The 141,246-nt window shown below is 47.1% G+C and overlaps 5 protein-coding genes, 1 long non-coding RNA gene and 1 pseudogene across 6 annotated transcripts; 2 read left to right on the forward strand and 5 right to left on the reverse strand.

The window, feature by feature from the left end:
- Positions 1 to 16,562: 16,562 nt before the first annotated feature.
- LOC150048953 (dnaJ homolog subfamily B member 3-like) lies at positions 16,563 to 17,503 on the reverse strand. The gene has a single exon (XM_090355083.1). It carries the CDS (start codon positions 17,408 to 17,410, stop codon positions 16,685 to 16,687), a length of 726 nt encoding a protein of 241 aa, XP_090211209.1. The 5' UTR covers positions 17,411 to 17,503; the 3' UTR covers positions 16,563 to 16,684.
- A 1,647-nt stretch (positions 17,504 to 19,150) lies between these two features.
- LOC150048954 (uncharacterized) lies at positions 19,151 to 32,330 on the reverse strand. The gene is made up of 4 exons (XR_016539115.1): positions 32,245 to 32,330; positions 21,898 to 22,167; positions 19,822 to 21,063; positions 19,151 to 19,670 (listed from the first exon to the last, which is right to left on the reverse strand). It is a non-coding gene; the product is annotated as an uncharacterized LOC150048954 (long non-coding RNA).
- A 284-nt stretch (positions 32,331 to 32,614) lies between these two features.
- LOC150048955 (UDP-glucuronosyltransferase 1-2-like) lies at positions 32,615 to 52,671 on the forward strand. The gene is made up of 5 exons (XM_090355081.1): positions 32,615 to 33,498; positions 41,426 to 41,557; positions 44,092 to 44,179; positions 44,891 to 45,110; positions 51,117 to 52,671. Exons 1-5 carry the CDS (start codon positions 32,641 to 32,643, stop codon positions 51,412 to 51,414), a joined length of 1,596 nt encoding a protein of 531 aa, XP_090211207.1. The 5' UTR covers positions 32,615 to 32,640; the 3' UTR covers positions 51,415 to 52,671.
- LOC150048956 (dnaJ homolog subfamily B member 3-like) lies at positions 38,677 to 39,633 on the reverse strand. Its single transcript, XM_090355082.1, has one exon. It carries the CDS (start codon positions 39,523 to 39,525, stop codon positions 38,800 to 38,802), a length of 726 nt encoding a protein of 241 aa, XP_090211208.1. The 5' UTR covers positions 39,526 to 39,633; the 3' UTR covers positions 38,677 to 38,799.
- A 4,337-nt stretch (positions 52,672 to 57,008) lies between the features above and the next one.
- Positions 57,009 to 98,264, forward strand: Mroh2a (maestro heat like repeat family member 2A). Its single transcript, XM_090355084.1, has 41 exons — positions 57,009 to 57,094; positions 57,262 to 57,443; positions 60,205 to 60,336; positions 60,507 to 60,669; positions 62,572 to 62,670; positions 63,339 to 63,490; positions 63,744 to 63,887; positions 64,661 to 64,753; positions 64,946 to 65,024; positions 65,176 to 65,289; positions 66,106 to 66,182; positions 66,900 to 67,019; positions 67,304 to 67,414; positions 69,200 to 69,347; positions 70,549 to 70,589; positions 71,080 to 71,221; positions 71,452 to 71,504; positions 71,817 to 71,924; positions 76,411 to 76,530; positions 76,707 to 76,829; positions 78,340 to 78,492; positions 79,637 to 79,759; positions 80,572 to 80,651; positions 82,299 to 82,407; positions 82,740 to 82,835; positions 85,694 to 85,798; positions 86,730 to 86,853; positions 87,292 to 87,410; positions 88,134 to 88,286; positions 88,613 to 88,767; positions 90,064 to 90,223; positions 90,301 to 90,494; positions 90,761 to 90,898; positions 91,296 to 91,410; positions 93,508 to 93,657; positions 93,755 to 93,937; positions 94,692 to 94,847; positions 96,099 to 96,230; positions 96,761 to 96,863; positions 97,084 to 97,149; positions 97,542 to 98,264. Exons 1-41 carry the CDS (start codon positions 57,022 to 57,024, stop codon positions 97,673 to 97,675), a joined length of 5,022 nt encoding a protein of 1,673 aa, XP_090211210.1. The 5' UTR covers positions 57,009 to 57,021; the 3' UTR covers positions 97,676 to 98,264.
- A 437-nt stretch (positions 98,265 to 98,701) lies between these two features.
- Hjurp (Holliday junction recognition protein) lies at positions 98,702 to 110,028 on the reverse strand. Its single transcript, XM_090355085.1, has 9 exons — positions 109,810 to 110,028; positions 109,501 to 109,567; positions 108,854 to 108,909; positions 107,557 to 107,659; positions 106,535 to 106,605; positions 105,695 to 105,787; positions 104,870 to 104,942; positions 101,597 to 103,037; positions 98,702 to 99,394 (listed from the first exon to the last, which is right to left on the reverse strand). Exons 1-9 carry the CDS (start codon positions 109,903 to 109,905, stop codon positions 99,346 to 99,348), a joined length of 2,049 nt encoding a protein of 682 aa, XP_090211211.1. The 5' UTR covers positions 109,906 to 110,028; the 3' UTR covers positions 98,702 to 99,345.
- Positions 110,029 to 123,775: 13,747 nt separating this feature from the next.
- On the reverse strand, positions 123,776 to 125,656 carry LOC150048959 (T-complex protein 11-like protein 2 pseudogene; annotated as a pseudogene).
- Positions 125,657 to 141,246: the final 15,590 nt, after the last annotated feature.

Raw genomic sequence — 141,246 nt, forward strand, 5'->3', positions numbered from 1 at the left:
TGTGTATATCACATATCTGTATCTCTTTTTCTTTATGTTTATAGGGACATCAGATTGATTCCACATGTTTGCTATTGTGCTATGTTTATCAAAGATCATTTTTTTAAATATATTTTTATTGTAATTAATAGAAGGGTTACATGATATTTGCCAGATAAATGGTGCCTTAATTCCCACACATTGATACCCTTTCACACGTCATGGTCCCCATTTCCCTCCCCCCCTCCCCCACCCCTCATCTTGTTTTCCCCCATTCCCTATCCAATTTCTCAAAGATCATTTTTGATCACATAAAAATGACAGTTTTGAAACAGACTGATCCACCTCTAACTGTAGCTGTTTGGCTGGGAGAATTATGGTTTGTGGCCAGCCCTGAGCATGGACAGCGACCCATACCTCTCATCCCAAGCTATGTGTGAGGCTGGAGTGGGTGGGTTGCAGTTCCAGGCCAGCTCAGGTAGAAAAATCCATGAGACACCATCTGCATGGAGGGGAGCTGGACATGATTGTGCTGGCCTCCACTCCCAGAAACAACAAGGAGCTTCTCATTCCATGGGGTGGACAAGCACTTCTCAGAAGACCCTTTAGTGGAACCAAACCATCCAATTTTCCATCACTACAAATTCCTCCTTGTATATCAGATGAATCAAACCCTTCCCTGTTTTGGGAATGCTGGCTTACTAATGGAAATAACTGGTACTTAAAGCTGCCTCCATTACAAAAACCACACAAAACAAAACAACAGGTTGCCAGTGGTTCATGCCTGTTAATCCTAGCCACTCAGAAGGTTGAGATCTGAGGGTCACAGTTCAAAGCCAGCCTGGACAGGAACATCTGTGAGACTCTGTTCTCTAGTAAAACTACTCAGAAAAATCCAGATATGGTGCTGTGCCTCAAGTGTTGAGTGCTGGCTTTGAGCACAAAAAAAAGCTCAGGGACAGCACTGAGGCCCTGAGTTCAAACCCCAGAACCTGCAAGAAAAAAAAAAACAAAAATACCGACTCTTCACATTGACCTCCAAATTTACTGAAGCCAGGAAAAAATATGTATATTCTGGGTGAGGGGCTCAGCTTGTAGAGTATTTCCCAGAAAGCTGTTAATTCCTAATACCACAAAGAAAATAGTGCATTAACAAAAAATAAAACACAATGAACCCCTTTTGTCTCTCACTTCAGTTTGCATTTGACTCTTGTCGTACAACTACTTAATTCTCTATAGGCATATTATTAACAAGGAATATCTATCTCTAACCTATATTATATATTACCTTTGTCATATACTTTCAAATCTTAAAGTCCAAACAGGAGAAACCGAGATGCCACTTTTTGTGACATCCAGTCCAAATTCACAAAAGAGTATTTGAAAATCTGCAGTTACCACAAACCTGAAATCACTTTGGAATTTAGTATAGCACAACTTCACAGATTACTGGGTAATAACATCCTCCAAATAGGACTGAATGGCTCATGGGACCTAAATTGTCCCCTCAAGTGTTGAGGACATCACTGCTGACCTTGCGAAATCCAGAACTAAGATACTGATCAACCAAACCACACTTTGAACAAAGGCTGCTTAATTTTCCCCATAGCTCACTCAAGCTCAATCTTTCTCTGATGTAAACCTAAAGCCCATATAAGTGGACTAGTGCTTACTTTCTGCTTTCCCATGCTGCCTCCTTGAATAAAATTAATCTCTAGGTGGTTCTGGTCTAGTCTATTTGGATTCCTAGGGCCCCAGATTTTACACTTTGGTAATCCTGAGTGCTGCTTGTGAATGGGAAGGGTTTAAAAAAATTACCAAATACAGTTATATTTCCCACAGAAGTTACACTGAAGACCAAAACATCAGTCACTGCTCAAAGCTAAATGGCAGCATAGTCAAATGTGGTTAGCGGAGGAGAGGATGCATTGAAATGACTGTCCATAGCGTATTTTGGGGGAACAGGTAATTATCAGTAGGTAAACTCTGGCTTCCTAGAGAGAGAACAACAGTTCAGTGTTTTGTTTTTTGTTTTTTTCCAGGAGAGATGTTTTCACTGTGAATGTGTTTGCATCTGGCTGAGTGCAAAACCGAAACTCAAGACAAGAGATTTTTAAAAAGTGGAGGAACACTTATGACCCGCCACAGGTTGGAAAAGAAGTTATTTCGAAAGCAATGCTCTTCAGTAAACCCCGAGGAGTTTGCCCAGAGAGACTGCACAGATTCATTTGCAGACGGGCGGGCTTCAGAAGACAAACATCACTGTGCATGCTCAACCGAAGGTCAGTGCACAGAGGAAAGATGGCACATAGGGCAGCTCGGCATCCCTTTACCTAATTAAGGTGAACGCATTGGCTGGGTGCCATGGCCCACACCCGCAATCCTAGCTACTCCGGAGGCTGAGCTCTGACAACGCCTGTGGAAGCTGTTGTGCCCTGTGACGGGGTCCCCAAAGAAAACCACCAAGATTGGGGTGTCCGAAATGCAAAAGCAAGGTAATTTTATTGCGGGTACAAGCCAGGCAGGGAACTCCTCTGCAAGAGCTCGAAACAACGAGGCTAGGAGGAATCTACACAGTCTTTTTAAAGGCAAAAATCACAGATTTATAGCCATTGGGGGTCGGGATTAGGGAACTCCCTGGGCTAATGGCCCATTCAGCTGTCAAGAGAGTATTTTTATGGCTTAGAAACAAATGCCATCCCTTGAATTTATCCAAGTTTTGGTTAGTTTTAACACAGACAGGTCAGTTCCTGAGACTTAATAGCACCACAATTCTGTTTCTTTAATTTATGTGCGCTCTGGGGCCGGGAGTTTGGCCTAGTGGTTAAAGTGCTTGCCTAGCATGCATGAAGACCCGGGTTCAATTCCTCGGTACCACATACATAGAAAAAAGCCAGAAGTGGTGCTGAGGCTCAAGTGGTAGAGCTCTAGCCTTGAGAAAGTCCAAGGACAGTGCTCAGGCCCTGAGCTCAAGCCCAGGACTGGCAAAAAAAAAAAAAGAGTATCAATTTATGTGCGCTCTTGGGTCACTCATAGTTTATATAAACAGTAAGATGGTTACTATCTCAGAATGGGGGCACTTTTTTAGCTCCTCATTCCCTACTTTTTCTTTTTTTAGCCTAGTCAAATCCTTGACTATTTACCTCCGCACAAACGGGGTTATATCAGGTATGTAGGATCATCAGTTTTATAACTCTGATCCTCTTTGTTTTACTAAAGACATCATTGCATTAATTACACACGGGCCAATCAACAGTAACAGTACCATTAAAATAATCACCGGAGGGCCAGTAATGGCTGAGGATTAGGGAAGTTGCCTCCCACTTATAAAGCCTGTCATGTCATCCTTGGGACCCCAGTCTCTCCCTTTCTTGCTCATCTAGTTTCCTCTTTACAGCTGCCAGGCTATCTTTCATTACTCCATTTCGCTCAAAAGCAACAGTCCTCTTCCAGGGCGACACTGAAACCTCTAGGAACAATATATGTAGTCCTCTTCTGTTCTAGAGGACAAGTTCAGCTAGGGACCCCAGTGAGTCAGTGAGCTTGTCGATTGACTTATGCATACGTCTTACATCAGTATCTGTTTGGGACCCAAGAATGTCAAAGTCCATTTCTCTGAGAGTCTGAAAGTCCAGAATCCTCACAAGCTCTCATCACCTGGGCATGATGAGTCTAGTAGCTCTTTACTAGAAACCAGTTGATGAACATGTCCTAAAACTGACTTGTGGGGCCTGTAAGGGCTGGATTGAATCAGGATTAGCACTCTAAATGGCTCCTGGGGCTGCCTCTGGATACCAGAGATAACACATGGCCTGGGGGAGGTGTCAACAATTGTTATCAGACTCAGGCAGACAGCATTTTTTTTTTTTTGGTTTAGAGGGGCATACAGCGTGCCCTCCCAGTTCTGCACCTAAGAAAGCCCTCACGATTAGGAAATATACACCCAAGCATAGTAACTCCTCAGATGGGCACAAAGAATAGTTCCACATCACTATACCAATCCTAACCCTGTTTGTATTATGGCTAGCTCAATTACATGCCAATTTTACTTGTAAGCTCCATTCTCAAGACATGCTCATACCATCTACTACATACAGGAACTCTCTAGGATTTGTCTTTCTTCCTTTTTGTAGAACAAACATAAGACAATTCTTTCCAGATCCTCCCTTATCCAATTCCTTTCCAAAGGTTTTCTTTACTAAACTTTTTCTCTCTTCTTTACCTGACTATAGCCCTCATTCATATTTGGCACCTCTCACGTCTATGCTGTTCAGCACTGGATGGAAAATTCCCTTCACCCATCCAGAGTCACCATAATGGCTGCAAAAACCTAGGGGACTTTGAACTTAGCCCAGATAGAATGTCCCATCACCAAGGGTTTAGTTCCAGTCCTCTCAGGAACAGCTGTGGGGTGGTGGTGGAATCAGGCAGGACGGAATATGTAGCAGCAGCCTCATCTCTCAGCAGCTCCAATGGAATGTCACAATCCCGCTGGGTCGCCTCAAATTTCCAATGATACCCTGGTTGCTTTACCTGAGCCACTCATTTTTTTTTGTAGGCTGGCACCCCATTGGTTTTTAGGACAATATAGGGTTGAGATTCCAAAGTAATACCAGGGAGACAACTTTTAGTAACCAGATTTCCTTTAAATGAAGCTAGGATTCCCTACACAGGCACGGAGGACTTGAACCTGTAGCCATTTCCCACAAGTGCAGTCTCCACTCTTGCACATCTATTACTACACTTTCCCATTCCTCTAACTTATCCTGTCTTATTTTCCAAAAATGACTCTGATCCCTTCATCTTAAGGGAGGTTGATGGGTGAAGATTTGTCTTCTGTAACTTCTTCAAGCTGACTCAGGCACATTGTCTCTATCCTTAGCTAGGGACCCTAAAAAGCTTAGCCTATTTTACCAAGGGATTGCCAGTATTACATATCAGGAGCAATAATTTGCTCCAAACTAGAAATCATATTCAACATTTAACAACTGCACAAAACGTTTCTTTGGCTACAATAGTGTAGCACCCATTTGCAAAGGCATTTTCTTGATTGTCTGGGGAACTTAATCCCTTCGACTCTAACTATGCCTCAGTTGCCAGTGTAGGCCTAGACAGACCAATAGGGACACAGCCTCAAGTCCACAAACTTCTTTGAATCTGTGGCTGGTGCTAATTCGCTCAGTTGGGCTTTGAGCAAACATAGGGTTCATGATTGTAAACTACCCACTCTTATAGATGACTAATAAGTTCCTGCCCAGTTATGGAATAAATGGACATGGAAATTAGTAAGGCATGCTTACAAACTATTCTATGACCTCCTGGCTCTGATTAATTTTGGATGGCCAAGCACAAATGACTTTAGGATCTTACATCATAAGCAGTGGCTTACTGCTTCTGGATGCTTCATTGCTTTTAGTCCCAGTGGTGTCTTTCCACACAGGGATAAATGTCCCATTGGCATTTCACTTTGTTGGTTGCTGGACTTGAACTCAGGGCCTGGGCACTGTCCCTCAGCTCTCCAGCTCAAGGATAGCACTCTGCCACTTTGAGCTCCAAAGCAACTCTGTCTCAATAGCACTGCTGCCAGATTAGACACCACAGTCTCACAGGAACTCTGCTTTTCCCGGGCTGGCTCAAAACTGCAGCTTTCAGATCAATGAGTCCTACAAAAGACCACTTTACTCCAATTAAAGCAACAAGGTGGTCAACACAGAAATAGTCTCTAAGCATGATCTTAGGTGGAACTTGGTAAGAGCCAAAGTTACATCTGAATAAAGATTGCTGTCCTTCTCCATGGGCCTGTGGGAAATTGCTATAAAGTAACTTGCAAGAGCAAGCTGAAATAGCAATTAAGCAATTATTTTGGTAGTCCTAATTTTCCTTTTTTTCTATTTCTTGAACAAATATTTAAGACAACTTCACTTTCAATTTTTGTTCAGAAACCCATTTCTAATGTTCTTTAAAACTTTTACTGATATTGGCTTAAACAATTAACACTTTAGCCTTTATTTGCATTTGAAGGGCCCTTATGGACTCAAGACACTCCCTCTGCCTCCAGGCCTCTTTTTTTCTCTGCAGTTTAGGTTACTGCCTAGAACTCCAACAACAGTTTAAACTCAAATAAGTTTTTCCTTAATGCAAGAACTACAAACATCATCAGTGCACCCAAAGTCCAAACTTAGTTTCCTTCTTTTTCTAAAATATATCCAATTGCAATCCAGTAGTATGAAACCAAATCATAAGGAGACAGACTTTTAAACATTCCTTTTAAAAACTCTTTTCCCCAATTTAATACATTTTAGGGGGCAGTTTAAGAAACACTAATCACATCACCTCTGACACTGATAAACAAATTCTGATATTTATCTCCAATTTTTAACTCAAGGTAATAAATTCCTAATTCCCTAATACCTCTGTGCTAAACAGGACACAATGTTGACGATGTAAATAGCCCTGTGCATTACAGTACCAGATTTTTTTAAATGCAAATTTCAGAATCTTTAGAAAGATCCTTTTTTTTTTTTTTTGCCAGTCCTGGGCTTGAGCTCAGGGCCTGAGGCACTGTCCTTGGACTTTTCTCAAGGCCAGAGCTCTATCACTTGAACCTCAGCACCACTTCCAGCTTTTTTTTTCTATGTATGTGGTACCGAGGAATTGAACCCTGGTCTTCGTGCATGCTAGGCAAGCACTCTACCACTAGGCCAAACTCCTGGCCCAGAAAGATCCTTTTTTAAAGTAGTTCCTCTTTAAAACAATGCAATAATCCTTTGAGACATTGGAAACATTCAAACCTAATAATTTTTTTGAAGCTTAAACTTTGATTTACCCAATTGCCTTTGTGTTTCAAGTATAAATTCATCCATTATTTTATACAGCATGCTGACAATTTAACCTTGAAAATGTTCACTCACACCCATTCACACACACATTCATACTCAAAAGATCTTAAGGCATGCAAAATTAATATCGGCCGTTCATTTTCTGGAAGTTTTAGTATCATAAGAGTTTTGCCAATCTTACTCTTGTAGGTGAGAACCAGGTTCAAAACAAAACTTTTGTTACAAGACAACTTAATTACATAAGGAATTTAACAAATGGGGGGTAGGGACAGAGGCAAAATCGTAAAGGGCTTTGAGTTGGGGCCACATGCTCTTGTGCATGAGCTGTAGTAGATCAGTCTGGAGACTAGGAACAATGGGTGAGGGGAGTCCATACATTATTTCAAAAGGAGTAAAGCCTCACGGATAGGGAGAATTCCTTACTCTAAATAGAGCAAAAGGAGAAAGTGACACCCAGTCTGTGCTACTCTCTAAGGCCAATTTGGTTAGTCTCTTTTAGGGTCCAATTCATTCTTTCTACCTGTCCTGAACTCTGGGGTGGGCAAGCACAATGCAATTTCCAATCTGCCCCCAGTGCAGAGGCTATTCCCTGACTTACTTTTGAGACAAAGGTTGAAAGTTCTTCCTTCTATTCTTGGGGCATTGTTTGGACCATTGCCCTTCTTTCTTGCAATAAGCACATTGGTTTTTCCCTAATTTTAGTCTTCTATTTTTATCCTCTGGCTTGTCAATGGTGGCTAGGAGCACCTGCTCCATTTGCCTTTGCTGTCCATCCAAAATCCTTTTAATTTGCCTCTCCTGCTTCTATCTCTCCTGTCTTTCCTTTCTTCTCATTGCTCATCAGTTTCTCTTTTGTTATATACTTTCTCTGCCACAGCTACTAGCTCTCTTAATCCTTTCTTGCCAAGTCTTTCCAAGGACTGCAATTTCTTCCTGATGTCTGGCACTGTCTGGTGGCTAAAATAACCGCTTGTCTACTGTCTTGTAGCTCAGGATCATAAGGGGTGTATTGCTTGAAGGCTGCCATGAGTCTCTCTATATAAGCTGCTGGACATTCAGTAGCACCCTGCTTAACATCATAAACTTTGGCCATATTAGTGAGCTTGCAAGCTGCAGCCTCGAGACTGCCATCTGGGGTGGGGTGAGATAAGGTAGGGATTAGGGAACTCCCTGGACTAATAGCCCATTCAACTGTCAGAGAGTAGATTTTTTTGTGTGTGTGTGCCAGTCCTGGGCTTGAGCTCAGGGCGTGAGCACTGTCCTTGGACTTTCTCAAGGCTAGAGCTCTACCACTTGAGCTTCAGCACCGCTTACGGCTTTTTTCTATGTATGTGGTACTGAGGAATCGAACCCAGGTCTTTGTGCATGCTAGGCAAGCACTCTACCACTAGGCCAAACTCCTGGCCCCTCAGAGAGTAGTTTTATGGCTTAGAAAACAAATGCCATCCCTTGAATTTACCTGAGTTTTGGTTAATTTTAACACAGACAGGTCAGTTCCTGGGACTTAATGGCACCACAATTCTGTTTCTTTAATTTATGTGCGCTTTTGGGTCACTCATAGTTTATATAAAAAGCAAGATGGTTACTATCTCAGAATTGGGGCACTTTTTTAGCTCCTCAGAAGCCAGCCCGAGCAGGGAAGTCCACGAGATTCTTCAAGCTGCTGTGGGCCACTGCTTGTGACATCATAAACCCGAGCTACTGGATGGCCCGGGCGCCGCTTGGTGACGTCATAAAACCGCGCTGTCTGCAGCCTAAGGAAGGCTTGGCCACAGGTGAGATGCCTTTATGTATGTGGGGTTGGCCCTGTGTCCCTCCTCGGGTGGAGGCAGGGCTGGGGCTGCTGTGCCAGCTCAGGGACGACGCAAAGCCTGGTGTGGATGTCTGGGAAGACGGCCATGGGACTCCAGCGTTGCTGCCCCTCTTGCTGTGTGTCTTGGTGGTGTCTATGGAGGTCCCACCGTGCCCAGCGTGGTCTTCATAGGAAGCATAAATTATCAACAGGAAACCAGTGTCCTGTCAGTATCTGTGGGTTCTTATGTTGTTGATCAGTCCTGGGATTTGAACTCAGGACTTGGGTGCTGTCCCTGAGTCTCATGGTGCTTAAGACTAGTGCTCTGTCACTTCAGCCACAGGGCCACTTCTGGTTTTTGAGTAGTTAATTGGCGATAAGAGTCTCTCAAGGACTTTTCTGCCTGGGCTGGCTTTGACCTGCGATCCTCAGGTCACAGCCTCCTGAGTTGGATTATAGGCACAAACCACTAGCATCCAACCTCTGTAGGGTATTTTGTTGTTGTTTAGTTTTGTTTTTATCCAAAGTTACAGGCTGAATACAGTATTTTTTTAAAATTCATTCTTTCAAAGAATTCTACTTCTCCTGCTAATAGCCTTGAATTAAGTGAGTTAAGTTCTGCAGGTCTCTACTGTTGGGTAGTCACTGTTTGCAGAGGCCACTGAGAGCATTAGGAGGACAGTAACAGGACTGAGGAATAGTGGTGAGAACTCCCAAAACTTCTCATTTGTCAAGGCACTGCCTTTTAGGGATGGGATTTCCCGAAACTGAGCAGGAACAGAGTAATTCAGCTGTGACATCTATTGCTTTTCAGACCTTTAGTAGGAATAAAAAGGAAACTAAGGAGGAAAAAAAAAGTCTCAATTGTGAAAACACCAGCCCAGAAAAACCACATGGACACATAGTCCCATATAGCAAAAGTGGTTTTATTGTCAGCAGGGGTGGACAGGCTAGCTCTCTCAGGATAGAGAATAGCAGCTTGTTAATATTGAAGTGCCAGGGAAGCTGAAGGTGGGACAGGGAGCCTGAGGGAGTAATTTTCACTGAAGGTGGGAAGTACTCGCAGCTGGACAGACCTAGGCAGACAGCATTTCGGTGATGCAGCTGGAGTCTAGAGATGCATGTCGTTTGGGGACTAAGTAGGGGTAACAATTGTGGCCATGCCCGGCCTGGTCACCCGATTTCTAGGAAAAGGGAAAAGGACCTAAGGTAGAGTCAAACCAAGATGGGAGAGGACACCCTAACAAACAGTACTATCTGGGAAGGGTCAGAGATGTGCTCACAAGAGACTTAAACACTGAATAAGAATGGATGAAATCTAATGTGTAGTTCATTTTATATCATGTTTCAGCTTGCACTAGAAACATTTCAAGTGCTCAAGTCATATATAGCTAGTGGCAAACGTATACAAACATATATTAAGCATATCTTTATCAGTGTTCTGTGGTACATGTTGTATATTTCAAATTTTATTTATGAAAATAAAAAACCCCAAAGGATTTCTGCTAAAGAAGGCCACATTAGGAACGCTTACTTTCTAGTGGGATAAAGACGGAAAATAAGCTTAGTACTTCCTCATGAGTTACTTCCCAGTAACATTCCTACTTGACTTTTGGTGGTAATGCTATCTTGAAGTGGTTTGTTTGTTTATTTATTTATTTATTTATTTATTTATTTATTTTTCATGCCAGTCCTGGGGCTTGAATTCAGGGCCTGGGTCATGTTCCTGAGCTTTTTGGACTATCACTCTACAACTTGAGCCACAGCTCCACTTCTGGCTTTTGGGGGTTAATTGGAGATAAACTCAAAATTTCCCACCTGGACTGGCTTCAAACCATGATCCTCGGATCTGAGCCCTCTTAGTAGCTAAGAATACAGGTGTGAGCCCCAAGAGCCTTGCTTGAAGTGGTTTAATGGGTATTAGAAGAGGAAATGAAATGCACTAATAAACCTGATGAGAAAATGATTAGAAAGGTAAAGGAAAGCCTGGCATGGTGGTTCATGCCTGTAATCCTAGCTACTCAGGAGGCTGAGATCTGATGATCAAGGTTAAAGCCTACTGGGACACAAAGGACCTTGAGAGGGGCTGGGAGTTTGGCCTAGTGGTAAAGTGCTTGCCTAGCATGCATGAAGACCCCGGTTTGATTCCTCAGTCTCACATACATAGAAAAAAGCCAGAAGTGGTGCTGTGGCTCCAGTGGTAGAGCTCTGGCCTTGAGAAAGCCCAAGGACAGTGCTCATGCCCTGAGCTCCAGCCCAGGACTGGCACACACAAAAAAACCAACAACCTTGAGACTCTTCAATTAATCACTAGAAAAGGGGAAGTGGGGCTGTGGTTCCAGGGTATGGAGGTAGCCTTGAGCTGAAGAGCTTAGGGATAGCACCCAGGCCCAGGGGTAGAGTGGTAGCCTTGAGCTGAAGAGCTCAGAGACAGCACCCAGGCCCAGAGTTCAAGCCCCATGATTCACAAAATATAAATAAAAATACATATAAAAAAGGTAAAAGGAGAGCAGGAGTTTGGCCTAGTGGTAGAGTGGCCTAGTGGTTTGATTCCTTGGTACCATATACATAGAAAAAAAGGTGGGAGTGGTGCTGAGACTCAAGTGGTACAGCTCTAGCCTTGAGAAAGTCCAAGGACAGTGCTCAGGCTCTGAGCTCATGCCCAGGACTGGCAAAAAAAAAAAAAAAGAAAAGAAAAGAAAAGAAAAAGAAAGAAAGAAAGAAAGGAAGGAAAAAGCTAAAGGAGAGTCATATGAGTGATTTCCAAGATAAGGGCGGTATTCCTCTACCATTTCTGCAAACAAGAATTAAATACATAGTCAGATGAAAGAAGATAGCATGCTCTCTTCCATATATTTTCTATAGGGTGAGTTAAGCTGAGCCAAGTCAAAATGAGGTTATCTGAAACAATTCCCAGCGGTTTGTAGAGCACCTCCTAGGGTAAGTATGTGACTTTTGGCTCTTAGTCTCACATTTGTATGCCTCCCTTAATCTGCATGGTAGTTGTGATTCCGTGAAGGGATTCTGTCACAGTGGACTGGAGATGTCATTTATGTGCAAGAGTAAATTGTGTCTTCCCCACTCTGTTTATTCAGCCACGTATAGTACTACAGGAGAGCATTTTTTTTTAACAAATTCAATTTCAAAGGAAATGTTGACATGTGAATGTGTGTTTGTGTATGTGTGTGAGCACACACGTGCAGGCACACATGTGTGCTTGCGCATATCTTAGCCCTGGGGTTTGAACTCAGGGCCTCACATTCTTGCTCAGCTTTTTTGATTATAGTTTTGCTTTCTCATTTGAGTCATACCTCCAGTTTTGTCTTTTTGTGGAATTGCCTTTAAGATGTCTGCCCAGGCTAACATTGAACCATAATCTTCAGATCTTAGCCCCTTGAGTAGGTAGGCTTATTAGGCATAAGCCTCCAGCACTAGACTTGAAAAACTTTTAGGATGCTTTATATTTCTATTAAAGGGAAAATGTTCATGTATAGCAGAATCAATCAAGAATATATCATGTTTGTTCAACACAAGCCAACTCAATGTCCATGACCTCGGAGTGACTTTGGCATGCCAGGCCTTTCTTTGTCACTCAATATGCTATTGCTTAACTCACTAGTTAGCCAACATTCATTCTGTCCTAATTAGGGAGGCCATTTACATCATACACAAGCACCATTGAACTGGTTATTCTGAACTGGTTGTTTTGTTCCTCCTTATCCCCTTACACCTGATATCCCCCTAACTTCTTCACACAAACACACCTGAGCAAACTACTCAGAGAATACCTTCACTGACCTGAGTCACCTGACTTGTGGGTAAACGCTTGTTTTTCAAAAGTTTTGATCTATGGATCATGTAGCAGGCCCAAATGGTTCTTTGACTATTGCTTCCACAGGTGCCATGAATACATTTGACAGCACTGAGTCTCATGCCTCTGCTGTTTGTTCTGTTCCACTGTGTGAGTTCAGACTTCTAAAGTACTTACAGCCAGAGTGGCTCCATTTAGGAAGTAACACCATCCCACCTTACACCTCACCACAATTCCTCATTGTCAGGACTAGCTTTATCCTGGTGTCCAGACTAGCTATAAGTGCTCATTGCTGGGATGACTTGTGCCAGTTGGCATCTGTCAGTCACAGGGTTTGAACTCAAGGCCTGGGCACTGTCCCTGAGTGCTTCTGTTGAAGGCTAGTGCTCTATAACTTTGATCCATACTCTTGAACCATGCCAGGTTAGAATAACCTGTCTCTTTACTGATTAGCTGGGAGATGGAGTCTCAGAGGGTTTTTTCTGCCTGGGTTGGCTTTGAACTGCAATCCTCAGATCAAATGATGCTTTGCCACAAAAACCCTTTTTATTTCCAATTAAAGCAACAAGGAGACCAACAGAAGTAGTAGGCAGAGATTACCTGTAACTTGTTAAGAACTGACCAGCAAATGCTTGTCAGGGTTATTATTCTGTGGGTCTGGCTAAATTCTGCAACGGGTAGGATCTGAAATAACAAAACTCAGTGGAGGGGATTAGAGTTTTTAAGTAGCAACTGCTTAATTGAATATAGTACTTCAGGATACAACTGATTGAAATAAACCATTGTCAGCTCTGTATCTAAGGTGTCTTGGAAAACACACACTAAAAACTTGATGAATTGGGCTGCAAATGTAGCTTAATGGTAGAGTACTTGCCTAGCACACACGAAACCCTGGGTTCAATTCCTCTGTACCATATAAACAGAAAAAGTCAGAAGTAGCACTGTGGCTCAAGTGGTAGAATGTTAGCCTTGAGCAACAGAAGCTTATGAACAGTGCCCACACCCTGAGTTCAAGCTCCCCAGACTGGTTAAAAAGAAAAAAGAAAACCTTGACAAACTTAATAGTATAATATAGTTAGTATACACTAGAAAAACACATGTTGGTTTTACATCCACGTATTAACCTTGACCTTATTTGAATTATATTTAACTTAATTACATACCAGCTTTACTCATAAGCTCTATTTTTTAAAGATATACTATCTGAAATTCAGAGGAAACCTTTTTTTGGGGAGGGTCATGAGACTTGAACTTGGCATGGGCGCTGTCCCTGAGCTCTTCACCCTTCCCTTGAGCCAAGCCCCATTTCCCAAAGTCTAGAGGTTAATTGGAGATGAGTCACAGGTCCCTTTGTGCCCTGGGTTGGCTTTGAAACTTGATCCTCAGATCTCAGCCTCCTGAGTAGCTAGGATTAGAGGCCTGAGTCACTGTACCCTGGCCAGAGGAAACCATTTTTGTTTTGTGTGTGTGGATGTGTGTGCGTGTACTAGTGTGTGTGTGTGTTTTAATAAATTCCTTTCACAAGGCTTTTTAATGTCATAACTCTAAGACACATTTCTTTGTATTCAAGTTGTATGAGCTGTTTTTGCAGGGTGTTTAAAATCACCCTCTTTTTTTCTACCACCTGTGAAGCAAGGTTACTTTAGAACTGCCTTAAGGCAACTAACTTACTCCACCCACAGTTAGGCTGGCTCACATTACAGCTTCCATTAATAAATATTTTTTTCACAAGCAGTACACTTAAAAATTCCACAACACAAGGCTTACATTAGTTACATCTGTAGACAAAAAGCAAATAATTTTTACACCATGAGTTTTTATGAATTGCACTGAGATTACTTTACACATGTTTACACGCATACTTGTGCATAAGTTTTAAGGTATATTTAGTTTCTGTGGGGAAAAACAGTTTTAAAGCTAGAACCATGTAGTCAAAGCTAGAAAAATAGCAACACAAACTTAAGATTTAGCCAACAACAAGCAGAATTTAACAGAATCTCCATGCTTAAACATTGATCGTAAGAACATAAGCCTTTAAAATAATTTTTAGTAATGAGACATATTAGCATATAAATTAACCTTTGAACACCAAGAGGAATGAAGGCAAGTAAGTTTGGTGGAAGAGTGGGGGTTGTACAAAAACACCACCATGTGGCTTTTGTTTTATTTAGGCAGGTATTAATATCCATGACCTGTAGAGACAGAGGTGGGAGGATGACCCAGAGTGACCAAGGAGCACAGAGGCTGTGACAGTGATGTGCGGCACAGGTACCCACCAAGGCCTTTCCACAGCTGGGGGTGGTGGCAGGTCTGGTGCAGTGGAACTGAGAACCGAGTTTTGCCAAACATAGAAAAGGTACAGAACAGCAAGTAATCAGCTTTAGCTGTCTGTAAGATGACAAGAACTATGAGATTGGAGCAATTTATGCTGAAGGGGCCCAGAGCAAAAAAGAGCTGTTAAGACAAAGTTGAAGTTAATCCCAAGAAAATCTTAATCCAGGACAGCTAGCTTTGAGAGGGAACCTGGTGTGGGGGGAGGAAATCGCCCCTTCATGTCAGCTTTTCAAGGGCACAAGCAGAGTGGCAGAGTGAGGATGTGTATGGCTGTACATAGGTGGTCTTTTCACTTGCCTGAGTGCTTATACATGACTCATAAAATACTGAGTTCCAGTGTCCCACTGGACACACATGGATTCATTGTCCAGAGAATACTGGGGTCAAGTTTGACCCCAATTTGTATAAGTGTCAGGCAGGAGCTTTAAAAGCCCTAATTATGTAACAGCCAGCCTACAGGAGAATCCTGAAGAATTTTAGATGGGACCCATCCCATGGTGAGTTCAGGGAGTGGACACTAGGGCTTCCATGAGCATCTGGTCCACTGACTGAGCAAGCAGCAAGAGGGGTTGCCACCCACAATTGCTGGGTCCCAAATATGTATGGGAAGCAAGAAGAGGGGTTGTCATCACACAATTGCTGGGTCTCAAATATGTAAGGGAAGCAAGAAGAGGGGTTGTCATAACACAATTGTTGGATCTATGGCCTAGGACCAGATAGGGGTCTTGGCCTCCTGGGCTGGACTTGGAACTTAGCACTGAGCTTTTAACACTTGTGCTCTGGGAGCTGAACTGGCAATCACCACTGGAGAGGGGTGAATCAGCCATGTTGAATCCAGGAAAAGCACTTGGTCAGGAGAAATTCATCTCAGCACTTGTCGGTGGGGGCAGGGGCTCTGAGTTCATTACCAAGTCAGAGCAGATCGAATTCTTCAAAGGAGAAAAAACTCACCAGGGAAGACTAGATCTGAGTCACAGCACTGTCCCACAAGGACACAGTCACATACACAGAAGTTTATGTGGGCTGACAGGGCTACTTCTATCATGGGAAGGACAAAAAAACCTGCCTGTCATTTCTAGGAAGCTTATCTAGAGGGGCTTTGGGCAGGATTTCATGTGTGATGTGAGAGCAAAAGAATCCTTTGTGGTGGGCTAAGATTGATGGCAAATGCCCGAACAGATAAGGTGGCCTACTGTCGGAATGTCAAGGTGAGAGGGAGCAGGCTGGTTATCATTTGCTTGCACCAAAAGGGCCCTTGTTGGCCAATCTGGGGAAAGGAGCTTGTCAGGCTTAATTTAACCTAAACCCTGTGAAGTTTATTTCACTCTTGCAATCAAAACCTAGAGAAAACAAAAATGCACAATTCTAAACGAGAGTTTGTAGGTTCACCTCCTTTGAGAAAAGGTAGACTTAATGTTTTATTTCAACAATCTTCCCACTCTTTTTAAATACCAGCATTTGTATACAACTGAAAGACAGCTTCAATGTTTTTAAACCAGAACCCTCAATATTTTCACTTTCATTACCATTTAATAAAACAAAGGTAAATGACTCCTGGTAAGCTGACTAACCCTGCCCACCAAACTATGCATGGAAACTACAGACTGGTGGTGGTATTTTCCCCAACTCCAGGAAATCCGCATCCTCTGCAGGACAGTTAGGGGAGCAGGCAGAAACCCGACTCAAGTGTCAGAGCCCCTGCCCAACATGACTGGCAAGAAACTGCAAAGCGCAGCAACATGCATCTATCTATCCCAGTTGAAGACCAAGAGAGATCCTATTTGTGGGTTCCCAGAAGAAGTCCTAATCAGCTTTAGCAAGAACTTTTTAATAAATTTTGGGTTACAGCTGTTGTGAAAGTAGAGATCACGCGGAATCTTTGAAAAAGCGTCCTGTCGTTCCTCAACTTGTACTTTAAGGCAAAGGGAATCACTTGGTGTCGATGCGCAGCAACTGCTCCTGGCCATTTATTACGAGGGACTTGAGCCGTCCGTCTTCTTCCACTTCCACCCGCTCCTGGCCGTTCTCCACGATTCTCTTGGTGGTGATCTTCTTGCCATTTACGATTTCTGTGGAGGTGGACACGGACTTGAAGTTGCCTGCCCCGCCACTGCCACAGGACATGGAGAAGGAAGAAAGGCCGTCAGCCAGGGGCCCAAAGGATGTGAATCCCGAGTCGAAGGCCGAAAAGCCACCGCCAAACGTGGGGAACTGGGCGAAGGTGGAGAAGAGCGGCACGGACCCTCTGCCTCTGGTTCTGCTGCTCCGGGAGGTCCTGTGCCCCCCGAAAATGTTCTCCAGCGGGGCTCCGAAGAAGTCGAAGGAGAAGGGGTCCTGGCCCCCGAAGAACTCCCTGAAGACGTCGGCGGGGTCGCGGAAGCTGAAGACGCACTCGAAGGGGTCGTGGCAGGGGCGGCCCGCGGCGGCCCCGCCGTCCTCTCCGGCCTCGCCATAGCGGTCATAGACGCCGCGTTTCCTGGCGTCCGACAGCACCTCGTAGGCCTGGGCCACCTGCTTGAATCTCTTCTCTGCCTCCTCCTTGTTCTCCGGGTTCTTGTCGGGGTGCCACTTGAGCGCCAGCTTGCGGTAGGCCTTCTTGATGGCGTCGGTGGAGGCCTGCCGGGGCACGCCCAGCACCTGGTAGTAGTCCACCATGGTGGGGAAGAGGAGGGCGGGCAGGGCGCGGCCCTGGAGCCAGGGCAGGGCAAAGGCAGCTTCTGGGAGCCTGGCTGCGGGCCCAGGCTGTGGGCGGAGGCGGGGCGGCGCTCTTGTGACGTCACCGCTTCTCATTGGCTGAGGCCGCCTGGGCTTCTCAGCCCAGAATGCAGTGCTGCAAAGGAGGAGGGGGAGGGTCGCCTCGTTGCCTAGTAACCATAGGCCTGGGGCCAAGGTAGGCCTTGCCCAAGCTGCCCACCCCGCCGCCCAGGCCTACTTGGAAGTCCCGTGTCTGTTGTCCCCGAGTAGTGTCCATGTTCAACCTGGAGACAGAGGGACAGACAGATAGCAGGGTGAATCTGAGTGTCTTAGAAAATACTCTCCTTCCCCTGCTGCTGCTGCTGCTGGTGGTGGCTCATGCGAGTAATTTTAGCTACTTAGGAGCTTGAGATGTGATGGTGCAGGCTTAAAGGCCACCAGGCCTTGGAATGCGGGGATCACACATGTTCAGTTAACATAGTCCTTCCCAAGGAGTGCCTTTGGGGTAAAGTGTCAAGGGAGTTCTGTCAAGTAGTCATGGACTTTACGTTTATCAAAGCCATAAAAGTAATTCAGAGTGACCGTTGGGCACCATTTCATAGTACTGCTTATCTAGGTGCCCTGTGTACATGGACGTGTGCCCCAGTGAAACTTGTTACACCCTGCTATTCACTTTTGGACCTGTAGATTTGATTTTGTATTACTCATGCCCTGTCTCCTACTGAGATGACATGTGAGGGTGTGAAGGGAAATTAGACCAAGCCCTTTCTAAAACAGATTAAATGTAACTTGAAGGAGCAAAAGTCGTATAGACTTAGGTCATCCATGTGCCATTAGAAAATTGAGGGATGAAAGACAATGGAAAGAGCTGCCTTAATGGAGGATATAGTGAGGGAAGAAGAAAAGGGATGCTGTGAGATTCTGGGGAGAAAGTGCTGGCACACCAAACCCATCTTCAGTGTGTTATTACAGACAAAAGGTGTAGTGTGTGGTGGAGAGGAGAGGAGAGGAGAGATCCTTCATCTTCATCCTTTAGGTTGACCTAATGGACAGGACCAAGGTGCAGCTTCTGTGATGGGCTAGAACACTCAGGGCCAGGCCTGGGGGTGGTGGCCTCCAGGAGCATGGGAGCCTGCCTTAGAGAAGGCTCTGAGTGTCTGAGGCTGCCTAAGCCTATTCAGTTCACCAGTGGTGAACCCTGTGAGAAATATCTGAATATCACAAATAGGGACACCAAGGTTCTGGTCAGCCCTTCTGTATCTCCCATACAAGGAGACAGAGGTTGTGGTTTGGCCTACCTAGAACACTTTAAAAAAAATAAAACATATTCTGGGAGTTTGGCCTAGTGGTAGGGTGCTTGCCTAGCATGCTCAAAGGCCAGGTTTGATTCCTCTGTACCACATATAGAAAAAAGCCTGAGTGGTGCTGAGGCTCAAGTGATAGAGCTCTAGCCTTGAGAAAGTCCAAGGACAGTGCTCAGGCCCTGAGCTTAAGCCCAGCACTGGCAATAAATAAATAAATAAATAAATAAATAAATAAATAAATAAATTAATAAAGCTGGGTTCACATAACTCACATAGGTAAAACTAGCTACGTAGGAGCCTGAGGTTTGGAGAGTTGTATATTGAAGACAGAAAAGCAAAAGAAATCCACCAGACTCCATCTTTAATTAACCAGCAAACTGCTACGCTGGAGGCATATGTCAAGGGTTAGAACATTAGTTGCAATTAAGCCAAGTAAACAGTGTGAGTCCCTGCATTTAAGCCTCAGTACCATTAAAATCAACCAATAAGAAAAATCCAATCTCTAGCATACCATGGGGAAAATATTAAATATGTATTTTGTTTCTTTAGTTTCTTTAATTTGACTGCTGTACCTATTATCTCTCAAATGACTTATACAGAGAGTTGGCACTTCCACTACTTTTTCTTATTCAGAAATGTGGCCCCAGATAGGCACCAGCAAGGCAGCAGTTGGTTACACCTGAAATCTTAGTTACTAAAGAAACAATCATCGGAAGATTGTGGTTTAAAGCCTGCCCAGGTAGAAAAAAACCTATGGTTTCTATCTCAAGTCAACCAGCAACCAGCCTGGACTAGAGGTGTTGATCAAGTGGTAGAGTTAAGTCTTGAGTTAAAGCTCTGGTACTGGCAGGAAGAAGAAAAGAAAAGAATGTGGCTTTTCTGATAACACAGAATATAAAGACTGTCTCCTGGTTGCCCTCAGGGCAATTTTTTTTCTTTTTTCTTTTTCTTTTTTTATTATTGTAATTAGTAAAAGGGTTACATGATATTTGCCAGATAGAAGGTGCATTAATTCATATACATTGATACCCTTTCACATGTCTTGGTACCCGTTTCCCTCCCCCCCACCTCAGGGCAATTTTAAGTACATCCTCTGATTCCTGTAAAATTTTGGTCAAGGACTTCTCCAGTGACTCAATTCTCACTCATGTTGCTGCTTCATAAGGTGCACTTTGTATGTTGAAAAAAGGAAAGCTTTGTGCTGTTTGGATGTATTTGAGATGGCTTGGAGTTCTTGGGAACAGTGTACAGTTTTTATTTTACTTTCATTGCATTTTTTATTATTGTAAAGGTGATGTACAGAAGGCCACACTTGTATTATAAAGAATACATTTGTTTTTGAACAAATGTAGGGCAAGCTCTCTGGCAGGAGGTAAGCATGATCGACGCACACACAGTACATAGGCCGGGAGGACAATCATTAGCAGGTCTGTTGTTTCGTAGATCAGGAATTGTATAGTCCCAGCACCCCAACCTCCTGAGCCAATCACCTAGCAGGGAGTTGATGTAAGGCACTTGAAGCGGGTACCGATTGGTCCTTCGGGGAGTGCAGGAACATAGACAGCTCATGGCTGGCAAGCTAGGCAGACGTGCCTGTGGGCTATGTATCTACGAGCAGGAAGTGAGCTTCTACTGCCCTCTAGCTGACTCAGCCAGATCTGACCAGCTCTACCCACAAATTTCCCCTTTTCTTTTAAAAGGACCGTCATTATGGTAATCCCTTGTTGGAGGCGTTGCTGCTGGGAGTGCAGGCATTTAACAATTCCCAAAAGAACAAGCCCTATTAGCACAATGCTTCCCCATATAACTATAGAGGATGGCAAAAACCGTTGCTGCAGTTTCTAAAAAGGAGGCAGCGGGAACAAGGTGTATGGTAGTCTGATTTAGGCGGGTAATATCATGGAGTAAGTGCTGAGTAAAGTTTAAGTAATTGAGGGACCAAGGGCCTTTGATATAGTCACTAAGTTCAGAGATACTGGGCACAGAAGTGGAAAGCTGGCAGACAGAAGTAGTCATAGCATTGCATAGTCCTCCTTGTTGCAGCTGAAGAAACGTAATCTGTTCTTAGAGCAAATCTATCTGTTGTTGGAGCACGAGGGGGCCTCCTTTAAGATGATTGGCAACCTGCAGGTGCTGTAGCTCTATGGATGGCAGCTGAGGGATGAGCTGATTTATCTGTTGTACGGTGGACACGCTCTGAGACAATGATATGGCGGCAGTAGTAGCAGAAACTACTGAGGCGATGATTGCTGACACGATTGGAATGATCAATCCTATTGCTCTCTTACAGCATGGATGAATTAGTTGAACCTGAGAAAACTGAGAGTAGTTAGTAGCCAAAACAATAAATGGGGGAACATGCACCAAACCTGCAAAGGAATAAGTATCATTTGGTTGCCAGTGATAACTAAGTGTGCAGACATCAGAGGAGTTGTCTCCTAGGCAGAAAAAGAACGAGGCTCTGACCACTACCATCCCTGACACTTGGTTGCACGCCGTGCGGTTGCAGCGATGTGTGTTGGCCAATATGAGGGGAGACAAATCAAGACAGGAATGTGACAAGCAGACAATTGGCATGGGGGGTCCTAGGTCTCCCAATCATCCCCCTGAGGATTTGTAAAAAGTCTTTAGATTTTGAGGCTTTGGGTTCTCTTTAGACCCATTGTATATGGCTGGGCATAGGGACAACATGAGGCTTCCAATTTTTTTGCCTTGCCAGGAGTTGGCACAAAGACTAATTACCAATTCTTCGAGAGCAACTGAAACATTGCCAAAGCAATTAAATTTCCTACAGGGACATAGCTGCATACAAAAGGGTATATCAGTCGCATGGGTGCAGTTTTTCTCATTGGAGCAAACAGGGTAGGGTCCCGTGTAGTTCCACCATTCTGTCCCATGAGTCACCATGGCAAGGTGGCTAGTACAGCCATCAAATTGCCTAACTGACTTGTTTGAAAGCAAAAGGAAATCGCCTTCTCCCGTTTAAAGGTGATGTTTTTTGGTTTGTTTTTTTTTAGTGCCATAAAGTATCTGCTGAAAAAGGGAGGCCAACCGTGCCATTAGAAGAGAGCATTTGGGGGGAAATGGTGGTATCTTCCCCTACCATCATTAATATTTGTGGGATGGGCACTAGTGTTATCTTACCCTGCCCTGCAGCAGATTGGGAATTGGCTGTAATAATGGCACACATCAGGAAGAATACAGTACTATGCCCTGGATCTGGGTCTGGGGCCATGGCTGGAGCCTGTTCTACCAGTCCCTTTAGATCTCCCCAGGTGATGGCAGGTGCCGTAGCTCGGGGTCTATGTCTTCTTCTCCGCAGGCTGTCAGATGTAGTCAGCGCATCTCTCTCTTGGGTGGTGACTGCTGGTCTGACATCTCGAGTTGGAATCCAAATAGGTTTGTCACTTGTGTCTGGAAAGATACAAGCAAATCCTCTCCCTTGTGCCATTAGAGGAGCAGGGTCCTCCCACCTTCTTGTGATGGGGTCCCTCCATCTAACCAAGGAGACTGGAGTAGGTGTTTTCATGAGGCCCCAATGTAGGGCTGCCGGGGACCCGCGTGTGGCAGGTGCAAATGTTAGGAAATTTTTCACTGTAAGGCAGTAATTTAGTTGTGCTTGGGGGCCTTTGAGCCCTAGCCCCTCCATTTCCCCCATTTTCTTTTGAAAGGAGGGTCTTGATTCGACAATGGCTTGGCCTTGTGGGTTATATGGAATACCTGTGTGGTGTGTAATGTTCCAAGGGCGCAAAATTTGTGAAACGATTTGGATGTGTAAGCAGGGTCATTGTCTGTCTTAAGGGTCCAAGGGACTCCCATAATTGCAATGGCGTGTAACAATGCTTTGATGGCGTGTCTAGTCGTTTCACCAGGGAGGGTTGTGAAACCTGGAAATGTATCTATGCATATGTGGACGTATTTTTGTCTGCCAAATTGGGGAACATGGGTTATGTCTATTTGCCATGTGCCATTAGGTCTAAGTCCTCGTGGATTTATTCCCATAGATTGTAATGGCCTTAAGGGTAGAAGCGGTGCACAGGAGGAGCAAGAGTGAACCATGTGTTTGCACTGTTGGTGTGTTAAATCAGGAAACAGCTGTTTAATAGTGGTTGCTGGTAAATGGAAGTGACCATGTAACGTGCGAGCTTGGTCTATGGATGTATTGGTACGTAAAATCACTGGAGTAACAGCCTGGTCGATAATTTTGTTACCAGCAGCAGCTAGAGGTCCGGGGAGGTTAGTATGAGACTTAATGTGTTGAATGTACCAGGGCTGGGCACGATTGTCTAGTACAGCCTGAATCTTATACATTACTTGTGTTACATCCCGCTCATCGTCCCTCAATAAAGTCCCCGGTAAAATAGTGACAGTTTGCACGGCATATAAGCTATCAGAAAAAATATTAAGAGGTTCAGTGGGAAAGGATGTAAGGGAAAATAACATGGCCAACAATTCAGCAGTCTGGACAGACAGGGAGTGTTGTGGAAGCGTATATTTTTTAGTATCAGCATTATAAAAACCATACACAATTTTGCTAGCATCTGTAAAAAGTACAACGGCCTGAGGAATGGGTTTCCCTCTGGGAAGGGCAGTGCATTCCCATGACAGTGGAAGTTCTTGAGTAATTTTTAAAATGGGGTTTTGGGGCATATGATAATCAATGTTAAAATAGTAGTGGAATGATTGTTGTCCTTAATGTACTATGTTATCTTTCATCTCCTTTGCTGTCTCTTGGGTATCTCATATTGTTACAGTATCTCACTTTGTTATCTGATATATTGAATTTATTTGTATTTGGTTATTTGAAATTTGATAGGGAAGGGGGGAAAACCAAGTTGGGGGGTGGGTGGTGGGTAGGGGGAAGGGTGATGGGTACCAAGACATGTGAAAGGGTATCAATGTATGTGAATTAATCCACCTTCTATCTGGCAAATATCATGTAACCCTTTTATTAATTACAATAAAAATTATAAAAAAATAAAATAGTAGTGGATAACTTTTAAGGCTAATTCTTCAGACGTTAGGAAATCAAAAATTGTTTTTCCAATAGGCCACATAAGACAGTCAGGGAATTGATTGGGTTGGGGAGCAGAGCAGGGCTGGGCGCAAGCCGAGGCCAGAGTCAAGCTCTCTGGCAGGAGGTAAGCGTGAACGACGCGCACACAGTACACACAAGCATTAGCAAGTCTCTCGTTTAGTGTTGCGCAGATCAGGAATTATATAGTCCCAGCACCCCAACCTCCTGAGCCTCCCTTGGCCAATCACCTAGCAGGGAGTTGATGTAAGGCACCGATTGGTCCTTGGGGAGTGCAGGGAGAGTGGACAGCTCAAGGCTGGCAAGCTAGGCAGACGTGCCTGTGAACTACGTCTCTATGAGCAGGAAGTGAGCTTCTACTGCCCTCTAGCTGACTCAGCCAGATCTGACCAGCTCTACCCACAAACAATGTCACCCCTTCTCTTGCTCTCTCCAAGTTTTTCCCTCCTGTACTCACCCACAAGTTTTACAGTTCATTTTCAACATAACGTGTAGTGAGGACTACTGTTGTGTTTGTTTACCCTTTGTCCCTCCATTTCTGTGTCCCAAAGACAGATAAATGAACAAACAAGACAAAAGGAAAAGTAAACAAAACCAGCAACAAAGAGAAAACCTTCATGTTTCCACTTTTCCTCATGTTTTCATGGTTCATTTTGATAAGTATTTTATATAATCAGACTACATAGGTATTGTACCTTTGGAATACAGTGTGCAGTTTTTGATGCTACAAAATTGATGGGTGTTGTATAGGAGAGAAGAGTCACTACTTTGTGTGAAGTGGATCTAAATTTAATAATGAAGAAAAGATTGTGCAATGCAAAGCAAATGTTTTCCCTGTTTTCACACAGCTAAGAATCTCTTAATAAATTCATGTAAATTTTATTTTCTAGGTGTTTTATGCTTCCTTGCTAAATTTACTTATTGTGAATTAGACTTTGCAGTTAGGAAGGCAATGTACAACTATGACAGGAAATTTGAAATAGACATGTTTACATTGTATGTGCACACATCCATAGCCAAGACACTGAAGACTCAGCACACTCAGGCGTGTACCTCCGTAAACATAATAAATTATACATCAAGGAGCTACAACAGCAGAATTGTTGTAGGATAAACATTCTCAAAGGCTCTCATTTCATTCTTACTTGTCTTGCGTAAGAATGAAATCCAGGAGGACCATCACTGATTCGTGAAGCATGTGGTCTGGCATCTGCGGTACACTGTGGAGACGTGGACTCCTGGAGGCTTGGTCAGCTCCATCTCTGTGGCTGCTCTCCCAAGCTGGTTTGCACATTGCCAGAAGCTTTCTCACCAGCACTGGACGTTGATGGTATATTTAACATGTGATCATACCATAATATATATCACTTCCCTGAGTGAGTCAAGGCCAAATTAACCAGCAACAAACTTGAACTAGAGGTGTGCTCTTCTCATTTTTCATTTTGACTGAAACAAAACTATACGTATTGATGGGATACCTATGGTTTCCTTGATTCATGTATACATTTTGTAATGATTGTGAGAAAAGTGCCTTTTCTATCAAAGTAGTTTGCTTCCTTTTTGTTGCTCTTTTGAGGATTGCGTTTTTGAAATGTGCCTGCTTTGTCTAGGTGGCTTTGGCCCTTGCTTCTTGCTGCACTGTAATTAAGATATCCTGTTATAAGTGTCCTGAGTTTTCGTTACATCCTCTCAATCTTGCAGATTGGGAGTCTGGCTCAGCCGATCTGGCAGATGGGCGGGGTCTGCTGGATTACCAGCCCACAGGGAGCAGCTGCCTTCTCCATGTGGTTGCTTGCCAGGTTTTGGCTGATGATGCACTCGTCTGCAGAAGTAACCCTTGCCCTGCTGAGTTCCTTTCAAGGTGATGTCCTTATTCCTAGGAGCCATTTCTAACATGATCAAATTGGTATGGATATTTATCATATTCCATGCCTTAGATTTTTATCATTTAGCATGAGTACATCCAAAATCCTGTCATCACATTATTGCTAATTCACAGATGTAATAGATGATCAGATCATTTACTTTTTCTACAGTTTAATAGTCTACTTAAGGACTAACATCCCAGCACTCTCCTCTTAGCTTACATGATGTTAGACTTTGCCAGAAAACCACACAGACATCCAGGCACAAAGAACTAAGAAAAGGTTTATTGGAAGCAAAGGGCCAAACAAGACCCCTTCTCACAAGAGAGAAGAAGCGCTGGCTATGTTCTTTGCTGGTGTACAGAACCTCAGGGGCTAGGAGGGGCTAAGAGGGGGTAGGAGGGGTTAAGGGGCTAGGAGCCGGGGACTTCATCTTGGCAGGTAAGGATTTATGGCTGATAAGGTAGAAAGGGGTCTTGCAGCTAACCAGACTTGAAGGTCACTTTAAGGGGATCTTGTTGCCGTATGTGGTTGTAACTACCCCAAAGGAGTGCCATCTCAAGGTGAAGGAAGATTTACTGCCTTTACCAAATGAGCCAAGTGTTGTCTTGGAGAAGAGCGTGCTAAGCTGTGGGAGAGGCGGCTAACACCTGAGATCAAATTTTTGGATTATACATATGGACAAGATCATTGGTATATGTGTTCTGATGACTCACTTACTTCACTCAGTGTTCCTGATGCCTCCTCATAAATCTTACGACACACAAATGGCAGGATTTCATTCTTTTTAGGACTGAAGAATATTTCATGATATAAATGGAAATATATGCCACCTATATACCTTTAATATATACAATAGTCACCAAATTTATTCCTATATACAGATATTAAGAATATATGCTTCAATATATATATGTATTAAAGATATAAGTGTTCTTCAAAATCTATACCACTATTTCTTCACCCATTAAGGAAATTTTCATTTATTCCCCTTTACTACTATGAGTATGCATTCTCAAGATTTTTCTTTTGTGGGTCTTGGGGCTTAAACTGGTCTGGGTACTGTCCCTGAGCTCTTCAGCTCAAGGCTACCACCCTACCTTTGAGCAAAGCCTCACTTTCCCTTTTCTAGAAGTTAATTGGAAATAAGAATCTTAGGCCCTTTTGTGCCAGGCTGGCTTTGAACCTTGATCCTCAGATCTCAGCCTCCTGAGTAGCTAGGATTATAGGCATGAGCCACCTTGCCCGACTCAAGGTTTTTTTTTTTGTTTGTTTGTTTGTTTTTTAATATCACAAAGAGCCTCACAAAATCAGGCCCAGCAGAAAGCTGGCGATAGTGACTGGCCTGGGGGTTGGAGGGTGTGGGCTATACGCTGGACAGCAGCACCACATGTGGTGCCCAAAGCATTTCTTCCTCACAATGCTATTTTTAGCTTTATTCCTCTTATGTATCTAGTAAAGCTCTATTCCTCAACCCAAGATTTAGCACAGGTTTGAGAGGGGTGTGTGCTAGCACATACCCAGTCACTCAGTGCTTATACTAGAAATCAGTTTGCATAGTCCAATGGATGTGTGCTTTATAACCATTATGTTGCACAAAAATTCAAAGTCTTTATGAAGTCAAAAAAATATTCTTACACAAAAGCTTTTACAAAGCGGATATAAAACTGTGTCCATAGTATACAAAGCTCCACTTCAACTTTTGTTTTAAATAGGAAAGCATTTCTAGTGCTACAGGCATCAAGGTATTAAAAGGCATCAAATTTTGGTGCATAGCAACGCTGGATCACAGAGGCTTTTATTCTTGAGGGGAGCAAAGCAGCCCCGAAAGGGTCTAAGGACCCTACATGAGGCAAGTACCCCAGAGCCCAGGGACAACAGGGTAGAAACAAGTCTGGTCATGTTTCTGGAACTTTACCTCAGAGGCTAAGCCCTCTATCCTTCAAAGGAAGCTCTGGGATTCCAACCACAGGCCCTGAAGCATAATCTTATATCCACACTGACATAAAACTTACTTTCAAAGAAAAATTAAAACACCTAGCTCCAAGAGAGTCCAAAGTAATGTACTAAAGGACTGTTCTCTGGCTTGTTTTAGGGAAGAAATCTAAATCATGAAAAAAACAACAGTGACCAAAAACCCCATACATCTTCAGCCTGGGTCAATACTTTCTACTCTACAGACTACAGGTGGTGGGCAAAGGCCAGCCCTTGGCTCAGTCCTTATGTGACTACAGTAGAGAAAATCCTGACACTAAGAGTCTGCAACTGCTTGGAGTAACAGTGTCATGTCTGAAGCCAGCCCAATACTCTGTCTTATATGTAGGCACTCAAAAATGTTTCTTCCTGAATAAATCAAAGTGCATTGTTTCATTTAAAGCATACTGTAAAGTTTAGGGACTTAAAGACAGAAACAGGCAAAAAAAAAATCCCATTAAGAAGGAGAAGATAAGGGCAGGATAGGTGCCCGACTTGTGTACCTCCTTGACTCAAGGGTTTTAAAAAAAAATTATTCTTTATCACACACACACACACACACACACACTCTGCTGCATTTATTGGAATTTGCCTCAGGAGTGCTATAGAGTACAACAAAAGTTTTAGTTAGGCACGAAGTCCAGTTTGAATTCACTTTGAAAATATAGAGTATCGATCCCCAGATTTCTAGAGAGAGGAGGAAGGAGGCATGTGGTGATGGAGTTGGACAGATAACAGATAAATGAACAAACAAGACAAAAGGAAAAGAAAACAGATGACAGGACCTCATTACCTCTCCCAGAGGAAGATGTGACAATAGCAATGTGCTCAATGAACTGAACCTCCCAGACACCTGCAGGACCCTTCCACTGCCCTCCCTGCCCCTGGGGAGCCGGGTCCTATGGACCCTCCTCCAGGCTCCTCCTCTCTGCAGGGGCTTCGCTATCCTGGAGATTCCCCCACTCGTATAAACACGGGCTTTTCTGCATCCTAATGTCTTCCCTGACTTTATTTTTGTCAGTTGTGGGGCTTGAACTCTGGGCCTAGGTACTGTCCCTGAGCAATTCAGCTCAAGGCTAGCTAGCACTCTACCACTTGAGCCATGGCACCACTTCTGCTCTTCTGGTGATTAATTGGAGATAAGGGTCTTACAGACTTTTATGCTCGAGCTGGCTTCGAACTGGGATCCTCAACTCTCAGCTTCCTGAGTCACTAGGATTACAAGTGTGAGCCACCTGTGCCTGGCTTTTCTCTGATTTTAGTTTCATGGTTCTCATCATGGATGTCTTTTACTCTGTTGAATTTATTTCTATATATTTATTTTCATGAGTATTGTAAATGAACTTGTTTTTCTGATTTCTTTCACAGCCTGTTTGTAATTAGTATGTAGACAAGCTATGTGTTGATTTTGTAGAAAATATTCATCAGATCTAAGTATGTTTTGGTAAAATTTTTAGGGTCTTGTAGATACAGTGAAATATCCCCTAAAAATAGAACAATCTGACTTCTTCCTTTCCTACTTGTGTCCCTTCCATTTTTAAAATTTCATGTTTTTTTGCCTTATTCTTGTTAAGAATTTGATCACTATATTGGATAGAGTGGAGAAAATGGATGGTTTTTTTTTTCTTAATCCTGACTGTAAAGGAAATGCTTTAATTTTATCTCATTCAGTATGGTGTTGACTATATGTTTATCATATATAGCCTTTATTATGTTGAGTTACATTCTTTCTACTGATAGTTACTTTTGGGTATTTATCATGAAGATAGGCTCTGGAATTCTCCAGGCTAGTGATGACTAGCCCAGGAAAGAAAGGTAGAGAAATGTTAGAGGAATTTGATTTATTCAATAAGGAAGCATGGGAAGAGAGTGAACATTTCAGTCTATCATCGTGTTTCATTGCTTTTGAGGGTGGGCCATGTGTGATTTAGATAGCAACTCTCATTTCATTGTGGGATTCAGAGCAAGTCCTTCTGCAGAATGAAACGTCTAAACTGCTACTTTGAGGTCCTTGAATCTATTCCTACATTTGTCAGTAATCAGCAGTTCAAATATAGTGCTTTCTGAACATGACAATGACATCTCTGCTGAAATAAGCTAGAAAGCCAGTAATTGCTCCCTGTTTTCAGAAAGCTGGCCTATCCATATCTTTGTTTTATGCTGTGCTGATGCAATAGGTACTTAGAAATGGTTTTGCTAAAAAACACTCACCCCTCACTTGGCCCCGCAAGTTAACTAAAAGCTGGACAAAAAGTTAGCATTCTAACTGGGAATTTGGACTAGTGGTAGAGTGTTGCCTAGCATGCACAAAAACCTGGGGAAAAGCCGGAAGTGGTGCTGTGGCTGAAGTGGTAGAGCTCTAGTCTTGAGAAAGCCCAAGGACAGTGCTCAGGCCCTGAGTTCAAGCCCCAGCACTGGCAAAAATAAGTTAGCATTCCTTTCTTTATTTTTGCATCAGTCTCCTTTGTCTTAAACATTTGGGTAGAGAAGAGTTAATTCTTGTTATGCTCCTGTTCAGGATGCCTTGTCCCAAAAGACCATCAGACACCATCATCAATGTAAAGGCAAGGGAGTCTTTATTGCAAGCTCGAGCTCGGGTCTTCCACATACATGACTACAACCGGTGATGCTGAGAGGCCCCAAGCTCAGGGGTACAGCATCTTTTATACATTTCTTGGGGGGGGAGGAGACGGAGGCTGAGCACACATCATAGTACCTTGTAACAAATCATCACACACTGTGGGAAATTCATAAAACAACTCTACAGTATGATTGGCATGCTACCAAGCGGGAAAGGATCAGAAACAAATTATTGGTGAGGTTTGAGGGTTGATGTATTTTGAACTGGTGACACCACTATGGTGACTCTAGGGGGAGCAGGCTAAACTTCAGGGTTTCTGGTTTAGTAATGATTACCAGACTCTAGGAGGGGCTGTTCTGGTATTATAGATATTGACATCTTAATTACCAGCTGTGGTTTCTAGAGCTGCTTTGTACTAGGCTTTTCTTGGTATTAGGGCAGAAGTGGGTAAAGGGTCACAGCACAACATAAGGTCTTAGCAATAAGGCAGTGAAGTGGGTTACAGAAGCAGAACTAGTAGTCAGTGATTACAAAATGGTGGTTCCAATTTTTAGTTTCTCAAGTTAATCATTTAAGTGTCTGTCTCAGAACTGGTCATAAATCATTTATGATCTATACATCTGAGGCCGAAGTTAAAATGAGAAGTGTAACTGGAGCTTTTTTTTTTCTTTTTTATTTACAGATACAGTTTTTAACAATTATGATAAAAACTCCCTAAAGGGTTCCTGGATATCTCATTATCCCAAACCCTCAACTACTCTGCAATCTAGGGGTAGCACAGCTTTCCAGGTAGGTCATTCTGAAACCATGCATCCCAGAAAACCACACAGACACACAGTTATATACAACAGAAAAAGGGGTTTATTGTCAGCTGAGAGGCTGACAAGGCTAGTTCACTCACTAAAGGGACCAAAAAAGCGCTTGTCTGTGTCTCAGGAGGACCTTTATAATCTAGAGGGGCTAAGGGCAGAGTTTCATGTGGGATGTGAGAGCAGAGGACTAAGTGGTCTAAGATTTATGGCAGATGCCCGAATTGGTGATAAGGAGGCCTGCTGTTACCATTTACAGCTGTGACTGACAAAATGGAATGTATGTTACTGTAAAATCAGGGACCCAACAGAATATCAATTATCAGAAATAAGATCAAATGTTAGAGGCAGACTGACTATGAGAAACTCCAGATTGAAGTGAGGAAATGGTGTCATCCTGGATCCTAGTGAGATACAGGGAGCAATAAATAACTGCATCATCATAGCCATCCTGGCTCCTAGCCAGATGTGGGGAGCAGTTGACCTCACAGACATCCTGATACCTAGGTGGGAGAGGGCGAAGCTGTCCACACAGCTCCCAGGCCTAGATGTGAGACAAGCTATCCTTTGAATTAGATGTCTGACCTAATGGGGAGAGCCAAGAGGGCCTGCTCTGAGGAATATGTAGATGCATTGTATTCAGTTAGCCCCAGGGGAGCCCTAATCCATGTATTTTGCCTAACACCACCATAATGCTTAGTCTCTGGCATCATCTGAGTACTGGCAGTTCATAGGCCAGTCAATTAAAAAGCCCTACAGCCCCCAAGGCAAAGCTTGCACTAAGCCTTTTTGTTTTATTTTATTTTTTGCTAATCCTGGGGCTCGAACTCAGGGCCTGAGCACCGTCCTCAAAGCTAGCGCTCATCACTTGAGCCTCAGCACCACTTCTGGCTTTTTCCTATACATGTGGTACTGAGGAATCGAACCCGGGTCTTCATGCATGCCAGGCAAGCACTTTACCACGAGGCCAAACTCCCGGCTGCTGACCCACCTAACCTTAAGGGAAGTACACGGGGCGGGGGGTGGGGGGATAACGCCTGCATTTGCTGTGAGCTGACTGTCTCTCCGGCTTCGTCCCCACTCAGGAGGTTCAGTGGCAGCCTGATAAAATATGGCTAACAAGGGGGCATGACTCCCAGTGGGGACCCACCGGAGGGTGAACTGGATGTCCTCAGGCCGAGGGCAGCCGGCCAGATTTTCCAGGAGGAAAGTTGCAATGGTACTTACCGGAGGACTGAATGCAAACGACGCTAAAACGACGTGCAGGTATCCGGTTCGGCAGCGCGGAGAAGCCCCAACCAGGCAGAGGGCGGGGTGGGGGGGGGGGAAAACACACGCTGTGCGCTAGAGCGCACGCGCAGTCCCGGGTCAGCGGTTTCCCGGAGGGGCGTGGCTTGCCTCCGGAAGAAGGGCGCGCTTCCGCTTGCGTCATAACTCGGTGCCGCGGCCGGAAGGAACCTCGGCGGCTGCACAGACCCGCGCGGCTGGGGTGCTCCCGGGAGCTTCACTGCTTCACTGCTGCACTGCTGCGGAGAGCGGGGCCGTGAGCGATTAACGACGCTTTCGAAGCGCAGTTTGGGCTCTTGGGGCTGCGGCAAGTCGGGCGCTGAGGACTGGGCGACGATGGTCCCGGCGCCCGGGCGAGCGCTGGCGGGGCTGCTGCTCTGCTGGCTGTGCGTCCTGCCCCGGACCGAAGGCGGGAACGTGCTGGTGGTGCCCATGGAGGGCAGCCACTGGCTGAGCATGCGGGAGGTGGTGCGGGAGCTGCACGGCCGAGGCCACCGGGCCACGGTGCTGGTCCCCGCGGTGTTTGAGTTCGTGCGGGGAGAGGACTTCTTCACCCGGGCCGCCTACGCCGTGCCCTTCTCGAAGGAAGAGTATAGAGACCGCTACCTGAACCACCTCCACCACGTTCTGCAAGCAGGAAGCGTTTTCGAGTTGACTTACAAAACGACGTCAAATTGGAACAGGCTAGTAGATTTATTTGCGAGGTCTTGTGAGGCGCTGCTCCACGACAGACCCTTCCTCCGGCGTCTGAATTCCAGTGCCTTCGACGTGGTTTTGACGGATCCGGGTTACCCCTGTGGGGCAGTGTTGGCTATGTACCTGAAGGTGCCTGCTGTGTTTTTCCTGCGCTTCTTTATGTGTGACCTAGACTCTGAGGCCACACAATGTCCGAATCCGATTTCGTACATTCCTAAGTTAGCAACGATGCATTCAGACCGCATGACCTTCCTGCAGAGGGTCAAGAACGTAATGTTCTCCGGGTTATTCAGAACTTTTTGCCTTGCATTTTTTTCTCCGTATGCACGCCTTGCCTCTGAGCTGTTGCAGAGAGAGGTGTCCTTGGTGGATGTTTTCAGTCATGCGTCCGTGTGGCTGTTCAGAGGGGACTTTGTGTTGGACTACCCCAGACCCATCATGCCCAACATGGTCTTCATCGGGGGCATCAACTGTGCCAAACGGAAGCCACTCTCTCAGGTCTGTATTGATTTTTGTTTTTCCTGTTCCTGGGGGGTGAGCATTGCCCCTGAGCGCGCTCTACTACTTGACTAGTTCCTGGCCTTTTTATTTTTCTGAGTAGGTTTTTTTTTTTTTTAATTTGGGGGAGAGGGGCTAGCCCTGGGTTGTGTTCAGGGCCTGAGCACTGCCCTTGGGCTTTTTCCTCAAGGTTAGAGCTCTACCACTTGAGCCACAGCACCACTTCTGGCTTTTGTTTTCTATGTATGTGGTACTGAGGAATCGAACCCCGGTCTTCGTGCATGCTAGGCAAGCACTCTACCATTAGGCTAAACTCCGGGCCTTTCTGATTAGGTTTATTGGAGATGAGAGTTTCAACGAACTTTGCTGCCTAGACTGGCTTTGAATCATGATGCTCCTTAGTAGCTAGGATTACAGGCTTGAGCCACTGGTACCCCCCCCCCCCCCCCCATGTATTGATGTCTTGATCCAGCTCAAGTTCTAGGCAGAAGTTTTGTTTGTAAAGTTCTAGTTATCACTCATCTTTCCTAAGAGTTCTACCTCTCTTCCTAATAGTCTTTGATCATCTAAACACCGAAGGTTTTCACAGTTGTATATTCATTGTTGGCAGTGAGTCTGAAACAGGACTGAGGAACGGTGCCAGAAAGAAGCACAGGAACTGAGCTGGCCTGTCCCACAAGTACTGCTTTCAGATTTTAAGTACAAAGAGCAGAAACTAGCAAATTGCACTTGTGTTAGTGGTGCTGTCTTGGAAGGGAGAGATAATGCCCACAAGAGACCTAAGAACTGAAATCTAGTGTGTAGTTAGATGTTTCAGTGTGGACTGGCCACTTTTCAAGTACTCACCAGTGCTGTGTTGATAGTGGCAACTGTATGATTAATAGTTGTAATTATTCCAAGGTATTTCTAAGTTGTGTACTTTTAATTTTTCTATTTAGGCAAACAAAGCAAAAAAGAGTAAGGAATTCTACTTGGAGAAGTCCACTTCATGAAAGTATACTTTTTAGGGAGCTAAAAACAGAATAGCTTAGCTGGGTGTGGTGGCTCACGGCTGTAATTCTAGCTACTCAAGAGGCTGAGATCTGAGGATCAAGGTTCAAAGCCAGCCCAGGCACAAAAAGGACCTAAGACTCTTCTCCAATTAACCTCTAGAAAATGGGAAGTGGGGCTTGGCCCAAAGGTAGGGTGGTAGCCTTGAACTGAAGAGCTCAGGGACTGTGCTCAGGCTGAGTTCAAGCCTTATAACACCCCCCGCCCCACCACCACCACGCAAATATAAAAAAACAACAAAAAACAGATAGTTTTTGTATTTTATCATGAGTCCATAGACTGTTTCTCAGTCTAGTCACACTTGACATTTGACAACTGAAATTGTATTAAAGTGGTTTAATGAAAACTGGAAGAAGTTGAAGGCAATCTGTATTTATTGAAAAAGCCTAGTAAGAAAGTGAATTATAAATTTGTAGAATGGTAAGCAGATCCAAGTGATTGACCAAGAGGAGGAAGGTGTTAACACTGCTATTTTGGAGCCAGGTAGACAGGTAAAAAGATGTTTAGTGGTTATTAGAAAACACCATTGTTTCTTGTATTTCCTTTTATTGTGTGAGGTTAGCTGAATCCATCGATAATGCTTGGGCTATTTTCCAGCTGAGTGTCTGGTTGTGTGAATGTTTGGATTCTGCTCGGATGGCCTGTCTTTTGGCATCTGTGTGACTCTCCTTGCTTCGTGTACTCTAGGGAAAGTCATAATGGTTTTCAGAGGGGTCCATTTTAGTGGTGTCATGATGGTCATCTCCGCACTGGAAGAAATGCCTTTCATTTTTAATTCTGAAAGTCAACTAAACTTTTCTTAAAAATGGCCATATGTAGTCCTGTAGTTATTGATCCAATCCAATGTGCAATAATTTCAAGTTTGAAAATTGAGTATGATGCCTTATGCTGAACTGACCGACAAACTGCCCATTTACAGAAGCACAAGACATAGCAAAACAGGTTGTTGTGTTTGTTGTTAAAACTAGTGCGATAGCCAGAAATCCTTGACCTACAGTGTTGCCAATCACTTTACCTTTTTTTTGTGTGTGGGGGTCATGGGGCTTGAACTTGGCCTGGGTCAAGCCCCACTTGCCATTTTCTAGAGGTTAATTGGAGATAAGAGTCAGGTTCTTTTGTGACTGGGCTGGCTTTGAACCTTGATCCTCAGATTTCAGCCTCTTGAGTAGCTAGGATTACAGGTGTGAGCCACCTTGCCTGGCTCCCATTGATCTTTTTGCTAACTGTGTGTGTTGGTTTTGAGGCTTGAACTTGGGGATTGAGTGATGTCCCTGAGCTTTTTTGCTCAAGGCTGGTGCTCTACCACTTGAGCCATAGCTCCATTCTGGCTTTTTTCTTTTGGTGATTAATTGGAGATAAGACTCTCATGGACTTTCCTGTCTGAGCTGGGTTTGAACAGGGATCCTCAGATCTCAGCCTTCTGTATTACAGCATTACAGGCGTAAGCTACTGGTGAATGGCCTTGCTGACCATCTTTTAACCTACTGTGTAGAAACAAGCACAATTCTATCCTATCTAGATTGTCCATTTTTATACACAACCATGAAATTGGGCCTGCTTCTCATCCTTTAACTCTTGACTCATTACATCAGAGCCAAACTCACCACAGCAAACCACTTGAGTATTTTCACTAGTGGGAATTCCCTAGCCTGTGACAATGTGTTTCCAAAGCCTTGGTATCTGGTCTTATGTTGCTTTTTCTGTCTATATATCATATAAGAAGCAGCTACCAATATATCTCTGTAACTCTGATATGGTTTCTTTTTCTTTTTGTGCCTGTCCTGGGCCTTGAACTCAGGGCTTGAGCACTGTCCCCTTGGCTCTTCGGCTTTCTCAAGGCTAGAGCTCTACCACCTGAGCCACAGCACCATTTCTGGCATTTTTCTATGTATGTGGTACCGATGAATAGAACCCAGGTCTTTGTGCATGCTAGGTAAGCATTCACGACTAGGCTAAACTCCTGGCCCTCTGATGTGGTTTCAGTAGGTCCTATGAACACCTGTTGTACAGTGCCACAACCCATGTTTCTGCCATATGTTAGCATTTCATTCTGGATGGACCTCAAGGGGCTAAAGGATACCCAGATATACTCATAATTGAGGACAATGTAATTAGGCCCCATGACTTCTCGGCAGAGTTGACTTGTTGCACCCTTTACCAGTTTACTTGCCTTTCTTTGCTCTCTTTTTCAGTCTGCAGACTTGATCACAGGAAGGGGACATTCTGTGGTAGATTCTCACAAATCAATCATCCTCCAAATGGCTTACAGTGGGGGATAAGCTGTGTGAACAGAATCAACTTCCTCAGATGTGGATATGGTTCCTCATCCACTCAACATTTCAGGTGAAATCTTACTTTGGGCCAGAGACTGACATATGTTTAGGAATGGTAATGGTGAAGTTGGTGTAGCTCTGAGAAAAGTTTCTTTGCATTATCCAAGTGCCCCATAGATAAGAAATCAGGGTAGGGCTGTGTGCCATCCTGATATGGCTCCAGTAAACCACATGAACTTAATTACCTTGAATATTTTACCATCAGTTTTCCAGAGAACATTGTGCTAGTAAAACTACTTCACCTTTGTAGTCAAAACATAAAATGAAAATGCATGGATTTAAACGAGACATGATAATTTGACACACCAGCCTATAGTTAAGTTCACCTGCTTTGAGAAAAGGTAGATTTAATATTTTACTTCAATAATTCATCCTTTATCCTTGCATGCCTGCATTTATAAACAACCGAAAGCCAATGCCAATTTTTTTTTTTTTTGTCAGTTGTAGGACTTGAAATATGGGCATGGGTGCTGTCCCTGAGCTGTCTTCAGCTCAAGGCTACATCCCTACCACTGGGCCTGGGTGTTGTTCCCTAGATAAGGCTACAGCCTACCCCTTGAGCCAGAACCCCATTTCCTGGCTTCCAATGATTAACTGGAGATAAGAGTCTCAAGAACGTCAGTCCTCAGATCTCGGCCTCCTGAGTAGCTAGGATTATAGATGTGAGCTACCACCCGGGCAGGCAATTTTTTTTTTGCATTTTTTAATTGTAATTAGTAAAAGGGTTACATGATATTTGCCAGATAGAAGGTGCATTAATTCACATACATTGATACCCTTTCACATGTCTTGGTAGCCATTTCCCTCCCCCCCACACTCCCCACCCGTCTTGGTTTTCCCCCCTTCCCTATCAAATTTCAAATAACCAAATACAAATAAATTCAATATATCAGATAACAAAGTGAGATACTATAACAATATGAGATAACAATTTTTTAAAAAAATACATTCAATATGTTTACTTTCATGATGATTAAAAAACAAACAAAAGACAAAAACAAAGGTAAATGATTCCTGGTAAACTGACTGGCTAACCTTTCCCACCAAACTATGCATGGAAACTTCAGATTGGTGGTGGTATTTTCCCCAACTGCAGGAAATCCGAAACCTCCGCAAGACAATTAGGGGAGCAGGAAGAAGCCCGAATGGAATGTCAAGGTGAGAGGGAGCAGGCTGGTTATCATTTGCCTGCACCAAAAGGGCCCTTGTTGGCCAGTCTGGGGAAAGGAGCTTGTCAGGCTTAATTTAACCTAAACCCTGTGAAGTTTATTTCACTCTTGCAATCAAAACCTAGAGAAAACAAAAATGCACAATTCTAAACGAGAATTATGGTAATCACAGCCACGGGCATTCCATGACACCTCTTGTAGGTTCACCGCCTTTGAGAAAAGGTAGACTTAATGTTTTATTTCAACAATCTTCCCACTCTTCTTAAATACCAGCATTTGTATACAACTGAAAGACAGCTTCCATGTTTTTAAACCAGAACCCTCAATATTTTCACTTTCATTACCATTTAATAAAACAAAGGTAAATGACTCCTGGTAAGCTGACTAACCCTGCCCACCAAACTATACAGGGAAACTTCAGACTGGTGGTGGTATTTTCCCCAACTCCAGGAAATCCGCATCCTCGGCAAGACAATTAGGGGAGCAGGCAGAAACCCGACTCAAGTGTCAGAGCCCCTGCCCAACATGACTGGCAAGAAACTGCAAAGCGCAGCAACATGCATCTATCTATCCCAGCTGAAGACCAAGAGAGATCCTATTTGTGGGTTCCCAGCAAGAAGTCCTAATCAGCTTTAGCAAGAACTTTTTAATAAATTTTGGGTTACAGCTGTTGTGAAAGTAGAGATCACGTGGAATCTTTGAAAAAGCGTCCTGTCGGTTCCTCAACTTGTACTTTAAGGCAAAGGGAATCACTTGGTGTCGATGCGCAGCAACTGCTCCTGGCCATTTATTACGAGGGACTTGAGCCGTCCGTCTTCTTCCACTTCCACCCGCTCCTGGCCGTTCTCCACGATTCTCTTGGTGGTGATCTTCTTGCCATTTACGATTTCTGTGGAGGTGGACACGGACTTGAAGTTGCCTGCCCCGCCACTGCCACAGGACATGGAGAAGGAAGAAAGGCCGTCAGCCAGGGGCCCAAAGGATGTGAATCCCGAGTCGAAGGCCGAAAAGCCACCGCCAAACGCGGGGAACTGGGCGAAGGTGGAGAAGAGCGGCACGGACCCCCTGCCTCTGGTTCTGCTGCTCCGGGAGGTCCTGTGCCCCCCGAAAATGTTCTCCAGCGGGGCTCCGAAGAAGTCGAAGGAGAAGGGGTCCTGGCCCCCGAAGAACTCCCTGAAGACGTCGGCGGGGTCGCGGAAGCTGAAGACGCACTCGAAGGGGTCGTGGCAGGGGCGGCCCGCGGCGGCCCCGCCGTCCTCTCCGGCCTCGCCATAGCGGTCATAGACGCCGCGTTTCCTGGCGTCCGACAGCACCTCGTAGGCCTGGGCCACCTGCTTGAATCTCTTCTCTGCCTCCTCCTTGTTCTCCGGGTTCTTGTCGGGGTGCCACTTGAGCGCCAGCTTGCGGTAGGCCTTCTTGATGGCGTCGGTGGAGGCCTGCCGGGGCACGCCCAGCACCTGGTAGTAGTCCACCATGGTGGGGAAGAGGAGGGCGGGCAGGGCGCGGCCCTGGAGCCAGGGCAGGGCAAAGGCAGCTTCTGGGAGCCTGGCTGCGGGCCCAGGCTGTGGGCGGAGGCGGGGTGGCGCTCTTGTGACGTGGCCGCTTCTCATTGGCTGAGGCCGTCTGGGCTTCTCAGCCCAGAATGCAGTGCTGCAAAGGAGGAGGGGGAGGGTCGCCTCGTTGCCTAGTAACCATAGGCCTGGGGCCAAGGTAGGCCTTGCCCAAGCTGCCCACCCCGCCGCCCAGGCCTACTTGGAAGTCCCGTGTCTGTTGTCCCCGAGTAGTGTCCATGTTCAACCTGGAGACAGAGGGACAGACAGATAGCAGGGTGAATCTGAGTGTCTTAGAAAATACTCTCCTTCCCCTGCTGCTGCTGCTGCTGCTGCTGCTGCTGCTGCTGCTGCTGCTGCTGCTGCTGGTGGCTCATGCGAGTAATTTTAGCTACTTAGGAGCTTGAGATGTGATGGTGCAGGCTTAAAGGCCACCAGGCCTTGGGATGCGGGGATCACACATGTTCAGTTAACATAGTCCTTCCCAAGGAGTGCCTTTGGGGTAAAGTGTCAAGGGAGTTCTGTCAAGTAGTCATGGACTTTACGTTTATTAAAGCCATAAAAGCAATTCAGAGAGACCGTTGGGCACCATTTCATAGTACTGCTTATCTAGGTGCCCAGTGAAACTTGTTACACCCTGCTATTCACTTTTGGACCTGTAGATTTGATTTTGTATTACTCATGCTCTGTCTCCTAGTGAGATGACATGTGAGGGTGTGAAGGGAAATTAGACCAAGCCCTTTCTAGAAGAGATTAAATGTAACTTGAAGGAGCAAAAGTCTTATGGACTTAGGTCATCCATGTGCCATCAGAAAACTGAGGGATGAAAGACAATGGAAAGAGCTGCCTTAATGGAGGACATAGTGAGGGAAGAAGAAAAGGGATGCTGTGAGATTCTGGGGAGAAAGTGCTGGCACACCAAACCCATCTTCAGTGTGTTCTTATTACAGACGAAAGGTGTAATGTGTGGCGGAGAGGAGAGGAGAGATCCTTCATCTTCATCCTTTAGGTTGACTTAATGGACAGGACCAAGGTGCAGCTTCTGTGATGGCCTAGAACACTCAGGGCCAGGCCTGGGGGTGATGGCTCCCAGGAGCATGGGAGCCTGCCTTAGAGAAGGCTCTGAGTGCCTGAGGCTGCCTGAGCCTATTCAGTTCACCAGTGGTGAACCCTGTGAGAAATATCTGAATATCACAAATAGGGACACCAAGGTTCTGGTCAGCCCTTCTGTATCTCCTATACAAGAAGACAGAGGTTATGGTTAGCCCAGGACTAGTCAACTTTTACCACTCAAAGTGCCCAGTCCCCTGGTACTTTTCAGCTGTGAGCAACCTACCACATCACACCACCTTGTTAGTATCCCCAACATTCTTGGACACATGAAACTATTTAGAAGACTATGAGATTTGTTGGTTCCTTAAAACTTTGCAGCTGGAGAGACTTGCTGTACACAATGTCCTTTTCTCTAAGTGGATTTGTGATGGTGTATGAAAGCATGTGAGTGCATGTTAATAGATGTGTGCACATGTGGATGCATGTTTATGTACATATCCATACATGTCCCTGTACTTTTCTTGTGTTGGATTAGCTCATTACCTAGATTCTGTTTACCAAGAAATCCCAACGATAACCCTGTATAAAACTTTCCTCCTTTGTAAAGAATTAGGCTAGAGGAGATGCTACAAAACGACATCCCAGTAATTGGTGTCTTTATGTCATATATATCATTAACCACCTTGACTGAATGTATTTAACTCAGTGCAAAATTATCTAATCACTGAAGAACATGAGAAAAATGAACTGGAAATTTCCCATTTGGTTGTAGGAATTTGAAGCCTACATCAATGCCTCTGGAGAGCATGGGATCGTGATTTTCTCTTTGGGATCACTAGTCTCAGAGATTCCTGAGAAGAAGGCGATGGCAATTGCTGAGGCCCTGGGCCAAATTCCCCAGACGGTAAGGCCATTCTCTTTGACTCCATTGTATCTCACTACAAGGGAATTTTTAAGTCCACATACCTGGATCTAAATGAATTTCATCTTTTAGAATTAGGATTTAAGTATCCTTCAGAAGTTTTTTTTTGTTTTTTGTTTTTTTACATATAACTCAATTTTTAAACCAGGGTCTGCTATCTTTTTCTCTAGGAGAATCAAAAGTGTTAACTTTCAATTAAAAATCAATCTGATAGCTGGGTGTGGTGGCTCACACTTGCCATCCTGTTTCTGGTGGTGGGGGTGGGAGGGGATTCCATGTCCCACCAGAGTCCACCACTCAGAGACAGTCTCATGCAAAAAGATGAATTTATTGGGGAAGTGAACAATGAACTCACTGGCCCAGGACGCAGTGCAGACTTGGGAGCTAACACTTGTGACCCCGATAGCCTGTCCTGGCGGGGGTTTTTAAGCGCAAAAACCATGTGGTCAAGCCTGGCCACATGCAGGTGGCATACACAGAGATACTTCATAGTCATATCTGGCTAAAGGTAGGTAGCCAATAGAGTTACAGCCTGCCTCATTAGTAACTATCTGAACCAGCCTATCATTTTGGTTGGAATTGGGATTCATCACACGTGGATATTCTTTTCATGGGGGCCAAGGATAAGGCTGTTCCTTCTAGAAGGGCAATGGTGGCTGGGCTGGTTTTTTTTAAATGATGGTCAAGCAGGTTACACAGTCTTATCACAGCAAGGAGGGACTTTTTAAACAGTTTCATTGCAGAACAAGCCGGGATTTTCAAAAAGTTTCACAATGTACCTCTGGCAGCATTTAGAAGGCTGTAGAGAAGTTGACTATCAACAAGATTAGAGAGCTTACTGCCACTTCTCAGAATGGGGTAACTCCTGTCAGCCTTTTTGCTCTAGAATTTTACACCTTGAAAGACTCCCTTTCAATTCTAGCTTCCCAGGATGCTGAGATCGGAGGATAGTGGTTCAAAGCCAGCCTGGTAACTAAAGACTATGAGACTTATTATCTCCAGTTAATCACTTAAAAACTGGAACTGGTGCTGTGACTCAATGGGTAGGACAGTAGCCTTGTGCTGAAGAGCTCAGAGACAATGCCCAGGCCCAGGAGTAGGATGGTAGCCTTGAGCTGAAGAGTTCAGGGATAGCACCCAGGCCTAGACAACAACAAAAAAATGTATATGATAGGCTAGGAATTTGGCCTAGTAGTAGAATGCTTGCCTAGCATGCACGAAGACCAGGGTTTGATTTTCAATGTATATGATACCATATATATAGAAAAAGCTGTTAAGTGGTGTTATGCCTCAAATTGTAGAACTCTGGCCTTGAGAAAGCCCAAGGACAGTGAGTTCAAAGGCCCTGAGTTCAAAGCCAGGACTGGCAAAAAAAAATCAATATGATATTAATTCATGTTAAATGGGAATATGTCTCCAAAAATTACTCATTAGATCTATTCATGGTTGAGAATTCCCACCATCCCAGCCAACCTCTCCATGTTTGGAAGGCAATGAGGCCCTAGGAATGGTGGGGCAGGTCTGCAATTCTTGATGCCTGTTGGGCAGAAAGTACAATATTTCAAAAGTAAAAAGGATACGGTAGGTGTTGCCTGAAGTGATACAGTATTTGCTTTGCAAGCATAAAGCCCTTAGTTCAAACCTGAGTATTGAGTGAGAAGTCAGAAGCTTCCACCTGTACTCCTAGCTACTCTGGAGGCCGATATCTGGGATATCATAGCTCGAAGCCATCTAAAGCAGAAAAGTCTACAAAACAGCTTTTCCAGTTACCTAGCAGAGACCTTACTGAAGATGTGGTAGATCACCAGCCATCAGCAAGCCAAGCCTAGGCCCTGTGTTCAAACCTTGGTACCAGTAGTGTATCAGAGAATACACTGAGAATAATTTTAAAAGGCTACTAGTTAGAACACTGAATTTATTTCATATGTTTTTCTTGGATAGTGTTGTATCAACTTCTTTAATCTCTTGTTTCAAATGCAGAAAAGTCAAAAGACAACTGTTGTTGTATTCACACAACAAACAAGTATACTCTAAAGCATGAAGCCTCTGGTAACTCAGAAGCCTCTGAGTTACCAAACCTCTCCCACCTGTGTGGAGATTGTATGTAATCTGTTTACCTTGTGTGGTCTGGCTTTCTAGCTACTACAGCTTATGTTAAAGTCCATAGCTTTTTGTTAAACATTTTTTTTGGGGGGGGGGCGGTCCATCATGGGGCTTGAACCTCTGAGCTTGAGTGCTGTTCCTGAACTCTTCAGCTCAAGGCTCCCGCCCTACCCCTGGACCTGAGCATTGTCCCTGAGCTCTTTAGCTCAAGACTACCACTCTACCCCTTGAGCCAGAGTACCTCTTCCAGTTTTCTGGTGATTAAATGGAGATAAAAGTTTCATGGACTTTAGTGTGGAGGCTGGCTTTGATGGCTTTGAACCATTCCTCAGATCTCAGCCTCTAGAGTAGCTAGGATTATAGGCATGAGCTACTATGCCTGGTTTAAACCTTCTTCTTTTTGTCTCTGCAAGGTCCTATGGAGATATGCTGGAAGCCAACCGTCAAATCTTGCCAACAACACGATACTTGTCAAGTGGTTACCCCAAAATGAGCTGCTGGGTATGCTTGTAGAATTTGCTTTGTAGGTCAGTCCAGTGTTAAATTAAGAAAATGGCCTAGGGCTGGGAGTTTGACCTAGTGGTAGAGTGCTTGCCTAGCATGCACGAAGACCTACGATCAATCTCTCCATACCACATACAGGAAAAAAAAAAGCCGGAAGGGGTGCTGAGGCTCAAGTGGTAGAGTGCTAGCCTTGAGGAAAAAGCCCAAGGATAGGGCTCAGTCCTGAGTTCATGCCCCAGGACTGGCAAAACAAACAAAGAAAATGGTCTAGGTATGAGTGTTAAAAAAGGATTGTTGGCACAGTTATAATCTAGCTACAGGAGGCTGAGATCTGAGGACATGGTTCAAAGCCAGCTCAGAAAAGAGAGTCTAGAAGACCATTATCTCCAAATCTTATCTCTCTCTCTCTCTCTCTCTCTCTCTCTCTCTCTCTCTCTCTCTCTCTCTCTCTCTCACACACACACACACACACACACATGCACACATGCATGCTCGCACGCACAATTGTTTAGCCTGAACATACTGTGGCCAGAATATCCCATATGACTTTTTATCTGGGAGGTGTGTGTCATTTATTTTTTTTTTCTGGTATGTCTCCAGGGGCATTTGGGGACATCTACAAATTTTCAGGTTGCTTTCAGAATCCTAACAGTGTCAGATTAGGAAACTCAACTAGACTGTTAGTAACCCTCCCTGTTTGCTTCTCAGGCCACCCAAAGACCCGGGCATTTGTCACTCACTGTGGCTCCCATGGCATTTATGAAGCTATATGCAATGGCGTCCCCATGGTGATGATGCCCTTGATGGGTGACCAGATGGACAATGCAAAGCGCATGGAGACCCGTGGGGCTGGTATAACCCTGAATGTCTTTGAAATGACTTCTGATGATATAGCAAAGGCACTCAAAGCAGTCATCAATGACAAAAGGTAAGAGAAAGGGTAAAGAGGTAGGGTTAGAGCTGTGACTCTAATGGTAGACAGCCTGCCTAGCAAATGAAAGGCCCTGAGTTTAAATCCCGGTGTTGCAAAAAATAAACACATAAGAAAAATACTACCTGTAATTTGACATTAACACTAATGGTAGACATTCTAATGTGAAAACAAATATGTAAAAAGAGACTTATACTAAAGTAATCTCCAATACTAAAGTATTTGGAGATTAATATTACTTGAAAAAAATGACATTTCAGTTCCTGTGCAATTTATCATAGAATAAATTTAATATTTTATTTTCCCTAGTAGATACTTTAGTTTTTAATAAAATATTACCAGAATAGAATGTAAAAAATTCTGGCAAAGAGAAAGAGTTTGAAAAGAAGCATAGTATCCACAACACAGAACAAGCCAGTATCTCTTTCCCTGTCCTGGGACCCGTGAGAACTTTTCACCATGAGGCTGTGTAAATGTGGGTGTCAGAAGCCAGCACAGACCACAACATAGAATCGTGTATCTTTGTTCAAAAAGTGGTCTGGACATTTCAGAACTCAAAATGTATCAGATTCTCCTGATCTCTGTGAAGTTTAGTGCACTGCTATCCAGCTTGCTGGTAATTATTAGATCATTACCTCTGGAGCAGGAGAGGCTCGGGGTGCCTATGAGTGTATACACGTGTGTGTGTGTGTGTGTGTGTGTGTGTGTGTGTGTGTGTGTACGTACATAGGAGTTTTACGTGTGTTGTCTTAGTCTGCTTTCTTTATTTGTGTGTGCCAATACTGAGAGGCTTGGGCTTCTGCTTGCCCTTTCCTACTCAGGGCTGGCATTCTACCACTTTAAGCCATGCCTTCAGTTCCTTTATTCTATTTTCTGTTGCATTAAGAATACCTGAGATTCAATGATACACGGATAGACGTTTGCTTTCTCATAGTTCTGGAAGCTGTCATATGCAAGATGGGGTTGTCACATTCAGTGGATTCTCATAACTTTTTTTTTGTGTGTGTGCCAGTCCTGGGGCTTGAACTCAGGGCCTGGGCACTGTCCTTAGACACTTTTTGCTCAAGGCTAATGCTCTGCCACTTCTGGCTTTTTCTGTGTATGTGGTACCAAGGAAACAAACCTAGTTCATTGTGCATGCTCTGTGAGTACCCGGCCTCTTTCATAACTTTTTATAAAAATAGAAGGGCATGAGTGTTAGTGTGTAAGTGGCAACTCTATTCTCACTTTTATTACAACATACTTTCACAGTAATTCATCTAGTCCCATGAGAAAGGCGTTAATCCCTCTAGTAAATTCTTAAATACTGCACCACCACTCAGTACCATTGCATTGGGAATTAAAATTCCAGTGCATGATGGGGAGGGGATGGAGGAAGGCAGCGTCTAACCCATAGTTGCTTCCTTTTGAAAGAGACATTAGGCAGGAGGAGACACAGGAACAATGGCAGGACACAGGGAGAAACCACACTAAGCAATAGAGGTGCTGTGTGTGGTCTTGTGGGTGGAAACAAAAGACCGATGTCATTCTTTCTGGTGGAAGCATAGAACTGTACTGTGTATAAATACCTCCTCCTTCTCCTCTTCCCCCTCCTCTTCCTCCTCCTCTTCCCCCTCCTTTTCTTCCTCCTCCCCCTCCTCCTCCTCTTCCCCCTCCTTCTCTCCCTCTTCTCCCTCCTCCTCTCCTTCCTCCTCTTCCTCCACCTTCCTCCTCTTCCTTCTCCTCTCTCCTCCTTTTCCTCCACCTCCTCTTCCTCTTCATTTTTTTTTTTTTGTCAATCATGGGGTTTGAATTGTGGGCCTGGGCTCTCTCCCTGAGCAATTCAGTATTGCTCTACCACATTAAGCCACGATGCCACTTCCAGTTTTCTGGTGGCTAATTGGACATAAGAGTCTCAGGGTGGCTTTGAACTGTGACCCTCAGATCTCAGCCTCCTGAGTAGCTAGGATTACAGGTGTGAGTCACCAGTTTTTGTCACCACATCTGCTTGAACCTTCATCTACTAAGGGGCTAAGATATGGGTTGGTCCTATCTTAGCTATGGTAAATAATGCTGTAGTGAACATGGTTGTGCTGGTAGCTTTAGTGTGGCCTTGTTTGTGGTTGTTTAGGTAAATACCCAGGAGTAGAATTTCTGGGTTATAGGAGAGCTCTATGTTTAGTCTATTGAGAAACATTCATATTGCTTTCCAGAGTGGTGGGACCAGTTTACATTCCCACCAACAGTGTAGTAATGTTCCCTTTTGGCTATATCACTGCCAGCATCTGTTGTTATTCGATTTCTTGATAATGGCCATTCTAACTAGGATAAAGGAGAGTCTCAATATTTTGTTTTGTATTTTTTCATATAAAAAGGTGAATTTATTGGGAAAGTAGATGGTGAACTGACCGGCCACGGACACAGTACAGACTCAGGAACTGACACTGTGACACCGAGCGGCTCTCACGCTGGTTTTTCAAGGGCAAAACCCATGTGGTCGAACCTGGCCACACACAGGTGGCCAACGGGATAGTTACATACACAGAGGGACCACAGCCAACTTCAGCCACACGCAGCCAACAGGCTTACAGCCTAGTGTTTGAATTTACCTATCACCTAAGTTGGAGTTGGCACGCAAATTGGGCAGGTCTCCACACCAAGCAGGTACCCCCCTCCCCACCCACCCAAGCGGATATCCCTCCTCATGGGGGGTGGGGATAAGGTTGCCCCTCACTAGAAGGGCAGAAGTGGCTGGGCTGCTTTACCATTGTTGACCTTCCTCAATGGGGCGGGGAACTCTTAGGCATTCAGGATGACGCCAGTCCCTGCTCCCTTTAACAGTTAATGGGATGGTTGTTTCTTTAGAGATTTGTTTTTTGGGAATTTCATTTCTTGAGCTGTAAGTACATTTTTGATATGAGACCCTTGTCTGTTGTATGATTAGTGAAGATCTTCTCCATATATATTTTTTGGGGGTGGGGTCATGGGGTTTTAACTTGGCCTGGGCGCTGTCCCTGAACTCTTCAGCTCAAGGCTACTGCCCTGCCCCTGGGCCTGGGTATTGTCCCTGAGCTCTTCAGCTCAAGGATACCACCCTACCCTTGAGCCAAGCCCCACTTCCCATTTTCTAGAGGTTAATTGGAGATGTGTCTCAGGTCCTTTTGTGCTCCAGCTGGCTTTGAACCTTGATCCTCAGATCTCAGCCTCCTGAGTAGCTAGAATTACAGGTGTGAGCCACCATATGCAGCTATGTCTATGATATTCTTTTTTTCTTTTTTCTTTTGCCAGTCCTGGGGCTTGAACTCAGGGCCTGAGCACTGTCCTTGGGCTTTCTCAAGGCCAGCATTCTACCACTTGAGCCACACCACCACTTCTGGCTTTTTCTATGTATGTGGTACCAAGGAATCGAACCCGAGTCTTCATGCATGCTAGGCAAACAATCTACCACTAGGCCACATTCCTGGCCCCTATCTGTGATATTCTTAACAGGGGATCTTAACCCAATTGCTAAGTGTATAGACCTATTTATAACGAAGCATATCAACATGAACTCCAAGACATGGAAACAAGAGGTTCTTACTATGTCCTGTATATAGTTCCCCCCCCCCTTAGTTTTCTGTACCTTGGGTCCTGTGTATAAGATTATTTGAGCCCAATGGCCTGAAATCCTAGCTACTTAGAAGGCTGAGATCTGAGGATGATGGTTCAAAGCCAGCCCGGGCATGAATGTTTTTGAGAGTTTTATCTCCAGTTAATCGCCAGAAAACTAGAAGTGACACTGTGGTTCAAGTGGTAGAGCACTAGCCTTGAGCTGAAGAGCTCAGGTACAATGCCCAGGCCCCAGAATTCAAGCCCCACGACTGAATAAAAAAATTATTTCATCTGTGGAAGATAAAAGGAATCACAAAAACAGATCGATGCTACATTGACATTCACTTGATACTATGTTGTTGGAAATGAACCTTACAACTTGGGCAGGAGGGGAGTATAGAAGAGTAAGCAGGAGAAAATGAGAGATGGGGTAACAGTGTTTAAAAACAAATGTACTGATTACCGTACTTATGTAACCCCCCCATGTTTACCATCATATATATATATATATATATATTTATTTTACAAAGGCCAAATAACCTTAATATAACAAGCCTTGAAGCCCACTGGGATTAGGGGAGGAGCTCATCTCTTGTTCCCATTGGCTCCTGGTGTCCGGATTTCAGTTCTCACAGCACAGCACCTGACTTCTTCCAGGTTCTGATGAAAGTCATTGTTGAGTTTCACATTATAAATATAATTTAGATCCTTTCTTCAATTTTGTTCTTCTTCTTGATACCTAAAACTGACCTTATTGTTTAAGTTCACCTATTTGTTTTGACCCTATCTCATTTCCTCTGCAAATCTTCATATTTCCAAACTCTTAACTTAGGCCAAAATTCAACATTGGTTTATGCAGACAACCAAACCATAATAGGTGCTCAATACATGTTGAATAAGTGACTGAAACTTCTAAGAAAACCTGTCATAAAAGAAGACTTTGTGGCTGGGCTCAGGTGATTGATGCCTGTAATCCTACATACTCAGAAGGCTGAGATCGGAGGATCACACTTCAAAGTCAGTGCAGACATATCTATGAGACCTTTATGTCCAAGTAACCACCAAAAGCAAAACTACCACACACAACAAGTGGAGCTGTGGCTCAAGTTATAGTTCCAGACTTGAATGGAAATGTTAATGGACAGCGCCCAGGCCCCAAGTACAAGTCCCAGTACTCACAACAAAGGAACACCATAAGAAAGGAAATGGTAGCTATACCCAAATAATATTAATATATTGTAATTAAGATTCCAGATTGTAGGCAAGTTTAAAGACACAAATTACCTTAGTCTTTCCTCTTTCATTTTGATTTTCTTCATTTTCTCTTTCTCCTCTTCTCTACTTCCTCCTTCTAGTGTGTCCTCACCAGCAGTTGAAATGTCAGTGCATTTTAGATTTAATTGTTGTGATTCAGCTGCCAGCTCTGTCTGAAATTAACAGGAATCATTTGGCATAGACAAGATTCATAAACTAAATTCCATACTGTGTGGCTTGTTGTCTCAAGGAGTCGAGTGAAAGTATGACATGATCTTGGAATTACTGACCTATTTTCTTCTCAAGGAGTTGAGTGGCTTTGGTAGTTTGGTAGTCGCTTTTGGTAGTGGAGTGGCTTGCTGGTACTTTGCAACTTCAAATAGCAGGCCATTTATAACTTCAGACATATAAATTTTTCCTTTATTTTACTGTAAAGAACATGCATTTGTTTTCTCTCTTGTTACAAAATACAGTGCAGTTTCCTACAGAACTCTAAATTCATTCTTCTTTTTTTTTTTTTTTTTTTTTTTTTTTTTTTTTTTTTTTTTTTTTTGCCAGTCCTGGTCTTGAGCTCAGGGCCTGAGCACTGTCCTTGGGTTTTCTCAAGGCTAGAGCTCTACCACTTGAGCCTCAGCACCACTTCCGGCTTTTTTCTATGTATGTGGTACCGAGGAATCGAACCCGGGTCTTCATGCATGCTAGGCAAGCACTTTAACCACTAGGCCAAACTCCCGGCCCCTCTAAATTCATTCTTATGAAGCATGTTTAATCCAGTTTCCCACAAAACTATTACTAACAACAGAGTAGGAAGAAAGAATTATAAACTTACAAATTATTTTTACTTCATTTCCTTTTCTCTGTATTTCTCTTATCTTTCTGTTCCTTACCATCCTCCTCCCTCATGTCATATCCTCCCTTCATTTCCACCTCCTCTTTGTCCTTTTTTTTTTTTTAACAAGAACATGTACGAAGTGTGTGTGTGTGTGTGTGTGTGTGTGTGTGTGTGTGTGTGTGTGTGTGTGTATTGTGTGTGTGTGTGTGTTCTGGTTATAATATAAACACATGCCTCCCCTGGTTGAGAAACCCTGGCAGCCTCCCTGGTGGGAAGCCAACAGAGGAGCACGGTGCATTACATGGTGCTCCCGCATTCACCTCCCTGCTCCCTGTCCTTGTGTCCAGCTACAAGGAGAACATCATGCACCTGTCCAGCCTTCACAAGGACCGGCCCATAGAGCCCCTGGACCTGGCTGTGTTCTGGGTGGAGTACGTGATGAGGCACAAGGGGGCGCCACACCTGCGGCCTGCAGCCCACGACCTCACCTGGTACCAGTACCACTCCTTGGATGTGATTGGCTTCCTCCTGGCCATCCTGCTGGCAGTGGCCCTCACCATCTTTAAATGCTGTGCCTTTGGCTGTCGGAAGTGCTTTGGGAAGAAGGGGCGAGTGAAGAAACCCCACAAGGCCAAGGCCCACTGAGAAATATTGGGAAATAAAGGGAAAATTTAATGTATTCCAGTAAGCACATTACTTTAAGAAAAATAATCCAATCATTGGTCAGAATTCATATTGTGAATATTATTAAATGTGAACTGTATCACTATTATCTTTAATCTGAAGTACACTTGTTAAATGACTTAAGGAAGGGTTGCAGTTTCATTAATTTTCTTCGTAATAAGTGGGACCTCTTATACAAGACAGAATTTGGAGGTTGTCCTGTGATTCTCTGCACTGTTTCTTTTTTTTTTTTTCTTTTTCCTGTAGATTGTGGGGCTTGAACTCTAGGCCTGGGTGCTATCCCTGAGCTCTTCAGCTCAAGGCTAGTGCTCTACCACTTGAGCCACAGAACCACTTGTTGCTCTGCATTTTGGATGATGGATTTTACATTGTCCTCATCCCTAATTTCTCTAGAATCATAGTCCCTTCTGCAATATTTTGTTCTTTTTGTGTTCATGCTTCATAGATGTCATGTGGCGTGTTTGTAGAAGGAAACCTTGTGGCCTTTCGGGTGTACTGATAGCACTGACTGACCTAGAGACCTTGGGAACAGTGTACAGTTTTTACCTTGGGGAGGAGAATGAAAAGAAAGATGGTAACCAGGCTTTGGTGGTTCATGACTGTACTCCAAGCTACTCAGGTGGCTGAGATCTGAGGACCGTGGTTCAGAGCCTGCCTAGGCACTAAAGTCCGAGAGAGTCTTATCTCCAGTTAATCACCAGAAAACCAAAAGTGGTTCAAAATAATAGAGCTCTAGCCTTGAGCTGAAAAGTACAGGGGCAGCACTTAAGACCAGAGTTCAAGCTCCACAACCAACAGCAAAAACAAACAAATAAACAAACAAGAAACATGATATAAAATTGATGTTATGTATTTTGAGATTGTGTCACATGGTCTGACAGATTTGCCTAACATAGTGTTGAGCACATATATTTTCTCTTTCTGTAGGCTCTTCAGCTACAGAAGAGCCACAATGCCACTTCCGGTTTTCTGGTGGCTAATTGGAAATAAGAGTCTTTTTGCCTGGGCTGGCTTTGAACCACAATCTTAAGATGTCAGCTTCCTGAGTAGCTAGGATTACAGGTGTGAGGCACTAGCACTTCGCTCTACTTCTTGCTTTTTTTGTTTTTGTAGCACTGATGAATTGAACCCAGGGCTTCACGCATGCTATGAAAGCATACTACTGCTAAGTCACCTTTCCAGCCCGGAACTTTTTAATAAATATTTTTTTAAAATCTTGTTGGTGTTTTTTTTCTGCATTGATATTACATTTACTGGGAAATTGTACTGTTTAATTCTGAAAGTAATGTATGATTATGACAAAATTAGCAAGAGATTCTCACACATGTACACTGCATGTGCACAAGTACACACACAAAATAAGAATCACCTGTAGTTGCATTGCCCAAAAATAACCACTGTTACTGTATAGTGTTAGATTGTAATGTGTTCCAAGGTCTCTGTGGAAGGTTTGGTCTTGTTTATTTCCTAGTAAGTTCCCATAGAGGCAGTGCAGGAACTCAATAAAGGGACAGTACTGAAGAGAGGTTGTGTTTATGAGCATACCGCATGTGCATCAAACATTGTCATAAACAGGAGAAAACACGTTAATTAATTTTGGACAATCAGTAGCCCTCAGCCCCCCCCCCCCATTTTTGGTGCCAGTCCTGGGGCTTTGCACTGCCCTTAAGCTTTCTCAAGGCTAGCACTCTACCACTTGACCCACAGAACTACTTCCAGCTTTTTTCTGTGTATGTGGAGGAATAAAACCCAGGGCTTTGTGTATGCTAGGCAAGCACTGTATCACTAGGCCACACTCCTGACCCTCAATAATCTATTTATTTATTTGTTTGTTTGTTTGTTTATTTGTGGTACTGGGGTGTGAACCTCAGGGTTTTCTTCTTGCTGGGCAGGTAGTCTACCTCTGAGCCATGCTTCTGGCAGGAAGACCCATCATTTCTTGATCTCATTGTCCTAATGCCTTTTCTAGTGAACACATTCAATGTAACATTGCGTTTTGAGCTCTTGCTTACACACTTTATATAACTTTAAAAGATAGTTCTTTTCCTCATTCCCTTGAGAGCTACATTTCTCCCTAAGGTGAGATTTCAGCTCTTATCCATTTCCCCACTTTTGAGTCTGGGTTGGTCTAAGACTTGCCTCAGTTATTCAGTTGATAAATGGCACTAAGCAGTTGGGTATTGGTTCTAGTTCTAGGCCCTAAGAAGCCCTCATGCTTCTTCTACCCACTGTCATTGTCAGCTTAGTAACTAGTCAACAACCAGTCACCTGCCAGCTGACTGCAGACATATGAATGACTCCACATATGCTTGGCTGGACCTAGCCAAGGGAGCAGAACCAGCCAGCTGACCTATATCTGGATAAAAGTAATTATTTTCAGCCAGTAAATTTTTAAAAATATTTTTATTGTAAATTAATAGAAGAGTTACATTTTATTCGCCAGATAGAAGGTGCATTACTTAACAATCATTGCTACCCCGTCTCATGTTTTTGTTCCCATTTCCCTCCCCCACCACCTCCTCTCATCTTGTTTTCCCCCTTCCCTATCCTATTTCAAATAAACATATATACAATATCCAAAATTTTTATTATGCTTGATTTAGATTAATAGCAAACAGTTTTTATGCATGGCCAGTTGTTCATTGGCCTAGAGTTGAGACCCTTACTCACTATGATAGTCTAAATATAGACTACAATAAAAAGTGGTTAAGCTTTTGGTAGTCTAAGCCTTGTACTCTGACAGAGTCCTTTTGACCCTGGTGTGTGTGTGTGTGTAATTACACAACCAATACTGGCCACCAGGACCCGCATCTTTTGGACTTTTAGTTGGTGTGATGCTGTTGAAATCAAACAGGCCAATTAAAAAAAAATATTTGTCATTAAAATCTTTCCTTCAGCCAGTAAGTTTTTTTTTGTTTGTTTGTTTGTTTTGTTTTTTTCAGCTAGTAAGTTTTAAGGAGCTTTGTTATACACCAGTCGCTGAACATTCTCTTTGGACTGTAAATCCACAGTTTTTCATGTGTCTGAAGATGCTCAGAGGATAAAGAGGTGTCACTCACCACTAATCCGTCTCTGCACATGGAAGGCATCTAGTCAATGGATGTGGAACTTGAATTCTAACTGTATGACTTGGGTAATCTTTGGAAAAGACAAAACAGGCCCAGTGGGAAGGGGTAGGAGGAGGGAACGACGAGGGACTGTGAAGTGGACCCACTTGGAGACTTAGTGTGTCTGTTTTGTGGATCAGTGGGTCTCCAAGGGGAAGAACCAAGAATGAAGAATGATGTAGGAATTTTAGGGGGAAGACATGCTTGGCAGTATTATGGGAACCTTGTCCTCTAGCCACTCGGGTTCCATGAAGAGGAGGTGGGCTACCACCAGGGAAAAATGAGCTCCCTGTGTGAGAGGTGACCTAGCAGAGGCTAGGGAACACAGGATGGGCAAACTTTGAAGTGCAAATTTTAACCGAAAAAAATTTGAACCAACATGGCTCTAAGTTTAGTTCTGTTGCCCTGTAATGGTAGAAAGGTTCCTTAAAGACCAATATTTCATTGTGCCAACAATAGACCTGGATTGTCTCTTAAAAAACTAATTTCTCTGGGCGCAGTAGCTCATGCCTGTAATCCCAGCTACTCAGGAGGCTGAGATCTGAGGATTATAGTTCAAAGCCAACCTGGGCACTAAAGACTATGAGACTCTTATATCCAATTAATCACTAGAAAACAGGAAGTAGGGCTGTGGCTCAAGGGGTAGGACAGTAGCCTTGAGCTGAAGAGCTCAGGGACAATGTCCAGGCCCAAGGGTAGGGCAGTATCCTTGAGCTAAAGAGGTCAGGAACAGCACCCAGGTCCAGAGTTCAAGCCCCCTGACCCCCCCCACAATATTAATAATTTTACTGGGCCTGAGAATGTCCAGGTAGAGTGCTTAGCATGCATGAAGCCCTGGGTTTGATTCCTTGGTACCACATACATTGGAAAAGCCAGAAGTGGTGCTGTAGCTCAAGTGGGCAGAGCTACTAGCCTTAAAAAGCAAGAGTAGTTCAGGGACAGTGCCCAGGCCCTGAGTTCAAGCCCCAGGACTGGCAATTTTTATTATTAAAGTGTTGTACAGAGGGATTACTGTTTCATTAAGTCAGGTAATGAATGCCTTTTTGTTTGGACAGTGTCACACTTTACCCCAGTTTTAGACTGTCTTATCTTACAAATAACATTTGGGACCCATTTTTAGTTGCGGGCAGCAAGGTCCCTCCTCTCCTACCTGTCTTTGGGGTTCTTTGTCTTCTAAGCACCTTGTTGAGGGGAGTGCCATCCTGTACGTTATCTAGTCCTTGGTCAAGGCATCCTTCATTCCATGCTTCCCCAACCTGGGCCAGCCTCCTGGGGCTTAGTTATGAAAGGCCCCTCCCCTACCAGGTCCCTCTCTGACACAGGCCACCACACATTAACACACACAGACACAGACACACACACACACACACACACACACACAACAACATGCTGTTGAGCTATACCAGGGAGCCCCACACTCCTCAAAGCCCTGGGTTAATAGACTGTCAGGGAGGCAGTTGGATCTCAGAGTTCCAAGGCTCTTGGATCTAACGGTGATAATTCTAATGAGACTCTCCCACCCTGCCAGGAGGCTGATTTCCAATGAGAATTATTGTGGAGAAGCCCAACTGTCTCTCTTGGACAATGGATCCTGTCGAGTGTTTGTGTATCCATTAATGTGGTATTGGGCAAAGAATAGACCTTTCCTTGTGATATATTTTTGTTCCATCCAGAAGAGGACCTATGAAAAGGCCAGTATTTAGGTCCCAGGGTGTCTCTTTAAAAGATTAAAAGGATCCTAGGAAGGAAGAACCTAGGGTAATGATGGGCCTGAGAACTGAAAAACTCGGGAGAGGAAGAGAAAATGGTCTGGGAGCCTCCTGCCCCTGTACCTCACATCATTGCTAGAGTTTGTCAGCCTTTAAGAAGCCATGGATGTTGAGAACGTCTTTGAAAAGGAATGATGAGAGTCACAGACTTTCCAGGTCCAGAAAAGGAGCGGCCCTTTCTAACCAGGCCATTCCTTATTACTAACTAGTGGCTTATGAAGGACGGGCATTGCTTACTGAGATTGCGCGAGTTGAGAGTCGAGGTGTGGTTCTCTAGATCCTTTGCCCTGGGTATTAGTGGCTGTGATCAAGGCTGCATTCCTTTTTGGAGTTCAGACTCCTTTTCCAAGCTCATGTGATTGATTGTTACCCTATGGCTTTATGACCGAGACTCCAAATCCTTACTCTCTGGGCCCTCCATCGGTGGTTGGTGTGTGTTGGTTTACTTTTCAAGGCCATCAAAGTATCTCCATAAGATGGAGTCTGAACACCGATTGTGGTGGGGATTCCCTACCACCTTTGCTAAATTCTAACGATTGGAATCAAGACACAGGTTCTGCCCACACTCAGTGGGATTTAAACAAGGGTGTGAGCAATTGAGGGGGGCGGGGGCTGGGAGCGCCATCTTAGGATGTGTCGCCACAGCAAGAATTTTACAAATCTCGTTTATCTCAAAAGAACGTAAGAAAAAGATGACGGAAGATACCGCAGGCGTGGATGAAGATGCATCAAGGGACGCAGAAGACCTGGGACCTCTCGACAGTCGTAAGGCCAACCCTGGCATCCCTGCAGTGTCTTAGCTTCCCCACCTTGCCCGGTGGACATGATGCAGAAGCACAGCTAGGGCTGTGCAGGGCAGGGAAGGTGAGGGGTGCTGACACACCTCCGGTGGTGGTCCTCTTAACCTCAGACCTGTGCCATCTCTCTTTCAGGAACTTTGCAACAAGTCATAAACCTCCTGAATATCATGGACACAGAGCCATCAAAGACAGACACTGTTGGCTCTGGCATTGATATGCGGAAGACACTGGCCTCAGTGATCATCACCGAGAAGGCCTCCACGGAGCCCTCTGTGGTGATGAATACCCTCATCCACTGTCTGCAGGTGCCCAAGGTAGGACTGCTTCACCCTGGGTGCCCTCAGATTGGCCACCTTGGGCTATCTGTGTGGCCACATGCTGTTCAGCACACATTTGTGACCACCATAGACAGTGCTAAGGGGTGGAGGTGGGCAAGGCTAGGTAATGCCCACTCCTTGAGGACCAATTGGAGCTGAGGTTTTCACATTTTCAAAGTCTGCCATCATCTAGACAGTGAGTGAGGGAGCCATCTGGTTGAGATATGAGTGCTGGATTGGTTGATGCCTTAGTCTCCTCCAGCTGTCATGCACAGTAGCATAGAATACATGGCCTAAACAACAGAAAGACATCCAGTGTGGAAGCCCCAGTTATCTGTGATGCAGGTGCAAGTAGATCTGGTTTCTGCTGCGGCTCCCATCCTTACCTCATGCTCTTCCTCTGAGCTTGTGCACAGAGAGAGCTGTCTTCTGTAGCTCCTCCCCAAAGAACTCCCAGAGCATTGTCCAGACTGCATCAAGCCTTCTGGAAGCCACCAGGGGTCGCTCTTGTCAATGCCCAAGTCTGATAGTTTTTCCTTTTGTAACATGTTTATTTCTTTACTACCTTCCTCTTTCCCTTCCTCCCTCCATGTCTTTCCTCCTTGATTCCTGACACCCTGACAGTATTTGTCCGTTTGTACATGGCTTAATGTCTTCTGTGTCCATCCATGTTGACACAAGTGACAAAATCTCTTCCTTTTAGGGCTGAATAAGATTCCATAATCAGACCTGGAGTGTGGCCTGTCAGTAAAGTGCTCTCCTGGCATGCACAAAGCCCTGGTTTTATTCCTCAAGAACCACATATACAGAATAGCTGAAAATGGTACTTGGCTCAAGTGGTAGAGGGCTAGCCTTGAGAAAACTCAAGGACAATGCACAGGCCCTGAGTTCAAGCCCCAGGGATGGCAAAAAAAAAAAAAATCCATAATATATATGCATATATATTCTTTCAACACTATATATTATAATATATGCTTATATATATCACTTTATTTATCCACTCATCTAGTGATAGGCATATCCATGAATGATTGTATATCTTGGCTATTCTGAAATGCTCTCTCATATTTATTGAAAATTATTTTTTGCTACAACCATCTTATCATACTTTGCCTGGCTATTTCTATTAAGGTGCTAATAAAGTAGATGGACCTCCCTGAATTTGCTTTGGACATGTGGATCATACATTCTCAGTGGGATGATATTACTCCGGGGGGGGCAAAACTTGTTTCTGAGGGATGAAGACAATTCTAATTTTTATATTGAAAACACAGATATGTATACAAGCCTTTAAATACACATATGCCATTAATGTTTCATTGGGGAGAAGCTGGGAAAAACTATCTGTACAAGCTCTGCTGGACAATTATACTAATAGTAATAAATGTTTGGAAGCCATGGTCTAGAGCCAGGCAGAATATCTTCCATTTCTTTCCAGGAATGGCTGGAGCTTTACCAGCCATTTTTTTCTCTTATCATTTGCTTTCCCAAACTTAAGAAACAGAAACTAAGACTGCTCTACTGGTTTTCACCAGGGGATCTTATAAACTTGAGTAAATTCTTCCCTTCTTTTCAAAAATTTTTATTTTCTAAATTCTTCCCTTCTTGAGGTCTCCAAAATTGCTAAGATTTCTGGGTATCTACCATCTGAAGCAGCAGGCATGTCTCTAAAGGGCTTTTCAGGCAGAGGCCTCATGGATACAGCCACCTTCATTAAGAGTGGCTTGTGTGCTTGGGAGGCAGAGATAGAAAACTTGTGGTTTGAAGCCTGCTCAAGCAAAAATGTTAGCAAGACATCATCTCAAAATAAGCCAGGTATGATTGCATGCAACTGTGGTTCCCTGAGTGGCATAGGTAGGAGGATCGAAGTTCGAGGTCTGAAACACAAAGGAAAAAGGGCTAGCATACCTACCCAGAGTGTGTGGGGTCCTGAGTACAAACCCTGGTACAGCCAGATACTTTTTTTTTGCCAGTCCTGATGCTTAAACTTAGGGCCTGATCACTGTCCTTGGGCTTTCTCAAGGACAGAGCTCTACTGCTTGAGCCACAGCAACACTTCTGGCCTTTTCTATGTATGTGGTACCGAGGAATTGAATCCAGGTCTTCATGCATGCTAGGCAAGCACTCTACCACTAGGCCAAATTCCCGGCTCCAGAAAATGTTTTAAAGTGGCTTTGTCATGCTTAATTAAATAAAGACCATTCTGAAATATGGCTGTCTAGTCTTAGGTATGGCTGAGGTGCGCAGGCCATTTCCTCTACCCCAGGTACCATCTTATCCTAACATCTAGCCAGCACTGCTCAAGTAGGAATCAAAAGAGGAAGAGGGCTGGAGGAATGACTCAGCTGGTAGAGTTCTTGCCTAGCAATCAATTGGCATTGATCAGTTGGCAATTGTCTCAGATGCCCCATCATCAGAGCAAAAGGTAGGGCAAGACTGCCTCCTGTGGCTCTCCAGACAGCTTGCGTTCATCATTGGAGGACTTTGTGTGTCCATCCAACACCTGCCCTACTAAACACTGATTGAACACAGACGAGTTTGCAAGCCATAGTGACAGCCTGTTAGCTGAGTGGGTAAGGCAGTGGGAGAAGATGGAAAAGCCTTGGTAGTTGGAGATGGTGTTTCCATCTCTAGGTTGGGTACAGAAGAGAAGTGTCGGGGAGAGGGGGTAGAGTTCCCAGTGCCGGGGCCAGGCAAGGGGTCCATCCCTGACTCTACAGCTCAACCAGGAATCTCTCACCCACCATGTTTGTTCTAGATCTCCACGCAACGCAAAATCAACATCTACAACATCCTCCAGGCCATCATCCAGCAGGAGGGAGAGCTGGAGGAGGGCTGTGTGCAAAGGCTGGTCACCATTGCCTCCAGGGAGATGAGGGAGAGCCCCGAGGTACCAGGGTCTGACCTCCAGTTGTGCCTCTCTGCTGGGAGGTCTGAGGGCCCTGAGTGGTGACCTCGTGGCATTGGGCAGGTTGAACCAGGGAACCAGGGGTGTGGAGGGTTGTGGGATTAGTCTTCTTGAAGGCCTAGCCAGTGGTGGTGTCTCTCCTCTCCCCTCAGATGGACAACTACATGCAAGCAGAGGTGGCCAGCGACACTCTGGTGGCTCTGTCCCGAAACCACTTCAGCTTGGTCATGTATGAGCTGCAGCATAACCTCAAACCCCTTGAGCTTGCTGATGAATTTGTCATCATCACCTTGGCCAAGCTAGCTAATGGCAACGGTAGGGCTCTGAGGCCTGGGCCGGGTATTTGACCCCGGCAGTCCAGCACAAGGCTTTCTCCTGGTCTCTGTTCTTTAGTCCTTGCTTATTTCTAACTGCCTCCCCCCTTTCTGTTATTTCTCTTTTTCTCTTTGGTTGACACTCTTTGACTCCTTGTGTCTGTCTCTCACTTTTCCCTCCGCTTTCCCCACTCTCTCCTCTCCCTTGCCTGCATTGTTTTTTGTTTTCTCACCTTCCTTTTCTTTCTCTTTTATTCCTCTGTTCTTTTCTCCCTGTCCATTTATTCTACAAAATAATCTCTTCCGTGTGGACTTTGTGGTAGGCGCTGAACTACAACATTGGGTTAAACATAGCATGGTCTCTGTCTTCAGGACAAGAAATAAGTAAGACAGGAAGTAAGTGTTTTTGGACAGCTGAGTGGCCCTGAGAGCTCAGGTCATTTAAAGAACCCTTATCCCTGTAGGACTCTGAGCAAGTATACCATGTTCTAGTAGAGACCTGAAAGATGACAGGGAGATGTTCCTGTGAAGATTGGGATGGGGAGAACCTTCCACGTGGAGAGAACACTTTGCGCAAAGGCCGAAGTAGAATGCACTTGATTTCTCTGAAGCATGGAAAAGTCACTGTGGCTGGAAGTAGGGACCGACGGGGGTTAGAAGTATTAGGTGAGTGGGAGATATAGACAGGGTCAGTGTCCCTGATAAGGTCTAGTATTTATTTGAAGGTACTCAAGAGGTAGTAAAAGATTCTGGGCTGCAGATGTGTGATGACATTTAGACTCCAAATAGAAAACCGTTCTAGATATTGGATGGCTGGATGGATGGATGGGAAAGGTTTGGGAGGTGAATGGACTGCATCCTAACAGACTATCACAAGATAAGAATACCCCATGTCAAAAGTGCTTTGAATCCACCACTGTCCAAGCACTGCGCCTTAGCAACACTGCACAGTGCAACCTCAGCCCCACCCCAGAGGATTGTGGGTCAGCTTGGGGAGGCCCCGGGACAGAGAAGAAGGTACCTGTAACCCTAGTCTGGAAATATTCAAAAGCAGAAGGATGGTTTCTACTGAAGGTGTATTGCTTTTGCATCATGGTGAAGTCTAATCCCCCAAATTCCAAGGCCCCGGGAATGCCCCTGCCCAGGGAAGAGAGGAGAGTGGGATGAGACTGGTGTGCTGCGAGTGGGAGGGAGAAGACCCCAGAGTCAGGTTTCCAGCCGGGTGTGAGGAGTGGGCATTCTATTATCATTAGCTCTCTTTCTGTCTCTGTCTCTGTCTCTGTCTCTGTCTCTCACGCGCACACACATACACACACACACACACACACACCATATATGGCTCTACATACATTAGAAGATCTGAGGAAGGTGGAGGTGGCACTCAGCATGAGTAGAAGGGACAGACTCAGGAGAGCAGCCTCCTGTGGGTTGGGGTCTGTCACAGGTTCCCTTTCTTTCTAGTCTGTGGCTCTTCTCTGCGTGCTTTCTCTTGTCTCCCCTATCTCCCCATCAGCTATCCACTGTCAACTTAAGGCCCAGGGTCAATGGGTGTCCCTTGGGAGACAAACACCAGACCCTGGAAGCAGATACTCTGTGAGCTACTAGCTGTCCACACCTGCCTGCCCCTTCCCTGTGGCTCTCAGTGCCCTCTTTTGGCTTGCTCTACCCTGTCTTCTTGCTCCATGTACCTCTTCTCCTGGTTGTCTTGTCTTTCTTTGTCCTGCTCCTAATTCTAGTTCATTCTTTTTACATGTGCACTTGCCATGGTTTCCTGAGTCTCCTCCAGGACAAAGCCTTCTCTGGCTTTGGGCTGTCAGGGGATGGAGGCAACAGGGTTGTCTTCTCTGCTGTCTCCTGTCCTGCCCTTTCCCTGACTCCTTGTGCCCTTCCCCTTCCCCTACAGTGTTTGAGTTCATGCCGTACATGGGCATCACCCTGGCGACCCTGTTCACGATGCTAAGGCTTGCCAATGAGGCCAAGATGCGACAGGTGATCTGCAGTGGTGCGTGTCCCACTTGGGCCTGTAGGTCTGGACTCGTCAGGGTACTGGAGGGGGGAGAAGGGAACAGGAGCTGGTGGAAAGGTCGTTGAACAAGAAAGTGTATTGCTTATTTGTTCTAAACTTTTGTTCTGTGACTGCCTCTGCTTAGGGGCAGGCGGCTGAGACATGTGGGTGTTTTTTAGAAGACTGTGCCTGTCACTGACTCTGTCAGACTACTTAAGTATTTCAGGAGACCAGAGAAGGGTGGTGGATGGTTGAGGAAGAGGGCAGCAGTCAGGGAAAACATTTCCTTTGGAAGCTTGACTTGGAGAAGGCATTTGGTGCTCTTAAAACCAGATAATTGGGCTCAGGGATTTGATTGCTTCACTTGGTTGTGGGTTAAGAAAATCTGATGTTCACAAAGTGTGTGTGTTGTGATCTGAATGGGAAACCCCAGGATATGGTCAGGGAGTCACCCTACAGCCCCACCTGTGACTGGTAGTCCCAAAGGGGAGGGGCTTAGTCACATGGTGTGCTCAGCATTCACATGAATGCCCAGCATTGGAGAATGAGGAGAATGCAGAGGAGGGCAGAGAGGAGTAGTCTCAGCAAACCTAGAAGGTGGGCAGGGAAGGGGTGGCTCTGCCTGTGGCATCTCCAGTCCCATCTGCCTCCCCCCCCACTGGCAGCCATGGAGACCTTCTGTGAGACGGTGCAGTTTTACCTGCGCCACCTGGAGGACAGCCTGTATCCCGTGATGACTGAGGAGCAGTTTGCCATCAAGCTCTTCCCCATGTATCGCTACTTTGTGACCGTGTGGCTGAAGCACTCCCAGCCTGAGGTGAGCTGCACCCTGCTGTGGAGCCGTCACCCCTGTGACTGTGCGGCTGGCCTCATTGCCGGCCTCGGGAGAGTCTAGCGGAGTGGACACACGAGGCTGTGTGAGCTGGGCCTTGATGAAGGCAGCAGAGAGGCTTTAGGTACACGTAGTGAACGTCTGAGCAGGGGGCCCCAGGCAGGGCAGGGCCTGGACTCTGTTGGGATGTGAGAGCCCTGGTTCTACTGGGCTCTGGGACTCCCACTTCCTACGGCAGGTGAAGCTGGGTGTCATCAAGTCCCTGAGGCCCATGCTGAACCTCCTCCTGCCCAACGACGACCTGCGAGAGCAGGTCTACGACTACATCCCTGTGCTGCTGGCCGAGTACCAGGGGGGCCTGGAGGCCCTTTTCATCACCCAGGTGAGGACCGGGACACTTGGGTAGAAAGAGGTGCTTTGATTAGGGCATCATGTCAGCTGCCTGAACGTTTGTACCCTGGGGGAGGGGAACCAAGAACCTTGGCCCCTGTTGGGTATGTGGGAAATGAACTCTGCCATTCCCAGTGGGAGGGACCAGAGGGTCCTGAAGGTGGCTGACCTTGTGTTGGCTTCTTATGATGGCTACAACTAAGAACTGTCAGGTTTTAAAGATCCCTAGCTATTCATCCTAAGGGAACATTCCAGAGTTCCAGTTGGGCCTGGACTTGAGGATACCATTCAACCCTTCCCCCACAACCTTCAACCTGTGTGAGATGAGACATTGCAGGGTTCCAAGTGGGGATGTGGCCTGGGCTAGTGGACACTGGAAGTGGCCATGGGTCTAGAAGCAGGGCACAGCCTGTGCTGTCAAAGCAAGAACAGAAAGGAGCGTAACCGATCCACGGGACCACCGGTGGATCACTCTAAGGAACGGGACCCACTCCAAAGGACTAGAAGAGTGGAAAGGGCCCTGAGCACCATGCTAAGTGGTGCTGTGCAGTACCGCATGCATTCATTGTATAGGTATCGCCTAGGACTGGTGGGAATACAGGACCCAGCAGGGATAGGTAGGGCCGCAGCTCAGGCTTCTTCTCATCAGTTCCAGGGGAAACTGGCACACCAGCTCCGTGACCTACTGAGTAGTAAGGGTCCAGAGCTGGGCTCCGAGTGAGTTAAAGGTAACGGTTACACACAATCCTCTGTCCATTGTTGCAGGTATTGAGGCAAATTCTAGAAATGTCGGTCACCACCAATACCCCCATCCCTCAAATGCAGTTACACCCCGTGTTCACAGAATTACACATCCAGGTAAGGCCAGCCACCCCCGCTGGTACAGGCATCTTCAGGGTGGGGCGCAGGAAGCGGCCGTGGGAAGGGACTGGGCCCCTGGCTCACTGTTGTCCCTCCTGCCACCTGCTGGGCTGCTGGCATCGTCCAGCTGGACTGCCCTCGGGTGCTTGGTTTCTTGTGATCTGCCCCACCCCCCCCACCCCTCCACAGGTGTGCAACAAGGCCCCAGCCCAGCATCAGTTCAGCAGCCAGAACCTGATGGAGATTGTTCACTGCTTCATAGCCCTCGGTGAGGCGCCCCACAGGGCTGTTCTGCCTGCCCTCTGCTTTGTGTGGGGCCCAGGGTAGCCCCAGGCCTGCTGAGCCCGCGAGCTGTGGGGCTGCTGCCCTGTGCTGGCTTGGGGCCCAGTGAGCATGACCGAAGTGCTTCCACCCCACAGCTCGCTCCTGCCCCAAGGAGCTGATGAAGTTCTTCTTCAATCAGATGGAGGTGAGCAAGGAGGCTGTCCGAGTGGGGACCCTGAACCTCATCCGAGCAGTGGTGAGCGCCGACGGTGAGCATTGGGGCGCCGGGGCCAGGGGAATGGGCCTCACTTGTATGTGGGCCACTGCCAGTTCTTCTTCCGTGCACAGGGTAGGAGGCCATAGGGGCCAGGTCTCTTGGTTGTAAAATGTTTTCTAATCTTGAGCCCAATCAGCACTGTCACCGTCTCCGGAGTCACAGCCACTCTGCTGAGTCTGACTTTCAATCCTGAATCCTGCTGTTGATTTCTAATGCTAGATCAAAGCTGCCCACTCTGAGTCCCTGAGTATACTCTGACTCTAACCCCAGTCCTTGAAATTGCCCTCACAGTGTGCTGGGCATGGCATTGGCTCACTTGTACCATAGCACCTCTGCAGGGGCCGCACAGTTAGCTTTCGTGCCTCACAGGTGAGGAGATGGAAGTATGGAGGAGCTCTGTAATTCATCAGAGGTCATATAGCTGGGACGAGGTCCCATCCAGGTCCCACCCTTGGGTCCCACCCCTGGCAGCCTGGCAGCCTGACACTGTACTGTGCAGTTTTGTGTGCTCCCAGCTATGTGCCAAGCCATGGAGAATCGAGGCAGGGCTTCAGCAGGGTTGTCCCTAGAGTCAAGTTAGGCACATGCCAAGCAGTGGCCAGGACAATCAGGTGTCAAAATGCTGACCTGTGGGCTGAAGAGCAGGGTGCTGCTGTGGATCCTAGGAGAGGGTTGTGCCAGGGGGGCTGGCCAGCGAGGATCCTAAGAAGCTACCTCTCAGCTTGGGGGATGTTGAGGATCTTGACGTGAGGTGACAAGGGCCTGCCACCCTCAGCTGCAGCCCTCCAGATTGGCCTTCCTCTTTCAGAGCCCAAGATGAATATCAAGACCATCTACCTGGCCATCCGAGTGGTGAAGGGCATCCTCTCTGACAGCCGCTCCAAGGTGACCGGGCAGGGCCTCCCCCGGGCAGCCAGCGCTGTGGGGAAGAGGCCTCCCCACCCAGCCTTCCCTAGACACAGAGGAGAGCAAGGCCAGTGAGAGCTGAGGTCCTCCTGGGGCACGCCTTGTTCTCCATAAGGACCTGGAATCTTCAGGTTGTACCTTTGGCTCTACCTTGCAGGGAGGGAAGGCAGCTTCAGTGATAGCTGCGTGTTGTGTGGGGTTGGTGTGAGGCCTTCAATGAAAGTGAAACAAGTCACTGAGGGACCTTATTCACGCACACACACACACGCACACGCACGCACGCATGCGCGCGCACACACACACACACACGCACACACACACACACACACACACACACACACGACAAGTCTTGGACTCTATGCTACTATAGGCAGCTTGGAATACAGCTCAGGCTCTGGCTGAAGGCCCAGAAGCAGAGTGCAGGTGTGCCCACCTGAGCACGTGCAGAGTGTTTCCTAAAAAGGTGATGTTGAATGGAATGGGCATAAACCTTGTGGTCCCCATCTAGATAAGAGAATCCCAAATTACTGGTGTCTCATGTTCAGGGACTGGGTATCTGCTGCTGAGTTCTGTGGACGTCCACCCCACCAGCAGGTCCTCCTGTCTCTGGTGTCTCATGTCTAAGGACTGGGTATCTGCTGCTGAGTTCTGTGGAGACGTCCACCCCACCGGTCCTCCCTGTCTCTGGCCCTTCAGGTGAGGATGGCGATTCTGCGCATCATCGGCCAGCTGGCTCTGTCTGGGTACCAGGAGAAGATCAAAGGCTGGGGTCTGAAATACGTATCTGTGCAGCTGACCTTGTCCACCTACAAACTGGTGAGTGGCCTCTATTCAGGAGCAGCTGGACTCCGGAAGTTTCCAAAGCACTGAGCAAAGAATACTGCTCAGTGCACTTTCATTTGACCTCTGGAGGCATCCATGACATAAGCACATGGCCACACAGAGACCCTGCAGGTAAAGATGTACTCAGGTTTCCAGGCAGGAGCCCAGATATCTCCCTGAGCATTCTGGTCCCACAGTCCAGGCAGGAAGCCTTCTGGGGAGTGGGGAGACCAACCCTGCCAGTCCTCCAGTGGAGATGCTTCGGTTCTGCTTTCCAGACAAATCGCCGTGAGTGCTTTTATCAAAGAGAGTTGGAGGAGAAGATGGTCCATAAGGTTACCATGGAGACTGTGAAGATCATAACCTCTTCTGTCAGTGGCATGACCAACGTGAGTGAGCAAGTCCACTCCCTGCCCAGTGGTCAGCACAGCAGAGCCCACAGCTCCTCTGCACATTGAAGGCCGGCCGAGGAGCCAAGCATACCCAGAATTCCTCACTTCCCCTTCACCTATTCCTATTTCCACTGCCTGGAGGACCTCCTTTTCCACTTGCCTGAGGTTTTCCCTTCCTAACCCAGTTCCAGAACTCTGTCTTTAGTAGAAACCTATTCTGCATCTCCAGAAGCTTGACAGTACTCAGCACACAGATAAGGTCTCAATATATATTTCTTGATTTATGTGTCCATATTTTAAAGACCTTTTAATTCAAGCGTGTATGAGATAATATCCAGCAAGTCCCTACCACATAAAAGACATGAAAACATGGCACTAAAAGAACCAGGAGTTCATAGGTCACAGGAAAAACAAACATGTAGACTTTTAACTGCAGTGAATTGTGATGTAACTATAAGACAGGGAAAAAAATTCACAAGAGCATCAAAGAGGAAATGAATGATCATCAACTAACTGAGGCCATAGTTAGATGCTTCCTGTCTAGTGACAGCTTTTTTGTGGTTTTTTTTTTTGGCCAGGCTTGGGCTTGGGCTCAGGGCCTGAGCACTGTCCTTGGACTTTCTCAACCACTTGAGCCTCAGCACCACTTCCGGCTTTTTTCTATGTATGTGGTACTAAGGAATCGAACCTGGGTATTCGTGCATGCTAGGCAAGCACTCTACCAATAGGCCAAACTCCTGGGTCCAAAAGCTTTCTTTTTAATTGAAGAAATAATGAGCCTAATAGTAATGGCTACCATCTCTGACCTACGTGTAGCAGGTACGAGTATGTGGGCAACACGCATCATCTCATTTAGTTATAAGGTGGGTTCTCTAATTACCCTGATTTTACAGAGGAAGAAAATAAGAGTTGGTGAAGAGTAAAGCCAGTAGTAAAATGTGCTTTGTAATCCACTGTGTACCTCTTCAAGGGAACCCAGGGCCAAGAAGATTGCAGTCCTGATGTCTGGAATCGATCAAATTATCTGCACTACTGGTGTAGGAGCCTCATCCTAAATTACTAAAAGTAGGAGTAGGCCGAAGGAGACCTCGATTAGCTAGGGGTGTTTATCATTCAAAGAATGGGGACCCAAGAATCTGTATCCATCAGGGCTCCCCCAGAGAAACAAGACCAAAGAGGCAGCACATGTCTCAGTTATATCATGGACTTGACTCAGGCCATGTGGGCAGGTAAGTGTGAAGCAGGTCAGGATAGCAGGCTGGAGGTGCAGGCCAGAAGGGAGACTGCAGTCTTGTGGCAGAACTCCTACTTCCTCAGTCTTTTGTTTCTAAGGCCTTTCGGCTCCCTGGATGGAATCACTAAGAATGATCTCCTGTCCGGAGCATGGACTTGCATCATGGCTGTGTGACACTTTCACAGTAGTGCTAAGATGTTGGATTGGATAACCAGGTTCTCCTATCCAGCTAAGTTGATAAATAAATCTGTCACGAATATGAGGTCACTTACCCAGCATGCAACGCCAAAGGACTTAGCCAGGGAGGGACTGGATGAGCCTAGGGTTGGGCTGAGGCTAATAGGGACATGGATCGGACAGAGTGCATGGCAGAATGGCTGGCTGGCTGCCCCCAGAAGCCAGGGTTGACGGGAGTCCGTCGAGCACTGTCACAGGACAGCCCTGGGCCTGCTGGGTGGACCTGCACTGCGGGTGGGCCGGGTTGATATCTCTGGGGGCTGCAGGACATCCTCAGCTTTCCATGGGCCTCTTCTCCACCCCTGCCTCAGGAGTTTTGGGTGAGGCTCCTGTGCTACATCATGGAGACAGACTACACTGAGGCATTGACCCCCATTTGCATCAGCCTCACCAATCTGGCAGAGCACCAGCTCCAGGAAAAGGAGGCGGAGGCCAACGGAACCAGCAAGAACAAGCGCGGTGGGCAGCATCCCTGTGCTGGCTGGGGGGACTGGGCAGGTGGGAAGGCTCCTTGTTACTTACTCCTCTCCATTCCTTCTCCAAACTTCCCTCGCTCCAGGACCCCCGCAGTCCACCTTGCCATGTTGAAGAGGGTGCCAAAACCCCACAAACACCCTTCTGGGAGCTTGTTCTTCCTCATCCATATCCCAGCCCATATCCGGCCTGGACCTCCACCCTGATGCACTCGTGGCCTACTCTCTTTCTAGCTGTGGTCTTCATAGGCCCGTGTTTCATCCAGACTTTCTGAGCCATCTAGAGGGACTATGGGCATCCCAACCCCAACCAATTCCTGTGCAAACCAACCCCACAATGGAGGCAAAGGCTCAAGTGTATGTCACCTATAGCGTATCACTGCAGTATCCACCCTTCTCCCTTTTCTTCTGTCTCTCCTTCCCACTTCTAGTTCCAAGATGGTGGCTCTCATGGACCTGGGGATTCCCCAGCAGGGCTTGGCTGGTGGTGGAGGTGATCTAGGGATGCAGGCTGTTAGTATCCAGGGATGGAAAAGGGCAGGGCCCACAATCTGTATGTGATCTGAGAGGCCTAGTGGCCTCCTGAGGTCTTCCCTGTGGCCCTTGCACCCCTCACTCCAGCCCTGATTCCCACAATTATAGTGTTTCAGGCTGGGCCTTTCCTTTGCCCATCAACTGAAGCTCTGTGAGTTTTCTTTTCAAAGGCTCGTTGGCTTCCGGGGCCTGCAGAGAAGGGCAGATGTGGGAAGCTGGGCCAGAGGCCAGAGTTCCCAGTAGGAGAATTGTCATGACAAGTCCTGGTATCTGCTACAAAATAGCCATGAGTGGCTTTGAGTAGTATAGCACTAGCCTTGAGCAAAAGGCTTTGGGACAGCACCCAGGCCCTGTGCTCAGGCCCTGAAACTGACTTAAACAAGCCACATGGGCATGACGTGAGAAAGCATCCTCTAAACCCAGCCCATTAGCATGGCCTCCCTCCACCACTGGAGGAAGTCATTGAGGACAACCATGCCACACTTTCATAGGAACCCCCTGTGCTGACCTGCCCAGCCTCCATTCTGGGATGAGGGAGGCAGTGCAGTCTTGCTCGGGGACTTGTTTCAGTTACCATGGGGCCCTCAGGGAACACGGGGCTTGTACTGGTGTGGGCCAAGTAGCCTTAGCTAAGGCTGCATCTCCTTCCTCAGTGGAGCTGCCTGCGCCTCAGAAGCTGCTGGCCCGTCTGCTGGTGAGTGGCTGACTTGTACCTGCCCCATCCCAGTGAGGGCATGTCCCAAGGCACCTCTCCATAGAATTCCTCATTCCCGGGCCCCAGAGGGAGGAAGGAGCCAGATGCATTGAAGGAGCTGGGCACTGTCAGGACAGTGTCCCAGGTATCCGCTGTCCATCTTGGGGCAAAATGTCAGCAGCAGTGTGTTTAGATGGTTAGGACTCAGACACATCCCTCCCCCAGATTCTTTTATCCAAGGCATCCCAATGATACTGCCAGTGGCCTGCTTTCCCCTAGGGTCCTCTGTTCCCACTAGTATCCCTAGAGATATGAATCAATGATGTATTGGGGTTTGGGATGTAGGAGACCAGGCCTGGTCTCTCTGCAGGGGCCTCTTTATCCCTGGGTTGTGTTTGAGAACCACCTGGTTCAAATGCCCCATGTACTGTGAGATCAGGCAGGCAGCAAGGGGCCCTGCCCTGCTCTACTGATGTCCTGTGCCCTCCAGGTGCTGATGTCCTCACCCTACAAAGGGGAGGGCCGAGGCATAGCCATGCTCAACCTCCTGAGGACCCTGAGCCAGAGCATCGCACCTGCCATGGCAAACATGTGGGAGGCAGAGATCCCGCTGCTGGTCCAGTACCTGGAAGGTGAGGTGCCCACATCGTGAGCCTTCTGGGGCATGGACAGCATGTCTTGAACAGCAGAAACCTGGTTCTTGGTGAACGCATGCCAACTACTTTGGTCCTGAGATTTGACGATCAGCTTGGGGAGGTGGGGTGGGGTATCTATGGAGGCCCCAGATGCCAGACCAAGGAGGCTGAGCCCAAGTGGGAAGCAGAAGAGAGCACACCGTGAGACCACGTGTGTGCTCCTGCAGAACACACCGAGTTTACCTGGAATCAGAAGGCCTGGGAGGACAAGCTAATTCAGGTAAAGGAGTGACCGGTTGCTGAGACCAGGAGGGGGGACAAAGAGACGGGAACACACGGGAGAGGCTTTTGATGGGGCTGGCTTGTCTAGGATCCTCTAAAACTACATGTTCTCATTCTACCCAAGGATGAATTCTATAGCTCTATCAGGAAGGAAAATGGAGAGAACCAAATACCAGGGAAAATAGCAAGGGTCGTACCTCACCCACATGCCACCCAGAGCCAGAATGTCAGTGCTAGATTGGGGCTCTGTAGAGTGAATGTTCTAGAGGTCACACAGCACACTGACCTGCAGTATCTTCTACCTCCTCAGTTTCTGAGAAACTCCCTTAAGAAGACCCGGGGGACCAACTGGAGTCTTCGCCTGAGCAAAGAGCTGAACAACCAGATTGAGACCTTCAGCAGCCCCTCCCTGGAAAAGGTTCATCCCACAGGACCAGGGAGTACCTATGGGCGGGGGCCCCTGGGATGGGAGGGAGACAGGATGGCTCTGGGGCTGTTGTACAGCATCCTGTAGGGGAGAAACGGATGGTCTAGTCCAATGAGTTTTAGTTTGTTTATCCTTCAGTTCCTGGTTCGTGATATATATGTATATTTCTTTGTAAAAGAGTTATCCTTTTTAAAAGTGTTGACTATTATTTAAAGGCAATTTTTAAAACTTAAAAAAAATTGAAGGAGACAACAGAAATCTAAATAAGAGGCAATCATCCCGTGTTCACGGATTGGAGGACAATCCAATGTCCATATATTCAATGTTGCTGCCAGTGTAGTTCCAACTGGCTCCTCCACCACTGACAATCTGATCCCAGAATTCATATAAGGACATAAGAGACCCAGAACAGCAATGAAATGAGAAGAAAGAACCAAGGCAGAGGACTAGACAGTGTGATACTGACCTGAGGGTAGACTTCTAGATGGATGGAATACGGTCGAAGTCTAGAAATAAGATAACATCTAGAGTAAATTGATTTTCAATAAGGATACCCAGCCAATTCAAAAAGGAAAGGAAAATAATTTCTTTTTTCTTTTTTTGCCAGTCCTAGGGCTTGAATCAGAGCCTGGCACTGTCCTTGGGCTTTCTCAAGGCAAGCATTCTACCATTTGAGCCACAGCATCACTTCTAGCTTTTTCTGTGTATATGGTGCTGAGGATTCAAACCCTGGGCTTTGTACATGCTAGGCAAGCACTGTACCACTAGGTCACAGTAAAGCCTTTGTAACAGCAGAGCTAGAACAACTGGAGACCCATATGCAAAAGGATGAATTTAGAGCCCAATTTCACTCTTTACACACATTCATTAAAATAGATAATGTAACTGAATATAAAAGCTAAAAGTGTAAACATCTTAATAAAAAAGATAGTCATGAATCTTCATGACTGGGTTAGGTGAAGCCTTTTTAGATATAGCGTTAAAACACAAATGGTGAGAAAGAAAAAAACAGATTAAACTGAATTATAAAAAATTACCTTGTAAAAAAACAAACAAAAAAAATTACCTTGTGCAGAAAATAGTGAAAAAAAATCCACAGAATGCAAGAAGATATTTAAACTATATAATTGATATGCACACATATTGCAGCTCACTAATAAAGAAAAATAAATCAATTAAAAATGGACAAAGAATCTAAACAAACTTCTCCAAAGATGATGCACAAATAGCATATGAAAAGATGTTTGTGTTCATTATTATTAGGGGACTATAAATCAGTAACAAAATAATGAAATACTACATCACATCCACTAGAGAGATGTACCAAAAAGTTAATAACCAGTGTTGTCAATGATGTAGAAAAACTGGAACCTACACATATTACTTACTGGTAGGGATGTAAAATTGTGAATTTTGATGTTTCCTAAATATGTTAAGTACACATCACTACACTATCTGGCAATCCTACTTCTCATTATACATGGTCATAAAATTGGCCAAAAAAAAAACTATGTGCACATGAAAACTTGCAATTGACATTCAGAGCTTCATTATTCACAATACCCAAAAAGTTAAAACAACTCAAATGTCTTATTAGTGGATAAAGGTGATATATTCATGCAGAAATATCAATACATACACCATGAAAACATTATATGCTAAATAAATGAAGTCACACATGATAAAAAGTACCACGTGTTATATGATTCCCTCCGTATGTGAAATGTCTGGGACAGATAAATCCATGAAGACACAAAGTAAATGGTAGTTGAAGGAAATGTAGCATATGGGTTGCAGATGGGTATAGGGTTTCTTTTTTTTTTTTTTTTTTTTGCCAGTCCTGGGCTTGAGCTCAGGGCCTGAGCATTGTCCTTGGACTTTCTCAAGGCTAGAGCTCTACCACTTGAGCCTCAGCACCATTTCCGGCTTTTTTCTATGTATGTGGTACCGAGGAATCGAACCCAGGTCTTCGTGCACACTAGGCAAACACGCTACCACTAGGCCAAACTCCCGGCCCATGGGTATAGGGTTTCTTTAAGAGGATGATAGTGTTCTCAACTTAGACTGTGATGGTGGTCATACAGCTCTCAGCACACAACTGGAATTTTGTGCTTCAAATGGATGAGTTTTCTGGCATATGAACTATATTTCAATAGCGATTTTACAAATTTCAATAAAAGCTTTTTTTGTGGGTCATGGGGCTTGAACTCGGCCTGGGTACTGTCCCTGAACTCTTCAGCTTGAGGCTACCACCCTACCCTTGAACCAAGCCCCACTTCTTGTTTTCTAGAGGTTAGTTGGAGATAAAAGTCTCAGGTCCTTTTGTGCTCAAGCTGGCTTAGAACCTCCTGAGTAGCTAGGATGACAGGTGTAAGCCAGTGTGCCTGGCAAGGTTTTTTTGTTTTTGTTTTTGCTTTTGTTTTTTTGTTGTTGTTGTTGGTCATGGAGCTTGAACTCTGGGCCTGGGTGCTATCCCTGAGTTATTCAGCTCAACACCATCCTTGAGCCTCAGCGCCATTTCTGGTTTTCTGGTGGTTAATTGGAGATGAGAGTCTCATGGACTTTAGTGCCTCGGCTGGCTTTGAACCATAATCCTCAGATCTCCGCCTCCTGAGTAGTTAGGATTACAGGTGTGGGTGCCTGGCAAGTTTTTTTTTTAAATTTTCTATGGGTTTCCACAAAAATTACACCTATGAAATACATACTTGATAGCTGAACAAGTAAAATGACAGATAGCAAGGGGTACCCTACAGATTTCTTCACAGCTAAACCCTATAGACTTGAAGGTATATGCTTCTATCAGATGTTAATTTGTGGTATATTTGAAGGGAAGTTGTAGATAGCATTTAATGAACAAACAAACCACATTAAAATAATTTGCCCAGTAAAGATCAATATGTAAAAAAATTCATGTGGCTCCAATAACTCAGAAAGTATTGATTAGATGCTTTAACAGAGGAACCCTGCTTACACATTCACCACCTCAACCCTTCAGAGTGGCTAGATGGTAGCTGCTAGTAGCACCCAGATGTGTTATCCTAATAAACTAGTCCTTTCCAAAAATTAATATGCAAAGATAATTATCTTCCCTATGTGCAATCGAAGTAATAAAGGAAAAAAGTTACCATTCAAAGTACAACACAGTGGAACATATGTAAACAGATAAAATATGGAGTACATAAAAAACATGGAGTCAACCTGAGAACAAAGCGTTGTCAGGAGAGTAAGGAAATGCAAAGTGAGTTTGAGGGCTGTAGAGGCAGCTCAGTGTGAGAGTGTAGGCCTATCATATGTAAGTCCCAGGGTTCCATCCCCAGGACTGCAGGGAAAGAGAGAGGATACACACTCCTGGAAAAACAAACACGGTCACTTGTTCCTCCATTGAAAGTCTCAGTGGGTGGGTAAATACATCTGCCTTGAATTGATCTATGACACAGTCTTCTCCGGATCAGTTCCTCAAGGAGTGTTTGTGGAATTGTGACAAATTCAGAGTGTTTGTAGAATGTTATAGTTTTATGGAACTTGACAAGATTATTTCCAGGTTCATATGAATATGAAAATGAGAGAATATAGTAAGAATATGTGGAAAGGGGGCGGATTTGGCCTAATGGTAGAGTGCTTGCGTAAGATGCATGAAGACCCAGGAAGTGGTGCTGAGGCTTAAGTGGTAGAGCTCTAGCCTTGAGAAAGTCCAAAGACAGTGAGTGCTCAGTCCCTGAGCTCAAGCCCAAGACTGACAAAAAAAAAAAAAAGAATATGTGGGAAAAGAAGCACATTAATGAAGGATTTGTTATCCTAGAGCAGAGCAGTAGACAGAATAAAACTATAGAACAAGTAGGGAGGGAAGAAGGAAGAAAGGATAGAAGAAAGGAGATGGGAGATAAAAAGAAAGAGGAGAGAGGAGAAGAAAGGAGAGAAAAGAAAAGAAAAACTGCTAGGTTTAAAATCTTGGTTCTACTTTCTGCTTGTTTTCTTATCTCTAAATACAACAGAGTTTTTGGGAGGATTTAATGAAATAACACATGGTTATTATTATATTTCCAAATATACAAACGTGGTTCTTACAAAAATGAATCTATCAGAAAAAATAAAGCCAAACATTAAAGGAACTAAAATAGTTTATGAGAAAGATGATCAACGTGACTAATAATCAAAGAAACAAAAAGTAGAAATGTTCTCCCCTCTCACTGATAATATCCTGTGTCAGAGCGAAGGTGGAAAATTTTGTTTCTGAAGTTGTGGATGCAGCATACATTGGTTCAACCAATGTAGCAGACAGTTTGCTAAAATAACAGCCTAATTCCTCAGAATAACCTCAGAGTAATAAAGAATATAGAAAATGTATATGCCATGAAGAGAAACAAAAAAAACAACACCCCCAAGTAAAGCAAAACAACCAGGAGGGATGGTAACCACTGTAACAGCGCCGCTGCCTGGAGGATGTGATCCGAAAGCCTGAGCGCCTCTCTACTTTCAGGGATTTCTGTACCGGGCCTTGGGCTTCACCTTGGCCATGGGTCTGGAGGCTGACAGGGTGGAGGTGCAGCTGCTGGAGCTGCTGTACAAGACAGACTATGGCAATGACTTTGACCGGGAGGTGAGGATGCCTGCTGCCCCCTCCTGTCTACCAGATCACTCTGGGCCCTGAGGAAATGGACCTGCATACACATATTCACATGATGTATGCACATGAACACAAATGGGTTTGTGCATGTGTGTGTGTGTGCGTGCGCATGTGCGATCCTCTCCTGACTCTGCTGGGTCTTCCTACAGGGCGTGATCCTGTGCTTTGGCCTGTGTGCCAGGGGCCAGGTGAAGACAGTGCTCAACGTGCTCCGTGAGTTTGAGGAGAAGATCCAGGAGTCAGAGCAGTCCTGGCAGATCAGTGCCTGGCGGGTAAGATCCCTTTCAGTCCACAGCTGCATCTCCAGACCTCTGAGTACAGCACTTGGTTCACAAATGTAAAGTTCTTGCTAGGGCTCAGTGAGAAATTCTCTCTCTCTCTCTCCCTTTCTCCCTCTCTCCCCCCCCTCCCCCCTTCTCTCCTCCCCCCCCCCCCCGTCTCCCTCCCATCTCCCTCCCTCCCTCCCTCTCTCCCTCCCTCCCTCCCTCCCTCCCTCTCCCCTTGTTTCTTGCTTCCAAAATTTAGAATCCTCTTCCACAGTTTGTGCTGCTGGGTTATCTGGAAAACAGGCTGGGCCTTCTACAGGACCCAGAAGCTCAGCACCTGGAAACTCAGGGTGGACACCTGGCACTGGGAGCATAAGATTCCCGGGTGCACCTCCAGAAAGACTCTGGCTGGGTGCTGTCCATGCATGCTGCCGTGCTGGTGGTTGTGTGGAAGGCCACATCCCTACCATTTATAGGGGACAGCAAGGAAGCTTGTCCAGACATAGAGCTTGGTCAGTTGAGAACTCAGCCTTGGGCTACCTTCTCTGGGCTCCTTGTCTCAGGGGATGGCCCAATAAGCTGACTAAATCCTCAGTGGGAAACCAGATGGAGTCATCAATGCCCCTGTCTCAGACCCTTGACCCGGCATCTGGGTATTTGAATGGATTGAGACTTTGCCAAGCTTTGCTTCACAGCAGAACATGGGGCCTGGAGGGGCACTCCAGGCCTAGCTCCTTGCTCCCTGCTCCCTGTTCAAAGGGTATTTGTTGATGGCCTCCAGCACCTCCTCCAACTCAGATTGTTCAGCGAGTGTGCACCCCCTGAAAGCAAGGCCAAGGCTATTGGTTCTCACTGGATCTCCAGCATTTGACCTTGACCACTGAAGGTCTTAAGGTAGCCTCTGCTTGTGAGTGTGCACATGAACCTAATTCACTTCTTCTCCTCCTCCTCCTCCTCCTCCTCCTCCTCTTCTTCCTCCTCCTCCTCCCCCCTCCCTTTCCCCCTCCCCCTCTCCCTCTCCCTCTCCCTCCCCTTCTCCTCCTTCTCCTTCTCCTTCTTCTTCAGTTGTGGGGCTTAAACCCTGGGCCTGGATGCTGTGCTCTTCAGCTCAAGGCCAGTGCTCTACCACTTTGAGCTGCAATGCTACTTCTGGCTAATTAGAGATGATGATGCCTGTCCTGGTTTTGAGCCGCAATCCTCAGATCTCAGCCTCCTGTGTAGCTAGGATTATACCCAGCTTCTGTTTACTTCTGATGGCTGGTTTTGGCACATGTCACTGGAGTGGAGCCTCCCAGGGGGTGGTGGGTCCTCATGTATCTTGCTCACTATTTCCTGCCCAGAACCTCACCTAGTAAACAAATGAGTACTTCTGTTCCCAGAGTGCAATCAACTGAAGTCCTTGTAGTCACTCAGCAGCCACTTTGGTCCTGTGACCAGATACCATCCTCCCTGCAGCCAGAGTGGGTGGGCAAGCCCTGCCCCTTCAGAAAGTCTCCTTTCTCTCAATGCCTTGCAGAAGGACCACCCCTGGAAGCGGGAGAATGTGAAGAGTGCCCTCATCGTGATGTACAGCTGCGTGTCCTCCTACTGCCACCCCCAAATGCTCCTCACCCACGTGGACAGCCCCATCACCGCCAAGATCATCCATCACTACTGCAGCAGCTGCCAGGTGGGCCGGGTTCAGTGCGTGATGGAGGCGCTGCCCTCGAGCCAGACAGCAGTGTCACCCTGGGTCTCACACTGGATGCCCTATTAAGGAGATTGCCATCTGGCCAGCATTTGGAAAGTCCACTGCCGATAACTGAGCTGTCCCCTTGCTTTTGTGGCATGCTGGGGAGTTGGGCAATGCCATCCCCTGAATGCTAGGTGGGTGAGCATGGATCCTCCAAGTATCAGTATAGGCCCCACCTCTTCCAAGGCTCCTCTGTTCTCTCTTCCTCACCTCCAGGCCCTCTTAACTGCCTCCCTCCCTAGCCCAGTCCCTTTTTCTAAAAGGTATCAGAAATGGGATTGTCTTCCACAATCTGTCTGGTACTTTCTTGGAATGGCAAGGAAGAGGAAATGAGAGATTAAAGTAAAAATTATTATCATTTCTGAAACTTGCAGTAAAATATACATAATAAACCCATAATCATGCTTTTAAGAGTTACAGTTGAATGACAGCAACATATATTGACAAGGCTGTGGGGCTATTGCCAGCACCCATCTCCAGGATTCTTCGTTTTGCGAACACTGAAACTCTGTTCCTATAAAACATGAACTCCTCATTTCCCCTGCCCCAGCCACTGGCAGTCTCCACCCCACTTTCCGTCTCTATGAACTTGAAAGCTCCATGCTCCTCATGAAGTTCAACCATCCAGTAATGGTCCAGTTACCTCAATCACTTACTCTGCCTCTGGTCCACTGAGGTGGCCCACTGAGCTTCATTTCATGGCTGTCAACAGAGGAAACTTGGGGGACTGGCATCTCTTCTTTATTTTGTGGGCTGTCAGGCTTGAACGCTGGGCCTGAGCACTGTCCCCTAGCTCTTCAGCTCAAGGCTAGCACTCCACCACTGAGCCATGGAGACGCTTGGGATTGGCATCTTCTTTGGTGACTGGGGTGCCGCCCTCTGTCCAGTGTTCCCCCTCCCCGGTAGGGCAGGTAATTGAGTCAATATTTTTGAAGGATGGAATAAACAGACTATCGCTGAGAGCTCCCCTTGTCATCAAGCCTTCTTCAGAATGGATCAAGGAGCCCGGAATGAGGGTGGTAGCTCTGGGTCATTGGTGGGTCCTTACAGACTCTCCTTCTCATCCTTGCTCTGGGCACAGGACATCAGTCTCAAGCTGGCCTTCATGAAGAGTGTGGTGCAGGTCACCAACTCCATTAGAAGCATCAAGGACCTGGAGGACTTTTATTTTGCCCACAAGCCAACTCTTACAGGACTGATAACAGTAAGCCCGGTGGGGTCCTCCATGTGGGGACTCGGGGTTTCTGATTCTCTGCATGAGCTCTCGCTGAGCTCATTTGAGTTTCTGAGGGTGCTTGAGGGACAAAGGGCTGCGAAACCTGCCCTCTTCTCTCTCCCACCTTCATCTTGCTGGAGTTCTTACAGCAAGTTTTGTATTTGATAGGCCGAAAGAGTTAGGAAGCTGGGTTGGAGCGCAGTCAGTGTGGACCTGGCGGGATCTGGAGGAGGCTGGTAGGAAGGCCTTAGGGATTTAGGATACAGTGATGATCTAGAAGCAAAGTTCAGAGGGGGATGTGCACAAAGAGTTGGGAGCTGATGTGTCTCTGCTGATGTCCTCTAACTTCAGGCCAGCCCACTCCTGGCCTTGCTGCCAATGCCTGGCGCCCCTTCTAGCCAGGCTGTACAGTCACTGAGAGGTGGGCAGGACAGGAGACAGCAGGGGCATGAGGGTTCATTGGCTCTCATTCTGGGCCCCCCGCTATGCCTGTCTGGTTTCCCTTGAGCCCGGTGAAGCAAGCATTGGGTCTTGTGTGAACAGAGGTCCTGGGGCCCCTGCAGAAGAAGTGTGTGGCCAAGGACACACAGCAGGTCACTGATGGCTCTGAGCAAGGAGCCCCAAACCACCATGGGTCCCTTCTCCTCTCACTGTCCTGTCAAGGGCCAGAGGAACCTGGAAAACAGGAAAGAGGTGTGGGGAGGAGAGCATTTGATAAAGGTCCAGCTCATCCTCGAACTGGCACTGGGACGACAGTTTCCACTGCGGTCGGTGTCAGCCACTACTCTGACCTCTGGCAGGCCATCATCAAGGCAGAACCGGTGGACCATCTGGTGTCTCCCGTGCGGACAATGGCCATAGATGCGCTCTCACACCTGAGGTGAGCTGGACCCCTGCTGGAGCCCCTAGGGCCAGATGGAGGTGGGGACCGGGTGTGAAACCTCCCTTCCAGACTCCCTCAGCTCGGCAGCTCCGCTCCCCCCTCCCACATCCTGCCTCTGTGGCAGGGTCCAGGGCTGCACCCCCAGCCTGCAAGATGAGCTCTGCTCCTTTCTGGAACTTGGATAGGGAAGTGGATGGCAGTTGGAGCATCTGTTCCTGGGTAGCAAGAAATCACGACAGTGATGTTATCAAAGCATCATGAGGAGACAGCATCCTTCCAGCCGGGTCGGCTTTAGTCATCAGACTGAATGCTATTCATTAATAGGTTTATATAAAGTGATATTTTGCCTGAGGGTGGAAGGGGAAGAGGAAAGGAGTTACAGATCTGTTCAATTAGTGTTTGGGTCATCTTTAGCACACCTCATCATGCTGGAAGAACTATTCCTTAGGTACTTAGCAGAAGATAATTACTGCTCTAAGAGGTAACAAATGGAAAGATTAAGAATAGGTTCACTCATCTTAACTGAGCATACTGTAACATGCTGGATGCTGAGCAAGGCCTGGCTCCATCCTTCCAGAGACTTGCTTTTTTTTTTTTTTTAAAGACAAGGGCCAGGATGCACGAAGACCTAAGTTTGATTCCTACAAAACAAACACACACAAACAGAATGAGAGGTCAGTGTGGAGTGAGAAAAAATGGATTTGTAGGTGACCTCCTCACCACAGACACCCCGAAGTCCACAAAAGAAGCTAGCATGAAAGCACACCCCTGCCTTTGTGCAGTGTGGGTCTTCCAGGGGTGGTGAGGAGATGGTGCTTGACCTTTGACGTGGGCTTTGGCAGAAGACTAGATTGTTTAGGAGTTGCGTCCTCCTGGCACAGTGAAGTCTCCAGGCAGTAGGAGTTTCAAGTTAAGGTAGGATGACGCTTCTCCAACCTGGGACGCAGTAGAACAACCGGGGAACTCTTCACAGAACCCCTGTCCTGGTCCCACTCCAGGGGACCCTGGAGCTGCAAGGTGGCCCAGGACAGTTATTTAAAGGCTTTCCAGGTGACTCCAAAGCATACCCAGGCTTGGCAACTTGATGAATGGGATAGAAGGACCATGAACTGGTGTGTACCAGTCAGCCAGCTATGGCTATGGAGGACCATGGAAACAGATGGCCAGGCTGATTCTCCAGAGACTTTGATTCAGTCGGCCCCAAGTGGGACCAGAACATCCATGGCTAATCCATGCCAAGGTTCTGTGTCTGGTCCAGGTATAGTACTTGAAAACTGCTGGACCAAGACCAGCCTGGGAAGGGAGAGGGGGAAGATGCCACAGCCGTGATGAGAGAGGAAGAAGATCCACAGGCTCAGAGCCGGAAAAGCAAGGAAGGAAGTAGGCAGATCAAGTAGGCCTTGGGTTCAGAATCCTGCCTCCATCTCAGAGGCAGCCCCAGTGACCATCCCTGCAGGGCCCCTGGCCAGGAGGTATGCCTGAACCCCTGTCAGGGAGGCCGAGGAGGTGTTCCTGAACCCCCGACAGGGAAGTCAGCTGCTCTATTGTTCAGCAGCACACCTGCCTCCCTGTCCAGACAGGGCAGTGAGCAGCAAGGGCTCAGCTCCCCGGTGACTCGCCTCCTGTCACTGCCTCTTTCCCCAGCACACTGAAGCCTTTCTACTCCACAGAGGAAAGCAGCGAGCTGATGGATATCAGTATACATTCTGTCATTTCTCTCCAACCTCCAGGAGAAGACAATGAATCCATTAAGGTAGGTCTCCATGAGCTTCTTTGTTGGCTGAGTAAGAATCTGGAAGTTTGCTTTGGAAAGCACAGATTCCACATTCTTAGCTCAGCCGTGAGTGTTCAGAGGCTGCACTGTGTAGCAGTGAGTGCAAGGTCGTGCTAGGTGCTATAACACGATCCCTGAAACCCGAGTGACTTAAACAGACTAACGTTTATCCCTCATTCAAGGCCAGGCCAGTTGTCCAGGGAAGAGCATGCACTGTTTCTTTCCGTTGACCTGGTGTGTGTGTGTGTGTGTGTGTGTGTGTAGGGGGGCCAAGCAGTCCACAGTTGCCCAACTCGCTCTCTTGGCTGCAGACCCTGTATATGAATGCCTTGATCTCTCTGGAGAAGCTGACACAGAGCCTCCTGCAGAGGCAGCCCGACCCCAAGGGACTACAGGACATGGTGCACGTGAGTGACCTGGCAGAGGGGCCAGCGGCAGGCGCCGCCCTTCCTGGGGGGTGGGGCTCAGGGTCAGACTGCAAGGAGCACTTCCAGGATGCTGAAAAATTGAAAGAACACAAAGACACCATTCACTTATATTCATACATTTTTACGTTTGCCTCACCCTACTTCCTTTCGTTTGCTCCTTCTTAATACACACACACACACACACACACACACACACACCTTCGGGAACATGAGAGAGTACTTATAGTCATTAAGAAAAGTTCATTCCCAGAAGTGATGCTATGGCTCAAGTGACCCTTGAACGGGAAAAAAAAAGCCCAAGGACAATGCTCAGGCCCAGAGTTCAAGCCCCAAAACTGGCAAAATAAATAAATAAATAAATAAAATAAAGAGAGAGAAAGAGGGGAGATTTAATTCCCTTAAATTACAACTAAGCAGTGATCAAAATCAGGAAATCGAATGTGTGGACCATGCTATATGAAAATCTGAGATCCAGATTCAAGTGTCTTTATTTACCCCCCTCCCCCACTGGCCCACTCCAGATGGGTGCTGCATTTAGTTGTCTCTCAGGGCTGCTTCTTTTTTTTTTTTTTGCCAGTCCTGGGCTTGAGCTCAGGGCCTGAGCACTGTCCTTGGACTTTCTCAAGGCTAGAGCTCTACCACTTGAGCCTCAGCACCATTTCTGGCTTTTTTCTATGTATGTGGTACCGAGGAATCAAACCCGGGCCTTTGTGCATGCTAGGCAAGCACTCTACCACTAGGCCAAACTCCCGGTCAGGGCTGCTTTTGTTTTTGTTTTATCTTCCATCTTTGCTATATCTGGAGGGTACTGACTCGTGTTTTGTTTTGGTTTTTAATTCAGTTTGTTTTTTTTTTATTATTGAGTTGGTTTAAGTTTCATATATTCAATATAGCACATCAGTTATGTGATTTTCAAATAATTTCTCTTAGTGTCCATCGTTTATCTTTTCTTTAGTTTTCCAAGATTGTGTGTGTGTGTGTGTGTGTGTGTGTGTGTGTGTGTGTGTGTGTGTCTGTGTGTCTGTGTGTTCTAGTACTATGATGTGAACTCAGAGCTTAGGCACTGTTCCTTAGCTTTTTCACTTGAGGCTAGCACTTCATCAGTTGAGCCACAACTTCCCTTCCAGCCTTTACACTAGTAAAGCTTGAGCTTTGTCCTCCGCTCTCACCCTCGTGAGTAGTGCGAATTACAGGTGTGAGCCACTGGCACCCAGCTAATTTCTCAGTCTCTTTGGATGACAATAAATTTTTAATTTGGACAAAGCTTAAATGTTCTTCTGTGCTCTGGTTTTTGGTGTCAAGCTAAAGATATCTTTTCCTGACAATGATTTTCTCATATTTTTTTCAAGGAGTTTTATATTTTCGGCTTTCACATTAAACCTATATCTTGAGTTGATTAGTATATGATGTGAGCTGTGGATAAAGTTGTTTTATTTTGTTGCACATGGATAACCAACTGTTTGAGCACATTTGGTGGAAAGACTATTCTTCCTCCATGGAGTTGTCTTTACAACCAAGTGACCGTGTGTGTGTGTCTGTTTCTGCTTCATTGGTGAGTTTATTTTATACTAATGCCACAGTCTTTTGTGTGTGTTTCTTATCTACTTAAAATGTTTATTATTCAGTAGTTGTACAAAGAGCTTTCTAGTCTATAAGTCAGTGCATCTTGATCAGTGTCACTTCTCCCATCAACCAAACTATCTTGACTACTGAAATGTTGTAATCTCAACATCTGGACTAGATCATGAAAGTCCATAGATATTTTTCATCATTATGCATTCTTACTTGTTGTGCTCTAATTTTATTTTAGTTCAAAATACATTTTAACTTCCCCTTGACTTCTTTTTTGACCCATATTTAGAAATTTCTAGAAATATTTGGGAATGTTTCCAGATATTTTTCTGTTTAAGATCACTAATTTATCTCCCTTGTTGTCTGAGGACATCTTTGGTATGTTTAAATCCTTTTTAAAAATTTTTCTTTGTCGGTCGTGGGACTTGAACTCTGGGCCTGGGCGCTGTCCCTGGGTTCTTCAGCTCGGGCTACCACCATACCCCAGGAGCCACAGCCCCACTTCTGGTTTTCTAGTGGTTAATTGGAGATAAGAGTCTCACAGACTTTAGTGCCCAGGCTGACTTTGAACTGGGATCCTCAGATCTCAGCCTTCTGAATAGCTAGGATTATAGGCATGAGCTACCACGCCCAGAAAGAATGGCTCATCTTGACCCATGGCTTCAGAGGTTTCAGCTCGTGGGTGACTGGCTCCATCGCTTTCTATCTCTGTGACAAGACAGAGCTTCATGGCAGGAGTTCCTGGCAGAGGGATCTGTTTCACCTTATGGCTCCTGGAAAGTAGTGGGAGGGGAGAAAGGAGAATCAGGTCTTATCAAGGGCACATCCTCAGTTATTCATGTCCTTCCACTAAGCCACACCGCCTAGGGTTCCACTGCCTCCTGACAGTGGCATGCGCTGCCAACCAAGCCTTCAACGCATGGCCTTCGGGGGAACATTTAATACCCAAACCATAACCGTGATGTCCTCTCTTCTGAAGTGAACTTTGACTTTATTAGAATGCTTCTCCTCGCCCTCAGCCCTGGACCATCAGAGGGCAGGGTGGTCTGTGCTCCTGGCACATATTTAGAGCCAGTTCAAACACCACTCTGGTGAGGTGACTGTGTTCCTCTTTCTCTACCCATGGCCTCCTCTCTCTCCTGGTAGGCCTGGGAAGAAGGCCAGAAGCATTTTGGTGCAGTGGCGTTGGAGGTCAAACTAAAATGGGAGGGACAGGCGAGGGCTAACTTTAATGCATGCTTCTGTGTTCTGGGCTTTGCCTATAGCTCTTGGAGAAGTGGATCCTGTCGGAGAAAGAGTGGGAGCGGGAGAAGGCCATGCACCTCCATCTCCATCTCATGCAGATCTATGTCCAAACTATTGGCGTCTGTGTGAGTCTGGCTCCCCGGCCCCAGACTCTTGCAGGTGTGAGAGGGACTTGTCATGGACACCTTTCTCTCTCTGTGCAGAAGAGGGAACACTTCCCAGATCAAACTGTGCCCTGAAGAGTCCCTTAGGAAGAGGCTGCCTTGAGCAAGCCAGGGCTCCATGGTGGGTGAGGGACTAAGAGGACAGGCCAGTGATCTGGTGTAGATCAGCTTTTGTGGGATATGAGGCTTGCAGAGTGGTGGAAGACCTCTGAAAAACAAGAAAACAACCCAACCCAGGCCACACAATTGTGCACGACACACAGCCAAGAAGCATTTGTTTAGAATGAGATAATGAGTCACTATGAAGTCACTGAGTTTACAAAGCTTGACAAGCACCATAGACATCCAAGACTCGAAAATACAATGTTTTTCTTGATTTGCTGGCTGCCCTCAGCCCCTGCCCCCAGAAGTCTCCTTTCCTCCATTTGCTGGCATAGTCTCCCATTGGCAGCACAGAGGTGGGGTGCAGGGTGGCCTCAGGTCTTGAGGGTGGGGCAGACCTTGGTGGAAGGCTGGCCAAGCGAGACAGGAGCCAGGACAGACACTAAAGGGGTGTTCCAGGCCAAATGCCCAGGCAAATATGCTGCCTAGATGCTCCTACCCCTGAGAGAGGCATGCTGTTATCAACTCTACAGACAGGCAACCCCAGGGATGGAGAGGTGACCTTCCTTGACCAGGTCATTCAGCTAGTACTGGAGCGCAGGGCTCAGTTACAGGGATGCGGGGTGGGAAAGAGGCTGATTCCTGGGTGGGAGATGGCCACCTCTGTGTCCCCGGGGAAGTGTTTTCAGAGCACAGCTCGCCCTCCCTTGCCACCCTGAAAGATGCCCTTGTGTAAGCCCAGGGTGCATGTGAGGCAGAGATGTCAGCTCTGGGATCTCCCCTCCCACAGATCCCCTTGAAGCTGGGACAGTTTGGCGTGCTTGTTGGACTCGTTGCCCCGTACACCTGTGACACCCACAAAAGAACCCGCATCACATCCAGTAATGTCCTGTCCAGCCTGTTAGAGCTCCATGGTACGGGGAAGGCAGGCTGTCGGGGGGAGGGGGCTAGCATCAGAGTGTCAGTATGGAATAGCTGCTGCAAGTGAGAGTGGCCTGCTGGTGTGGACAGGTAAGGGGACAATGTGTATATGTGTGTGAGAGAGACAGAGACAGAGAGACAGAGACAGACAGAGAATGCCAAGCAGGAGAGCTCGACAAAGGCTATGAAAGTTCACGGCAGGAGAGACCCAGGACTTTTCATTGATTCTTGAGGATATGTGTTGGATAGAGTCAACTCACAGATACCAAGAATCAGCCAGAGCTGAGTCCAAGGGGGTGTAGTTCCCTCTTCTGAGCTGTGGGCAGAGCTCAGGGAAGGAGCAGCGAATGCACAGGCAAGAAGAAGCAAGACGCGTAGATGCTGCAGAGGCAGGCCCAGCCTGATCATGTTCGAAATTATATCCCCAACAGTAAGCCAGACCTGCTCTTTATGGGGTGCTTCCAAGGAGAGGGAGCTGGAGAAATGCAAGGCGGACCTCTGGAGCACAGACACTGAGACGATTTTCGGTGCCTCCTCCAGAATTGCCAAGGTGACAATTGACTGGTCGGGGTGAAATGTCTGGGCCATCTCTTGGGATCTGGGCTCTTCTTGGCCTGACATACATCCCACATTCTCCTTTGGGGGTCCCAGCCTTTGGTATACTTGAAGTATGAGCATTGAAATGGCCCATAGCTAGTCAGATCCCCAATGGCTGGCATGGAGGTGCCAAGCATTCCGTGGCATCCTGGCCCATGGATTGGCTACACTGCGTGTGGATGGGGCCACAGAAACAATCCAGGCAGCCCTGCATAGGGGCTTTTGCATGTGGGCATGCTAAAGATACACTCATGAGTAAGTGAACCAACCAGTCCGTTAGGTATAAGCAGGTTACTTCCGCCTCAGGGAAGAGGCTAATGGACGCGTGTGAAGGTGCCAGGGCTTGGAACACTCAGGTTGTGTGCAACAGAGGACAGGGAGGAAGGTAGGTGGTGAGGATTGAGAGAGGCAGGGGACACAACGCAGAGGCCTTGAGCAGCTGGATAAATCTTTCTCATGGAAGACGGATGTCTGGGCAGATCCAGGGTTGGGACAGTGAGAGGAGGCTGGGAGCCCTAAGGATCAAGGCTTGTGGGAGGAGGTTGGACAGGGAGTCCTGAGCGGCCCTGCCGTGGCTCAGGGCCATCTCAGGCTGCATCCCGGGTGGAGCTCTGCGATGGGGAGGAAGCCGAGGAGCCAGAGGAGGGCCTGGGACTCGGCTTTGCTCTGGCCCCAGGTGTTCTGCATGGAGTTTAGCTGCGACGAGGTGGTCACACTCATCCAGAAGCTCTGCGAGAACATCGGGGCCATGGACCTGCAGCATGACAAGGCTGCTGTCACCTGGATCGGCATCTTCCTCCAGATGCGGGTCAAGGAGTTGGAGGACAAGGTGGCAGAGCCCAGCAGGGGGTCCCGGAGGTGGGCTGGGGCTGACAGGTTTGCCCTGACTCTGGCTTCTGCTGTGCTCTCTGAGGCCACCTTCCCCCAACCATGTTTGCTAATGAGGAGGAAGAAGGAGCGTGCTAGGAGAAAGCAATCTTAGATTGTAACCCGGTCAGTAAGAGGATAGAGTGCAGAAGCCCCCCTCCCCCCTCCAGATACCTAAGGAGGAGACCACAGGCTGTGCTGGGCAGGGCAGTGGCAGATTGCCCACTGTCCTCCCCGGACGAGGTGTGCCCCACAGGAGTGGCCCAGAGACTCCTCCCTTCTTCTCAGGTGGCCGAGGTCCTGGGCGCCATCCTGGTCCACTTGCCGGTGGTGGACCACATGGAAATACGCCAGCTGCTCATTGAAGGCATCCTCCTGCTGGCGTTCTACCACCGGGAGACCGTCCTCACCTCGCTCCTGAGGCAGCCCCTGCCCATGGAGAGGTGGGTGCCCTGGAGGCACTGGACAGGGCCGGGAGGGCTGGGCAGTCCCTGTCCCCTCTAAAGATGGGTCAGAGCTCCCTGCCCTGAATGCTGGCTAGGAGGTGCCTGCCTCCGGTGAATCACTGATTCCAAGCCCAGACTTTTATCCTATCGTATTGAATCTGCATCCTGTCCCTCATGTGTCCTGGTTGTCATCTCTGTGTCAGTGTCCAGAGGTCCGGTACCTTCCCTTTCCTTCCCTGGGTGAAACAGAGCCCTGAGCACTTAACCCAGACTCTTAGACCAGTACCCGTGTAGAAGTGAACAGGAGATGAAATGGCCCAATCTCTATCCCCTCCCCCTGCTCTTTCTTTTCTCCACAAAGACCACCAAATCCCTCTGTGTAGGAAGAGGGTGTCCCTAAATGTGGGGAGTGGGTTTGGGGGAGCTGCTTCTCACAGGAACCCCTACTGAGGATCCAGGCGAGAGGGCTGACAAAAGGGTGAATTACTGAGGGACACAGCCTTAGGAGTAGCCTGGGTAGGAGGGAGCAGTGTGCAGTCCACACCCAGCCATATATTGCCAGATCCTGAATCACACTGGCTTTCCTTTAGATCAGCAAAAGCTGTATTTGTTACAGATTGCTGAGTAACAAAAATCACCAACTTAGATGCTTCAAAGAACTCTTTCATGTATTGGCTCAGTTTCTGTGGATCAGAATCATCACCCATTTACTCCTTCTCTGAGGTCATCATCCCCCCCCCAGCTTACCATTTCCACACTTAGTCTGCAGATTTAAATGGCTAGTTTGCTTGCCCCCATGTTGATGCTGTAGCCCTTTAAAAGCTAGGTCCAGATTCTGGACCTGTGGACCTGGCATGTTGAGTCACCACCCTAGGGCATTCCTCCTCAACACAGCCATGGGCTTGGATGTGAGGGTCAGGACAGCCATTTCAGGGGACCAGATCTCAGTAAGCCATCGTCCCCCCGTCTTGTGGCGTATGGAGAGAAAAATAATCCTTCTTCAAAGGTGTGCCAGGAAGATTAGCTGACAGAGCATTATGCACAGCCATAGACACTCTGTGGCATTTGGATGTCACCCACTGGGGCCTTGGAGGGAACCCTGAGGCTCTCTAGCCACTGGGCATGGGCCTAGAGGCAGAAATCTGGTTCTGAGTCTGTGATCTATGGTGGCTCAGGTCACCTTCAGATTTTCAGCTCTCAGAAGTCAGTCATGGGCTAGAACCAGGGCTTCTCACCAGGGCCTGTGGCTGGACAGGCACAAGGCCCACTGTCTTTGTGCCTGTCTTTGGCCAGCCACCTGAGGCAGGTGTGGCTAGCTGTGGCAGAGAATGCACCCTTTGCAAGGACCATGCTCCACAGCCTGCTGGGCCGGCTGCAGTCGCGGTTTGCCCCCAAGATAAAAGCCACCTCAAAGGCGGACATCTGGCGCCTGGCTGCAGTGGACCCTCTGATGGTCAGTCATGGGGAAGGCCCAGGCTTCTGGGGGTTTGGGGGCAGGATGCTTCGATGACTTGGCCCTTCTCTCTGCAGACCCAGTGCGTCATCTATCTGCTCATGGAGAAGATGGACAAGGATGAGAAGTTCTCAGACCTGTTTCCAGACCTTGTCTACACCTTCCTGCTGCAGCTCAGTAGCAGCCATAGGCCCGAGGCCGCTTCTCCTGTCCTGAAGACCTGGAGACTGGTTCACACGGGAACCCTGCCTGAGGAGATGAACGTGCAGAGGTGCACCAGGGCAGGTGGGCAGGCGGGAGGGGGCCTTGGGAATGCCCTGCAGGCTGGATCCAGCCTCTCGCTGTCCTTAGGAAGCTGCTGCTGCCCCTGACCCACCTCACCCCTTCCTGGTGTGGAGGAGGAGGTTAGGAAACTTGTTTCAGTCGTGCCTCCTCCTCCATGTGTGTCCAGTGTGGTGTGGCTTTCAGAGTTGGCAGACCCATTACCTTTCACACAAGGCCCAGCAAGCAGCAGCCTATCATACCACTTCCTTCCAGGGTCACCATCAAATCCCTGCAGCTTCTGCTCAAGAACGTCAACAGCGCACACCTGGCCGAGCTCTTGGCCGAGCAGTCAGTGTGGGCCTTGCTGGAGAATGGAGAGACCTTCCTGGAGGGAGTGAGCCTGCTGGCCAGGTGTGGCTCTCACGAGGGCAGAGGGCATGGGGAGAGGCATGTCCCAGTCACAGAAGCCCCTGCCACAATAGCACGTCCTATATACTCTGGAGTGGCAGAGCAGGAAATGGGAGGTGAGAGAAAGGAAAGGCTACCTAGAGCCATAGGAGCCTCAGAGTCAGGCAGTGTTGGTGGGGTCTTGACTGGGTCCCTATCATAATCCTCAGTTCTTGTCCGCCCCCCCAATGGAAAAGATTTCATTGACAACCCCCACCAAGATCCCCGAGGACAAGGGAGAGGTCTGGAGATACCTGGATATCTTCTGTGGTCATCCTGTGAGCCGGTGGCAGGCTCCAGAGCAGTAGGCAGGAGCTGGGATGACCTTGCTGACCCCAGGACACCCATCTCTTCTTTGCAGGCTGTGCATACAGAACATGGAGGCACACAAGCAGAGGCTGTCCGAGCTGGTGCTTGGGGGTCTGAGCTCTGAAATCCTGAGCTGCCGTGTGAGCAGCACCGCGGTCTGTGTAGAAGTGAGGTGCCCGGACCGGGTGCGGGGGGTGTGCACAAGGGGAGGGTGTCCCCTGGTCTCATCTCTGAAGAAGGAATCCAGACTCTAAGGGACATGTGCGTGTGGGAGGTAGACATGTCCCTCAGATGCCCAGACTCCTTATGCTTTCATTCACTCACTGCCGGAGTTAGTGCAGAGGAAGTGGAGGCTGAGACAGCCCAGCCCCATGGTGAGATATGCTAAGGAGCACGGGGCTGCCCAGAGACCCAGAGGAAGCACCTGGGCTCTGGCTGGGAAGCCCTGCAGGAGGGTGCTGAGAGGAGGTCTTGCCGGCCAGGAGGGTGGCCATTGTGCCCAGCTATTCTGCCAGTGGGGCTGGAGCATCGCAGGAGTCCTTAGGAAAGTGGAGGGATGTGGCTTTGCTGTGTGGATTCTGAATGGCAGCCCAGGGTTTTCTGTGAAGGATATCATTGTGAATGAATACTTGTGACTGTGCGATCATTTCAACTGTTAGCAGACACAATCAAGAAACGATCTGGAAGCCAGTGGGCATGGCTGGGTTCCAGTGAACCTTATGGACACTGATGGTTAAGCTTCTCATAATTTCCACCTGTCTCTCCTTAGATCCCCTATCCCGCCCCTTACAAACGTGAAAGTGAATCTTAGCTTTGACTGTACAAAAGCTCTTGGCCTTGTGTAAGACCAACCAGAACACACACCCCAGGAATATTCCAGGTCACAGTTCCCTCTATGTGCTTCCCTCCCCTGTATACCCTCAAAACAACAGCAGGAAGAGACTTACACGCATATGTGGCTGGAAGCTGGCGTGGCCCAACGACTGACCAGGCTCTGGTCTGGGGAAGGGGACACTTGCTCATCATACACGCTGGACATCCAAAAGTTCTTCAACACCTGTACTTTTAACTTTTCCCTGCTGAAATGAGACTGGCCCAATCCATCTCAGTAGGCTTTGGTTAGAACACGTAGGCTAATTAGTAAGCTAATGTGCACATTAAGCGCTCACTAGTGGCTCACTGACTACTGCTTTTCAAACATTTGGCTTTTAAGAGATTAATTAATTTAAGTCTTCAATGTTGATGAGAATTTTCTTTTAATATTTATTTACTTTTTGGTGCCAGTCCTTGTGCTGGAACTGAGGGGCCAGGTGCTGTTCCTGAACTTCTTGTTTAAGGCTAGTAGCACTTTACCACTTGAGCCACAGCCACTTTTTTGGTACTTACTTGGAGATAATGGTCTTTTGGACTTTCCTTTCCAGGCTGGCTTCAAACTGTGATCCTCAGATTTCAGCCTCCTGGGTCGGATTACAGGGTGAACCACCAGTGAACAGCTTGATGATACTGTGTTGCACTTAGAATTCATGCGGAGACGTTAGGAATTGGTCCCAAGGAACATTTAAAATGGGTGTGGTTGATCCCCACCACTCTGCCTGGCCCTTCAGAGGCACACGAGGTGCCACAGGAACAGGAGGTTCAGGTGGAGGCTGGCTGGGGGAGGAGCAAGGCGGAGGCAGAGCGCCTGGGAGGGCAGAGCTGTGGTGGCCGAGAGGGCTGCAGGAGCTGGGCTGGTGCTGGCCACTCGGTTAGCTCAGTCTTCTCTTCCCAGGAGCCACCTACTTGCTACTTGGTGTCCGTTACTTTATAACACGCCCAGGCATCATTCGTGTGTGTGTATGTGTGTGTGTGTGTGTGCATGCGCACGTATCCCACAGGTCTTCATCACCCAGAGGTCTTGGCAGCCCTGAGTGCTGGGGTGATGTGATGCTCTGAATTTGTGGCACTCTGCTCCTCAGACATGGTGGACGAGGCTCTTGCTCTCCTCCACTCTTCATAGAACTAAAACCCCCCAGAGGACAAGCAAGTATGTGCCTTAGTGCAGGCCACAGCAATCCAGCATTTTCCACATATTTCCTTACTGACGGTTCACAACTATCATGAGGCAAGAATGAGCTTTGTCCCTCGTCTCAAAGATGAGGAGGCAGAGGTCCTGGGTCCTCTCTCCTGCTCAGAGCCACCATTTTGTTCATCACCTCTGGCTCCCCCCTTCCCCGCTGCTGAGAGCTGGGGCTCCATTGGGTCATTGTAGAAATGCCCTCTTCTAGTTGATGAGTGATCCAGTTCTGCACCAGGAGAAACTGCTGAAGTGTGCGGTGCTGACGCTGGGCAAGGGCGTGGAGCAGGACAGGGATGAGGCCCTGCAGGTGCTCTCTCTGCGAGCCCTGGGCAACATGGCCCTTGGGGCCCCCAAGAAGGTACTGACCCATTTCCTGGGGGTGAGGCCCCCTGGGTACACTCCTCCTGGGGTCCACAAGTGAGCAAGGTGGGGGCTGAGCTGCGGGGCCCCTCCAGGTGAAGCAGCACCGGAAGATCTTGCTGGAGAAGTGCCTGGGCTCCTTGCGGAGGGCCGAGAGCAGCAGTGTGGCCGCCGAAGGCATGGAGGCTCTGATGAAAATTGTGGCTGAGCTCCGAGAGGGTGACATGGGGTCATCTTTTGAAGCCATATGTGAGCAGTGCAGGGGTTTCTTTGACCATGTAAGTATGAAGCCTCCCTCGGTGTTCTAAGTGTGGTTTCTGATGCTATAATCAAACACTCCAGCCTGGGCGGTCCCCAGAGTGTAGAGGTTTATAGAGCTCACAGATCTGGGGGTTGGCGAGGGCCTCACATGGCGAGAAGTAGCAAGTGTGCCAGCTTGAGTCTCTCTTCTTGTAAAGCCAGTAATGATCCAGAGGCTCCCCCACAAGAGCCATGAGCGGATGGTTTGGGGGATAAGTTTCTAGTACTCTTTCCAAACTCTCAGGGGCCACATTCCAGCCACAGCTCTTAGCTTACTCAGTGCATGAGGGGAGCAGCTCTCATCAGCTCAAGAAAAGAAGTGGGCTATTGTAGATGAGCTGGGGTGGAGGGGGTCACATTTGGTTCAAGTGCACCTTGGCAGTGACGAGATCTCTTAAACACTATCTTGTGCTAAGTTACTGATGCCGAGTGCTGTTGAGTCTGAGTACTCTGGACTGAGGCCTGCTAGGTGGGAAGAGCTTTGTCAGGCTGTGTGCGCCCCTGGGTAGCTGTGGCATCTGGGCTGGGTAGATGGTGGGATGTGTTCGGAGCCAGCACCCGCTTTTCCTCAGGGAGGGGAGCGGCCCAAAGTCCGGACTCCCATTTAGTCTCTTTAGTGTTGTACGAACCCCTGGAGGGCCAAAGGCACTGAAAATGGTCTGTGAGGAATGCTGGGGGCTCTGCAGTGCTTCTTGATTCTGGAATGTCAGCTTGTCTACACTCTGGCCACAGGAGAGCGAGCTGCTGAGGTTAAAGGCATTCACCCTCTTTGGGAAGCTTGCAAAGGTGGTTGGGATTTCCAAGAAGCGTTTCTTCAAAGGAGAAGTGAAGAGAGCCTGGATCGCCCTCATGCTGCACTGCCAGGACCCCTGCTCCAGCACAGCCCAGGTAAGATGCACCCTGACCCTCTCTCCCAAAGTCTGCACTGCTGTCCCCAAGAGCAGCAGGTCCTGTGGGTCTTGTGCGTCTTTTCTGGGAGTTGTCATGCAAGCTGGGGACAGGTCATTTCAGGTGACTCCCAAAGCCAGCTTATTAAGGAATCGCAGCTCTGTGCAGAAATAAGTATGGTTTTCTTTTGCTCCAGTGATTGCCTTGCAGCTGTACTCTGTCCAGTCCACCTTCCTTCCAGAAGATTCTGTACCTTGCAGAATAATACTGCAGGACTGGGTCCTGTTTAAAGACTGACCTTGCATCTCTACTTTCCTACCCCCTGTGGGCAGGTCCAGCTGGGCTGCTGGGAGTTGAGCCTGGCCTGGTCTTGGCTCAGCTCCCCTTGCTGTGGGTGGGTGAGACCTTGGGCCCAGGAGAGCACATGCCGGCTGGAAGATGATCGAGCAGGGTCTGCCACCCTCCCTTGGGCTCTGCGCCTCCACCTGGCCCATGACCACAACACTGGCTTTCTCCCACCTGAGGAGAGAAGACTAATGGGGAGGTGGCTCAGGTTTGGGGTGTTCAGTCTCCTCCCATCAACCTTGGATGTGACAGGCCCCACATGTGTACTCTGGTCTTTCAAAAATGCCTAGTCGTAATTCTTAGAACATAAGTGCCTACACTCTATCTCTGTGAAGCTAGGTGAGGGGGTGCTCTGGGTGGGACGGGGTAGATGTGGTCCTGGCAGGGGTGAGGGGCACTCCCCACACCCCTGTCATTTGGTGATGACCCCGGTGGCCCCCCGCTGGCCTCGGTCTTTAGCCACATGCTGTGGGGCATGCTTCAGGAAGTGGCCGAAGGCACACCTAGAAAGGCCGGTGGAAGCCAGGCACTGGCACCTGTAATTACAGGCACCTGTAATCCTAGCTAATCACAGTTCAAAGCCAGCCTGGGCTGGAAAGTCTATGACTCTTATCTATGACAAATCACCAGAAAACTGGAAGTGGCACTGTGGCCCTGTGGCCAGCAGCCCCAGGAGTAGAGGTTGGGCAGAGTGGGACTGGAAGGATGAGGAGGTGCACACAAATGCAGGCTGAGCTTACTCCTGTCCCAGGGGGCAGCCATCTTGAAGCTAGCAGGGGCTTCAGCCCCAGGTAGCCCTAGCCCTCCCCACCCCCAGAAGCCTCAGACCTGCTCTTCGATTGTAGAGGGCACTGTGCTGTGGCCCCAGCACTGACACTTTTCCTCCTGCTGTCTGTGTCCTTGCAGGCCTGCATGGCCACCATGTTTCAGTGTGTGCATTTCTGGGGCTGGAAGTCCTTGGGGAATCCCTCAGAACGAAGCAACGCCAGCAACAGCGATGAGATGACGGTGTTCCAGACAACTGTGTGCACCTTCCTGGTGAGGAAGCCTGGAGCCCAGCCACTCCAGGGGATACAGGTCACCCAGGGCCCAGCTACCCCAGGGGGTACAGGTCACTTGGGGGCCCAGCCACCACAGGGCCACATGTTGCCTCCTTTTTTGGGTCCTCGAGTTCATCTTCCAGACATGAAACACCCAGTAGAGATGTAGACTGCAGGCCACATGCTGATGTTGTTTTCTAGTTACCACCTTCAAAACAGGGGGGGCACCAAATCACCATCACTTCAACGTGAGATAAATTACCACTGCAACATCAAAGAAGATGATGATCTACATTTCTGCGGTAGTTGACGCTTAATGTGGACCAGTCAGTGGTCAGGGGCTGCGTGTGGCCAGTGTCACTGTCCCTTTAGAGTCAAGTGATGCTCTTGCACTTACCCAGCTCCTGCCTGCCTTCTCTGGGAGGACCCTGGGTGAGGGCACCGGCGCCTCACAGATGGCAGCCTTGCCACAGGCCCCTCCCAGGTAATGGCTTCCTACCCTGTACACAGATCACTTTACTTCCCCAGACCCAGAAAAAACCCGCCGTCCTCTATGGCTTCTTGCTGGAAACAATGACCTATACTGAAAACAACTTCTCAAGAATCCGAATGGCCGCCTGCAACTTGGCTGGTGAGTACAGGTCCTCCCTGACTCCCGTGGTCCTTGGAGGCTCTCTGGCCAAATGCAGGTGTGGGTGGGGAGGAGACAGATGACAGAGCTCGGACGTCGTCATTACTTACTGCACCATGCTTTGCCGCCACCTGATCCTGAGTCAGGCTCCTTGCCAACAGTTGGCTCCACATCCTTGAACCCAGTCTGACCTGACTTGTGTCTCTGGTTTTGGCTTTAGGAATTATGATGAGGCACATGTCTCCCTACTACCTGAAGCAGCTGGATTTTGAGGCGCTACGGAATTGTGAGTGGCGGGGACTTAGCTCTGCCGAGTCCATGGCTTGGCAGCAGCGGTGGAACACTTGGGACAGTTCTGAAGGAAGCGCGGTGACCTTGAGCTGGGGTGGAGGGATGCGGGAACGTACCAGGCCAGGAGGTGCTGCACCTGCGGAGGTGCCCCTGTCTTCTGCAAAGACAGCTTTTGACAGGTGGCTGTGCCAAGACCCCGCAGTCCCATGTGTGCATGTATGTACATGTATATGTACATACAACAGACGACCTTCCTGACCCTGCCAGGGGCAACAGAAGCCTTGGAAGCCCTGGCTTCCTGTCAGCCCTGGCTCTGGGTCAGCAATGCTTTCCCAGGCAGAGGGTGCACGGCCCTGACTCGGCTGCTTCCCATCTCTGTGCCCTCAGCGCTCCAGGAGCTGCAGCTAGACTCAGATGCTGGGGTGAGGAGGGCAGCCCTGGAGGTTCTCAAAGTCCTGGACAGCTGCAGTCAGCTCTGGCCCATGGCTGCACCCGTAAGTGTCCTGAGCGATCCAGTGTAGGACAGGAAGAGCCTCCTGGAGCAGCAGGTCCACCCACAGCTATGAAGCCCAGCTTTTGTAGGAAAACCTTCTGAAAAGAAAGTATTCATTCCTTACCTCCCGATGAAATAAACATCCTTTGCTACACGGAGTGCAGGCTGCTGACACAAGGGGCAGGGCACTCCAGAACCAGATGAAGAAGCAAAGGCAGCTTCCGCCCTCACAGGCCCTGCAAGAGCCCTGACTGGGTCCCCACACCGGTGTTCCTAACCCTTCTCTCAGAACTGCCAGCAGCCCCCGGGAAATCCTATAATTCCCCCCCCCACACCCCTGAAGAGCAGAGCCCCCAATCAGGCCAAAAACCTCAGGAGGTGCGATCTTCCCAGACGCCACACTGCTTCAACACTGCCATTCTGGAGACACATCGAACAATACATGAATTTTTGGGAACTCGAACCACAGCATACATATATTCCAGCTCCTGTCAAATACAACCTATCAGTGAGACAAAGCCGAGGCATATACACGATTCTGAATTACTTGTGTGAATTAAAAGCAGAGACCTGTAAGTTGGCCATGACACCTGTGCTCTTCTTCCTCTGGATGGTAGAACATGGAAACCTCTCCCAGCCCCTGTGGCAGCAGAACTTGTCTGTAGGGCATGATCGGTGTGTGTGTGTGTGTGTGTGTGTGTGTGTGTGTTGGGGGGTGTGGAGGAGTGTGGACCAGGCAGTCCTGGTGAGTTTTCCTTATGGAAAGGAAGTAGCAGGCCAGGAGAAAGGTATGGAGGCTGTCCTCGCCCTGGCTGGATGCCACATGGCCCAATGCCTGCTTATCAAGTACACCCTGACCTCAGACCTCCAGCCCATGAGGAATTACTCCTGTGGCTTAAGCCATCCCGCCTGTGGTATGGCAGCCCAAGCTGACCCATCCACACTACTGCGATGGTTCCAGCTAAAGACACGTGGGAAGGAGAAGTGGCAACCCCAGGAAGAGCCATCACGGAGGGAAGGGCAGGAAGGAAAAGAAACACAAAAGACTAGATAATTCAGTCCTGTCCTTAGCCTTTTATTAAAATGAATTCATAAGATAATAGCACTAAGTCCACCACAATGACTCTAGTTGATTGGTACAGGTGGTGTTTTTGCCACTATACTTTGTATATGTGAACCATTTCATTACAAAGGTTCCCATGGTAACTGGCTATCGACAAACTCAACAGAAACAACAGGTATCACAATGCTATGTGGCAGCCAGTGGTCTGAGACTGAGTCAGGACTGTTGGACTACAGCAGGTTTCCATGGCTACACAGTCACACTAGTTAGTACAATCACTAATGCTGCAGCTTGCTGCCTTCTGGCACGCAGACCACTAGACCCAGAATGTGAATGTGAAGACCGAGAGGGTGCTACTTCCTTCAGTGCCCAGGGCCTGGGACACACATGTACGTTTCCTAAACAAACAAGACTCCCACAGGGAAAACTTAAGAAAAAGAGGCCTATAAGAACTAACATTAAAAACGTGAACTGAGCAACTTTATTCCCCTAATTTTTTTTTTTTTTGGCCAGTCCTGGCTTTGAACTCAGGGCTTGAGCACTGTCCTTAGGCTTTCTCAAGGCTAGAGCTCTACCATTTGAGCCATAGCACCACTTTCAGCTTCTTCTACGTATGTGGTACTGAGGAATTGAACCTAGGTGAAATCACTTTTTTCTTCCATCTGGAGAGATGTGTTCTTCTCCCTAGAAGAAAAGAGAAGGATTCCAGTGAATTTGTACCAGAGTTCCCAGGTCAGGATCCCAAATCTTAGCTGCGTGCACATTTGGGTTCACTGTGGAAAAATGCTATCATAAGCCAAGTTGCTGGCTCACGCCTGTAATCCTGGCCACTAAAGAGGCTGAGATCTGAGGATTGTGGTTCAAAGCCAGCCCAGGCACAAACGTCTCTTTTATCTTTAACTACTCAAAAACTTGAAGTGGCGCTGTGGCTGAAAGTAGTAGAGTGTTGCCTTGAGCAGAATTATTCAGGGACAGCACCCAGCACTGAGTTCACGCCCCACAACTGACAAAATAAGACCAGGACCTGAGGAGTGATTCTTCTAACGGACATCCTTACCCTGGATGGGATCCAGGTTCTGGCCCCACCTGCAGGAGTTTAGGAGTTAGCAGACCTAGCACAGGGCTGCCTCCTGCAGAACCCATCGAAGGGGCTGACATCCAGCAAGTGCTCACCCAGCCACTAACGTCCCCTGCATTCCCAGCCTGGGAGAAGTGGAGCTCTTCCCGGAAATGCACAGCTCAAGTAGGAATGGTTTAAGATGGAAGGGAGAAGAGCCTGTGATGGCCACACGACGGGCACCAAATCCCAAGGGGCATTGTGAGGGTCCACTGGGCCATGGGGGAGCTCTCTGCATGGCTCCAACTCAGTGCCGTTCTCTGTAAAGCTGCGCAGGTCAAAGGCAAGGAAACCTACACTGGTACCAAGGCAAAGCCCCACAGGGACGGGCGGGAGCTGCGGCCAGGAACAAGTGGATGTGTGGGGGGCAAGGGCGACCTTGGGTTTTCCTTGAGTGACCAGGCGGCACAAGCTTTACTTGTTTTGTCTGAGGACTTGAACTCAGTAGCTGATGCTTTTGCTCACTGGCTGGTGCTCTACCACCTGAGCCACAGAGGGAGCGGGGTCTGAAGGCCTCGCCCCCCAGGACTCACTGACCTGCAGCTGAAGTCAGCCCGTCACGATGGGAGAGCCGGGGAGGCCAAGAAGGCACAGGGGAAGCAAGCTCTGGAGATGAAGACCAAGAGACAGCGGAGGGGTGGTGTCCTACAGCAATGTCCTGGGAAGGGGGTCACCCCAAGTCTGGCCCCAGAGCGGGAGCTCCACTGAGGGTCCAACCATAGGAGGGGCATGAACCGATACTTATGTCCTCCCACAACTAGGAAGACAAAGAATGACCCAAGCCTGTGTGCACGGCTTCTGGTTAGCCCATGTCTTACACACGGAAAAAAATAAGGAGAATGAAATAAAACCCTGAAACTCTTAGCACTAAGCTGAGCCATAAGGTCCCACCCTGCCCCTGATAGTGGGGGCGCACTGGCCCCACAGGAGCTACAGGAATAGAGGGAAGAGCCAGGGCAAGCCGAGACCAAGGCATGTAACAAGGTGAGAGAGGATGGCAGAGAAAACGCCCTGGAGAGGACGGAGAGCTGGGGGCCAGTGAAAAGGGACACTGGATGGTGCCCAGCACCGCTGGAGACAGGCAGAGCAGCGGGCAAGAATCCAAGACACAAGAGGCAGGGGTACTTATGGCAGATGGGGTGGAGAGCCACCCACCAGGCCAGGGGAAGAGGAGGAGCAGGTATGAACATTGCCTCACTTGCCCAAACTACAAACAAACCCACAGCCAATGTCCCAGCCAGGGGGTGAAGGAATGCAATCAGTGGAGCCAGCTGGTCTGCTAGACTTTGCACTGGCTGGTTCCGCCCCATCCCCATCCCGAATGGTGTGAGGAAATGGGCATGTGCGGACACAGATTCCACGCCAGTGCCCCAAAGCGGGTGTCTATGCCTACTGCTCTGCCCAGGCCAGGCTGCCCTCCCGCTGGCCTACTTGGAATCAGCAAGTGGACAGAAAAGTATTTTCAGATGGGTTATGACAACTATTTTTGTAAGAAAAAAGGCTAGACAAGATGAACAAAGATTATAGAGTAGCAGGTGATGGTCTTTAGAATCCCAAACGTATTCCAATGGGAAATATGCCAGGACTTCTCCCTTTAAGAGGCACTGTACTGGTTCACTTCCCTGAGAGTTTTGCAGGAACTGGGGTGTCGTGGCATGGGGCATCAGAACACCTGCCTCACATTCATGAGCCCCTGCGTTCCATCTCCCCCACCGCCCTGCACACAGCCTCAGCCCGAGGGAAGGCAGTAACACTGTGCCAGCTCTTACCAGGAACACTGTGAGGGTGGGCCGGCTCCCCTGGAGTCCTGAGGCTCAACGTTTGGGTACGATAACCTGCGTCTCTTTGTTGGCAGCGGAGTGTGGTCTGTGCTGTCCCGGGTAGTGAACGCAGATGCACGAGCTGTAGCTGCTACTGGGCCCCAGGGACTTTCAAGGCACCGCTGGGGTGACACTTTCAACTTTTGGAAACTGGGGAAGCGAGAGCCCACACCAGATGTTCCCAAGTCTCCTGTGTGGTGGTGCTGAACTTTGGCGCCAGCATTACCCAGGGGCACTCCAGTACAAGGGGGAACGTTCGCCTGCTGAGGCGAGACCTGGCAGCACTTCTGATGAAGCTTGTCAAACTGTTCTTTGATCTCATTGTAGCGACTCTTTCCACTGCCCAGAGGCCTTCTTGGCGGTGTTGAACTAGTTTTGAGGGGTGACATTGCCTCACTCAGCGTTCTTGAACTGGATCTGGGAAAAAGGTCAGCTGTCCGCCAGGAGTGGTCAGGGCTCTGGAAGGGGTGGACCTCTGAGAATGGAGAGATGTCACTCCTGGGGCTGCTATCTGCTTCAGCAGATCTACTCGTGTTCCCAAAGGCCTCACTTAGCCCTCTGGCTCTTGCCTGGCTGGTCGGTAAACTCAGTCTGTGGGGGCCAGCTGGGTTCACAGAACCCCCTCTGTACACATCCACGGCCTGGGAAGCTAGGGGGCTGGCCAAGGGAAGCAGTTTCCTGGGACTGGGGAGGCATTCCCGATGAAGCTTGTTGAACTGAACTTCAATCTCCCTATAGCGGTTCTCCTGAAGACCCTGTAGCAGTCTTGGTCTAGAAACAATTTTCACAGGTGAAATTAACCACATCAATGCCCTAAGTCTGTCTTCCTGACCCCTGAGTTTCCTGTGCATAGAGCTGAAGTCTACAGAAGCCAATGAAGGCTCCTGAAGCTCCTTCCTTGTTGGGTTGAATCTGCAGACCTGATGTTTACTTCTCTCTAGAAAACTGTTTTTCGACGTTAACCCCATCTCATGGCGAGCAACGTGTGGTATGTTCTTGCAGTCTCTCAGTGCTCCCGTCTCTTTCCTGGGCTCCAAGCTGAGTGAAGCCCTCTCCCTGGGGCTCCTCCGGAAGCGCCTGTCACCGTGGCTACCCATCTCCCTCCAGGGCACCCTGCTGCGGCGCGGGCGCCTCCTCCAGGCTTGCAGGATGGTGGTCTTGGTGGAGATGATGCTCCCGGGCTTGGTGCTGAGCAGCCGGCTCATGGAGTGCAGCATGCCGGCATACAAGTCGCTGATGGTCACGTTGCAAATGTCATCGGCCTGGAAGGACTGGCTGCTCAAGTAGCTGTCGCTGCTGGTTCCCAAGAGCAAGACACTGTCGTTTCCAGTGGAAGATGCAAGCTGTGCAAGGTCACCGGGGCTCACTGCAGATCCGCCCCCGCAGTGCTCTGGGAAACACACGAAATGAAGGTGCGTCACAGTTAGGAGCGTCCTCCCACCCAGAGCGTGAAGCCAGAATGTGCGTGCGTGCGTGCGTGTGTGTGTGTGTGTGTGTGGGTGGGTGCGCACGCGCGCACACATGGGTCTCGGGGCTTAAGTAGGTGAACAGCGATCCTTAGATCTCAGCCTCCTGAGTAGCTAGGGTCGCAGGCCTGCCTGAGCCACTGCACAGTGTGTGACTGTTTTTTCAACAGAATTAATGACCAAATCCAGCCCTGAACAAAGCTGCAGGAGTAGATTCTTTCCAGAGATTAGATTTCTACTTTCCGTCTTTACCCGTGACAAGGTGAATCAGGCTTCTGAGCACCACGCGCTGCCTACCTGCAGTGGAGTGGTGGGGAAGGGAGGGAGTCAACCACGCCACTTCAGAGCATGGCTTCAACTTTCCTCGAGTGAAATGCTTTCACATGTTTTAACAAACAAACTTGAGCCAAGAAGAATGGGAAAAGCTCTATAATTAGACACCAACAGGAAAATGAACCTGGGCATCAAACTAATAACAACCCCCTCCCCCACACACAAAGGCCAAGGAGCTGCCCCTGACTGCAGGTGACCACTGAATACCACAAGTGAGGCCTGAATGGGTCCTCAGGCTCAGCTGGGTGAAGCTGTCACGAGTCAGAGTTAAGGTCTAGTAAACATATGTAACCATGGAGAATCACCTTGATTCTTGGGAGACACCCAAAGCATCTAGGGATGACACATAAACCAGATACATGTTCTTGAAATAGTTATTTTCTATAACAAGTAGACTCTTTTAAAAGCATTGAAAAGAAGATAAAAAACAAACAAAAAAAGAAACAATAAGCGCCAGTGGCTCGTGCCTATATAGGCTTACTTCGAAGCCGAGATCTAAGTATCACAGCTGAAAGCCAGTTTGGTCAGGAAAGCTTGAGACTCTTATCTTTACTCAACCGCCCAAAAAGCTAGAAGTGGAGCTAGGACTCAAGTGGTAAAGAGTTAGCCTTGGGCGGTAAAGCTCAGGGTCAGTGCCTAGGACCTGAGTTCAAGTCCCAGGACCAGCCAATAAACAAAACAACAATAACAATAAACAAAACACAACAAAAGATGCATAGGTTTTTAGCTGCTTGCTTCTGTTCTCAGTTGTACTGAAATAGTAGCCAGCATTATGACAATCTGGAAACTTGTAGAAGTTTCTCTGAGGAAGAAAATCATACTCTGCAGAAAGCCCTTGTGGTTTTGAGTCCTCAGTAGAACGAGTTTGGGATTTTTAATGAAACAATGATTCTTCTCCTTAAAAGTTAAAAACTGCAATGGCCTCATCTGTCAAAGCCTACTGAAACAGAAACTGTAAATCCTCCAGCCACTGTCCTATGCCCCAGGCAGATTCTAAACATACCCTTGTCCTCCTCTGAAATGCCTTCTGAGGAATACTTATTTATTTTCTGTAGTAGTGACCCAAAGACTTCCTTAAGGAACTATTACAGAAGTTCAAATGAAGGTAAACTGCTCTTTTTGCCACTAGGCTTATAAGAGGAATCGGATTTCCTATGAGGCAATTTGGTTACGATTGCCAATATGATTTGGCTTGCTGAGTTCTCACACCGGGAGTGGTGAGGAAGGCGTGGTAATTAACATAATCCAGCTCATCTTTAAAATATCTTACTAAAAATTCCTTCTCTTCACAGTTTCTGATGACATCACACCCTGGCGAATAGCATGACACTGAGCTGGCCCGGGCAGAACAGAAGGGCCCCATGGTGCCAACCAAAGTGACGGAGAGGCACACGGTTCATCTGAAGATCTGATGTCCACTCACCTAGGGAAGGCGCAGCAGGCAGGGCCAAGGAGGGGGTCCGGGTGACCAGTAAGTCTTCCCCACTGTCCACACCCTGCAACCGAAACCAAGGATTACAAGAGAGGCTGGACCTGGAGGCCCTGGGTGCAAGGAGCTGGGCTTTCTTGAGACCTCAGTGTCCCTCAGCATGGCAGCACTGCCTCCCTGACTACCCCGAATAACAGACAACACGAGGGAACGGTAGCCTGCTGAGCTCCCAGCCACGGACAGAAGGTGCTAGATGTGACAGCCCCTGCTCCAGGAGGCTGGGGGGTGTTTGCCATCCTAAAACATCCTGGACAGTGAACAGTGAGCACAGACCCAATAAACACCAGCCTCGTGCCAGCCTCTTCCTGTCTCCCACACAGCATGCGAGGGGCCTGCCAGCGGTGCTAAGGTGCAGCAGGCCAGCGACAGAGGGAGGAGAGAACAACTCCCCTGGTCCTGTAACCCTGGACAGGAGAACTTTACACCACACCTCCCCCATCTTCAGGCAGGGAGGGGCAGGGGTGGCTGAGGACCCCGGGGAGAGGCGTGGAGGCTGGCGTGTTCCCCACCACCCTCAGGGACAGAGGCCTTGCTGCTGGTCACACCATGGCTCTAGACCTTCCAGGGGCTCGGGAGGGCACTCACTGTCTCCCCACCCACGAGGTCCTCCATGGCCTACAGGGCTCATTCGAGGACAGTGACAAGTCTGGCGGCATGAGAGGATGCCTGTGGCAGGGTCTGCAGACAGCACCCCAGAACACAGCGGCGCTGGACCTCACTGTGTCCCCACTTGCTGACACAGCTCTGTGACATACACACCTGCGCGCCCTCCGCGCCCTGCAGCAGCAGGTCCCCCTGCGTCAGGTACTTCCTCCTCAGCTCGTCTTTCAGGGGGCTCCTGGGCATCGCGGGCTGAGGAAGAGAGGAGTCAGAGCTCCCAAGAGCTGCCGAGGTTCCACTGCTCTGGGGAATTCTAGAATAAACTTGAAGCTCTTCAAGGCACACAGTTTAAAGGACTTCGAGTATAAAGTCACTTTTCACTCTTGCTGTGGGTGGTAGGAAGTGGCTGTCCCCGTGGGTGACGGAGGCCATTTCTCCAGCACTGAAGGCCCAAACCAAACAAGGCCTAGGGCACTAATGACAGCTCTTCCAGAGCAACAGCAATGACGAAAGAAAGGAAGATGACCTGCACACTGCGGGGAGGAGCTCAGGAGCCAAGCATTAGTAACACACACTAGTATTGATAGAAGAGACTTGGGAAGGGCCGGCTCTCAGCCCTCCCTGCTGGACACCGGAGAGGCGGGGCTTCAAGATCAGATGGGGCCACGCAGCAGGAGACACGCCTGCACCCCAGTGCTGTTAACGGGGGAACGGGGGAGCCCCCCACCTGCTGATGAACCCACAGAACACCCCCAGTAGTCTTTCCTGGGGTCCCTGCCTCTCAGGAGGCAATGGGCAGCCTCTGCAGAAGCGGGAACCATGGAAAGGCACTGATGGAAGGGGTCCATTGTCGGGATTCAAGTGGGGGATCAGAGACCCAAGCCTGCAGCGGCAAGAGTGGGGTCTTGTTCTAGGAAGGCCTGGGGATGCTGCCCAGGCTGCAGGCCTCTCAGGGCCGGGGCCCCGCCGCCGTTCCTCCCTCCCTGACCTCATTCTTACCACTGAGGCACTGGCGAAGGGATCCTCCGTCTCCGTGTCAGAGGAGGCCGCCGTGTCACTGTCTTCAGACTCTAACAACCCAGGAGGGAAATTGCAGCCAGTGTGTAGGAAAGTTCACTCTCATTTTAGGGGCAGTTTTGCATCAGTTCGAGTGTGTTCTTTAGTCACTTCTAGAAAGTTCCCCTTCAAGGAGGGCCATCCCTGGCCATGACGGTCAGGAACGCAGAGCACCCACAGAACAGGAGCTAGTGGATCTGGCAAGTGGGTGGTGAGAAAGCCCACCGGGAGAGCCCACAGACACAGGCATCTTCCTGGAACCTGGCTGTGAGGGCACTGGGGAGACCAGCTGGGTTTCATCAGGTGAAATGCATGCCAGCTTCAGCACTGGGGGGTACTGGGCAGGGTGAAGGCTGAGGAGGCAGGCTGGTCCTAGGTGCGAGGCCGGAGGGAAGAGCAAGGGCCTCCTGTGAGGAGGAGGAGTGGGTGGGTAGGGCAGGGAGAGGGTGAGCAGAGCCGGGAGGACCTTCTGTCAAGGGGCCTTTCCAGTATCCTGTCTTACAGAACCTCCACTTCCTCTGTCATATGAACCACTGTATCCGGCAGGACACGAACAAAATATCTGAATACTACTTCTGTGCTGGGCACTACGGGTTCTCTATGGGCAGAACAAGGCTTCCTTTCCACCAGGGAGACCAGCAGGGTACCTCAAAGGCTTTAAAACAAAGAAAACAGTGTGGGGCTGGGAGTTTGGCCTAGTGGAAGAGTGCCTGCCTAGTATGCAAGAAGACCCAGGTTCAATTCCTCAGTACCATATACATGAAAAAAGTCAGAAGTGGTGCTGTGGCTCAAGTGGTAGAGCTCTAGTCTTGAGAAAGCCCAAGGACAGTGCTCAGGCCCTGAGCTCAAGCCCCAGAACTGGCAAAAAATTAAAAACAAAAAAGAGCTTTAATAAGAAATCTTATCTTCAAACCGGAAACATTGACTCCATCCCTTCAGCCTCTTCCTAGCAAGGATAAACTCACCTGTCCTCAAGGCTTGTGAGCGATGATAAGGTGGACATTCACTGCCTCCGGGTCCAGCTGGCACAAGGCCCTCTATCTGGTTGACCACCTCCACAGGAGAACCCTTGATGTGCAAAAATCAGTAAAGAAAAGCCTGTCAAAATAACATGTTTTAAAGCCACTGTAAAACAACATACCAGCCATCCTTGCTGAGAACAGAAGGCTTTGCAAGGCCTCTCTGCGTATGCAAAGGACCAAGACTCTTGGGAGGAGGAGAGGTTCCCCTGGGAAAAGCAGCAGTGCTTTTTTCCTGCAACTCCTACTCTCAGAGTCTCAAAAACCTTAACTCAATGTCCAGACATACATTCTGCTACTGAGACAACCACTGCAGCCCTGTCACTACATGGGCGCATTAGCGGAACGCACGCTGGCTCCCCTCCTAGGGGTGGACAGGGAGGATTAGCCATGCGGAAACATAGGACCCAGGACACTTCTCTGAGCTCTACAGAAAAGGGTAAATCGTTAAGAGCCACGCACATCTGCTGTCGTTGGTGATGGCCACGTTTCCTTCTAACAAGGGCTGAAAAGCTGCACCAGACACAGCCAGCAAAGCCTGTAATGTTTACACCTGACCCTTGGCAGAAAGCTTGCAAGCCCTGATTTATGTTCAAGGAAGGTACAAAGGGCCACAGGCCTCCAAGAGAGGAGCAGTTCAGATGACGAACTGGTCTGACCACACAATGGAGGATCAACACAAGGGCTCTCCTCCCGTGAAGGTGAAACTATACGGATTCATAAACGCGAATACAAGAAACAGGAAGAGGGCATTTGTGACCATCCGCACACCGAGATCACCCTAATGTTACGCTGTTGTACTATTTCTACAGCTAACGTGGGAAACAAGGGCAGATCACAGGCTGCCGAGCCCCAGGGGGCGGGGGCGGAGGCGGACGAGGACAGTGGAACCTGTTCTCGACAGATAAAGGCAGAAAGAAGCAATCTTGCACTCCACCTGGCCTGCCTTGGTTCTTCCCCATGAGCGTGGCCTGGGGCATGTCCTGCAGGAGAAGTAGCTCGCTGGACCTCAGAACAGAGGAGCTACCTGACACAGCCCTGTGGAAGAAGCAGCGCCTCAGACAGGCCAGGCAACAGAAGAAATGTTTCTTTATAAGCCCTCTCACACAGGTTACCAAGCAAACAAGGCCCGGGGGCCCTCCAGTTCTCGCAGCACAGAGGTTCCAAGACCCAGCACACCAGTATCCTTCACACAACTTCACCACAGACCAGTGTCTACGTTATACAATTTGGCACTAAATACCTGGATTGTTTTTTTCTTCCTTTCCTTTATTAGCTTTCCTCCCCAAATTCTCAATCCTAAAAAACAAAAAAATGACTAGTTAAACAATCTGGAACATTTCATTTCCATTCAATCTGCATTCTCAGAAAGCCAAAGTGACAGACGGTAAAAGGATGTACTATTAAAAAGCAATCAAATATTTCTGATAATCAGCCTCACATTTCTGTGTTACTGTTCACTTTCGTGAAGCAGGTTTTTAAAAATCAAGGTTTGCCGGGGTGCTGGTGGCTCAGGCCTATAATCCTACCTACTCAGGAGGCTGAGATCTGAGGAGCATGGTTTAAAGCCAACCCCAGCAGGAAAATGTGTGAGTCTCATCTCCAATGAAAACAGTAAGTGGTGCTGTGGCTCAGAGTGGTGTTTTTTTTTTTTTTTCCCTTTCAATTGTATTCTATTGTCGGGGTTACAGTTACATTCATCACGTAGGAAGCTATCCCTTCCCGTGTTTTACTCCCACTCTTCCTTCCTCGCCCTCCCCTCACCCTCCCCTCGCCCCCCAGAGCAGAGTTTTGAGTGAAAAAGTCAGTGACCTGAGAGAGAGAAAAAAATAAATAAAAATCAAGAGTTGACAGAGTGGTCCCCACACTTGGCCCACGCGGTTCTCCTACCCTGGGAGGTCTCGTAGGTCAGGGTGGCCATCTGCACCAAGGGGTCGTCCTCGAAGGGCTGGCTGTACTGCGGGGCGGAAGAGCGTGGGGTCAGATCAGACCCCGGGGGCCCGGCCAGGGGGGGGAGGGGGGTGGCCCGGCCGGGGGGAGGGTGGCCCGGCCCGGGGGGAGGAGGGTGGCCCGGCCCGGGGGAGGGGGGGGCGGCCCGGCCGGGGGGAGGGTAGCCCGGCCCGGGGGGGGGAGGGGGGGCGGCCCGGCCCGGGGGTGGGGTGGTGGTGGCCCGCGTCCCCGCCCCCGGCCCCAGCCCACCTTCTCTATCAGCTGCTGCATGCGCCTCTGGAAGCGGTGGCGGCTGTCACTGAGCCTCCGCAGCAGCAGATCCTCCTCGGCGACCCCGGCCTCCATGACTGACGCGGCGGTGGTCCCCGATCCACACTTGGCTCCGGATCCCCGCCGCCCAGCCCGCGCACGCGCAGCTCGAACAGGGATCTCGCATTTCTATTGGCTGGCGCGCAGACGCCAGCCGTTGATTGGGAGCATTTCAAACGCGACCACGGCGTGTGGTCCGGGCCAATGGGCGCTGGGCTTCCGGACCCGCTTCCAGGGAGCGCTTCCGGCTTCCGGCGGAAGCGGGCGCCTGGGGGCGGGCAGAGCGGAGACGGCGGCTGGCCGCGGGGGACGGGGCGGGCGGCGCCCGTGTTCCGAGTCAGGGTCGTAAGGACGGTCGTTTTGAGAGCGCGCCAGGCTCCGGGCGCGAACTCAGAGCCTGGGAGCTGACCCCGGGCTTCCTCGAGGTCGGAGTTCTGCCACCTGAGCCTCTTCCGGCTTTTACCTATGGATGTGGGCACCGAGGAATCGAACCCGGGTCTTCGTGCCTGCTAGGCAGGCACTTTAACCGCCGGGCCAAACTCCCGGCCCCTGCAGGCGCGTCCAGAATCCAAGACGGTAACCACAGAGCAAAGCAAAACCAGCCAAGGCAGACGAGGAAGGGACTAAGCCACAGTCGTGGTGATGTTGAAGGCAGAGACAGGCAGCGGCCTCGGGTTTGTGCGGGTTCTCCCGCCCCGAGGAGCAGCCAGGAGGACGCCAGGGGCTTCGGGGAGAAGGGGGGACATCACGGATGCCATTGCAGTCACTCAGGGAGCAGTGCAGGACAGTTAGTCCCTGGAGAAAAGTATGTTACCAAGTGTGCTGAGAACTCCAAGAGGAGGCCATTCGTTCTCAAGGTTACCGCGAGATGGCAGCATGCGACGTCTGAACAGTGACTATGTGGCGGACATTGCTTTTTTTCTTCATTTTTTAATTAATTAACTTTTTTTTGGTGGGTCATGGGACTTGACCTCTGGGCCTGGACGCTGTCCCTGGGCTCTTCAGCTCAAGGCTGCCGCCCTACCCTTGAGCCAAGCCCCACTTCTGTTTTCTAGAGGTTCATTGGAGAGAAGAGTCTCATGTTCTTTAGTGCCAGGCTGGCTTTGAACCTCGATCCTCAGATCTCAGCCTCCTGAGTAGCTAGGATGACAGGCGTGAGCCCCCGCGCCCGGTGTTGGAGAACATCTTTCTTAAAGTCTTTCAAAAATGATCTCGAAGTAGTTGTACAAAGGGATCTAAATTCATCAAGTAAGGTTCTGAGTACAGTTCATCTTCATCCGTGTCAGCCTTTCATAATTCTCACTCTTTCTCCACATTTTTTTTTTTTTTTGCCAGTCCTGGGCTTGAGCTCAGGGCCTGAGCACTGTCCTTGGACTTTCTCAAGGCTAGAGCTCTACCACTTGAGCCTCAGCACCACTTCCGGCTTTTTTCTATGTATGTGGTACCTAGGAATTGAACCCGGGTCTTCGTGCATGCTAGGCAAGCACTTTAACCACTAGGCCAAACTCCTGGCCCCTCTCCACATTTTTTTTTTTTTTGTGTTGGGTGTTAGAATTTTTTTTTTGTATGAGCATTATACTGAGAACTGTATCATGTATGTGTGTGTGCACAAGCATACATACACACTTAACCCACCTGTAGAATAACAAAATATGTTGATGCCATATTAATTACATATTTAGGAAAGTAGGAAATGGCTCTTTTGGCATTTATGGTAAATCATGCTCATAATCTTGTTTTCCTCAATAACATTTTTTTTATAGTATATATGCCTTTACATCCTTGTGTTTCAGTGAGGAGTATTAATATGTACAACAGTGATTTGGTGAGAATATCATAGCCTGCTTCATGCAGTTTCAAGAATGTTCCAGCCTCCTGCACAGAGGGTACAAGTGAATTTGTGTCATTTTAGACTTCTGAATTCTATGCTGAGCATTCGTGGTTCTTCTTTAGTGACATCCTCCTTGGAGCCATAAACCTGCGGGATACTGCAGGTTTTCTCTGCATTATTTCACGCTGGTGCACATGAGAAGAGTATGGCCTAGAGATTTCTGGGTGACTTGTCTGGGTCTTGCCACAGGGTAGGGGCTTTGTCCCCAGAGTTTACCAGGCAGGATCATCTCTCAGTCAGTGATGAGGGCCTAGAGGGAGAGGGCTGAGAAAGACAATACCAACCTACCCATACAAAAGGATGCAGGAATGATGGAAGCTGTGAATTCCAACAAATGACATCTTTAAAGTGTTTAGCAATATTACACATTGCCAAGTCTGAGAAATTGTAATATTCATCACATTTGCCACTGCAGTTGTGATTGCCGACTCAGTTCCTTCAATGCTACTAATCATCAGATTTTCTAGAGGAACTAGAAAGATGATTCCATCTCTGTGTTGTTTTTGTTTTTGTTTTTGTGGGTCATGGGGCTTGAATTCGGCCGTGCCTGGGCGTTGTCCCTGAGCTCTTCAGCTCAAGGCTACCACCCTACCCTTGAGCCAAGCCCCAGTTCTAGTTTTCTAGAGGTTCATTGGAGAGAAGAGTCTCATGTTCTTTAGTGCCTGGCTGGCTTTGAACCTTGATCCTCAGATCTTAGCCTCCTGAGTAGCTAGGATGACAGGCGTGAGCCATGGTGCTGGGTGCAGTCTGTTTTTATGGCTGACCTCCTAGAAAAGCTTTTGTCCATCTTCATAACAAGGCATGTGTCCTGTGCTGATGGGATTACCATGGTATGTGATCAGGAAGCAAATCAGTTCTGGGCAGTGAGTCCCTAGACAGGGCTGTTCACCTCTGAGCTGCACCAGGACGCTCACAGCATTCTGCAGAAATGTGGGGGGAGGAGGGGATGAGAAGAGGTTTAGTTGTGTAGAACACACATCCACAAGCATATTGTAACTTGCAGAGACGAGCCAGCCAGCTTTCCTTCAAGATGCCTGGGCTGTGAGAGTTCCCCAGGGGTCTTCCTCTGCCAGCCTCTTCTGGGATAGAATTCTTTCAGAGCAATGTTTCCGATTGGTTCAGTGGCAGACAGCTCTGAGGGGCCATTCTATCTGCATGGTCTCCAAGGAAACGTGTCCACCCCACCCCGCTTCCTTCTGCCCTCAGGTTTTCATCTGTAGGAGACTCCATTATTAAACATTCTACTTGAGTCTGTACCATGCAGGATGAGCACGGAATCAAAACAAGGTGTGGATTTTCCTGGGTCCACACAGTTTAAATCTCTTCTTCCTTTTTTCCTTGGGAGTGTTTAGAAATTCCACGTGTGTTTAAACTATGTGCTGTATGTGTGTATGTATATTGGTAGCGGTGCCCGAACTGCTTATGTGACTTCTTGGTCTGATGATAAATCATTTGGAAAACGTCTTTGCTTATTTTCTTGTTGCTTTTTGTGCAGATATGAATGATTATTTTAAGTAGAAAGTCCTTTTTTAATTCTCTTTATTATGTGCTGAGTTATCTAACTCACATGACGCCAGTGGCTCACGCCTGTAATCCCGTCTACTCAGGAGGCTAAGATCTGAGGATCACTGTTCAAAGCCAGCTAGGGTACCAAAGTCCAGGAGACTCTTATCTCCAATTAACTACTAGATACCAGAAGTGGAACTGTGGCTCAAAGTGGTAGGGAGCTAACCTTGAGCCGAAGGGCTCGGGGACAGTCTCCTGACTTAAAGGTTATGTCACAAGATTGTCCCCTCATTCTTTCCCTCCTGGTCTCCAATTTGGTGGGATAAGCATATATAAACAGCAAGAGATAAACACCAATGTTGTATCTTGTCTAGAATTCTTTAATTTTTTTAAAAAATTATTTATTTATACACATATGTATATATATATGTGTGTGTATGTATATGTATATGTGTGTGTGTGTATAAAACACAGGGCCTGAGCACTGTCCTTGGGCTTTCTCAAGGCTAGAGCTCTACCACTTGAGCCACAGCACCATTTCCAGCTTTTTTTTTTTATGTATGTGGTACCAAGGAATCGAACCTGGATTTTCATGCATGCTAGGCAAGCACTCTACCACTAGGCCCGTGCTGGCTTCGAACCTTGATCCTCAGATCTCAGCGTCCTAAGTAGCTAGGATCATAGGCGTGAGCCACCTTGCCCACAGATGATTGATTTTTGATTTTTGAAAAATACTTAAGTGCTTTGAAGGTCTCACTATGAACTACTGCCGAAAAATCCATCCCCTGTGCTTTGGCAATGCTATGTCTTCATTTTCATTCAATTCTATATATTTCCAAGTATTTCCTTTGTATCTCCCTCTTTGATCATGAATTAGGAATTTGCCATTTAATTTCTACATGCATATATATATATATATATATATATATATTGATGTCTAGTTTGCTTCTGCCATTTTCAGAGAACATACTCTGTATGATTTCAAGCTCTGAAACTTGCTGAGGTTTGTTTTGTGGCCCAGGACATTCCTTGTCTTGATAATATTCCAAAGGTGCTTGAAAAATATCTACATTCTGCTCCTGGAATGTGGAGTGAAAGACTCTGCATGCTGATGAATGCAAGTGCACGCCCTGTAATCCCAGCCTCTGGGCGGCAGAGCAGGAGAATTTTGAAGCCAGCATTGACTGCATCGCCATGCTTTCTTCTATATAGAGCAGCACAATGGATCTCCAAATGAAACCGATAAAAAAAAGATTTGGTACAAGATTTTATTCTATAGTACAGATTATGCTATCATCCATTACAAATGAAGCATTAAAAGATGGAAAATGTAGTTATATTTGAAAGTGATGAAATCCTTAGCCCTACCAAAGTGTGGCTAATCCAGCTTCAACCAGGGGAATGATTATGGGGTAAATCAGCAAACTTCAGTTATTAAAAAGTAACCCTCAAGGCTTTTATCTTCTTGACACACAGGTAAGGAGAACATTATGAGTATCGGCTTGAAAGTATACTAACTTAGATGCCATAACGACTCTACAGTGATCGCATGTAAAGGTCTACTTAGCAGTATAATTTGACTCCCATCAACCTCAGCCTTAACTCACATTTCTAGAAACAATTGGAGAGTTGTTAACCAATTAATGGACTTGGTTTCATCTATGTAAAGTTACACAGTTAAGTGGGGAAAAGTTTTACAGTCATAATCGAGTTCTTGCCCGATCAGTTAGCCAGTTCCATGTACATAATAGAATGATTTGAGATGTGGGCCTAAGTATTGTTGATCCCTGAAAAAACGCAGAGATTTCACTCCATTTTATTAAATAATACTTATTTAAAAATAGATTATTTTGGGGCCGGGAGTTTGGCCTGATCATAGAAATAGTCATATAAATAGGGTCCTCTGTACTTTACAGTAGCTTTAAATAAGAATGTCATCTTTTTTTTCTTTTTTACGGTATGGGGGTTACATTTCGGACTTCACGATGGCTGAGTTGGCTTGCTTAGGTATTACTCTTCCACTGAAGCCATGCCTCCATCCTGGCTTTTTGCTGGTTAGCTGGAGATGGAGTCTTTTGGACTTTGCTGTCTAGACTGGCTTCAAACCAAGACGCCCTGGATCTCAGCCTGTATCCCAGGATTACAGGGTGAGCACCAGTGCCTGCTCCTTGGTACCTCAGACTCTTCGTCTTTCTGCTGCTGTGGGATGGCTTCTGGTTTGCATTCCCCTCTGGTTTGCATTCTCCACTTGATGCTGTCAGCAGTGTTGAGAAATGGACCCGGTGTGCTGCCTGTACTGGGCAGGTGACCTTCACCAACTCCACCTACCACTTGCTTCTCTCTGTTTGCATAGTACCTAAGCTTAAGTATCTTTATGCATAAATGCACTTCGTGTTATAGATTACTTCATTCTTTAGATTACCACTCGATAGTTTTCTGACTTGAAGAGAAATTGTATCTTTGTTTTATATTGTGTATAATCATTTTATTATCATAGAGACCAGAAAAGACTTTTGTAGGAGAGAATTCATGTCTTTATTTTTTTATTTTTGTCAGTACTGAGATTTGAACTCAGGGCCCTGTGCTTACAAGGCAGATGCCTTACTCTAAGAATGACACCGAAGGCAGAAAATAGCAAGACAAACTAGTTTTAAAAATGTAAATGTAGGGGCCGGGAGTTTGGCCTAGTGGTAGAATGCTTGCCTAGCATGCACGAAGGCCCGGGTTCAATTCCTCGGTACCACATACATAGGAAAAAAAAGGTGGAAGTGGTGCCTTGGCTCAAGTGGTAGAGCTCTAGCCTTGAGAAAGTCCAAGGACAGTGCTCAGGCCCTGAGCCCAAGCCCAGAACTGGCAAAAAAAAATGTAAATGTATACAAATGAAATATTTTCCTTATGCCCCAAATAAGACGAACTTATCAGATGAAGAACAAAACTGGGGAAAGTGGTTGACTGGAATGCTACAAAGTGTGAATAATCAGAACCTTGAAAAAGGAGGTGACTGAGAGCCAGGGCAGGGAGAAGGCAAAGGTCAGGAAGTGGCGCCAGCAAGCAATGGCACATACAGTCATCAGTGTGAATTCTCCAGGCTCGAAAATCCAAGTTTAGCAGAGTGCTTTCTAGTTGCTCATGACTATAATCCTAGTTACTTAAGAGGCTAAGAGCCAAAGGATCAAGATTTGAAGCCAGCCTGGGGAGAAAAACTTCTAGACTCCATCTTCAGCAAAAAGTTGGCTAGAGGTATGGATCAAGGGGTAAAGCATCAGCTCTGAGCAAGAAAGCTGAATGAGAGCATAAGACCATGAATTCCAACAAGTAAGAACAAAGTAGCTGAAGGCCATGCATCTGTGTAGCAGCATTTAAGGCCTATGAAATTAATAAAGACAAGGGGCTAATGCCAGTGTTAATGGGAGTGATACTTCATTAATTCCTGCAGTTGTTTCCAGAGGTCAGTTTTGGTGACCTCTAGACATGTTTCTTCTCTGATGACGAGTTACTCTTTGAAATCTATTCTCAATAATGACAGACGCTGGCTGAGATTTAGCTGGTGGGTCTTCAGGGACGATGTTCCAGTGCTGGCACTGAGGAAGTGACAGAAGCAGCCTGTGTGCCAGTGGAACTTTTGATGAATTGTATTTATTTGCATTTGAAATGAATGTGTTTTGAATATAAAAGGAGATTTCACAATATATACATATTTATTCATACATACACATATGCATACATATATATTAAGCCTGCATATTTTAGCAATTTGAGTGTGAAGATACCAAAATGGTTCCAGGGTTATTTCTAAATGATAGTAGTGTGGATTATCTTTAGTACTAGTTTTCTTTAGATGCATTTTCCAGAATGGGAATTTATTTTACAATCAGGACAGCTGTCACCCATGTAATGAAAATTACAGCCAATTGTGGGTTATATAAATATATGTATATATATACAGTTTTGGAAAATTATATTTTCATTGTCTTTAATATTTGTACAAAGGAATTATTACTCAAAAATCATGTTATGAGTACAATGCATCTTGTTTTGTTTTGTGATGATCCTAAGGTTTGAAGTCTGGACCTGGGCATTGTCCCTGAGCTTTAGGCTAGCATGCTACCATGCGATCCACAACTCCAATTCCAGCTTGTGGGTGGTTAATTGGAGATTAGTGTCACAGATTTTCCTGTTAAAACTGGCTTCAAACCTTTATCCTCCTGAATAGCTAGGATTATAGGTGTGAGCCACTGGTTCCTGGCTCAAAAATGAAAATGGGATTATCTTTAAGTAGTTGTACAAATGAGTATATGGCTACAATGCATTTTGATCAGTGTTACCTTTTTCACCATTCTTCCCCCTTCTTCCCCACTCTGCCTTTCGCCTCAATCTTCTTAGTTTCATAGGATATGCATTGACCGGTATGACTGCATTCTTCTTCCCTTCCTTTCTTCATTTGTCTATGCCTGTCCCTTTGACCTTCCCACCATACCTTTCAAGTGGCAGTTTCCCGGTTTCATTTTGTTGGACTGTGGGTTCGTTTTTCCAGGGAATATGCCACTAGCATTCTCCCCTGCACCTATCCTACTTTGGTTCATACGTTTGTGTACCCTGGCATACATTTGCACATTTATAAATTAGATTGAGCTTCGACCCGTGAGAGAAAACATGAAGCCTTTGTTTCTTTTGGCCTGACTTCCTTAACTTAATGTAATTTTTTTCAGGTTCATTCATTTCTTTGCAAATGTTATAATACTGTTCTTTCTATTGGAGAAGTAAAATGCCATTGTGTGTGTGTGTGTGTGTGTGTGTGTGTGTGTGTGTGTGTGTATTTCCTTTTTCTTTTGTTTTCTTTTTGCCTTGGTTCTTGGGCTTGTACTCAGGATCTGGGCATTGTCCATGGGCTTTTGTGCAAGGCTGGAGCTCTATCACTTGAGTAATAGCTCAACCTTTGGCTTTTTGGTGATTAGTTGGAGATAAAAATCTCATGGACTTTTTCTGTCCGGGCTGGTTTTGAACCGCGATCCTTATATTTTAGCATCCTAGATAGCTAGGATTAGTCGTGTGCCATCAGCACCTGGTATATACCACACACACACACACACACACACACACACACGATCCATTTGAGGGCTATCTGGGTTGATTCCATGCTTTCCTATGGTGAATAATGCAGCAAGAAACATGGTTGTATAGGTAGCTTTACTCTGTTCTAGTTTCTAATGTTATGGATAAAGACCCAAGAGTGGTGTTGCTGGAGCCAAGGATATGTTTAGGTTTTTGAGAACTTTCCATAGTGGGTGAACAAGTTTACATCCCCACCAACAGTTTAATAAGGTTCCTTTCCCCCCATATCAGTGTCAGCACTTGTTGTTATTTGTTTTCTTGATAATGACCCTTCTGATTGTGGTCAGATGGAATCCTAGTGTTACTTCAGAGATGTTGACCATTTCTTCATGTGTCTCCTGGCCATTTTTAGAGACTTTTTATCCAAATAAGATAAGCTAGGTTCCAGCCGTTCTAATGGTGCTGGATGGCATTTAATCCTGAAGACGCCCACTTCCAGAAGTCTTTCTTCCTGGGAGAAAGAAGACTGGGCTGCCCTTTGATGAAGCTTCTGCTCCAATCCTGTGTGGTGGGAAATAGCTTTTTATTCTTAACCTTAGGCCCTTTTCAAGACAAATACACTTTTAGAGTCATGATAAATGTGTTTTAATGGTCTACCCATTTAAAAAAAATCAATGGAAGAATTTACATTAAAAATAGAAGGCAATTAGATTGATTTGGATGACCTATTTTTAATCAACCCATTATTTATGGGTCTGAAAACTCTCAGGTCTTCTGTCTCTGGAGTGTTCAAAGAGCAGCCCTTCTGGTATTGTGAGTGCAGAACTTTAAAACAGGCGATACCAGGTTGATTTATAATTTGTGAAATCTTCCTTAGTTACTGACCTTAGAAATACTCATTGCTTTTGTTCTCACCTCCATAGGGCAAATTTGAAATGCACATGCTTACTTCTGTATTTTTGCAAAGCTTTGGTGTATCTAGTTCTTATTTAAAATCAGTTCTTAAATTAATTGTGTTTCATTTATCTCCTTTCTCTTCATTTTTTGGCAGGGGGCTTGACTACTTTTACCATTACATCAATGTTGTTTCTTCAAACTATTCATAGAAAATTCATAGAATGTAGGCTCTTTTCTTAGAACTATTTCTTGTTTTTCTGTATGTTAAGTATTTTTGCTTGCATCCACATTTTTTCTTTTGCTAAATTTACACTCTTTTTTTTCCAAAAAAAATAATAAGGTTTGAACGTAGAGTCTACTCTTGCTGGATAGGTACTGGATCACTTGAGCCACACTGCCAGGCTTCTTTTTATTCTCTCTCTCTCTTCTCTCTCTCTCTTTCTCTCTCTCTCTCTCTTTCCCTTCCTCCCTCCTTCCCTCCCTCCCTCTCTCTCCTCTCTCTGTCTCTCTCTCTGTCTCTCTCTCTCCTTTCTGTCTCTCTCTGTCTCTGTCTGCCTATCTCTTTCTCTCTGTCTCTCTCTCTGTCTGTCTCTCTATCTCTGCCTCTGTCTCTGTCTCTCTCTCTCTCTCTCTCTCTTCTTGTTGGTCATGGGGCTTGAACTCTGGGTCTGGGGACTGTCCCTGAGCTCTTCAGTTCAAGGCTACCCCTTGAGCTAAGCCCCACTTCTTGTTTTCTAGAGATTTATTGGAGTCTCAGGTCCTTTTGTGCCTAAGCTGGCTTTGAACCTTGATCCTCAGATCTGAGCCTCCTGAGTAGCTAGGTACAAGCATGAACCACTGCGCCCAGCTCTCCCAGGCAGCAGCTTCTCCTCCTCCTCCTCCTCCTCCTCCTCCTCCTCCTCCTCCTCCTCCTCCTCCTCCTCCTCCCTCTTCTTCCTCTTGCCTTAGTTATTTTTTCCAGTTGGGTCTTCCTTTTTCAGTCAGGGAGGCCTTAGACCACAATCTCCCTCCCTGTGCTCCCCAGGCTGGGAAGACAGGTGTGTACCACTTTGCTCAACTGTTAGTTGACTTCTTTTTTTTTTTTTTTTTTTGCCAGTCCTGGGCTTGAGCTCAGGGTTTGAGCCCTGTCCTTGGGTTTTCTCAAGGCTAGAGCTCTACCACTTGAGCCTCAGCACCACTTCCGGCTTTTTTCTATGTATGTGGTACCGAGGAATCGAACCTGGGTCTTCTTGCATGCTAGGCAAGCACTTTAACCACTAGGCCAAACTCCCGGCCCTGTTAGTTGACTTCTCACTAACATTTTGTTTGGGCTGGCCTTGCTGAACTGTCATCTTCACAATCTCTATCCCCCCAAGTAGCGGAGATTACAGGCATGAGCCACCATATCCAGCCCTAAATTTAGAAAACTCTAAGCTTTAAAAGTCTAAAACTTAATTTGCTTAATTAATTATTCAGATTTTTGAATAAAAAGTATGGATTGCCATTTCCATAGCTACTTCTCCCTGAGGTGTGTGAGCTGTATTTTACCTTGTACTTGCATTTATTATCGAAATGCTGCGCTTTCCACTTGAAGTCATTTTCCGAGGCGAGTAGTCTAATGTGTCAGCGTTCCAACAGGAAGAAGGAACAGAGACTGGGACAAGAGCTGGCAGCCCTTGCTGTGGACTCCCTGCTCAGTGCTCAGTGTGGCTGTGGTCACTCCAGGAAGGTAAACTCCCCCAGAATGTGACCCCACTGTGGCTCTGGAGGTCACTGTTACCACTCTCCTCCTTACATAGAGGAAATGAGGCTGCCGGTAGGGGGTGGCAGAGGGGATGGAACTTGTCACCAGGTCCCTAGCAGAGCTGGAGGTGAAAACCAGAAGCCTGGCTTCCAGACCTGTGTGCCCACAGCCTGCAGGCCTGGGGCTGTGGATGCGTCTCCTCCTGTCCTCTGTGTGTGTGTGTGTGCGTGGAGGCTGGGGTGTCTCAGCTGGGGGCCCACCCCCCCCCCCCCAGCATCCCCTATGGTAACTTCTTCCCTGGAAGCCAGGGGCCCCACGCCAGGACCTTGCTCTGGATGTGTCTGCCTTCCCAGGTGGCCACGGTGAGGAAGGGGGTTTCTTTTGTGATTGTAGGAAAGTTGGTGAGAGATCAGCCTTGAGCAAAAAGAAACGTAGGGACAGCGTCCAGGCCCTGAATCAACCTCCATGACCAGGAAAGGGGAGAAAGAGTGAGAGAGCAAGAGAGACAGACAGACAGACAGACAGAGACAGAGAGAGCGAGAGAACCAGGCAGGGAACTTGTGTTCATATGTATAAGGTCACTCAGGAGATTGAATTCAAAGCCAGCCTAAGACTCTAACTCCAGTGAAGGAAGAAAACACAAAGCTGGAGGACTAGCTCAAGGGAGCATAAGGTCCTAGGTTCAAGTCCCCTCCTTCCCCTAAAATGAGAATGGCATCTAGCAATCATGGTTGAGTGCCTTGCTGTCCAGGCAATAGAAATAGGATTCTGGTCCGAGGCCAAGCCCAAGCAAAAGGGAGGCCCTACCTGAAAAATAAGATGAGTCCAAAACGGCTGGGAGCACGACTCAAGGGGTTCAGCTCCCACCTAACAAGCACAAGGCCCAAAGTTCAAATCCCAATAGTTCCAAAAACACCCTAGGAAAAACGCTAGTGAGACCATCCTCTCATCTCAAAGAGCAGTTTCTACATATCATCCCAGCTGTGTGGAAGGCATACAGAGGAGGACTGCATCTGAGGCTTGCCTTAAACATGAAGTACAAAACACTAGCCAAAATAACAATAATAACAACAACAATAATGAAAGGAAATAAAGGTGGAGGCAGGGCTGAAATGATGATAGCACCTATCATTACCTGCCTCGTAACTGTGACGTCCAGTGTTCAAACCCAAGTACTGTGAGGCAGTTACACACACACAGGCACATGCACATCCGTGCATGCATGCGAACACACACGTAAACACATATGCACAAGTACATACATACACGCATGTGTACATACACGTACACACAGGCACACACCTCCGTACATGCATGCATAGACACACATGCACATGTACATACACACATGCATGTGCACACACATGTACACACAGGCACACATACATCCATACACGCAGGTACATGTACACATGTAAACACACACGCACACATACACACATACATGCGAGTGCACACACACATATACAGGCACACATGCATGTATGTGTACATACACACATACATTCACATATGCATGCGTACATACACATGCACACGTACATTCATACATGCATGCGTACACACATGCACATGTTGAAAAAAGATCAGAGGAAACATCTAGCATATTAACCAGTTAAAAGTGGTCCGTGTGAAAGGCTACCTGTTGTATCATATCAGTGTTATGCTGTCTGAGAAAAGGAAAGCCTTGAACACCACGTACTGAGGGGAAGTGTGGGATGGATGGTTAAGGCAGTGAAACTGGGGTATGGGAAAAGTACTGTAACCGTGCACCATGTCTGTATAAACTTGCCCAAACCCACCTAGTACCTCACACCAAGAGTGACACCCAGACATGGAGGGCCAGTCACCCTGGATACCGGGGGTCAGTGGCAGCAAGTGTCCCCTGGTGGGGGTGGAGGGAAGGGAGGCACCCTGTCCTCAAGGCTATGATGAGCCAAGATGTGGATTCTAGCTGTCTATACAAAATGATGGACCTGAGTCTCCCGCTTTGAGCCACAGCTCCACTTCCTGTTTTCCAGTGATGAACTGGACACAGGAGGCTCAAGCACTGTCCTGCCCGGGCCGGCTGTGAACCGGAGTCCTCAGATCTCAGCCTCCTGAGCGGCTAGGATTATAGGTGTGAGCCACTGGTGCCCAGCTTATTTTTATAACTGAGAATGGTGTCTGCCATAAGATGACGGTGATAAAGGGTCTTGAGTGTAAGGGGGAGACTATCTGGAGAAAGAATAGAAGGAGGGAGAGAGAAAAAAGGAGGTAATTAGGGAGAACGGAATTATATTATAGACCTATACTATTGGAAAGGAGGAGGAGGAGGAGGAGGAAGAAGAGGGGGAGGAAGAGGAGGAAGAGGAGGAGGAAGAAGAGGAGGAGGAGGTGTTAAAAGAGTGTCATTGAAGGGGTGAACTTGTTCACACTGTATGTGTCTATGGCATTATCACAGTGAACACCCTTCCCCCCACCCAGTGGGAGCTAATAAAAAGTTGCTGCAAGAAGAATGGTGTCAGTGAACATATTTATATGAAATCTGAATTTTAGATAAATTCTTTTTTTAACGGAAATGGAAGGATTTACTATGTAAGTTGTTATATCATAATCAGTAAAAAATAATGGTACATTTCAAATACAGTTGTGTTTATGTCACATCATTCAGAATATCAATTCCCTTGGCTGTCCTCACAACTTTCCACCCTTTAGGAAGTTGTAGAAAATTAGAAGTCATTAGGTATGATAGTGACAAATGCACAGAACACTCCTTAGAGGACAAATACAAATGCTTAAGAAAACACCAGTATTATACAGGTAATATAATTAATTAAAATTCCTTTTTGCTCATTCATTAAAAATGTGTGTTTTAAACTTGAAAATGATACACAAAGAGACTGTAAGGGATGTGTGGGTCTTCTGTACTGCTCTAACATTACCAGATTGTACATATTTAGGCTAACACAGCACCCCAGAGAGTACTAAGAATGTGCTGTGTCTGTAATGCCGTAGAAATGGACTGGGTACCAAAGGGCTGGGTTTCCCATTATCTTCTTCCATAGCCGTTCCTCTTCAGTTAGCTGGAGGTGAAGCATCGACCTTCCCCATGGTTTCCCCCCCAAAGAGCAGCTTTCGAAGTATATTTGCATGAAATGGTCCATGCACTTGTTTGTTGAGGTTCACAGTGTTTGCATATTGGGAGCCTAGCATCTCAAGCTCCTGCTGAATGACAGCCAGGCCTCCTGGAATGGGAGGCATGCACTTCTGAGGGCTTTTCATGTACAGCTGGATTCGTTTATCGATCAAGGACCAGATAGAATTGTCTTTATCTTCAATGCTTGAAAATTGACCTATATGATTCGCTTGAATCTCTGCATTTAAAACAGGTAAACCTCTCTCTTTCAGGGCATTGTTAACTTCAATGCAAGTCTGAACACCAATAGAATTCAGGGCTTCCTTCAAGTTAAAGGTCTCTTTATTCATTCCTTCAAGTAGAACAGCTGAGATCCTTTTTAACCTGTTTGCAAGCTCAGGCTGGCCTTCTACGATCGCACCCACCATGTTGTTGGTAATTAGCGACAAACAGGCAATCATTTTCAGTTGATTCAGCTTTTCTGTCAGTTCCTGAAGTCGTGTTCCATCTGTTATGAGTGTCTCTGGTATTTCTCTTTTCTGATAATCCCATTGCAACGGTTTCAAGTAACTGTTATTTAGCACCAATGTAGGGCCGAGGCTTGGCGTAGAGCTATTTTCAGTCCCAGGAGTTACAGCACTCTCAGAAAGAGAAAGGAGTTCTTCATCTACAGACTCTTTGATCCATTCTGTGGTTTGCTCAAGAGCATTTGGAGTTTCATCCAAAATTTCTTGGAACTTGGTTCTCTCATATTCTACCAATTGGCGTTGAAGGTGAGGTCTAAGACTCATAATGGTAAAATTGGCCATATCCATTTTCATGAGGTCCAGGACATGGAATATTTGTCTTAGCACCTCTACAATGTTGCCAGTGGCCTTTAACACTCTGATATCAGCATCTCGCACAGGACACAGAGCTTTTCCCATGGTGCTGATAACATAGTTGGCAAGGCCTTGGATGTCGACGGCATTGTGCTTAGCCTGCTGCCTAATGAGTTATATGTCCAGAACTTCACAGATCTGGTTGCGAAGTCGGTTCCCCCCGGGAGTCAGGAAAGAGAGGAGAATCTCTCTGATTTCTTCAAACAGCTTGAGGGCATAGTCATACTCAGGAGGGTCGGCGTTGAGATCTGACTCTAGGACATCCCAGAAGGCCTGGTGAACAATGTGTTTCACTCGACCCGCCAAGCTGTTTTCTGAGACAGCATCTTGTTTCAATTGGAAGTTGTCATTTACAGCAATTTCATGAGCAAGAGTCATGTTTGATAAGTTTCTTGCTGTAGCCATCAATTCATCAAATGTCACAACCCTGGGAGGGCTTGTGGAAGCAGGAGAGCTGGATTTGCTAGAAGAATCACTTGTGAAGCTCTGCCGGGAACATTCATAGTCACTGAGTGAAGCCAGGCTTTCGGAAAACCTTGAAGACTCTGAATCGCTGGGCTGGTCCCACTCACATACTGCTTCTCACCATTGAAGGGCATTTTGTGTCACTTGAGTACGGATAGGGAGCACCGAACCCGTGCGGAGGCCGCCGACAGGTGTAGCGACTCCAGGTTGAGGGTCTCTGGGTTGCCCCTGGCAGAGCGGCTCACAACATCCAGCAACCCAGCCTCCCAACTCCCAGCCCCCGCCGTCCATCTAGATAAATTCTTTATAAGACATTCCTAGAAGAACTACCACCAGACCTGATATTTCAAAGCTCCTGACATATGATAACCAAAGATTTTCAGGAATTTCACTCCAATTTGCATTTTCATTACTGATAGTGGCTCATTTCCGTTAGCCTGTTTTATTAGAACTGAACATGATCATTTAAAATTATTTGCCAGTCACTCAAAAGGGAACTTTTGTATAACATATATGATTTCCATGTCTTGAACACTAGATGAGCACAGCTTACACAGTTTTTCAATGTTAATAAACACATGCCTTTTCCTTATTCATCTATATATTTTAAATAGAAATGTATTTATGTTTGTTGTATTGTTAGTTATTTTCTCATCTTGTGCTTTCCTGTCATTTGTCTCATCTTGTTCTTCCTTGTGATTTAAAAAAAATAGGCAAAATATTTAACTTGAACAAAATCTATTCATCTTTCTATTTGGGATGTATTTCATTGTTTTTAAACTTAAAAGAAGTTTCTTTACCAAGATTCACTCATCTATATGTTTTTAAAAGTAGGCTGGGCTGAATAGAGTAATACCTCTAGTCTCAGCCACTCAAAAGGGAAAAGAAGGGGGCCGGGAATTTGGCCTAGTGGTTAAACTGCTTGCCTAGCATGCACGAAGACCCGGGTTCGATTCCTTGGTACCACATATATAGAAAAACCCGGAAGTGGTGCTGAGGCTCAAGTGGTAGAGTTCTAGCCTTGAGAAAGTCCAAGGACAGTGCTCAGGCCCTGAGCTCAAGCCCAGGACTGGCAAAAAAAAAGGGTAAAGAAGGAAATTACTTGAGCCCAGATGTTCAAGGTAGCCTGGATAATGTAGGCAAGATCCTTTCTTAGAGAAAGTGTGGTTTGATTTTCCCTATAACTCTTCTTCTTCAGCTCCACACTGAAAAAAAAAAAGATTTAGAACTAAGAATTAACCCTTTAAAATCTAATTAATTATGTCAGAATTAATTTAAATGGAAAAATTGAGATTGATCTACTATGAAGCAATAAAGTTCAAATTTTAGAGACCCTTATTTTCTGTTCTGAATTGACTTAGTAAAAACATTTTAATTTAATTAATTTATTTATTTTTGCTAGTCCTGTGACTTGATGAGCTCAGGGCCTGAACACTGTCCTTGGGCTTTTTCAAGGCTAGCATTCTACCACTTGAGCCACAGGACCACTTCTGGCTTTTTTCTATGTATGTGGGGTGCTGAGGAATTGAACCCAGGTCTTCGTGCTTGCTAGGCAAGCACTCTACCACTAGGCCAAACTCCCGGCCCTGTAAAAACCTTTTTATTAAAAAAAAATAGCAAGGAGTTATATATGTAATCAATTAAGAGAACCAAGCCTGTAATCCTAGCTTCTTGGGAGGCAGAAATCAGGGGATCATGCTTCAGACCAGCCCAGGCGCAAAGGTCTCTGAGACTTCTTTTTTTTTTTTTTTTGCCAGTCCTGGGCTTGAGCTCAGGGCCTGAGCACTGTCCTTGGACTTTCTCAAGGCTAGAGCTCTACCACTTGAGCCTCAGCACCACTTCCGGATTTTTTCTATGTATGTGGTACCGAGGAATCGAACCTGGGTCTTCATGCATGCTAGGCAAGCACTTTAACCACTAGGCCAAACTCCCGGCCCCTCTCTGAGACTTCTTAACTAACAGCCGGGAAGGCCAGGTCCCAGCTTCGTGGGAAGCACAATGGCTGGGCACAGTGCTCAGGACACTGCAAACACAGTAAGGAGGAGGAACGCAGTCCAGGCCAGCCTAGGCATAAAGCAAGACCCAGCGAAAAAAGGAGCTGGAGATGGGATTCAAGTGGTAGAGAACCTGCCTAGCAAGTGTGAGGCTCTGAGTTCAATCTCCAGGACCACAAAGATGACGACGACGACAACGACGACGAAGATGATGACGACGATGGTAACATCCAACTCTTTTCACTTAAATCTATACTCAGCCATAATGGTGCTTGTGCCTTTCAACTGGCCGTAGCCATTATTTAGGCTCGTGGAACCCTGGATTAGGAATGCATTAGTTTGGGTCTAATGGGGTGTGCAGATGTGTTTTGCATTTACTCCTCTGCATCTCTAAGTCACTGTTAGGCATCTTGGAGTAGGAAAATCTTCCAGGACTTCCTAACTCCCCTGGCCTAGAGTCACTCAGGGTTATGGACAGACAATCAGAGACTGTGTTCTATACACATGATGCCCAAGTTCACGTGTGGGACAAGGGACAGATGGCTCAGAATCAGTCTGTGGAAGGTTCTTCCAGTTATATGCTAGATGGAATTGAACACAGGGATATGGTTCTCATTCATCTCTTATTGAAATATAATTGTCTTTACTACTAGAAATTACTGGACAGGGGAAAATAGTCTATTAAAAATCATATTCTACATTTGTTTATTTGATGAAAATTGTATAAAGGAGAATTAATCTGGTTTATTTATTTACTTAGCCAGTCCTGGGACTTGAACTCAGGGCCTGAGCACTCTCCTTGGGCTTTCTTATAGCTAGGGCTCTACCACTTGAGCCACAGCACCACTTTCAGCTTTTTCTGTGTATGTGGTATTGAAGAATTGAACCCAGGGCTTCATACATGCTAGGCAAGCACTCCTACCATTAGGCCATGCTCCAGGTCTCAAATCTGGTTTTATTTTTATTCTTAATTTTCTTTTGTATGGGTCCTGAGGGTTGAACTCAGGGCCTGGGCGCTGTCCCTGAGCTTTTATGTTCAAGGCTAGCACACTACACAGCTCTATTTCTGGCTTTTTGCTGATTAATTGGAGATACGAGTCTCACAAACTTTCCTTCCCAGGCTGGCTTTGAACCTCGATCCTCAGTTCTCAGCTTGCTGGGTAGCTAGGATGACCAGCTGGAATAAGGCGCTTGTGATGATGGTTTGAGCTGTGACCAGCAAGGCGGCGTCTTCTCGGTCTTGCTTACTTGTGTGGTTGGATAATAGGTTTCTCTGCTTCAGCTCTCATGGCTGTGCTCCCAAGAGGAAGGAGAGGGAGCGGAGCCAGCTCTGTATTTGTCAGGCTTCATGTTTTATGCTTTCCCTATTTATTTTCCTAGGTGGGGCTGTTTATTATTCTGTATCTATAATTTATGAAGTTTTACTTTATATTTAGTGTTTAAACTTCCTCTCTTGCTTTTCATGTTTCATTATTTTCTGGCTTGAACATAATCCCCTCCTTCATTCTTTTCATTCTTTCCTATTTCATGATGTGTTAGGCTAGAATTATCCCAAGAGTCTGCAGCTTAGCAAGTGAGTCTCAGTGTGATTCTCAGGCAGGTTTAAAAAGACTGCCTCTGTCTCCTGGGTATGGAAGCCAGGCTGACCCCTTAGCCTTTTTATGCTTCTGATTTCTCGCCTAAGGATAGAACAGTGCCCTCCGATTACAGAATCTTTAAATATACGAATTATTTAATAGTCACTGAGTGTGCCATTGTATAGTGCAACATTTTTTTTTTGTTCAAAAGATTCCTACTGTCAGTGCTCATGGCTCACACTTGTAATCCCAGCTACTCAAGAGGCTGAGATTTGAGGACTGAGGTTTGAAGCCAACCTGGGCAGGAAAGTTTGTGAGACTCTTATCTCTAATTAATTACCAAAAAATCCAGAATTGGATCTGTGGCTCAAAGTGTAGAGTGCTAGCCTTGAGTGAAGAAAGCTCAGGGACAGCACAAGCCTCAGGACTGGTACACACACACACACGCACACATACCCCTTATTGAAGAGCATATTGAGCACGTGGTGTGTGTGCGTGTGTGCGCGTGTGTGTGTGCGAGTGTGCGTGAGTGTGTGCGCGTGTGTGTGTGCATGTGTGTGTGTGCGCGTGTGTGTGCATGTGTGTGTGTGCGTGTGTGAGTGTGTGTGTGTTGTCCAGAACTGAACACCATGACCTTAAGCACATTTGGTAATGTTCTACTGCTGAGTGACAGTTCAGCCTGTGGTTCTCCATGTTGGTCTTCTGACTATGGAAGAAAATAGTGTCTCGAATGAAGGAAATTCGTGTGTATGTAAGGACATATGCCTGTTTTAGGTTTGAGAGTAGGCAAACGAGATTCATTAGCAGGTAGAGAGTACTTGACGTTCAGGTCTTTTGTAGACATTGCTGAAGGCACCTACATTGGGGGTGGGGTTTGCCAGCTTAGTGTTCTACACACAGACACTTTGGTATTTACCATCCGATAGGCAAAACATATCTGGTTCTAGTTTTCCTTGTTATATTTTATAGGTTTAATAACCATAACCTCCCACCCCCCAAGCATCTTTTTGGTGAGCTGTTTTTTGTGCCCTTTGTGTGAGAGTTCTACTAACACAGCAAATATCCTAGCAAAATCACCTTTAAAAGATGACAGGCTTGGCCGGGAGTGTGGCCTAATGGTAGAGTGCTTGCCTAGCATGCATGAAGACCTGGGTTCAATTCCTCAGTATCACACACACAGAAAAGGCTGGAAATGGCGCTGTGGCTCAAGTGGTAGAGCCTTGCGAAAGCCCAAGGACAGTGCCCAGGCCCCGAGTTCAAGCCCCAGCTCATCACTTGCAAGGTCTTGGTCCATGAAGAGGGAGTGGTGCTGCTTCCAGGTCAGTGGTGAGGCTGACATCATGATGACCAGTGTGGGATGGGGCAGCAATGCTCACTCGGAGGTGATCCAGAGAGGAAACGAAAGAAAGAGCTTGGGGTCCTTGCGTTCCCTTCAAGAGCACACCATCCAAGCTGGAGGACCTCTCACCAGGCTCCACCTTTCAAAGGATCCACTGTCTCCCCACAGCGCCGCTGGCTGGGATCAGACCTTTAATTCATGGAGCTGTTGGGGATAGTGCAGATGCAAATTAGAGCACGCCTTATGGGCACAAAAGTGTGCAAGAGTGTGTCTCATAGAGGGAATGACTCTGGCTTGTATCATATAATGGGATTGGTAAATGGATCTTGAGGCAACTCCCTTCCTATAGCTAACTTAATAGTAAAAACATCGTTACAGAGCAAAGACTGTGCCAAGCAGACTCAGGCGCTGTGTCCTTCTGCCGTCCACTCAGGAGAGTGATCACGTGTTGAAGTACCAAGTCTACACTGTATAACTGAGGTCACCTTGGGTAGACCAGATGTACAGAATCTGTTACAGTGGGTTCTCATTGACAGAAGTCATCTGTCTAATGGAATGGTATCTCTTTTGCAGAGTTATGGGGACAAAATAAAATTTGCCAGGTAGATCACAGTTTTTGACATAAATATACTATCTGCAGAAGGAATGTTGGATTTCATAACTACGCAGATGAGAGTGACTGCTTCTAAATCCCACCGTAGGGGGCTAAGGGGCGTTGATGGGAACCTACAGCCGAAGTTCATAGGTAAGAAAGGAAGCTGGCTGGCTTCACACGCCGTCTTTCCATCCAACAGTTTTTCTGAGAAAAGAAATCTGGAAGAAAGAAATTTTCTGGAAAGAATGACCAACTTATTTTAGAGAATAACTCTTGAATCTAGCTTTATGGTTTTCAAAAGCCAGATGGGAACCAAATGAGTATTAGTGCAACTAAGAGGGCCGAGATTTCCAAATGGCTGGGGGACAAGAACTTTAGCTAAATCACTTTCCTTCTCATCTTGGAGGGAGGGCAATACTCCAGCATTTTCAGGTGCTGGCTTTTGGCTCTCTTCCTGGGCTTTTACTGCAGACCTACTGTGCTGTCAGTGGGGCTTAATGGACCACTGTGCCCCGCTGGGGTCTGCCAGACTCACACTTCTTGGCCACGACCTTGAAATGACCAGGCCAGAGCATGTTGCCTTGAAGGCTGTGGCTTTCCTTTCACTGAAGTGCGAGGCTTTTATTAACCCCTCTGATCACTTTGAGGATTAGGGTGAGGAAATTTCTAAACCACTCTTTCTTGGGCTGCATTCCCCAGGGCCTCTCATCTGTTGGAGAGTAGAGGTTCAGCTCCGAGTCCCATTTGCTTTGGGGGTTAGACATCCATTTTGGTCAAATTATCCTTTAATAGAGTACAGATCTTAGGGAGAGAGGTCTGTTAATGTCATGAGGGGGTCCATTTGCTGTGAAATTCCCATCCTGAAATTTGGGCTCATAGCTGGGAAGAGCAGGTAACGAGGGACCTCATTATTCATCACTCACGGAATCCATTAGACCTGTTGCAGGTTCAGAGGGGAGCCAGGGGGCCTTGCCACGCCATCTGAACGAGCCCCTGTCCCCATTACCTTCATCAGTCCACCATACTGGGGAACATAGGTGCGAAGGCTTGGGAAGAAAGTGGCCCTGCAGTTGTGCTCCACCTGGCACTCAGGGTTTATGGTTGCAAGGGAGTAAATGGTCCTCCCTTTTTATTCTTTTGGAGGGATAGAAAACCCCACAGCACCACCACTGCGTGATGATGGCAGAGGCAGACTTCGTTCAACTTCCCCCACCCCCACCACAAGATCCATCTTTACAGAATACAGAGGACTGCTGGGACAATGTTCAAGAAGCAAATGTCCTAGAAGTTCTGGTGAGGCCAGGAAAGGGGTGTGGGAGAGCCAAGTGTGAGGGGGGCTCTTCTGTTTTGGGACAAAGACACCAATGCTTTCCCTTAGTACATGTGAAGGCTACAGTGTGTTCGGTGGGACTGTGCTGTGGTCACAGCTTGGTCACCCTGGAAAGGGCCTCTAAGGTGGGGTGAGGAGCGTTTTGGGGTCCGTGCCTGAGGAAGGGAGAGGAGGAAATGCACGTGAGCAGAGAGGGAGCACGGGTGGAGGCAGCCCAGCCCAGCGCGGTTGCTGGACCTTGATGATGTGTCAGTGCTCTCCTTCTTGGACCAAGACGGCCAGAGTTGGGGGCTGCTGCATGGATCAGTGGTTGTGTTTGGACTATTCCAGAGAGGGTCTCGTCCCGAGCTGGGGATCCCTTCAGTAGAACCAGAGCTGCTGCTGCTGGCACCTGTGTGGGAAGCTGCTGGCAGTGCTTCTCATCTGAGGGCATTTCTTCCTGCACAGAGGCAGCTTAGGGCTCATGATACTTTAAAAGGTGATGAGAAAAATGTTGCCTTTTTTTTTATGCCAGTCCTGGGCTTGAACTCAGGGCCTGAGCACTGTCCTTGGACTTTCTCAAGGCTAGAGCTCTACCACTTGAGCCTCAGCACCACTTCCGGCTTTTTTCTATGTATGTGGTACCTAGGAATTGAACCTGGGTCTTTGTGCATGCTAGGCGAGCTCTCTACCACTAGGCCAAACTCCCAGCCCCCCAAAATGTTGACTCTTGTGTGTGCTGTTACTGGGGCCTGAGCCCAGGGCCTCACCTCCTCATTCAGCTGTTTGTCTCATGACTGTTGCTCTACTACTCCTGGCTTTTTTGCTGGTTCATTGGAAATAAGACTTATGTAGATTTGTCTGCCTGGGCTGGCATCAAACCTCAGTCTCCAGATCTCAGCCTTTCTAGTACCCAGGATTAAAGACACAAGTCACCAGAGTACCTTGCTCACCAGGGAGCAAGAAGCCGTGCCGGCTAGCCTGCTTGTAGGGTTCAAGTACAGTCCAGTGGGCTGTGGGGAGTTGTCAGGTTGTTGATCCAGACTGACAAATAGTTTTCCATGGTACTGGGACTAAGCAGTTAGCTCATCATGAAGTTAAAACAACCACATCCAATGATAATTCTGTCACCATCCTTATCTTTGCCACAGTCTCAGTATTGATATTTCTTCTTACTTTTTAAATTGTTATTGTATAGGTGATATACAGAGTGGTGACATTTACATAAGTCAGGTAAAGGGTACATTTCTTTTGAGACAATGTCACCCCCTTTTCGCAGTTCCTCCCAGTTTTTCTCTCCCATCCTCACAAGTCGTGTAGTTCCTTTTCAACCGAGTGTCTAGTGAGTACCACTGTCTCACAATTTGTTTTTCAGAATTTTTCTCCCAGAAACTTAAAAACATAGCATTTTATACAGGATAAAACTTGTTATGATTCAAAACTAGAAAATAGCACAAAGATTGAAGGAATAAAGTAGTAACATGTAAACTAACGTTCCCTGGATCTAACTTTTGAGTTTTCAAGTTGTTCAACAGCTGCGGATCCTTGGCCTGCTTTTGTCACCAGAGGTCATGGAGAAACGTGGAAAGGACACAGGGGTGGGAAGCTCTCCCAACTGTCAGCAACTTACCTTAGGTTAGAACAATTCCTACTGTACTCTACTGATCCTTTGGGACCACCAACGATGTTTACTTCTCATGCTTAAGATGATTGTTTGTTTGTTTTGTGTTGAGGTTTGAAGTGAGGGCCTGCACACTGTCGTTTTTTCATTCAAGGCTAGTGCTCTATCACCTGAGCCACAGGGCGGCATCTGGCTTTCTGGTGGTTCGCTGGAGATAAGAGTCTCATGTTCTTTCTTCCTGCACTGACTGTGAACTTGCCCCTCAGATCTCAGTCTCCTAAGGAGCTGGAATTATAGGTGTGCATCACGGATCCCCGATCCCTGCCGTGCTCTTCAGAACAGCTGCAGAACTGAGGAAGCCAATGGCAAAAAAAAAATAGCAAGCAGGCTCACCGTAGTTTTAGGGAGCAGACGATAGGAAAAACATGAACATTGAAGAACTGATTGATTTTGATCTCAACTACTGATTTTTCTATGTCAGTCATGAGGGGTGTGGCGTGGAATCTCATGGTGGGATCTACACTCTCCTCTTTTAAAGAACATATTGAAGCAGCCAGCACTAAGTGATTTGAAGCATACAGCATCACAGGACTCTATCAATAATGGATATAAATTAATGGCCAATGAAAGAAACATATCTGCGCTGATCTATAATTACTGGAAGCAACCTCATACATTTTTCATAAAAGTGTCATTTCATCGCAGTTTTTCCCCTCTAAAATTCAGTGTATTTAGGACTTAAATTGCTTTCCCTAATTGCTTTCAACTGCTCTCAGTGGCACAGCTCCTCTGCCAATGTGGACATCCAGGAAGCTGGGGATTTCATGTGCCTTTCTGATGCTGCCTGACTTTCTGGCCCATCTGGTGACACCAAGGAAAATGGTGGGCTGGCCAGGAAGAACCATGGGGTTGGATGCCAAGGCAGCCTTCTGGTTCGCACCAGATCACACTGAACCTGAGCCAGGAAGGGTGGCTGGCTTTAGCAGCCTGCAGGAGCCGGGAGCGAGTTTAGGGCCCACAAATGGAAGCTGCATTGGGTAAGTCTAGACCTGAGCTTCCACAGCGAAATGAGTCCAGGGAGCAGGGATGTAGAGAGAGAGCAACAGGAGCAGCAAGCAAACATCCCAATACCCAGGCACAGCTCCTGGTCCGATTGGGAGATGATTCCTCATCAGGAGCAAAAACTGTGGTTTAACTTTGACACTTAAAAAAATTAGCTTCCATTCATTATATGTGGGCGTTTTCATTGTTATGTTCCCGCATGCCTGTGATATTCCAATCAAGCTCCTCCCTCTGTAATTTCTCCTTCCCTCTTTCCTCCCTCTCCAAACAGATTAAGCAGGCTCCATGTCCCATTTTGATAGCTGTACTGTATTTGACTGTATTCACCCTTGTTCCCTACCCCCCCCCCAGACACACCATGACTTCTAGCAACTGAGACTCGGACACGTTACTTTATATTTCCTCATCTGTGAGACAGAAGTATAACGGTGACCTTAGGTGGTTGGGAGCCTCAAAATGAACACAAGTATACTGCTTTGGGTGCAATTACTAATAGTATTTGAAAATTCCCTGGGATCACCCTCATTCATAATGGAAAGAGATTGGCTTCAAAGAATGAATGTGCTTGTAATAATAGACAGTGCCATGAGAGATGCTGAGCAAGCACTGCCTGGAAAGCTTAGCAAATTATCCAAAGCGTACGAAAGCTTCGCCCGTCAAACCCGCCAGTGAAAGACTCAGCATCCAAGGCCAGGCGTATGTGGTGAGTCCCAGCTGGATGGGACCGTGAACTTCCGAAACTTCTGGCTTCTCAGGAGGTGAGCCTAGGAGGAGCCCAGCGAGGGTAAAAGTTACAGGAGACTCTGTCTGAAAAATAAACTGAAGAGCAAAACAACTAAGGGTATGGCCCAAGTGTAGAGTACTTGCCCATCAGCGACACGAAACAAAACTCCCCGTCAATGAGACCCTGGATAGGCCATGCCCAACACCGCCCACTACGACAGCCCAGCTGAGGGCTCCAAGGCCCATGGAAGGAGGAATCCCAGACAGTAAGTGGCTGAGGGAAAAGTTGCAATTTTTTGTTTTCAGTTCATTTCCTCCTCCTCCTCCTCCTCCTCCTCCTCCTCCTCCTCTTCCTCCTCCTCCTCTTCCTCCTCCTCCTCTTTCTTTTCTTCCTCCTCTTCCTCCTCCTCCTCTTCTTCCTCTTCCTTCCTGAGCCTGAGGAATTGAATCTTTTGTATGAAAAAATGGAAGCATTTCTTTAAAAAAAATGTTTTTCCACAAAGTATTAGATGTCATTTTGAAGTAATCGGAGTACAGCTGTGGATTTGAAGTCAAAGGTGAATAAAATTCTTCACTTGTCTGATGGCCTCTTGTAGCAAATAGCCAGTGGCTCACAAACCCCCTTTTCTTTTCCTCCTGCGCACACAGCCTAGCTACATTTCCCTGCTGCTCTTTAAGGCAGGATTGAGTTGCAGTCAGTGTGATGTAGTTGGAAATGATAGTTGTTCGTTCCGGGCTCAGATTCTCAGTTTCCCACGGATGTCATGGGATCTAAGGCTAAATGAGGCCAGGGCTTGTCACCTGTGAGAACACTGAGGACACAGATCCAGAGAAGCCTGGATGTGCACAGGAGGTCTCGGGCAGCTGCTCAGGCTGGCGGCCTGTGTGTGTGTGTGGGGGGGCATTTTTCAACGGAGTCATGTTGTTGGCAGCACAATCTAGATAATCATGCCTGCCTGGAGTTCCACCACATTCTCCATTTTTTTCTAAGTTATCACAATTAGTGCAGGGTGAAAAGAGCAATGTGAGTCAATTCATTTTATAATAGCAGTTCTTCATTGGGGTCTATGTCGTTGAATTATCAGCTATGATACAATCTGCTGGGTTTGGTCCATCACACCCTCAACCTTTGCTTCTTTAGAAAGCATGTGAACGCCAACCGCTTAAGGGCTCTGAGACAAAAATGAGCCTAATATGTTTATTTCTAATTTCTGTCTCTGCCAGTTTTGTTTGCTGTTATAATGATGTAAACAAATTAACTACTCCAGAAATAGAGGGAAAATGGACGCAAAAATGAAAGTGTGCCATTTCTAGTAAACTGTATCAATTTCTTATTCCTGTTGAGACAAGTTCTCCACAATCTTGGTGGATGAAATATCACCAATTTCTTTCTTTTTTTCATTTAGTCAATAAATACCTACTGGATACCACCTCTGTGTTAGATGCTTTTTTTCAAGTCCTGTATATTCAATGGAAAATAAAAGGATGGATGAACTTACTCTCAGAGAGTCTGTCTGCTGTTTACTAGTAATTTTCTTTTTTTAATATTTTATTTTATTATCAGGGTAATGAATAGAGGGGTTACAGTTACATTCACCAGGTAGTAGGCGCATTACTTCTCACACATTGATGCCCCTTCTCATGTTTTTGCCCCGTTTCCCACACCCACCCCTCCCCAAACATCTTGTTTTCTCCCTTCCTTTTCCTTCCTTATTTCAAATAAACAAATAAATGTACATACAACATTCCAGGTAACAAAGTCAGATACAGTAACCACATGAGATGAACCATTAGGGGACAAAACGAGACAAGAAATAACAGTACATTAACAACAACAATCACAAAGATAAACCTCTTGTTTCCCTATCCTAGAGTTCATTTCATTTAGCTATTTACTATTTTCAAATAGTGAAGGCTACAGTCGGGGAAGTGGGGGTGATTTGGGGGTGTTTGTTAGAGTCAATTTGTAACACGAATGTATTCAATCAAACCCGTGTAAAGACTCTGAGCATCATTTATCTTCATGATTTCTATATTGCCTATCTCCATCACATCTGTGTGGAGGGAGGGAAAGAGGGAGGAAGGAAAGGAGGAGAAGGGAAGGTGACAGCAGGAAATAGTAAGTAGAGACTTTGGAAGATAGACACCTGTCTTGCCAGAAGTGGAACACACATTCATCTCTCTACTGCTCACATTTAGAATTATATTTGTGAATTTTGTGACCACTCAGGCCTGGCTTTCCACGCAAGATCATCCCCTGAAATAGGAGAGACAACATAGAGGACCGAGGGATGGTGAATGGACCCACAATCCAGTCTCTCCCCGAGGTGTAATTGTTGATGGGTTAAGTTCCTGTCCAAGTTGTGAAATCAAATGAGGTAGGCTATGGTTTAAATATGTACCTAAATCATTCATAAATGAAAGTTTGGTGACCTGGTGATATAGGAAGTTGCTATGGACCATTGAAAGGCGGAGCCTGCTGTGAGGCCCTTAGGTGATTGGCAGGCTGAGCTCAAAAGGGATTATGGGAGTTGAGTCTCTCCTCATTGTGTATTTCTGGATGAAGTTGACCACTTTTTTTCACACGTGCTTCTGTCTTTGCCATTCCTTCCCAAGTCCAAAGCAATGGGGCCCCAGGACTGAAGCCTCCAAAACCATGTGCCAAATCATTTAACTTGTCTTGGTAAGTCATCTGTCTCAGGAATTTCGTTTTAGTCATGTGAAGCCAGCTGACATAGAGGGTGACAGAGAAATGACTTGCTTCAGAAACTGTTCCACAAAGGACCCCCTTCACACTGCATGTTGAAAGTCCACCATGGGTTTCCATGGGTAGAAATCAGGGTGTTGGCAGGATGGATGTGTTCCTTGTGGAAGAGCTGTTTCACTGACGTTTCCAGGTCCTGGAGGTAACTCAGCTTGTGGTCACTCCTTCCCTTGTCACAGCCAGACACTTAACTTCTCTTCTGATTTTGTTTCCAGAGTCACGACTCCATCTCTGGCCTTGTCTTCTTTCAAGGCCCTGCACTCTCCAAGCAGGTAATGAAAACTCCAGCCCTGGTAATGAAAACTTTGGAACGCTTGCTAGATGCAAGCACTGAGTGCTTTGTACGTGCCAATTCATAAAATCCTTATGTGGACACTATAAATTATCTGGTTTTTTTGCCAGTCCTGGGCCTGAGCTCTGTCCTTGGACTTTCTCAAGGCTAGAGCTCTACCACTTGAGCCTCAGCACCACTTCTGGCTTTTTTCTATGAATGTGGTGCTGAGGAATTGAACCCGGTTCTTCGTGCATGCTAGGCAAGCACTCTACCACTAGGCCAAACTCCCGGCCCTTATCTGTGTTTTTATAAGTAGGAAACGCAGTGTTAGGTTCACTTTCTGTCATTGTGACGTTCCTTGGGGAATTGGCCTGAGTGAGGAAGACCTTAGCGTGGCTCAGGATTTCCGAAGTCAGTTCATGGTTATTGGTAACTTCCTCCATTTAGGAGCCAGTTTTTGGCTGTCCATTCAGCAATGAACTCGCCAGTGGACCAGTCCATGGAGACACACAGACCCTTCATGGTCTTGTCACTTCTGAACACCCCTGAATTAAAGGTCAGCCTTCAATACTTGATTCTCTGGAGAACATGTTGTATCCAAGCCATACATGGGCATCAAGAGAGCAGTTCGCTCGTCCACGGTCACACAGCCAATAGTAGATGGTGGTCTGATCCCCCAGAGTGCAAGCGCCAAACCATTTGCTGTTGATGGTGATGGTGATGATAGAAATAATAGCAGCCATAACCCTTTCTTGAGGAAAGCATTGCTCTAACTGCTTAAGGAGATTGGGTCATTTTGTTTTCACAATAACCCTGGGTGGCATTTTCTAGTGAAGCCACAGGCTCTGAGTGGTGAGGAGACTTGTCCAGGCTGCACAGGTTCAGGAGGGAGCGTGGGATTCTCATCCAGGCTGCAGCCCCTGTTCAGAGTGCAGAGTTCAAGCAGTCAGCGCCTGCCTTACCTGCTTTACAGCAGCCACGTCCTAGAAGATTCAGAGGGTCATTCTGTAGGCACAGGACATGGGAGGAAGGGGAGCCAGCCAGCAAGCCCTGGTGCCCCTCTCCTCCTGGAAAATGTCTTTCCCGCCAGATTACTTTGGGGGCTCATTTCAATGCCCATCTGGGCTCATTGGGCTATTTTTTGTCTCTGCCATTTGAACCCCGCGCCCTCAGGGCCCTCATAATAACAGTAATTGTCCCTCTGCCTTTGCTGCAGCTGCTCCCTCTCCATTACTTTCATCGCCCCAGCTTCTGGGCTTTTAAGCACATTCCGGCTCAGTCAGGCTGGAGAGGGGTTTCTGCCCCCCAGGCCCACGCGGCGGGAACACCTGCAATGTGTTTTTCTTGCTGTGCCGTGACCACATAAAAGTGGTCAGAAATCACTCAGAACTCTTTCGGTCTTTTCAAGGCAAGTTTCGGTAATTTGGATAAAAGGGAAGAAATGGTTCTTCTTAGTGCCTGGAGCTCTAAAACGGGACAGGGAGAGGTCATATAGGCCAAATTGACTAGGATGTGAATTTTTACTACCCCCTGTCTCATTTTCAGTTGAATTCAGGAGATGAAACACAAGGGCTGGAGGCAGAGCCAGAGCTGTTCCTCAAAAGCAACCCACCTGCCCTGCCCCCACTTGAAGGTCTCACAATCTCTTTCTCCCCCTCCCCCTCCCTCCTCCTCCTCCTTCTTCCTCTCCCTTTCCCTCTTCCTCTCCCTTCCCCTTCCCCCTCCCTCCCTTTTTTTTTGCCAGTCCTGGGCTTGAACTCAGGGCCTGAGCACTGTCCTTGGACTTTCTCAAGGCTAGAGCTCTATCTCTTGAGCCTCAGCACCACTTCTCCTCCCCCTCCTCCTCCTCCTCCTCCTCCTCCTCCTCCTCCTCCTCCTCCTCCTCCTCCTCCTTCTCCAGGCTGGGGTGAAATTCTTGTTCCTCTTGCTGCAGTTTCTCGCACGCTGGATCACAGGCGTGTGCTCCATTAGCTTCTTTCTGATCCATCAGCACCAGTGATGGAATCAGTGAGTTGCTGTGACATGGAAAGTGTCGCCAAGTGCTGCAGTCCAGAGCCCAGTCTTGAATACGGAGCTGCCTGTTGTCTCCGTGGCGCACTCTACTCTTCACAGCAAGTAGAGCAGGAGCCGAGCAGAGCGTGGCAGGTTAGAAGTAAAGACACCAGGGCTGCAGAGAAAGTCATCTTGGAGTCTGGGCTTTAGTTCACCCATTTGACTCCAGAGATAGAGCATTCGAGGCCGGCCGCATGGTGTCTGATTCAGAGACCCTTCCTGTAAGAGCAGAAGCCATACTGTGTTGGGAGCCAGAGTGGAATCAAACTGTACCTTGATTTGCATCAGACAATGGCTTTATTGTCTTATTGTTTTCTGGCCTTATTCTGTTTAAATGACCTGAGATTTACCATATGAATGTAACACCTGGAAGTTCCTTGGGTCTCGAGAAGGGAAGAAGCGGGAGTTGAATAAACGAGGCAGTCTTTACTTGGGCTGCAGACATCCCGGACCGGTGTGTCTGTCTCTCTTCTATTTCTTCCTAGTCCTTGCCCCCTATTTCAGGAACCCCAATCTGCGAACCCTGGTTTGCTG

The sequence above is a fragment of the Megascapheus bottae genome, chromosome 21 (assembly GCF_031878675.1).
Source record: "Megascapheus bottae isolate mThoBot1 chromosome 21, mThoBot2.hap1, whole genome shotgun sequence".
Taxonomy (NCBI): domain Eukaryota; kingdom Metazoa; phylum Chordata; class Mammalia; order Rodentia; family Geomyidae; genus Megascapheus; species Megascapheus bottae.

What these genes read in the sequence shown, in the direction of transcription:
- LOC150048953 (XM_090355083.1), bottom strand. Translation starts at nt 17,410, where the DNA reads ATGGTGGACTACTACCAGGTGCTGGGCGTGCCCCGGCAGGCCTCCACC.
- LOC150048955 (XM_090355081.1), top strand. Translation starts at nt 32,641, where the DNA reads ATGGTCCCGGCGCCCGGGCGAGCGCTGGCGGGGCTGCTGCTCTGCTGG. An exon ending in TGGGCCAAATTCCCCAGACG is followed by an intron (nt 41,558 to 44,091) that starts GTAAGGCCATTC and finishes TGTCTCTGCAAG; the next exon opens with GTCCTATGGAGATATGCTGG. An exon ending in GCAGTCATCAATGACAAAAG is followed by an intron (nt 45,111 to 51,116) that starts GTAAGAGAAAGG and finishes CCTTGTGTCCAG; the next exon opens with CTACAAGGAGAACATCATGC.
- LOC150048956 (XM_090355082.1), bottom strand. Translation starts at nt 39,525, where the DNA reads ATGGTGGACTACTACCAGGTGCTGGGCGTGCCCCGGCAGGCCTCCACC.
- Mroh2a (XM_090355084.1), top strand. Translation starts at nt 57,022, where the DNA reads ATGACGGAAGATACCGCAGGCGTGGATGAAGATGCATCAAGGGACGCA. An exon ending in CAAGCTAGCTAATGGCAACG is followed by an intron (nt 60,670 to 62,571) that starts GTAGGGCTCTGA and finishes CTTCCCCTACAG; the next exon opens with TGTTTGAGTTCATGCCGTAC. An exon ending in ACTACTGCAGCAGCTGCCAG is followed by an intron (nt 78,493 to 79,636) that starts GTGGGCCGGGTT and finishes CTCTGGGCACAG; the next exon opens with GACATCAGTCTCAAGCTGGC.
- Hjurp (XM_090355085.1), bottom strand. Translation starts at nt 109,905, where the DNA reads ATGGAGGCCGGGGTCGCCGAGGAGGATCTGCTGCTGCGGAGGCTCAGT. An exon ending in GACCTACGAGACCTCCCAGG is followed by an intron (nt 108,910 to 109,500) that starts GTAGGAGAACCG and finishes TTTGTTTTTTAG; the next exon opens with GATTGAGAATTTGGGGAGGA. An exon ending in AGGGCGCGGAGGGCGCGCAG is followed by an intron (nt 104,943 to 105,694) that starts GTGTGTATGTCA and finishes TTTCGGTTGCAG; the next exon opens with GGTGTGGACAGTGGGGAAGA.